Source organism: Hemitrygon akajei, chromosome 28 (assembly GCF_048418815.1).
Source record: "Hemitrygon akajei chromosome 28, sHemAka1.3, whole genome shotgun sequence".
Classification (NCBI taxonomy): domain Eukaryota; kingdom Metazoa; phylum Chordata; class Chondrichthyes; order Myliobatiformes; family Dasyatidae; genus Hemitrygon; species Hemitrygon akajei.
Window position 1 is genome coordinate 7,637,992 of NC_133151.1, and position 144,179 is coordinate 7,782,170.

The following is a 144,179-nucleotide window of genomic DNA, read 5'->3' on the forward strand; positions in this document are numbered from 1 at the left end:
TGTCTTGCATTCACATAGTGATGAAAACAGATTTAATTGCTGCTTTTGAAGGGGAATTGGATATGTATTAGCGGGTAAAATATTCTAAGGCTTCAATCAGAGTTGGGGAATGGATGTATCTGCATTGCTGTTGTGGCAGACAGTTTAACTTCCCAAGCAGTAAGGGCTGATCAAAACCTCCACCCACCACCCTCCACACTCCCAACTACCTATACTTTATCATTGTCAGAGCGTTCAGATATAGCCCAAGTGCGGGGAGGGAGGAGGGAGGAGGGAGGAGAGAGGGAGAGAGGGAGAGAGGGAGAGAGGGAGAGGAGAGGGAGAGAGAGAGAGAGAGAGAGAGAGAGAGAGGAGAGAGAGAGAGAGAGAAGAGAGAGAGAGAGAGAGAGAGGAGAGAGAGAGAGAGAGAGAGGAGAGAGAGAGAGAGAGAGAGAGAGAGAGAGAGAGGAGAGAGAGAGAGAGAGAGAGAGAGAGAGAGAGAGAGAGAGAGAGAGAGAGAGAGAGAGAGAGAGAGAGAGAGAGAGAGAGAGAGACACACACTGAAGTAGGTCGACAGCTCGCTGGCTTGAATGAGAACTGTTGTAGGACCTAAAGGAAAAGGAAAACAGTGAACACTAGGCCAACAGGGCCATTTACTAAACCTCTCAAACTGAAAGTTAAATGCCACCATTAATACTAAATGAGTATCGCTGCTTTCCAGCATCATTCAAAGCAATTGTCCTCTTTCCCGGGCAAGCAGGGAGCGTAATGTTGATGTGATGTGCTTTGGGAAAAGTCTCGACAAGAAGGGAGTTAAATACTGCTGTCATGAAACAGTAATTAGCTCACACATGCATGCTCATGAGTGTAGTTGCCAAACCTGTTTCACAGCTCTCCACCAGCAGAGTCTCTGATTGTGACAATCTTTTCCTGTCAGTACAGACAGTCCTGTGCCTGTGTCACTTTACGGACATTCAATCAATCTAGGTATAGAAGTTATGATGATGATGATGTCAAACTCAGGCCTGAGAGGCCAGTGTCGGGCATTTTCATGCCTTACAAGACGCGGAAAAAAAGACAGTGTGGCGCGCCACCCCTCACACAGACATTTTGCAGTATTTTTCTTTATTTTACGAGGTCGAGTTGCGAGCTCAACACTCAACCTGGCACGGATGGAAGGTGAACTCGGAAATGGTCTGACTGGATTTGAACCCAGGAACCTCCGTTCCGGAGTCCGGATTTGATGTCACTGTGCCGCCAGCCGACCTTGACCTTATATAAGTTAAGTATTTATTGTGTTTTTATTGTTCTTTTATCTTATTGTAGGTTTTTTTGCACTGATTCAAATCCAGAGTGACAATTATTTCATTCTCCTAGAAACATAGAAACATAGAAAATAGGTGCAGGAGTAGGCCATTCGGCCCTTCGAGCCTGCACCGCCATTCAGTATGGTCATGGCTGATCATCCAACTCAGAACCCTGTACCTGCTTTCTCTCCATACCCTTTAGCCACGAGGGCCATATCTAACTCCCTCTTAAATATAGCCAATGAACCGGCCTCAACTGTTTCCTGTGGCAGAGAATTCCACAGATTCACCACTCTCTGTGTGAAGAAGTTTTCCCTCATCTCGGTCCTAAAAGGCTTTCCCTTTATCCTTAAACTGTGACCCCTCGTTCTGGACTCCCCCAACATCGGAAACAATCTTCCTGCATCTAGCCTGTCCAATCCCTTTAGAATTTTATACGTTTCAATAAGATCCCCCCTCAATCTTCTAAATTCCAGCGAGTATAAGCCTAGTCGATCCAGTCTTTCTTCATATGAAAGTCCTGCCATCCCAGGAATCAATCTGGTGAACCTTCTTTGTACTCCCTCTATGGCAAGAATGTCTTTCCTCAGATTAGGGGACCAAAACTGCACACAATACGCCAGCTGTGGTCTCACCAAGGCCTTGTACAACTGCAGTAGAACCTCCCTGCTCCTGTACTCGAAACCTCTTGCTATGAATGCTAACATACCATTTGCCTTTTTCACCGCCTGCTGTACCTGCATGCCCACTTTCAATGACTGGTGTACAATGACACCCAGGTCTTGTTGCACCTCCCCTTTTCCTAATTGGCCACCGTTCAGATAATAATCTGTTTTCTTGTTCTTGCAATCTAAGTGGATAGCCTCACATTTATCCACATTAAATTGCATCTGCCATGAATTTGCCCGCTCACCTAACCTATCCAAGTCACCCTGCATCCTCTTAGCATTCTCCTCACAGCTAACACCGCCGCCCAGCTTCGTGTCATCCGCAAACTTGGAGATGCTGCATTTAATTCCCTCATCTAAATCATTAATATATATTGTAAACAACTGGGGTCCCAGCACTGAGCCTTGCGGTACCCCCACTAGTCATCACCTGCCAATCTGAAAAGGTCCCGTTTATTCCCACTCTTTGCTTCCTGTTTGCCAACAATTCTCTATCCACATCAATACCATACCCCCAATACCGTGTGTTTTTAAGTTTGCACACTAATCTCCTGTGTGGGACCTTGTCAAAAGTCTTTTGAAAATCCAAATATACCACATCCACTGGTTCTCTCCTATTCACTCTACTAGTTACATCCTCAAAAAATTCTATAAGATTCATCAGACATGATTTTCCTTTCACAAATCCATGCTGACTTTGTCCGACAATTTCACCTCGTTCCAAATGTGCTGTCATCACATCTTTGATAACCGACTCTAGCATTTTCCCCACCACCAATGTCAGGCTAACCGGTCTATAATTCCCCGGTTTCGCTCTCCCTCCTTTGTTAAAAAGTGGGGTTACATTAGCCACCCTCCAATCCTCAGGAACTAATCCAGAATCTAAGGAGTTTTGAAAAATTATCATTAATGCATCCGCTATTTCTTGTGCTACTTCCTTAAGCACTCTGGGATGCAGACCATCTGGCCCTGGGGATTTATCTGCCTTGAATCCCTTCAATTTACCTAAGACCACTTCCCTACTAACATGTATTTCCCTCAGTTCCTCCATCTCACTAGACCCTCGGTCCCCTACTATTTCCAAAAGATTATTTATGTCCTCCTTAGTGAAGACAGAACAAAAGTAGTTATTCAATTGGTCTGCCATGTCCTTGTTCCCCATGATCAATTCACCTGTTTCTGACTGTAAGGGACCTACATTTGTCTTAACCAATCTTTTTCTTTTCACATATCTATAAAAGCTTTTACAGTCAGTTTTTATGTTCCCTGCCAGCTTTCTCTCATAATCTTTTTTCCTTTCCTAATTAAGCCTTTTGTCCTCCTCTGCTGGACTCTGAATTTCTCCCAGTCCTCAGGTGTGCCGCTTTTTCTGGCTAATTTGTATGTTTCTTCTTCTTGGAATTGATACTATCCCTAATTTCCCTTGTCAGCCACGGGTGCACTACCTTCCCTGGTTTACTCTTTTGCCAAACTGGGATGAACAATTGTTGTAGTTCATCCATGCGATCTTTAAATGCTTGCCATTGTATATCCACCATCAACCCTTTAAGTATCATTTGTCAGTCTATCTTAGCTAATTCACGTCTCATACCTTCAAAGTTACCCTTCTTTAAGTTCAGAACCTTTGTTTCTGAATTAACTATATCACTCTCCATCTTAATGAAGAATTCCACCATATTATGGTCACTCTTATCCAAGGGGCCTCGCACGACAAGATTGCTAACTAACCCTTCCTCGTTGCTCAATACCAAATCTAGAATGGCCTGCTCTCTAGTTGGTTCCTCGACATGTTGGTTCAGAAAACCATCCCGTATACATTCCAAGAAATCCTCTTCCTCAGCACCCTTACCAATTTGGCTCACCCAATTTATATGTAGATTGAAGTCACCCATTATAACTACTGTTCCTTTATTGCATGCATTTCTAATTTCCTGTTTAATGCCATCCCCAACCTCACTACTACTGTTAGGTGGCCTGTACACAACTCCCACCAGCGTTTTTCTGCCCCTTAGTGTTATGCAGCTCTACCCATATCGATTCCACATCCTCCAGGCTAATGTCCTTCCTTTCTATTACGTTAATCTCCTCTCTAACCAGCAACGCTACCCCATTCCTGTACACTTGTGTATTGGAAATGCCGTTAAACAATATTTATTTATTGATCGAGATGCAGTGTGGAATAGGCCCTTCTGGCCCTTGAGCAACACCACCCAGCAAACCCCCAATTTTCTTCTAGCCCCATCACGGGGCAATTTACAATAACTAATTAACCTACCAACTGGAAACAATAGAAATGTGCAGATGCTGGAATTCCAAACAACACATACAAAATGCTGGAGGAACTCAGCAGGCCAGGCAGCATCTATGGAAAAAAAGTACAGTCGATAATTTGGGCCGAAACCCTTCGGCAGGATCCTTCCTGTCGAAGGTCTATGCTCGAAACGTCGACTATATGTTTTTCCATAGATGCTGCTTGGCCTGCTGAGTTCATCCAGCATTTTGTATGTGTAACTTACCAACCGATATGTCTTTAGACTGTGGGAGGAAACTGGGGCACTTGCAGAAGACCCAGGCATCACAGGGAGAACATACAAACTCCTTGCAGGCAGCAGCAGGAGTTGAATCCACGTCGCTTGTTCTGTAAAATCACTGTGCTAGCCATTACGCTATCGTGCCTGGTGGAATTAGTGGAATCTTGATTTCACTCTTCAGGATTCATGATTCAAGGTCTTGATAGTGGAATGCTGTAAGCCTCCTCTGATACTTAGAAAAGGACAAATTACATCTGTAAGTTAGGTCCAAGGTGCTTTGTCAGAACTGGGAATGAGAGAAAAAAATAAATTTCTTTTGTAGAGATGGCTGGGGAGAATGGGTATAACAAAGGTAATTTCTCAGACGGAGTGGACCAAAAAAAAATGTGGCAACTAGAAGCAGATAAAGGTTCTTTGTCTATGTAATAGCAAGCCATAGGAGATAGAACATCTGGCCAAAATTACAAATGAACGACTGGCTGAAATGCCTGTTTCTGATACAGACAGAAAGATAGAATGAGTTACTTAAGGTTGAAAAATTTGATATCGAGTCCAAAGTATGGTGCGTGGCCAAGTGGATAAGGCATCGGTCTAGTGATCTGAAGGTCGCTAGTTTGAGCCTCAGCTGGGGCAGTGCATTGTGTCCTTGAGCAGGGCACTTAACCACACATTGCTCTGCGATGACACCGGTGCCAAGTTAAATGGGTCCTAATGCCCTTCCCTTGGACAACATCGGTGGCGTGGAGAGGGGAGACTTACAGCATGGGCAACTGCAGGTCTTCCATACAACCTTGCCCAGGCCTCAGTCATCATCGAAAATCGATGGAGAGTCGAAGAAGAAGAAAAGAGAAGATCGAGTCTAAAAGGATGAGCTGTGCCCAGGTGGTATTTGGGAGCTGCTCTGCAAACTTGAACCGAGGCTTGTTGGGAGCAATGCAAGAATCCACACAGTCAGATAGGTCAGACTAGGATAAAGTATTAAATTCACAGGCAACCAGAAGGTTAAGGTCACTCCTGTGAACAATGAGATTCTCTTTAGAGCAACCACTAACCTGATTCGGCTTCTCTGATGTGAAGTCTAAATAGACTACACTAGATTGGAAGAAGTTCAAGTGATGATCACTGCTTTGAGTGGAATGGCTCTCTCAGTCCCTAAACTTTCAATGACTCTACAACTCATGTTCCCACCATGTAGCTATGTTTTAGTAAGGATTTATCTATTAATTATTTATCTATCTATTTATTTATTTGTCTATTATCTATTTATTGTTTTTTTGTATTTGCATAGTTTAGCTTCTTTTGAACATTTGTCAGTCTTTGTTGATATGTAATTTTTTCATTGACTCTATTGTATTTCTTGTTCTACTGTAAATTCCTACATTAAATATATTTTTATATAATAAATTCACTTTGAACTTTACATGCTGGGAAAGGAAGAGATGAAATGACAGGTTTGGCATCCTATGGTTGGGCAGGAATATACCACAAGATGGGAATTGGTTGGTGGAGGTAGGAGGGTGCACCAGAGAACTGCAAGGGAGTGGCCCCTGTATAAAGGAGAGGGGATTGTGTGGCTGGAGATGAAATCTTGTTGGGACTGGTGGAAACTGTGAAGGAAAATTGGTTGAGGGAAGGTAAGCAGCAGGGGCACTCTGTTGTTGCTCTATCCAGGAGAAGAGGGGATGATGAAAGAGGTGCAGGAAGTAGATGAGATGCAGTCCATTATGGCTGAGGGCAAGCCCCAAGGTTCAGGAAGAAGGGAGACATTTCAGAGGTACCTGCGTGGATACTCTCAATGTGGAGTAAATGTACTGGAGTCAAAGAACTGGGAAAGTGGTATGAAGACTCTGATTCTCTCTCGACCAGGAAATTTCACAACCTAAGTTGCGCTATCCCAACTGTCCAATACCTTAATCCTGGAACTATGACACCCTAGTCCTAGATTCCACCATAACGGAGAGAACCTTGTTACTTCATAACATGTGATATTTTAATAAGACCATCTGTCATCTCAGGAAACAATCAAGTGAATGTTCTTCCATTAACTTTCAGTGCAAGCATATCGTTAATTGGATCAGAATCAGGTTTAACATCACTGAAATTCGTTGTCTTTGTGGCAACAGAACAATACAGTATATCATCATCATAGCTTGTCATAGATGGCCAGCCACTCTGGTGTTGTTTGGTTGATATTGAGCAGGTCAGCGTCAGCTCAATCAGGTGAGTGTGGGCAGTTGCGCAGAACATGTTCAATGTTCTGCACTCTTTTGCCACACTCACAGGATTCGCTGGTCTTTAAACCCCACTTCACCATATTGTCTCCGTCCCTCAAACTCCTGCTCTCGCTCTGCTGGGAGTGCAGCACTTCCGTCTGTCAAGCAGTGTCCCGGGGTCTGGCAACGTTTCTGTGGGGTCTTGCACTGTCTTGTTTGGTGGGGTTCTGGCTTCAGTTCGTTGCCAGAGGTCAATCCTGTACATTTGGGGGGGGGTGTTCTGTGTGGTAGTTCCTCCACTGTAGCAAAGCTTTTCCTCGATTTTAGGCGGTTGGAAACTGGCACATGATGATGTAGTGGGTGCCGTGGATCTGAGTTTTGTTTACCTTTTTCAATTTTTGTTGTAGAGTGTCTTCGGATCTCTGGGGGAGGAATGACTGCAAGTCTGTAAATGATGTTTGTGGGTGTGGGGAGCAGTGTGCCCGTGATTATTCGGCAGCCTTCGTTAAGCAGCGGGTCTATTTTCTTCGCATGGGCTGATCTGCCCCACACAGGTGCACAGTATTCTGCAGGTGCATCTCAGAGCGCTAGGGCAGTTGACCTAATTGTGTGAGCATTAGCTCCCGTTTCGTGCCTGCTAATTTTTTCAAGAGAGAATTGCGAGAACCAACTTTCCCTCGGAGTTTTTGGACGTGGGTGGCCAATGAGAGCATCTTATCCAGTGTCACGCCAAGGTAAATTGGAGTCGGATGGTGTTCGAGCTCCTTCCCACACCAGAAGATCTTGAGTTTCTAAGCTGCTTCCCGATTCCTCAGGTGGAACACACACATTTGAGTTTTTGATGGATTTGGGTTCAGAGACCATTTTTCATAATACTGTTTCATTGCTTCGAGAACTGTTGTAAGTCATACTTCAACTTCTTGGAAGGAGTTAGCTTGTGTTGCTATGCATAGGTTGTCTGCATAGATAAACCTGTGTGTGTTAGGAAAGGTTGGTTGGTCGTTTGTGTAAACATTAAATAGCAGAGGTGCCAGGACCGATCCCTGTGGCAGTCCGTTCTTTTGTGACGCCACCTACTCTTAATTCATCATTTCTACATAAAATCTACTAAAGCTTTGACTGTGGTTTTGTTCTTTAACATTTTAGATAATTTCAGTAGAAAGCCTCTGTGATTCACAGTGTCATATGCTGCTGTTAAGTCAACGAATACTGCCCCCTGTAATTTGTCGCATTTCAAAGCCATCCTCAATATACTGGACCGCAGCAAGAGCGGCCTGGCCTGAACCTGGCTTGGTCTGGAGTTAGAGGAATACAGTATATAATAATAGAGAAAGAACAGTGAATTACATTTATGTATATATATTAAATAGTTAAGAAAGTAGTGTAAAAATAGAAATTAAATGTGTTCACTGGGTTCAGTGTCCATTCAGAAATTGGACATCAGAGGGAAAGAAGCTGTTCCTGAATCATTGAGTGTGTGCATTAAGGCTCCTGTACCTCCTCCCTGATGGCAGAGGGGAAGAAGCTGTTCCTGAATCGCTGAGTGTGTGTCTTCAGGCTCCTGTACCTCCTCCATGATGGCAGAGGGGAAGAAGCTGTTCCTGAATCGCTGAGTGTGTGTCTTCAGGCTCCTGTACCTCCTCCCTGATGGTAGCAATGAGAAACAAGGCATGTCCTGGGTGATGGGGGTCCCAAATGATGGACGCCGCCTTTCTGAGGCACTGGTTCTTGAAGATGTCCTGGATAATACAGAGGCTAGTGCCCATGATGGAGCTGACTGAGTTTACAACCGTAAATTGTTCATGGTAGCCAAGGTATGGAATCACCTATTCCAGGTATGATTGTAGTAAAACTTTCCTATTTTTATAGCAAAAAAACCTGCTGGTCAGGCAGCATATGGAATGGACAATCGATATTCCAGGTGAAACTCTTCATGTGGACCATTTCGTGTATAAGGAAATCATCTCTCCATTACAGCAATGTGCTTCAATTTTCTTCAATTTAAAAAATAATTTTGCCTCTCACTTACTTGCATTATTCTCAGATACGCCAAATTTTAATCAGTTATAGAACTTTGCAGACTCTTTAATAAAAAAACTTGGATTTCATTATGTTTGATAGTGCTAGTTGTGATTTGTGTGTGCTCTTGTGTCAAACCAAGGGGGGTTACTCAAAAAAAATCAGGCTCCTGATCCAGTGTGGGTAACTTAACACACCTCAACTCTGAACTGATTTCACAATCTAAGGACTCACTTCCAAGAATTCTACAACTCATGTTTTCAGTATTATTTATTTACTGATTTTTTTGTTTTTGACCAGTTTATCTTCTTTTGCCTTTTGGTTGTTTGTCAGTCTTTGTATGTAGTACAGCACAGGAGCAGTCCCTTAGGCCCGCAATGTTGTGCCCAACCAGCTAAAGAGTAAATCAAAAGGCCTCAAAAACAAATCCCTCCTATCTACACGATGTCCATTTCCCTCCATCTTCCTCACATTCATGTGCCTATCTAAGCGTCTCTTAAAAGCCTCGAATGTTTTTGCCTCCACCTCCGTACCAGGCAGCGTATTCCAGGCATCCACCACTCTCTGAGTAAAAAACTTACCTCTCACCTTCAATGCAAGCCCTCTGGTATTAGGCATTCCAACCCTGGGGAACAGATGCTCCCTGTCCACTCTATCGATGCCTCTCATAATCATGTAAACCTCTACCAGATCTCCCCTCAGCCTCCGACACTCCAGAGAAAACAACCCAGGTTTATCCAGCCTCACATTATAGCACATGGCCTCTGAGCTGAGCATGATTTTAGTGTCAGTGCACTGTTCTTCATTGCAGGGACATACCTGTAAAGCTAAATCATTGCCTTTTGAACTTGAAATCCAGAGAGTGGGCACTTCGCTGTTGGGCTAGGAGACTGAATCTCTATATACTTTAAGTATCTTATATACCTCATAACCCAGTAAGGTCAAAACATTACATTGCAACTGCTTATGTAAATGGTTGGAATGGAAATGTTGAATGTATATAGATTCCTGTAATGGTAATCACTCAATGGTCACTTTATTAGTATAATTGTGGGTTATGATGATCTGATTCTCTTGTGCTGATTTGCTGGCGATACAAACACCACTGTCAGAATCTCAGACAAGAGAGTGTACAGGAACAAGATGTACCAGCCTGTTGAGTGGTGTCACAGCAACAACCTTCGCTCAGTGTCAGTAAGACCAAAGAGCTGATTGTGGACTTCAGGAAGGGTAGGACGGGGGAATATAAACCAATCCTCATAGAGGGATCAGTAGTAGAGAGAGTGAGTACTTTCAAGTTCCTGTATATCAAGATCTCTGAGGATCTAACTTGGTCCCAGCATATTGATGCAGCTATAAAGAAGGCAAGACAGTGGCTATGTTTCATTAGGAGTTTGAGGAGATTTGGTTTGTCACCTAAAACACTCGCAAATTTCTGCAGATGTACCTTGGAGAGCATTCTAACCGGCTGCATCACCGTCTGGTATGGGGGGGGGGGGGGGAGGTGGTGAGCTACAGCACAGGATCGAAAGAAGCTACAGAGAATTGTAAATACAAAGTACACTGCAGATGCTGTGGTCAAATCAACACGTACAAACAAGCTGGAGGAACTCAGCAGGTCAGGCAGCATCAGTTGAAACGAGCAGTCAATGTTTCAGGCTGAGACCTTTTGTCAGGACTGCAGAGGGAGGCGGCAGGGGCCCTATAAAGAAGGTGGGGGCAGGGTGGAAGGTGCCAGGTGAAAGAACCAATCAGGAAAGATCAAGGGGTCGGGGAGGGGAAGCAGGAGATGTGACAAAGGAATGTAAGGGAAAGCACTATGGGTAGTAGAAGAAGGCAGAATCATGAGAGAGGTGATAGGCATCTAGAAGAGGAGGCAGAGTGTAGGTGTGATGGGGGAAGGGAGAGGGAGGGGATTACCAGAAGTTGGAGAATTCGATGTTCATACGAAGGGGCTGGAGACTACCCAGACAGTTTATGAGGTGTTGCTCCTCCAACCGGAGTTTGGCCTCATCATGGCAGTAGAGGAGGCCATGTATGGACATATCCGAATGGGAATGTGAAGCAGAGTTGAAGTGGGTGGCAACCGGGAGAAACTCTCTGTTGTGGCGGACGGAGCGGAGGTGTTCGGCGAAGCGGTCCCCCAATCTGCGACGGGTTTCATTGATGTAGAAGAGGCCTCACCGGGAGCAGCGGATGCAATAGATTACCCCAACAAGTGAAGTGCTGCCTCAGCTGGAAGGACTGTTTGGGGCCCTGAAGAGAGGAGGTGTAGGGACAGGTGTAGCACTTAGCCTTGCAGGGATAAGTACCAGGTGGGAGATCTGTGAGGAGGGAGGTGTGGACCAGGCAGTCGCGGAGGGAACGATCCCTGTGAAAAGCGGAGAGGGGTAGCGAGGGAAAGATGTGCTTAGTGGTGGGGTCCTGTTGAAGGTGGCGGAAGTTGCGGAGGATAATATGCTGGATTCGGAGGCTGCTGGTGTGGTAGGTGAGGACAAGGGGAACTTTGTCCCTGTTGTGGTAACGGGAGGATGGGGTGAGGGCTGAAGTGCAGGAAATGGAGGCGATGCGGGTGAGGGCATCATTGATGACGGCAGAAGGGAAACTAGGGTTCTTGAAGAAAGAGGACATTTGAGATGTCCTGGAACAGAAAGCCTCATCCTGGGAGCAGATGCGGCGGAGACAGAGGAACTGGGAATAGGGAATAACATTTTTACATTTGGCAGGGTGGGAAGAGGTATGAGAATCGGTGGGTTTATAGAAGATGTCAGTGGACAGTTTTTGTCTCCAGAGATGGAGACCGAGAGATCGAGAAAGGGGAGAGAAGTGTCCGAGATGGACCAAGTGAATTTGAGGGCTGGGTGAAAGGTAGAGGCAAAGTCGATAAAATTGACGAGCTCAGCATGGGTGCAGGAAGCAGCACCAATGTAGTCGTCAATGTAGCGGAGGAAAAGTTGGGGAGCAGTACCAGTATAGATTTGGAGCATAGACTGTTCCACATAAACCCACGACGAGGCAGGCATAGCTGGGGCCCATGTGAGTGCCCATAGCTACACCCTTGGTCTGAAGAAAGTGGGAAGAGCCAAAAGAGAATTTATTAAGTGTAAGTACCAGTTCCGCCAACCGGAGGAGTGTGGTGGTGTTGGGGAACTGGTGAGGTCTATTGTCAAGAAAGTAGCAGAGGGCTTTGAGGCCTTCTTGATGGGGAATTGAAGTGTATAAGGATTGGACATCCATGTTGAAAATGAAGTGGTCAGGACCGGGGAACCGGAAGTTATTGAAGAGGTGGAGGGCATGGGATGTATCCCGGATGTAGGTAGGGAGTGACTTTACTATGGGTGACAAAATGGAGTCCAGGTAGGCAGATACAAGTTCAGTGGGGCAGGAGCAGGCCGAAACTATAGGTCTACCAGGACAGTCAGGCTTGTGGATCCTGGGGAGGAGGTAAAACCGAGCAGTGCGGGGTGTGGGAATTATGTTTTTTTGGCAGAGGATGGAAGGTCTCCGGAGTTGATAAGGGCAGTGATGGTACAGGAGACAATGGTTTGATATTTTTTTGGTGGGGTCCTGTTCCAGGGGTAAGTACGAGGAGGTGTCAGAGAGCTGCCGTTTGGCCTCAGTGAGGTAGAGGTCCGTCCGCCAGACTACTACGGCACCACCTTTGTCTGTGGGTTTGATGGTGAGGTTAGGATTAGTGCGGAGAGAGAGTTCAGAAGGAGCGAGGTTAGAACAGGAGAGGAGTGGTGAAGTTGAGACGGTTGATGTCTCGGCGACAGTCGGAGATGAAAAGATCGAGTGCAGGTAGAAGGCCCGGTGGGGGTGTCCAGGAGGAGGAGGAGGGTTGAAGATGGGAGAAGGGAATTGTAAACTCAGCCAGCTCTATCATGGGCCCTAGCTTCCGTATATCTAAGACATCTTCAAGGAACAAGGCTTCAGAAATGCAGCATCCATTATTAAGGACCCCCACCACCTAGGACATGCCCTCTTCTCATTGCTACCATCAGGAAGGAGGCTCAGGAGCCTGAAGGCACACACTCAATGATTCAGGAACAGCTTCTTCCCCTCTGCCATCTGATTCCAGAATGGACATTGTGTTTTTGTTTTTTCACTACTTATTTTAACTATTTAATACACATGTATATACTTCCCGATATTCAGTGTTTTTTTTACCGTATTTATCACATATTGCATTGTATTGCTGCCGCAAAGACAACTAATTTCATGACAAATGCTGGTGATGTTAAACCTGATTCTGATTTACTGAGGACAAAAATCAAAATTCTAATTCACTTCTTTCCCTCTTATGGATGCAATTCCTTCTTAATTTATTATTTCTATTTTCTTATCACAAGTGCTTGGGAAGCAGGTGAGAAGGTTCTGCATGGGGTAGTGTAATGGTTAATGGTGAGCCAAAGGTTTTGGTCTCACCTTCCCTTACTGCTATTAATTGTCTGATTTCTGCATTCCACACAAAGACGAACTGCTTCCATTACTCATTCCTGAAGCTGCCATTCATTGGATATGAGAGCAGAGAGTGAAATTGTCAGTGTAGAGTGGATATATTGGGCAGGATGTGTTGAGGATTGACTTACCAGGTTTTATGACCGTTGTACTGTGTTAGATACCTCAGACTAGAATTGTAGTCTCTCCTTCTGCTCTATGTTTATTTTTGATTTCACTGTTGGCATCAGGTGGGGTTTCAGCATCCTCACTCCTGAAATCCCAACCGATTCTTGTGACCAGCTGAAAGTATGTGTTGGTTTATATCCACAGCACCCACATTTACATTCTGTGCCCTTATAGTGAAGATATCTTTATATTTGGTAACTCCCAACTCTCCATTTCTACTGCCCACTGGCACTGTCGAGATTTTAAATAGGATTAACGCAGATGTCAGAAGTTGAAATGCAAGAAAACCAGCAGATGCTGGAAATCCAAAGCACCACACACAGAACTCAGCAGGCCAGGCAATATCTATGGAGCAGAGAAACCAGTTGATGTTTCGGGCTGAGGCCCTTCTTCAGGACTGCTGAGTCCCTCTAGCATTTTGTGTGTGTCGTCAGAAGTTCTAATTGCAGAAAGGGGTTCCATGAATCTTGGGCCCCAGGTTTTGGAGGTTACTCAAAACATGAAAAACACTCTGTTCAAACTAATTTCTTTCTCAAATAATGTAAGTCAAAGTTTGATTTCTTCCACAGACTTTAGAGAATATACAAACTAGATAAAGTGGACTGCAATGGGCAAGTCTAGAACCAGAGGACAGACTCAGAATAGAAAGGATGTCCCTTTAGAACGGAGATGAATCATCTAAGTATTGAGTACAGGCGATGGGATCTTATTTTGAAGTTGCACAAGACATTGAAGAGATCTAATTTGGAGTATTGTGTGCAGTTTTGGTCACCTACCTACAGGAACGATGTCAATAAGGTTGAAAGAGTACAGAGAAAATTTACAAGGATGTTGTCAGGTTTGGAGGACCTGAGTTATAAGGAAAGATTGCATAGGTTAGGACTTTATTCCTTGGAATGTAGAAGACTGAGGGGAGATTTGATAGAGGTATACAAAATTAGGAGGGGTATAATGCAAACAGGCTTTTTCCACAGGATGGGTGGGACTACAACCAGAAATCATGGGTTAAGGGTGGAAGGTGAAACGTTTAAGGGGAACATGAGGGGAAATTTCTTCACTCAGAGGGCCACGAAGGTGTGGAATGAGCTGCCAGCACAAGTGGTGCATGTGAGCTCGATTTCAACATTAAAGAAAAGTTTGATTAGGTACGTGTATGATAGGAGTATGGAGAGCTATGGTCCTGGTTCAGGTCGATGGGAGTAGGCCGTTTAAATTGTTTTGGCATGGACTAGATGGGCTGAAGGGCCTGTTTCTGTGCTGAGGAGAATTTTTAGCCGTAAGGGTGGTGAATCTGTGGAATTCATTGCTACACATGATAGTGTGGCCAAGTCATTGGGTTTATTTAAACAGAGGTTGATAGGTTCTAGATTATTAAGTAATTCAGAGGTAACAGGGAGAAAACAGGAGAATGTGGTTGAGAAGGATAATAAATTAGCGAAATGGAATGGCGCAGCAGACTTGATGGGCCAGATGGCCTGCCTAATTCTTCTCCTATGTCTTATGATTTTATGTTCAGCAAGACTTACTGCCTGAATTATTTTTTCCATACTTGAGTGTGAGTACCAGCTGCTTGCTTCTTTGGCAAACACTACGTCCTTTATTGTTCAACTTTGATAAAATAGAGGGAGGCAGACCAGCTTTTAAGGTAATGAATGATTTATTTGATTTTTACAAGGAACACGCTTGTCTTACATTCCCGTCGTCTACTGTTTGCCGCAAAAGTGCAGACAGAATTATGAAAAAGAGTTCTATTAACATTTTGAGTGAAACAATGAAACGATAAGAAAAATAGGTCACAATTCTCGCCATTCATAACAAAAGAAAATTACTTATTATGTTACAAGGATAATAGGTGCTTTCTGTGAACTCAGCAAGGCGTTGCTTTACTGTGAGACTTCATAACACACGCAGGGAAGATGGGCTCTCATATTGTGCCTCATAATGCAAGGAATCGAACACTCCAGACTCCTGCATCAGTACACCTACACAATCAGCTAATTTGGCTCAGACTGGTCAATCCAGCCTAAACATCCATAAGGCTGTGTTTTCACATGAGGCAGGGCTCGTTGACTATAGGGACAGAAGGTGAATGGCTTTGAGAAGACCAAGAGATGGGAAACCTGGTTTTACGATTTTGTTTATTGTTGAGTGGTGAGTAATTTTCTAATTTCATTCACACGTGGGGATAAAAGATTATTACAGCAGCAGCAGCAGCATAATCACCACAAATGAGTGTGGTGGTGGGGGGAGGGGGGGTTAGGGATGTGATGATGGCGATCATAATGTACTAATTCACAGTAGAAATACGCCCTAACCAGTTTCACAGACCACACTTACGCATTTACAAAGTTGAAGAATTTAAGCTGCCCGGAACACAAAATTTGTCTTGCTAATTTACAGAGTAAAGATACAGGCCAAACTGACTGTCATTGGATTCTGAAAATACTGTAATTATGACAGGATACACAGTTTATTCCGCCAGATTAAACCTTATATTGGGTAAAGCATCACGTGTTTGTGTAAAGACAGCTTAAAACTCTTCCTCTATCATTGTCTTGGTACATTTTCTTCAGAAATCAGATTTCAGTAAAATCTCTCATACTGCAACTCCATTGAATAAGGTAAGCCATAGAGAGCACCAGAGATTAAATGTCTTAACACCTCCATTTTGCCAATATAATGAAAATAATAAACTGCTACATAGAAAATGTATCAAAATAGTTTTTTTTCCTGCTAGTAAGCTATTGCTCTCAGCTTGTAGTAATAGAGCTTTAGTTTGACTTTTTAGCTGATACAGAAGTGTACTGAAATATTTGCAGGTCCTGCTCCTTGCACTAAAGGAAAAGCATCTCAACCGTTTAAATATTCCATCCTATTTTTGACCTGCAAACGAGATAGGGATGAAGTCTAATGGATATCCATGCCTTGGCTTATCAGTAGAAAGTTATGCAGTTAATTTCTATTTACAGTGATTCATGAGTATTTACATAATTATTCTTTGTCTTTATTGATATTTAGTTCTACTTTAGGAAGACGCAACCCTACTTTAGATCCGCTATCACTGCTGGAAGTGGAGGATACGCGGGACTTTTTGGAAACCAAAGAGATTCCACTGCCCTCGACTCCCGCTTCAGCTTCATCGAGAGTGACCTCATAGGAGCCCTTTGATTTAGCCCCAAAGCCTCCAAATGTTCCAAATTTCAATTTAGCCTTTTTGCCTTTGCCACCTGCAGTCCCTTCTCCAAATTCTAATTTCCCCTTAGGTGAGGAAGGTGAATGTTCTTGCTCATCACTCAGAGACGCCGATCTGTGACGTTCTGACCTTTTGCCTTTAAATAAAGAGAAATCTAGTGTTCCTGACTTCCCTTTTGGGGAGGTGTTAATGTCCAAACTGGAATCCTTCCCAGCGGTTGACATTTCTGATGTCTCCACCTCAATGTTCCCAAAACCCCCTTCTGATCCTTCACAGCTACTTTTCCCCTTATACTTGGAGAAATTAAATTTTGGTAATCTAATTCTACCTTTTTTTACTTTTACCCCAGATGTTTCCACCTCTCTTTCTGGCAGATTCAAACTAACTTCTGGTCCTTTAACATCTGGACCTTGCGCAGCTGAAGCATGTAGCTGAATTTCAGGACTTCTGACATCTGCTGCCGCTTCTGGCTCTTCTAAATTCGGGCCTTTTATTTTATATTGAGAATGCTTGAATTTGGGTATTTTCATTTTGTCCAGTGCAACATTTAGGTCAATCGTTGGTGCTTTGACATCTGTACTTACTTCAGGTGCCTTGGCATCGAACTCTGGATCTACTAAACCAGACATTCCAATGCCTCCTTTTATTGCAGGTCCTTTTACGTCAAGTTTCACATCACCTGAAGGGATTTTCACTTCAGGTTGTGGTACATCAGCACTTAGCCTACCTAGGCTGACATTTGTGTTCACACCTTCAACCTCTGCACCAGAAAGTTTGACGTCCGCTCCATTCAGTTTCATACTTGGCCCTTCGATGTTCATTTTTGGGCTTTTTATGTCAATGTCCGTCTTTGCTCCGGATAAATCAGGTGCAGAAACTCCAGATCCTGCAATGCTGATATCAGCTTTTGGGATGTGGATCTGAGGCATCTTTACTTTCCCATCCACACCTTTAATGTTAAAATCTCTGTCACCAGCATTGATAACAGGACCTTTCACATTCACTTGTGGTCCTTTAAAGTCTCCTTTGATACTTGGACTAGGAAGGTTGATACCAAGCTGCGGAGTCTTTAAATCAACACCCACATCGGGCGCTGAAATACCAACTTGTGGGCCTTTGAATTTGCCATCAGCATTTATTCCCACATCTGGTACTTCAACAGTTGCTCCTAAACCTGGAGTCTTCAAGTCACCTTCTATTTTTGGTGCATGTATATCAAGATTCAAACCAGATCCTTGGAGTTTATTATCAGAGATGTTCATTTCTGGCATTTTTACACCAATATTACCTTCCAGCTTTGGACTTGAAAGTTCTGCCTTTGGAAGGCTGACATTAACATCAGTATCTGTTTCTCCTAATTTACCGTCCACCCCAAAACCTGGGACTTTAATCTTAGGTATTTTTAATTTTCCTTCTGCATCACCCGATGTATCTAGGTTTATATTTGGTCCTGAAATATTTGGCTTCTTGACTTTCATTTTTAATTTGCCCTCAGGTTTTTCAATATCCACATTTGGAGCATCAACATCGAAATCTATTTCTGGCCTCTTTATGCCAATTCTTGGGCCTTCCACGTTCCCTGATGCATCACCTTTTATTTGCGCCCCCTTCAAATTGATATCCATGTCTGTTTCAGTCATTTTGGGTGACTTGATGTTTACTGCAGGGAATTTTAACTTGGTGCCCTTCACTTTAAAACCAGTCCCTTGAAGGTTTGTATCTGTATTGACATCTATTCCAGGTGCTCCGATGTCAACCTGGGGACTTTTCATACCTTCAGATGAAAACTCAACATCAGGTCCTTGCAAACCACCTTCAGCCTTTGCAGCAGGTAACTCGCCTTTAATCTTTGGTGATGCCAAATCAAACTCAACATCTGGAAATGATACCTTGACTTTACCAAATCGTGGTTTCTTTACTTTCGATGGCTTAATATTTAGTTGTCCATCAGATGCACCAAGGCTTACCTTCAGATCTGGGGATTTCATATCTACATCTGGCTTGGATAAATCAAGGTCACTCTTTGGAACATTTGCCTTCATGTCTCCTCCAGGCTTCTTTGACTTGATATTGAGTTTAGGCAATCTGAACTTGCCTTTTTTCCCCTTAGTTTTAATACTTGCATCTGGAGATTCTACATTAACCTCTACATCAGGACTCGCTACATCCAGAGATTGAGCATTTGTATCTCCTTGACCTTTAACTCCAAATCCAAATTTTGGTTTCTTTACTTTTGGCATTTTTAGATGAGCTCCTGCACTGCCTATTTCCATGCCAGGAGCATTAACATCAACACCAAAACCTGGAGATTTAATATCAGCTGAGCCTTTCAAGTCAAGATTCATGTCTGCAGAAGGAGCTGAAATGTCCAGTGAAGGTGCTGAAAACTTGTGCCCATTTCCTTTTAAATCAGGCCCCTCAATGTTAATGTCACTCCCATCAATACCTACTTTGGGAGTTTTCATTTCAAACTGTGGACCTTTGAGGTCACCCTCCAAATTAGGATCGGGGGCATCAATGTGGCCTCCCAATTTTGGACCTTTGAGTTCCAAATTAAAATCAGGCATTTCTATCTTGGGTGCTGAGATACCCAATCCAGGCAATTTAAATTTTGGGCTTTTAGAAGCTCCTTCAACATCAATATCTACGCCAGAAATGTCAACACCACCAGACTTGGGACCAGAGAGCTTACCACCTATCTCAGGAACAGTGGTATCAATACCCACATGGGGACCTTCAATTTCTCCTCCCATTTTTGGCCCTTTAAACTCCAGATTAAAATCAGGCATTCCTATCTTGGGTGGTGACATACTGAATCCAGGTATTTTAAACTTTGAACTATTGATTTTACCACTTCCCTCAATATCTATGTTTGGTGTTTTGACATCTTTTTCTATCTTAGGTCCAGACACTTTAACATCTGCCTCAGGAAGATCAGTGTCAATGTCCACATCTGGTCCTTCCACTTTAGGCCCTCCAATTCGGAATTTGGGCATTTTAAATTTCGGCATGCTGAACTTTCCACCTCCTTCAACATCAGCCCCTGGCACATCCACATCAACATCTACTTTAGGACCTTTGATTTCTCCTTCCACCTTTCCTGATGGCACATCAATATCATAGTCTCCTTTCAATTTTGGACCCCTGAAATTGAGATCAATGTCTGGTGCCTGAATCTTGGGCAAGTGAATTGAAGGCATTGAAAACTTATGCTTGCCTCCTTTCACGTCAGGTCCCTCAATATCAACTTCAGGGTCCTTAATATCAACATCTGGTCCTTTGATATCACCTTCCAGTTTGACATCAGGGACATCAACATCTCCAGACAATTTGGGGCCTTTAAAGTCCAGATTAAAATCGGGCTTTCCTATCTTAGGGCCTGAGATATTGAATCCTGGCATTTTGAATCTTGGTCCTTTAATTTTACCACCTCCTTCAACATCAACATCTACATCTGGCATTTCAACATCTCCTTCAATTTGGGGTCCAGACACTTTAATATCTGCTTCAGGAACCTTAGCGTCAATGTCCAAATCTGGGCCTTCCACTTTGGGCCCTCTCATTTGGAATTTGGGCATTTTAAATTTTGGCATGCTGAACTTTCCACCTCCTTCAACATCAGCCCCTGGCACATCCACATCAACATCTACTTTAGGTCCTTTGACTTCTCCTTCCACCTTTCCTGATGGCACATCAATATCATAGTCTCCTTTCAGATTTGGACCCTTCAAATTGAGATCAATGTCTGGCGCCTGAATCTTGGGCAAGTGAATTGATGGCATTTTAAACTTGTGCTTGCCTCCTTTTACATCAGGTCCCTCAATATCAAATTCAGGGCCCTTAATATCAACATCTGGGCCTTTGATATCACCTTCCAGTTTGACATCAGGGACATCAACATCTCCAGACAACCTGGGACCTTTGAAGTCCAGATTAAAATCGGGCTTTCCTATCTTAGGGCCCGAGATATTGAATCCTGGCATTTTGAATCTTGGTCCTTTAATTTTACCACCTCCTTCCACATCCACATCTACATCTGGCATTTCAACATCTCCTTCAATTTGGGGTCCAGACACTTTAATATCTGCTTCAGGAACCTTAGCGTCAATGTCCAAATCTGGGCCTTCCATTTTAGGCCCTCTCATTTGGAATTTGGGCATTTTAAATTTTGGCATGCTGAACTTTCCACCTCCTTCAACATCAGCCCCTGGCATATCCACATCAACATCTACTTTAGGTCCTTTGACTTCTCCTTCCACCTTTCCTGATGGCACATCAATATCATAGTCTCCTTTCAGATTTGGACCCTTCAAATTGAGATCAATGTCTGGCGCCTGAATCTTGGGCAAGTGAATTGAAGGCATTTTAAACTTGTGCTTGCCTCCTTTTACATCAGGTCCCTCAATATCAAATTCAGGGCCCTTAATATCAACATCTGGGCCTTTGATATCACCTTCCAGTTTGACATCAGGGACATCAACATCTCCAGACAACCTGGGACCTTTGAAGTCCAGATTAAAATCAGGCTTTCCTATCTTAGGGCCCGAGATATTGAATCCTGGCATTTTGAATCTTGGTCCTTTAATTTTACCACCTCCTTCAACATCCACATCTACATCTGGCATTTCAACATCTCCCACTATTTGGGGTCCAGACACTTTAACATCTGCTTCAGGAATATTAGCGTCAATGTCCACATCTGGGCCTTCAACCTTAGGCCCTCCAATTCGGAATTTGGGCATTTTAAATTTCGGCATGCTGAACTTTCCACCTCCTTCAACATCAGCCCCTGGCACATCCACATCAACATCTACTTTAGGTCCTTTGACTTCTCCTTCCACCTTTCCTGATGGCACATCAATATCATAGTCTCCTTTCAATTTTGGACCCCTGAAATTGAGATCAATGTCTGGTGCCTGAATCTTGGGCAAGTGAATTGAAGGCATTGAAAACTTGTGCTTGCCTCCTTTCACGTCAGGTCCCTCAATATCAACTTCAGGGCCCCTGATATCAACATCCGGGCCTTTAATATCACCTTCCAGTTTCACGTCAGGGACATCAACGTCTCCAGACAACTTGGGACCTTTGAAGTCCAGATTAAAATCGGGCTTTCCTATCTTGGGGCCTGAGATATTGAATCCTGGCATTCTGAATCCTGATCCTTTAATTTTACCACCTCCTTCCACATCCACATCTACATCTGGCATTTCAGCACCTCCTTCAATTTGGGGTCCAGACACTTTAACATCTACTTCAGGAACCTTAGCATCAATGTCCAAATCTGGGCCTTCCACTTTGGGCCCTCTCATTTGGAATTTGGGCATTTTAAATTTCGGCATGCTGAACTTTCCACCTCCTTCAACATCAGCCCCTGGCACATCCACATCAACATCTACTTTAGGTCCTTTGACTTCTCCTTCCACCTTTCCTGATGGCACATCAATATCATAGTCTCCTTTCAAATTTGGACCCTTCAAACTGAGATCAATGTCTGGTGCCTGAATCTTGGGCAAGTGAATTGAAGGCATTGAAAACTTGTGCTTGCCTCCTTTCACATCAGGTCCCCCAATATCAACTTCAGGGCCCTTGATATCAACATCTGGGCCTTTAATATCACCTTCCAGTTTGACATCAGGGACATCAACATCTCCAGACAACCTGGGACCTTTGAAGTCCAGATTAAAATCAGGCTTTCCTATCTTGGGGCCTGAGATATTGAATCCTGGCATTTTGAATCTTGGTCCTTTAATTTTACCACCTCCTTCAACATCAACATCTACATCTGGCATTTCAACATCTCCCTCTATTTGGGGTCCAGACACTTTAACATCTGCTTTAGGAATATTAGCGTCAATGTCCACATCTGGGCCTTCAACCTTAGGCCCTCCAATTCGGAATTTGGGCATTTTAAATTTCGGCATGCTGAACTTTCCACCTCCTTCAACATCAGCCCCTGGCACATCCACATCAACATCTACTTTAGGACCTTTGATTTCTCCTTCTACCTTTCCTGATGGCACATCAATATCATAGTCTCCTTTCAAATTTGGACCCTTCAGACTGAAATCAATGTCTGGTGCCTGAATCTTGGGCAAGTGAATTGAAGGCATTGAAAACTTGTGCTTGCCTCCTTTTACATCAGGTCCCTCAATATCAACTTCAGGGCCTTTAATATCAACATCTGGGCCTTTGATATCACCTTCCAGTTTGACATCAGGGACATCAACATCTCCAGACAACCTGGGACCTTTGAAGTCCAGATTAAAATCGGGCTTTCCTATCTTGGGGCCTGAGATATTGAATCCTGGCATTCTGAATCCTGATCCTTTAATTTTACCACCTCCTTCCACATCCATATCTACATCTGGCATTTGAACATCTCCTTCAATTTCAGGTACAGATACTTTAACATCTGCCTCCGGTAGATTAGCATCAATGCCTACATCTGGCCCTTCCACTTTAGGCCCACCAATGTGGAATTTGGGCATTTTTAATTTTGGGAAGCTGAACTTTCCACTGCCACCTTCAACATCAGCTCCTGGGACATCTACATCAACATCTACCTTAGGTGCTTTGACCTCTCCCTCTATCTTTCCAGTAGGTACATTAATATCATAGTCTCCTTTTAGTTTTGGGCTTTTGAAACTCAAATCAACATCAGGTGCATGTATCTTAGGCAAGTGAAAGGAAGGCATTGAAAACTTAATTCCACTTCCTTTTACATCAGGACCTTCAATATCTACTTTGGGTCCTTTCACATTTGGACCCTTAATATTACCTTCCAGATTCAAATCAGGGACATCAACATCTCCAACAACTTTTGGTCCTTTGAGGTCAGCATTCACATCAGGCTTTCCTATTTTGGGTGCTGAGATACTAAATCCTGGAAGTTTGAATTTTGGGCTCTTGAGTTTACCAGATTCCCCAACATCCATATTTACATCAGGCATTTTAACATCTCCTTCTATCTTAGGTCCAGATACTTTAACATCTGCATCAGGAAAATTACCATCAATATCCATATCTGGCCCTTGCACTTTGGGCCCAGACTTCCGGAATTTGGGCAATTTAAATTTTGGGAAGCTGAACTTTCCACCTCCTTCAACATCAGCCCCTGGCACATCCACATCAACATCTACTTTAGGTCCTTTGATTTCTCCCTCCACTCTGCCAGAAGGCACATCGATATCATAGTCTCCTTTCCCTTTTGGGCCCTTCAAATGAAGGTCAATGTCTGGTGCCTGAATTTTGGGCATGTGGATAGAAGGGATTGAAATCTTAGGTCCCTTTCCTTTAATCTCAGGTGCCTCTATATCAACCTTTGGGCCCTTAATGTCGAGACTTGGACCTTTAATGTCACCCTCTACACTGACATCAGGAACATTAACATCTCCTCCCAACTTAGGGCCTTTGAGGTCCAGACCAAAATCAGGCATTCCTATGTTGGGGGCTGAGATATTGAATCCTGGCATTTTGAATCTTGGTCCTTTAATTTTACCACCTCCTTCAACATCCACATCTACATCTGGCATTTCAACATCTCCTTCAATTTGGGGTCCAGACACTTTAACATCTGCTTCAGGAACCTTAGCGTCAATGTCCAAATCTGGGCCTTCCACTTTAGGCCCTCTCATTTGGAATTTGGGCATTTTAAATTTCGGCATACTGAACTTTCCACCTCCTTCAACATCAGCCCCTGGCACATCCACATCAACATCTACTTTAGGTCCTTTGACTTCTCCTTCCACCTTTCCTGATGGCACATCAATATCATAGTCTCCTTTCAATTTTGGACCCCTGAAATTGAGATCAATGTCTGGTGCCTGAATCTTGGGCAAGTGAATTGAAGGCATTGAAAACTTGTGCTTGCCTCCTTTCACGTCAGGTCCCTCAATATCAAATTCAGGGCCCTTAATATCAACATCTGGGCCTTTGATATCACCTTCCAGTTTGACATCAGGGACATCAACATCTCCAGACAATTTGGGGCCTTTAAAGTCCAGATTAAAATCGGGCTTTCCTATCTTAGGGCCTGAGATATTGAATCCTGGCATTTTGAATCTTGGTCCTTTAATTTTACCACCTCCTTCAACATCCACATCTACATCTGGCATTTCAACATCTCCTTCAATTTGGGGTCCAGACACTTTAATATCTGCTTCAGGAACCTTAGCGTCAATGTCCAAATCTGGGCCTTCAACCTTAGGCCCTCTCATTTGGAATTTGGGCATTTTAAATTTCGGCATACTGAACTTTCCACCTCCTTCAACATCAGCCCCTGGCACATCCACATCAACATCTACTTTAGGTCCTTTGACTTCTCCTTCCACCTTTCCTGATGGCACATCAATATCATAGTCTCCTTTCAATTTTGGACCCCTGAAATTGAGATCAATGTCTGGTGCCTGAATCTTGGGCAAGTGAATTGAAGGCATTGAAAACTTGTGCTTGCCTCCTTTCACGTCAGGTCCCTCAATATCAAATTCAGGGCCCTTAATATCAACATCTGGGCCTTTGATATCACCTTCCAGTTTGACATCAGGGACATCAACATCTCCAGACAATTTGGGGCCTTTAAAGTCCAGATTAAAATCGGGCTTTCCTATCTTAGGGCCTGAGATATTGAATCCTGGCATTTTGAATCTTGGTCCTTTAATTTTACCACCTCCTTCAACATCCACATCTACATCTGGCATTTCAACATCTCCTTCAATTTGGGGTCCAGACACTTTAACATCTGCTTCAGGAACCTTAGCGTCAATGTCCAAATCTGGGCCTTCAACCTTAGGCCCTCTCATTTGGAATTTGGGCATTTTAAATTTCGGCATACTGAACTTTCCACCTCCTTCAACATCAGCCCCTGGCACATCCACATCAACATCTACTTTAGGTCCTTTGATTTCTCCCTCCACCTTTCCTGATGGCACATCAATATCATAGTCTCCTTTCAGATTTGGACCCTTCAAATTGAGATCAATGTCTGGTGCCTGAATCTTGGGCAAGTGAATTGAAGGCATTTTAAACTTGTGTTTGCCTCCTTTCACATCAGGTCCCTCAATATCAACTTCAGGGCCCTTGATATCAACATCTGGGCCTTTAATATCACCTTCCAGTTTCACATCAGGGACATCAACATCTCCAGACAACCTGGGACCTTTGAAGTCCAGATTAAAATCGGGCTTACCTATCTTAGGGCCCGAGATATTGAATCCTGGCATTTTGAATCTTGGTCCTTTAATTTTACCACCTCCTTCCACATCCACATCTACATCTGGCATTTCAACATCTGCTTCTATTTGGGGTCCAGTTACTTTAACATCTGTCTCTGGTAGTTTAGCGTCTAAGTCCAAATCTGGTCCTTTCACTTTAGGCCCTCCAATTCGGAATTTAGGCATTTTAAATTTCGGCATGCTGAACTTTCCACCTCCTTCAACATCGGCCCCTGGCATATCTACATCAACATCTACTTTAGGACCTTTGATTTCTCCTTCCACCTTTCCTGATGGCATGTCAATATCATAGTCTCCTTTCAATTTTGGACCCTTCAAACTGAGATCAATGTCTGGTGCCTGAATCTTGGGCAAGTGAATCGAAGGCATTGATATCTTAGGTCCTGTTCCCTTAATATCAGGTGTTTCAACATCGACCTTTGGGCCCTTAATGTCACCTTCCAGTTTGACATCAGGAATATCAACATCTCCTCCCAATTTAGGACCTTTGAAGTCAAGATTAAATTCAGGCATTCCTACTTTGGGAGCCGAAATATTTAATTCTGGCATTTTGAATTTTGAGCCTTTCAATTTCCCACCTCCTGCAACATCCACATCAACACCTGGCATTTCAACACCTCCTTCTATTTGGGATCCAGACACTTTAATATCTGCTTCAGGAACCTTAGCGTCAATGTCCAAATCTGGGCCTTCCACTTTAGGCCCTCTCATTTGGAATTTGGGCATTTTAAATTTCGGCATACTGAACTTTCCACCTCCTTCAACATCAGCCCCTGGCACATCCACATCAACATCTACTTTAGGTCCTTTGACTTCTCCTTCCACCTTTCCTGATGGCACATCAATATCATAGTCTCCTTTCAATTTTGGACCCCTGAAATTGAGATCAATGTCTGGTGCCTGAATCTTGGGCAAGTGAATTGAAGGCATTGAAAACTTGTGCTTGCCTCCTTTCACGTCAGGTCCCTCAATATCAAATTCAGGGCCCTTAATATCAACATCTGGGCCTTTGATATCACCTTCCAGTTTGACATCAGGGACATCAACATCTCCAGACAATTTGGGGCCTTTAAAGTCCAGATTAAAATCGGGCTTTCCTATCTTAGGGCCTGAGATATTGAATCCTGGCATTTTGAATCTTGGTCCTTTAATTTTACCACCTCCTTCAACATCCACATCTACATCTGGCATTTCAACATCTCCTTCAATTTGGGGTCCAGACACTTTAATATCTGCTTCAGGAACCTTAGCGTCAATGTCCAAATCTGGGCCTTCAACCTTAGGCCCTCTCATTTGGAATTTGGGCATTTTAAATTTCGGCATACTGAACTTTCCACCTCCTTCAACATCAGCCCCTGGCACATCCACATCAACATCTACTTTAGGTCCTTTGACTTCTCCTTCCACCTTTCCTGATGGCACATCAATATCATAGTCTCCTTTCAATTTTGGACCCCTGAAATTGAGATCAATGTCTGGTGCCTGAATCTTGGGCAAGTGAATTGAAGGCATTGAAAACTTGTGCTTGCCTCCTTTCACGTCAGGTCCCTCAATATCAAATTCAGGGCCCTTAATATCAACATCTGGGCCTTTGATATCACCTTCCAGTTTGACATCAGGGACATCAACATCTCCAGACAATTTGGGGCCTTTAAAGTCCAGATTAAAATCGGGCTTTCCTATCTTAGGGCCTGAGATATTGAATCCTGGCATTTTGAATCTTGGTCCTTTAATTTTACCACCTCCTTCAACATCCACATCTACATCTGGCATTTCAACATCTCCTTCAATTTGGGGTCCAGACACTTTAATATCTGCTTCAGGAACCTTAGCGTCAATGTCCAAATCTGGGCCTTCAACCTTAGGCCCTCTCATTTGGAATTTGGGCATTTTAAATTTCGGCATACTGAACTTTCCACCTCCTTCAACATCAGCCCCTGGCACATCCACATCAACATCTACTTTAGGTCCTTTGATTTCTCCCTCCACCTTTCCTGATGGCACATCAATATCATAGTCTCCTTTCAGATTTGGACCCTTCAAATTGAGATCAATGTCTGGTGCCTGAATCTTGGGCAAGTGAATTGAAGGCATTTTAAACTTGTGTTTGCCTCCTTTCACATCAGGTCCCTCAATATCAACTTCAGGGCCCTTGATATCAACATCTGGGCCTTTAATATCACCTTCCAGTTTCACATCAGGGACATCAACATCTCCAGACAACCTGGGACCTTTGAAGTCCAGATTAAAATCGGGCTTACCTATCTTAGGGCCCGAGATATTGAATCCTGGCATTTTGAATCTTGGTCCTTTAATTTTACCACCTCCTTCCACATCCACATCTACATCTGGCATTTCAACATCTGCTTCTATTTGGGGTCCAGTTACTTTAACATATGTCTCTGGTAGTTTAGCGTCAATGTCCAAATCTGGGCCTTCAACCTTAGGCCCTCTCATTTGGAATTTAGGCATTTTAAATTTCGGCATACTGAACTTTCCACCTCCTTCAACATCAGCCCCTGGCACATCCACATCAACATCTACTTTAGGTCCTTTGATTTCTCCCTCCACCTTTCCTGATGGCACATCAATATCATAGTCTCCTTTCAGATTTGGACCCTTCAAATTGAGATCAATGTCTGGTGCCTGAATCTTGGGCAAGTGAATTGAAGGCATTTTAAACTTGTGTTTGCCTCCTTTCACATCAGGTCCCTCAATATCAACTTCAGGGCCCTTGATATCAACATCTGGGCCTTTAATATCACCTTCCAGTTTCACATCAGGGACATCAACATCTCCAGACAACCTGGGACCTTTGAAGTCCAGATTAAAATCGGGCTTACCTATCTTAGGGCCCGAGATATTGAATCCTGGCATTTTGAATCTTGGTCCTTTAATTTTACCACCTCCTTCCACATCCACATCTACATCTGGCATTTCAACATCTGCTTCTATTTGGGGTCCAGTTACTTTAACATCTGTCTCTGGTAGTTTAGCGTCTAAGTCCAAATCTGGTCCTTTCACTTTAGGCCCTCCAATTCGGAATTTAGGCATTTTAAATTTCGGCATGCTGAACTTTCCACCTCCTTCAACATCGGCCCCTGGCATATCTACATCAACATCTACTTTAGGACCTTTGATTTCTCCTTCCACCTTTCCTGATGGCATGTCAATATCATAGTCTCCTTTCAATTTTGGACCCTTCAAACTGAGATCAATGTCTGGTGCCTGAATCTTGGGCAAGTGAATCGAAGGCATTGATATCTTAGGTCCTGTTCCCTTAATATCAGGTGTTTCAACATCGACCTTTGGGCCCTTAATGTCACCTTCCAGTTTGACATCAGGAATATCAACATCTCCTCCCAATTTAGGACCTTTGAAGTCAAGATTAAATTCAGGCATTCCTACTTTGGGAGCCGAAATATTTAATTCTGGCATTTTGAATTTTGAGCCTTTCAATTTCCCACCTCCTGCAACATCCACATCAACACCTGGCATTTCAACACCTCCTTCTATTTGGGATCCAGACACTTTAATATCTGCTTCAGGAACCTTAGCGTCAATGTCCAAATCTGGGCCTTCCACTTTAGGCCCTCTCATTTGGAATTTGGGCATTTTAAATTTCGGCATACTGAACTTTCCACCTCCTTCAACATCAGCCCCTGGCACATCCATATCAACATCTACTTTAGGTCCTTTGATTTCTCCCTCCACCTTTCCTGATGGCACATCAATATCATAGTCTCCTTTCAGATTTGGACCCTTGAAATTGAGATCAATGTCTGGTGCCTGAATCTTGGGCAAGTGAATTGAAGGCATTGAAAACTTGTGTTTGCCTCCTTTCACATCAGGTCCCTCAATATCAACTTCAGGGCCCTTAATATCAACATCTGGGCCTTTGATATCACCTTCCAGTTTGACATCAGGGACATCAACATCTCCAGACAACCTGGGACCTTTGAAGTCCCGTTTAAAATCTGGCATTCCTATCTTAGGGCCTGAGATATTGAATCTTGGCATTTTGAAACCTGATCCTTTAAATTTCCCACCTCCTTCAACATCCACATCTACATCTGGCATTTGAACATCTCCTTCGATTTGTGGCCCAGACACTTTAAAATCTGCTTCAGGAATCTTGGCGTCAATGTCAACATCAGGACCTTCCACTTTAGGTCCTCTCATTTGGAATTTGGGCATTTTAAATTTCGGCATGCTGAACCTTCCACCTCCTTCAACATCCACATCTGCGTCTGGCATTTCAACATCTCCTTCTATCTGGGGCCCAGACACTTTAACATCTGCTTCAGGAAGATGTGCATCAATGTCCACATCTGGGCCTTCAACTTTAGGCCCTCCAATTCGGAATTTGGGCATTTTAAATTTCGGCATGCTGAACTTTCCACCTCCTTCAACATCAGCCCCTGGCACATCCACATCAACATCTACTTTAGGTCCTTTGACTTCTCCTTCCACCTTTCCTGATGGCATGTCAATATCATAGTCTCCTTTCAATTTTGGACCCCTGAAACTGAGATCAATGTCTGGTGCCTGAATCTTGGGCAAGTGAATCGAAGGCATTGATATCTTAGGTCCCGTTCCCTTAATATCAGGTGTTTCAACATCGACCTTTGGGCCCTTAATGTCACCTTCCAGTTTGACATCAGGAATATCAACATCTCCTCCCAATTTAGGACCTTTGAAGTCAAGATTAAATTCAGGCATTCCTACTTTGGGAGCCGAAATATTTAATTCTGGCATTTTGAATTTTGAGCCTTTCAATTTCCCACCTCCTGCAACATCCACATCAACACCTGGCATTTCAACACCTCCTTCTATTTGGGATCCAGACACTTTAATATCTGCTTCAGGAACCTTAGCGTCAATGTCCAAATCTGGGCCTTCCACTTTAGGCCCTCTCATTTGGAATTTGGGCATTTTAAATTTCGGCATACTGAACTTTCCACCTCCTTCAACATCAGCCCCTGGCACATCCATATCAACATATACTTTAGGTCCTTTGATTTCTCCCTCCACCTTTCCTGATGGCACATCAATATCATAGTCTCCTTTCAGATTTGGACCCTTCAAATTGAGATCAATGTCTGGTGCCTGAATCTTGGGCAAGTGAATTGAAGGCATTGAAAACTTGTGCTTGCCTCCTTTCACATCAGGTCCCTCAATATCAACTTCAGGGCCCTTAATATCAACATCTGGGCCTTTGATATCACCTTCCAGTTTGACATCAGGGACATCAACATCTCCAGACAACTTAGGACCTTTGAAGTCCCGTTTAAAATCTGGCATTCCTATCTTAGGGCCTGAGATATTGAATCTTGGCATTTTGAAACCTGATCCTTTAAATTTCCCACCTCCTTCAACATCCACATCTACATCTGGCATTTGAACATCTCCTTCGATTTGTGGCCCAGACACTTTAAAATCTGCTTCAGGAATCTTGGCGTCAATGTCAACATCAGGACCTTCCACTTTAGGTCCTCTCCTTTGGAATTTGGGCATTTTAAATTTCGGCATGCTGAACCTTCCACCTCCTTCAACATCCACATCTGCATCTGGCATTTCAACATCTCCTTCTATCTGGGGCCCAGACACTTTAACATCTGCTTCAGGAAGATCAGCATCAATGCCCACATCTGGGCCTTCAACCTTAGGCCCTCCAATTCGGAATTTGGGCATTTTAAATTTTGGCATGCTGAACTTTCCACCACCTTCAACATCAGCCCCTGGCACATCCACATCAACATCTACTTTAGGTCCTTTGATTTCTCCCTCCACCTTTCCTGATGGCACATCAATATCATAGTCTCCTTTCAGATTTGGACCCTTCAAATTGAGATCAATGTCTGGTGCCTGAATCTTGGGCAAGTGAATTGAAGGCATTGAAAACTTATGCTTGCCTCCTTTCACATCAGGTCCCTCAATATCAACTTCAGGGCCCTTAATATCAACATCTGGGCCTTTGATATCACCTTCCAGTTTGACATCAGGGACATCAACATCTCCAGACAACCTGGGACCTTTGAAGTCCAGATTGAAATCGGGCTTTCCTATCTTCGGGCCTGAGATATTGAATCCTGGCATTTTCAATCTTGGTCCTTTAATTTTACCACCTCCTTCAACATCCACATCTACATCTGGCATTTCAACACCTCCTTCGATCTGGGGCCCAGACACTTTAAAATCTGCTTTAGGAATCTTGGCCTCAATGTCAACATCAGGACCTTCCGCTTTAGGTCCTCTCATTTGGAATTTGGGCATTTTAAATTTTGGCATACTGAACCTTCCACCTCCTTCAACATCCACATCTGCGTCTGGCATTTCAACATCTCCTTCTATTTGGGGCCCAGATAAACTAACATCTGCTTCAGGAATATTAGCATCAATGTCGACATCTGGGCCTTCGACTTTAGGCCCTCTCATTTGGAATTTGGGCATTTTAAATTTCGGTAAGCTGAACTTTCCACCTCCTTCAACATCAGCTCCTGGCACATCCACATCAACATCTACTTTAGGTCCTTTGATTTCTCCCTCCACCTTTCCTGATGGCACATCAATATCATAGTCTCCTTTCAGATTTGGACCCTTCAAATTGAGATCAATGTCTGGTGCCTGAATCTTGGGCAAGTGAATTGAAGGCATTGAAAACTTGTGCTTGCCTCCTTTCACATCAGGTCCCCCAATATCAAATTCAGGGCCCTTAATATTAACATCTGGGCCTTTAATATCACCTTCCAGTTTGACATCAGGGACATCAACATCTCCAGACAACCTGGGACCTTTGAAGTCCATATTAAAATCGGGCTTTCCTATCTTAGGGCCCGAGATATTGAATCCTGGCATTTTGAATCTTGGTCCTTTAATTTTACCACCTCCTTCAACATCAACATCTACATCTGGCATTTCAACATCTCCTTCTATCTGGGTCTCAGATATTTTAACATCTGACTCTGGTAGATTAGCATGAATGTCAACATCTGGGCCTTCTACTTTCGGCCCTCTCATTTGGAATTTGGGCATTTTAAATTTCGGCATGCTGAACTTTCCACCTCCTTCAACATCAGCCCCCGGCACATCCACATCAACATCTACTTTAGGTCCTTTGATTTCTCCCTCCACCTTTCCTGATGGCACATCAATATCATAGTCTCCTTTTATTTTTGGACCCTTCAAATTGAGATCATGGGCTGGTGCCTGAATCTTGGGCAATTGTACGGAAGGCATTGGAAACTTGGGTTCACTTCCTTTAAGTTTGAGTGAATCTATGTCAACATTTGGGGCTCTAATGTCAAGTTTTGGGCCCTTAATGTCACCTTCCAGTTGGACATCTGGAACATTAACATCTCCTTCTATTTTGGGACCTTTTACGTGAAGCTTAATATCAGGTCTTGAAATTTTGGGTTCTCCTGCTTTTACACCTAGTCCATCTACATCAATTCTGGGGCCTTTAATATCACCTTGCAGTCTGACATCAGGGGCATCAATATCTACTCCCACTTCAGGTTGTTTGAGGTCGAGATTCACATCGGGCGTTCCTATCTTGGGTCCTGAAACGTTGAATGCCGGCATACTAAATTTCGTGCCTTTGGTTGTACAGGTTCCCTCAATACCCAAGTCTACCTTAGGCATTCCAACTACTCCTTCTACTGTTGGTTTAGTGATTTTAACATCTGCCTCAGGAAGACTGGCATGAATGTCCACATCTGGGCCTTCAGCTTTTGGCCCACTCGTTCGGAATTTAGGTATTCTGAATTTTGGTACTTTTACACTGCCCCCTTCAGTTTCAGCCTGTGGTACATCGACTTCAACGTCCATCTGAGGACCTTTGATCTTTCCCTCTAACCTTCTAGAAGCCACATCAATATCATGGTCTTCTTTCACCTTTGAGACCTTGACACCCAAATCAATGTCTGTAGTCTTTATCTTGGGCCAATTCATGGCTGACCCTGCCAACCCATGCCCACTTTCTTTTACATCAGTTGCTTCAATGTCAACTTTAGGACCTTTAATGTTCACACTTGGAACTTTGATGTCACTCTCAAAACTAACCTTTGGTGCATCAAAATCTTCTGTCACCTTTGTATGTTTGATTTCAGCGTCAGAGATAAGCTGTTTGGATCCTGAAAAACTGACTCCTGAAATTTTAAAAGTTGGTTCTTTGATCTTACTGGAAGCCAGATCTTTATCTGACAGTTCAATGTTGCCTTTGATCTTGGGTCCAATTGGTTCAATATTCCCTTCTGGGAGTTTGCTGTGGATGGACATTTCAGGTCCTTCTGGTGTTCTCCACCTTACTTCTCCCCCATCCGTAGAAAACTCCTTACCAATGGATGCTGATATATTAAGTTTTGGTTCTTTCAGTTCAACACCCTGTTTCCCATCTTGCATTTTAAAACCTGAATTTTCAACAGGTACTTGTGTCTGAATATCAAATATCGTATCTGCAGAACGACTCTGATTTCCAGATAGATTCAGACCAACCGTTGGAAGAGCAACGCCAGAGTTGATTGCACCTGTGTCAATAACAGCATTTGGACCTCTCACGTGTGATCCAGAAATGGCAACTTCTGGCATCTTGACCGAAGGCATGCTGATTTTTCCATCTGAATCTCCAACATGAATTGGTTGTATTGCAATCGATGGATTGATGGTAGGTACTTGCACACCCATTGTAACGTGTGGCGCAGAAACGTCAATACTTGACTCAGGGAGACTGATTTTAGGTGCGACATTTGAGTCCCTGACTGTCTTTGCAATTTTGACATCAAAGTTGGATGACTGCATTGCTTCACCTCCTACACTGATCTGTGGCATGTGAAATGCCGTCTGGCTCTGTTCTGTGTCTGGTCCAGCTACCTCCACTACTTTTGTTTTTACAATGTGCATCGTATGTGTTGTCCGTTGGCTATCACCCAGTTGAAATTTTGAACCTTCAGAACCAGCGAGACTAACATCCACATCCATCTCTGAAGACTCCATTGAGGATCCTGGTCCCTCAGCAGTGATTTGCTCATGCCGTGGAACTTTAATCTTAAATTCTGGACTGTGGATATCTACATCCGTCATAACTGTGGGACTTGTCACATGAACTGTGCGTGTAATGACCTTCCTGGTGATACGTACACCGGAAGATCCGTCACCTTCAGCTGATGCCTCTGCGCCATCTTCTGACTTTAGGCGAGGTTTGATTTTCTTCCTAAAAATTCTCTGGTAGTCTTCATCATCTCCACTCTAGAGGAAATTAAAAAGAAATCTGTATCATACCCTGATTCATGGTATCTTTACTAATATCCTTTGAGACCAGAAAAATTCTCCATTCAGCCTATCTCATTTAAGAAAATTCAATATGGTGATGTTTATTAAAGATAATGTCAAGTTCAGATATAGAAACTGATGAACATTGTCTAGATTTGCTCTCTACTCCCTCCCATGCTCTTCTTGCCCTCCCTTCCCCCTTCCATGCTGACCTTCATCCCATCCCATCTACCACTGCCTGGGAGACATTTGTACGTTCTCCCCGTGGCTATGTGGGTTTCCTCCTGGTGCTCCAGTTTCCTCCCACATTCCAAAGACATGCAGGTTAGGGTTAGTGAGTCGTGGGCTTGCTAGGTTAGCAAAGGAAACACTGCAAAACACGCAGGCTGCCCCAGCACATCCTCAATCTGTGTTGGTCGTTAACGCAAATAATGCATTTTACCGTATTTTTCGATGCTCATGGGACAAAACGAGCTAATCTTTGTTTTATTAGCTAATCTGTTGTAGAAATCTTTCTCTGTGTCTGTATTACAGTTCCAGTGACCCAGGTTCAATACCACCACTGTCTGTAAGGAGTGACCACGTGCGTTTCCTCCAGGTGCTCTGGTTTCCTCCCACAGCCTAAAGATGTACGTGTCAGTAGGTTAACTGGTCCCATATGAGTGTAATTGGGTGGCATGGGCCCATTGGACTGGGAAGACCTGTTATCATGCTTGTCTCTAAATGAAAATAATTAACAAATATACTTGCTTTGTGTACAATTTTAACTGATGTGACTCCCAGTCTAAGGGAGCACTCCGTGTGTTATGGCAATATCTTAGAAGTCCTTCATGATAAACTCCCCCTTTGTATCCCAGTTTCTGGCTACATTTGTTGATACTGATAGCTTCTTGAAACTTTCTGCCATAATTAGATAGATAGATAGATAGATAGATAGATAGATAGATAGATAGATACTTTATTCATCCCCATGGGGAAATTCAACTTTTTTTCCAATCCCTGCAGCTGGGCATCCATATTCCTGTGACATTTTCCAGGTGAAACGTGACCTTTCCACAGGAAATGTGACCTTTTCCAGGTGAAATGTGACCTTTCTCAAGTGAATTGTTCTACTACTATTTATTTGTGAAAAATCGCCACCGAGTATGAGACAGAAGCCATGGGTTGTAGGGAGAAAATTTGTTGATAAGGATAGAACAGAGGGGAAAAAGCAGGATAAAGATGTTGAGAGAGATAACAAATTAGCAATGATTGTCAGGTCAGATTCAATAGACTGAATGGCCTAATTCAGCTCCTATGTCTTATGCTCTACAGCACAGTGTAGGCCATTCCAGCCCACAGTGTTGTGCTGACATTTTAACCTACTCTTAAGACCAATCTAACTCTTTTCTCCTTCATAATACTCCATTGCACTATCATCCATGTGTCTATCTAATGCCCCAATGGATCTATTTCCACCAATCTCTCTGGCAGGGCGCTCCATGCACTCACAAGGCACTGTGTAAAATAGCTACCTCTGATATCCCTCCCCCAACACTTTCTTCCAAACACCTTAAAATTATGCCCCTGGTATTAGCTGCCTTAGGGAAAGGTCTCTGGCTGCCCAATTGATCTATGCCTCTTGCCATCTTGTACACCTCTAGCAAGTCACCTCTCATCCTTCGCTCCAAGGAGAGAGTCCTAGGTCAGACAACCCATCATAAAACAAGGACTGAGTTAAAAGAACTAGTAATTACTCAAGCTGTTCCTGTTGCAATCAACTATGTTAGAAATGGGTTATAAATTTTGGAGCAGAAACATTTAAGTTTGAATTTATGGATTTGAATTAGGGCATCGTGCAATCAAAACCTCCAGATGCGGGTTTTGCCATTAAATGTACTCTCTGTTCCATCATTAACAAGAGAAAATCTGCAGGTGCTAGAAATCTGAGCTACACACAAAATGCTGGAGGAACTCAGCAGGCCAGGCAGCATTTATGGAAAAGAGTATTGCCGGCATTTTGGGCCGAAACCCTTCAGCAGGACAGATCATTTCAGCCTGAAACGTCAACTGCTTACTCTTTTCCATAGATGCCTGACCTGCTGAGTTCCTGCAGCATTTGGTGTGTACCTCTGTTCCATCTATTATTTTCCTCAGATTTTTTCTCCCTTCCTGTCTTTCAACGAGAGACTATGCCCTTTACGAGTGATCATCTTTTAACTAGTTCAAGGCACATGTTATAGAGTCATAGAACAGTACAGCACAGAAACAGGCCCTTCAGCCCATCTAGTCCATGCTGAACCATTTAAACTGCCTACTCCCATCAACCTGCACCCGACCATAGCCCTCCACACCCCAACCATCCATGTACCTATTCAAACTTCTCTTAAAAATTGAAATTGAGTTCGCACGCACCTCTTGTGCTGGCAGCTCGTTCCACACTCTCGCCACCCTCTGAGTGAAGATGTTTCCCCTCATGTTCCCCTTAAACTTCTCACCTTTCACCCTTAACCCACAACCTCTGGTTGTAAGCCCCACCCAACCTCAGCAGAAAGAGCCTGCTGGCATTTATCCTGTCTATTTTCCATTAATTTTTTTGTATACCTCTATCAAATCTCCTCTCCTACATTCCAAGGACTAATGTCCTAAACTATTCAATCTTTCCTCATAACTCAGGTCCTTCAAATCCAGCAAAATTTTCTCTTGTACTCTTTTGACCATATTTATATCTTTCCTGTCGGTAGGCACACAATACTCCAAATTAGACCTCACCAACATCTTCAACATAACATCCCATCTCCTGTACTCGATACTTTGATTTATGAAGGCCGATGTGCCAAAAAGCTTTCTTTATGACCCTATCCACCTGTGACACTGCTTTCAATGAATTATGGACCTGTATTCCCAGATCCCTCTGTCCCTCAGTCCCCTACCACTCACTGTCTAAGACCTACCAAATGCAACACCTTGCACTTGTCTGCACTAAATTCCATCTGCCATTTTTCAACCCTGCAAGCTAATCTTTTGCCTTTCAGCTGTTGGCTAAGCAGTTCATCACCGTGGGACAAAAACAGAATAGTATCTATCAGATCAGGCAGCATTTGCAGATAGAGGAGTTTTAAGTTCACAAATCCTGCCTAACCTGCTACGTATATTTCCATTTCCTGCTTTTTTATTTCCGATCTCCAGTGTTGACAGCATTTGCCGTGTAAGTGTGGATGCCAGGGCAGCCAAACCCAAACGTGCTTGCCACGCTCAGTTAGTGTACGTGTTTCAATGAGGAATATGAACACTTGCCATTTTAGCCTTCCATCATCTAAACTGCTGTTAGTTTTGGAATATTTCAGATGGCTGCTCCTCGAGGCGTTTCTGTAATGCACACAAGAGATTCTGCAGGTGCTTGAAATCCAGAGCAACGCACGCAAAAATGCAGGAGGAACTCAGCAGGTCAGGAGAGGAATAAAAGAGTCGGCATTTCGGGCCGAGACCCTTCGTGAGAACCTTCCTGCATTTTGTGTATGTTACTCTGCAATGTACAGATAGTGTCATCTAGCAATTGTGAGCCTATGTGACTTTACGCGATACTCCAGTGCACATACCAATACAGCATCCGGACTTGTGGCCCCATATCGTTCTGGCTCCCAGGAGTAACTTCCCCCGGGAGAAAGCCTCTCCCCTTTCCGATGTAACTTCAGTCCCACTGTGTGTCGATCCACTGTCTGTAGTATTTTCTGTGCTTCTTCATATCCAATGTCATCAAAGTAAATAGTTGCACTTACGATTTGGTCACCTAGACAGAAGAGTGTAAGAACTTGTATTTATATGAGTACAGTCCATCACAGGTAAAACCCTCCCCACCATTGAGCACATCGACACGAAACGCTGTCGTAGGAAAGCAGCGTCCATCATCAGAGATCCTCACCACCTCTGCACTCTAGTTGAACCTTCATTGATCTTGTTTGCTGAGTTTGCCCACAGGACAATGAATCTCGGGGTTGTAGGTGGTGACATGTACGTACACTGATAATAACATTTACTTTGAATTTTGCCTGCATCGCCACCTGGTAAGTTGCAGAGAGTTGTAAAATTAGTCAGCTGCATCATAGGTTCTAGTGTTTGTAGTATCCAGGAGATCTTCAAGGAGCGGTGTCTCAAAAAGGTGGCGTCCCCCATTAAGGACCCCCACCACCCAGGGCATGCTCTCTTCTCACTGTTACCATCAGGGAGGAGGTACAGGAACCTGAAGGCACACACTCAGCGATTCAGGAACAGCTTCTTCCCTTCTGCCATCAGGGAGGAGGTACAGGAGCCTGAAGGCACACACTCAGCGATTCAGGAACAGCTTCTTCCCCTCTGCCATCAGGGAGGAGGTACAGGAACCTGAAGGCACACACTCAGCGATTCAGGAACAGCTTCTTCCCTTCTGCCATCAGGGAGGAGGTACAGGAGCCTGAAGACACACACTCAATGATTCAGGAACAGCTTCTTCCCCTCTGCCATCAGGGAGGAGGTACAGGAGCCTGAAGACACACACTCAATGATTCAGGAACAGCTTCTTCCCCTCTGCCATCCGATTCCTGAACGGACACTGAACCCATGAACACTACCTCACCACTTTTATTTCTGTTTTTGCACTACTTATTTAACTGTTTAACATATAGTCTAGTAAATACTGCAATTTGCGTTTTTTCCTCTATTATTGCAGGGTACTGCTGCCGCAAAAGTCAACAAATCCCACGACATATGGTGGTGATTTGATTCTGATTTATAGTTCCTTTTAGTTCTGTCGTTTTGAGGGTTTTGACCTCACAGAGCTTAAGGTACATTATTGACCTGATTGGGAGTTGATAGGAGTCAAGGAGAGTAGATAATGGGCAGGAAGGGCTTGTGTTTATAAGGATGCTACAAACTATTCACTAAGTAGAAGAAGGATTGAAAATTCATGTATTTACATTTGATGACACTGCCTAAAGGATGGCATACTATAAGCAGTATAAAAAAAAGATTAAAAATTGAAAACTAATCAAAAAGGTTTTTTTAAAATCTCTTCCAAGAGCGTGGGAGGGCGGATTGGTGTTGTTCTTTAAAAGGGTTCCATAGTTTTTCTTTGTTTCCTGTCCGATGTGGGGAAGATGCATCCCAGGGTTGCATGCTACATACATAGCTTTGACAATAAATGTACTTTGAATCTTTGGATGGGAGGGGTATGGAGGGCTTTGGTCCGGGTGCAGGTCGATGGGACTAGGCAGAATGCTAGTTTGGCATGGACTAGATGGGCGGAAGGGCCTGATTCTGCGCGGTAGTGTCTGATGACTCTATGACCATACCTTCTTTCATCACTCCGCTCTTCCCAGCTGGCGAATTCTCCATCACGTCCTTGATGAAGATCCCATCGTCACTACCACTTATGGTGAACCCGTGTGCAGCAGCTCCCGACCAGTTCGGGAGCAATACATCCAAATCATCATCTTTCTTAGCCATCTGCGGAAACAAGAGGGCACAAAGTATCAGTTAACTACTCGTGCGCTGCGGAGAGAAGCCCTGACCGGAAAGTTACGGTCGGCACCAGGCACAAGAGATTCTGCAGACGCTGGAAATCCAGAGTAACACACACAAGATGCTGGAGGAACTCAGCGGGTCGGGTAGCATCTATGGAGAGGAATAAACAGGTCAACGTTTTGGGCCGAGACCCTTCATCAAGACTGGAGAGGAAGGAATCAGAATAAGACTGTGGGGAGAGGGGAAGCTGGCAGGTGATTGGTGAGACCAGGTGAGGGGGAAGGTGCATTTAGGCAGAGGCAAGTTCTCAGGAAGGACCTATAGCTGTGGTAGGAGGTCTGGAGAAATGCATGGTTGAAATGTCAGTGACTAGCAGAGAGAGAGGGTCTCAATGAAATCCCATGAAGATTAATGTAATTTGACTGAACATATTGACCGTCAAACAAAACAGCCTTCCTCCAGGTAATGCTGGGCCCACAAAACAGACATCGCACACAGTACACAAACTAAAATACTACCAAAAATAAGCTGATAAAATATCATTCAAAGGGCATGTACGGTGCACCACAGGTAAACAGTGAACAGCTCGCTCTCCGAGTGACGAAAGCTCGGAGGTGCCAGGGTACTCATTAGTCTCACCGCCTGAGGAGACAGGTTCTATTGTTGTTGAGACCAAACATCAGGATAGGGAAGAAATGGGACCTCAGTGACTTTTTGTTGGTGCTGGACAGGGTGCTCGGAGTACCCCCTGGGATTTTAATGCACAAGAGTCTCCAGAGTTTACAGAGAATGGTGCAAAAAGCGACGCCCAGTGAGCAGCAGTTATGTGGGCAAAGACGCCTTGTTAAGGAGAGAGGTCAGCGGAGAATGTCCAGACTGGCTCAAGATGACTGGAAGGCGACAGTACCTCAAATAGCCACACGTTATAACGGTGTGCAGAAAAGCACCTCTGAATGCACAGCACATCGAACCTGGAAGTGAATGGGCTATAGGAATTGGAAGGCCACAGACATGCACTAAGTAGCTACTCCATTAGGTAGCTACTCCATTAGGTTGAGGAGGTACCTCATAAGGTAGGCACTGAGTGTAGATGCTGCCTGGCCCTCGATCGTACAAGAGAACATCTGGAGAATCTTACCTCTCATCATATACTGGCCAGCTCAGTCTTCTAATATACAGAAACAAACTCCAACAAATTCAGAGTGGATCAAACTACAGGCACATTTATCATTTCACTTGCAAGGGAAGTTCAATCTCCACGCAAGTGCCTGGAAAATAGCTTCAATCTCATGACTCATGCAAAATACTTCTGTATGTTTTACAGAGAACAATAATTAGGTTGCTCAATTTTATAACATTCCATAAGACCATAAGATATATGTGCAGGATAAGGCCATTTGGCCCATCAAGTCTGCTCTGCTATTTCATCAAGGCTGAACCATTTTTCCTCTCAACCCCAATCCTATACCCTTTCATGCCTGACCAATCAAGAATCTATCAACCTCTGCCTTAAATATACATAAAGACTCGGCATCCAGAGCAGCTAGTGGCAAAGAATTCCACTGATCCACCATTCACTGGCTAAAGAAATTCCTTCTCCTCATCTCCGTTCTAAAAGGAGGCCTCTCTATTCTGAGGCTGTGTCCTCTGGTCTTAGACTCTCCCACCACAGAAAACATCCTCTCCACATCCACTCTATCAAGAGATTTCAGCATTCAATAGGTTTCAATGAGGTCACCCCCACACATTGTTCCAAATTCCAGCGAATACAGGTCCAGAGTCATCAAATGCTCCCCGTACAACAAGCCATTCAATCCTGGAATTCTTATTCTGCCAGTTGTTCTTTAGAAGCTGAGTCTTGTTACTCTGTTGTCAAAGCACCCCTCCCACTATAAAATACACAACTCGTGTCATTAAAAAAAAGCACTGCTTCCTATCATAAAACACACAGACTTGGCATACCTCCCATCCAAACCAGTAAAGCACTCTGGGATTTCATAGGTTCCATTTTGTTATATTGCATTTTACAAAAGTTACACATTCATAAAGGCTTCAGGATTACAGATATATTCCCACATTCTGCTGCCTGCCTCATTGTTCAACAAGGAAAGGTGTCGGGTGATTTGAAAAATGAAAAGCAAAACAAATTAAACAATGCACTTTTAAAGAGAGCACAAAAGCAGAGAGACCTTGCTGTGTTTGTGCTTAAAACTTGCAGCAGGCCACCAGAATACTCCATGAAGCTTGTCGAGGATATTTGGTTTGTAAACAGAAACCGTGTGTTAAAGTAAAACAATAATTCAACTGCAGTTAAAATTCTAGCCAAGAGAATCAAGCGTGAGCCAGCTCCATCGTGGACACTAGTCTCACCAGCATCGAGTATATCTTCAGAAGGCAATGCCTCAAAAAAAGTGCCATCCATCATTAAAGACCCCCACCTACTATCAGCAGGGAGGAGGTACAGGAGCCTTAAGTCACACACTCAACAATTCAGGAACGGCTCGTCCCCTTTGCCATGGGATTTTGGAATGAACAATGAACCAACCCAGTCATGCTACCTATAATTTTTGTTCCCTCTTTGCACTACTTCAATTTATATTTTATATACATTCCTTGTTGTAATTTATAGTTTTCTTGTGTATTGTACAGTACTGCTGCCACAACAACAAATCTCACAACATATGCCAGTGATATTAATTCTGATGGTTATGTCACCAAAACCACTCAAAAGTTTCTACAGATATACCTCAGAGAGTATTCGAACTGGCCGCATCACCGTCTAGTATTGGGGGTGGGGTTGGGGGGGGGGGCGTTACTAACAGGATCAAAGTAAGCTGCAGGGAGTTCCATCTTGGGCACCGGCCTCCGTCGTATCCAGGACATCTTCAAGGAGCGATGCCTCAGAAAGGCAGCGTTCGTCATTAAAGACCCCCACCACCCAGGACATGCCCTGTTCTCATTGCTACCATCAGGGAGGAGGTACAGGAGCCTGAAGACACACACTGAACGATTCAGGAACAGCTTCTTCCCCTCTGCCATCTGATTTCTAAATGGACATTGAACCTCTGAGTACTACCTCACTATTTTTTAATTTCTATTTTTGTACTACTTATTTAACTTAACTATTTAATATAAATATGTAATTCACAATTTCTTTCTCTATTATTATGTATTGCATTGTACAGCTACCGCAAAGTTAAATTTCATCACATACACTGATGATATTAAACCTGATGCTGACAATTAGGGTGTATTGTTACACGGAGATAACTTGGACGCACTGGCTCGTTTGATGGATACCTTCCCATTAAAAATGTGTCATCTATAACTTGTTCTGAAGATACCCAGTGGCTGTGGACAAGAATAAGCCCATGGAGTGACCGAAGGACAAGCTTGTGGTATACAAGCTGTGATGATCGGTGATCACCTCCTCTGGCAGGGTGTTCTAAGCAAACAACTGTGTAAGAAACCACGCCATACCTTTCTCCAATGGCATTGAAATTATGCCTCTGATAGTAGCCATTTTCCTTCCAGTCTCTAACCTATGCCTCTTATCACCTTGTACACCTCTAACACGTCGTATGAGGAGCGTCTGATGGCTCTGGGCCTTTACTCACTGGGAGTGAGGGGTGACCCTCATTGAGGCCTATCAAATGTTGAAAGGCCTCGATAGAGTGGGTGTGGAGAGGATGTTTCCTACGTTGGGGGAAGTCCAAATCCAGAGGACACAGCCTCAAAACGGAGATGAGGAGGGAATTCTTTAGCCAGGGAGTCGTGAATCTGTGGAATTTGTTGCCACAGGTGGCTGTGGAGGCCAAGTTATTGCGTATATTTAAGGCAGAGGCTGGTGGATCCTTGACTGAAGGGGTACGGGGAGAAGGCAGGAGATTAGGGCTGAGAGGGAAAATGGACCAGCCATGATGAGAGGCGACCCCGTTGAAACCGGCCGGACTCCCAACCTGGGATGAAAGGGCGGAGCAGACTCGATGGGCCAAATGGCCTAATTCTGCTCCTCTATCTGACGGTCTCTCATCCTTCTTCACTCCAAAGGGGGAGAAAAGACTCTAGTTCGCTCAACCCATCCTCAAGACACGCTTTCTTGTCATAAACACGAACTCCTAAGCAGAGCGAAAACGGTTGCACAAAAGTTAGCAAAAAATGCGCACGATTATCAAGCATAGTGATTAAGTAAAGCAACCCTGAAAAGCTAAGGCCTAATTCCACCTTTGTAATTTAAATTACCCTTTGTAATTTTCCTCACATTTTAAACGGAAGCTTTTCTCAAGGGCCAGCCTTCTTCGTCAGATTCATTTATTGTTCTCCCTCCCTGGTGGGCGGTAACTTGGTTAGCATCTGTTTTTGACAAGGCTGAGGCGCTGGCTGGACGCTCAGCCCAGCACAGAGGTTCCCGTCCTGGGACCGCTCGCCTCGAAGTCCGCTGGCTGACGGTACATTCATACGCATTAGGGATTGTCTACGGTGTGGTGTGTTGAGCTCGGAGGATAGGGAAGGGGAGGAGGACTAGGGGGAGGTAATGGGCAGATGAGAGAGAGAAACGGGTATAGGGAATGGTGAAGGGGGGAAATTATCAGAAGCTTGAGAAATCGATGTTTATGCCATAAGAACGTAAGAAATAGTAGGCCATCTGGCCCGTCGAGCCTGCTCCGACAGCTGATCTGGCCCATGGACTCATCTCCACCCACCTGCCTTTTCCCCACAAACCTTAATTCCCTGACCATGCTAAAATCTATCCAACCTTGTCTTAAATATATTTACTGAGGTAGCCTCCACTGCTTCATTGGGCAGAGAATTCCACAGATTCACTACTCTCTGGGAAAAGCAGTCCCTTCTCATCTCCGTCTCGAATCTACTCCCCGAATCTTGAGGCTCCGTCCCCTAGTTCTAGTCTCACCTACCAGTGGAAACAACTTTCCTGCCTCTGTCTTATTTATCCCTTTCATAATGTTTTGTGTTTCTGTAAGATCTCCTCTCATCCTGCTGAGTTCCAGCGAGTACAGCCATTGTGTAGCCCCCTCAAGTCTAACCTCCACCGGGTTGGGGGGGGGGGGCTACCCCAGGCGGAATACAAGGTGTTGCACCTCCAACCTGTTCATGGCCTCGTAGCGGCGGTAGAGGAGACCGTGGACCGACCCGTCGGAACGGGAACGGGAAGTAGAACTGAAATGGGTGGCCATTGGGGGGTGGGGGGGGGTTGTCCTGCTTTTAATGGCTGATGTGCAGATGCTCTCTATGATGGCACCAGGACTCTCTGGGGAAGATGGGATTTTACCGACTGCTGCAAGAAAGTACCACCGCCTCCCGAGCCCTTGTGTTGATGAAGGAGATATGGCCCTTCCAGGTGAGGTCCTGAAAAATAATGGTTCCTAGGAACCTGAATGTTGAAACGTTGCCACTGGTGGAGTCAATGACGAGTATGTGCAGAGTCACTTCATTTGGGAGGATTTTACCTTACTACATGTGCTAGAATCGATTTTTAAATATGCTTTTAATAAAGCATTAGTTCAATTAACACCAGACTACAATGGTAGCTCTTACCAACACGCAATTTTCTAACTCGTGGTTTTCATGACATGCGATGTCTGCCTCCACCTACTGGCAGAAACGCAGTATAGCAGTTACATAACAGCCATTTCCTTTCTCATTGGCTAAGCATCAGCACATGACGCACATGGCTGTGACTGTGCATCTTTTAATTGGTCCTTTGCTTATCTCAGGAATTGGCCTTTTATCTTAACCCTTCTAAAGGACCCTTTCTCAGCCCTGAAGAAGGGTCTCAGCCGGAAATGTCGACTCCTTTCCCTTCCTTCTCTTTCACGGCCTTCTGTCCTCTCCTATCAGCCCTTTATTGCTGTCACCAACCAACTTCCCAGCTCTTTAATAAGAACATAAGAAATAGGAGCAGGAGTCGGCCATCGGCCCATCGAGCCTGCCCCACCATTCAATAAGATCATGGCTGATCTGTCCGTAAACTCAGCTCCATCTCCCTGCCTTTCCCCCATGACCCTTAATTCCACTACTATGTAAAAACCTATCTCACTGTTTCTTAAATATATTTAGTGAGGAAACCTCAGCTGCTTCCCCGGGCAGAGAACTCCACAGATTCACCACTCTCTGGGAAAAACAGTTTCTCCTCATCTCCATCCTAAATCTTCTCCCCTGAATCTTGAGGCAATGTCCCCTAGTTCTAGTCTCACCTACCAATGGAAACAACAACTTTCCTACTTCTATCTTATCTATCCCTTTCAAAATTTTGTATGTTTCTATAAGAAACCCCTCTCATTCTTCTGAACTCCAGCGAGTACAGTCCCAGGCGACTCAATCTCTCCTCATAGGTTAACCCCTTCATCTCTGGAATCAACCTGGTGAACCTCCTCTGCACCGCCTCCAAAGCCAGTCTATCCTTCCTCAAGTAAGGAGACCAGAACTGCACACAGTACTCCAGGTGCGGCCTCACCAGTCCCCTGTACAGTTGCAGCATAACCTCCCTGCTCTTCAATTCAATCCCTCTAGCAATGAAGACCAAAATTCTGTTTGCCTTCTTAATAACCTGTTGTACCTGCAAGCCAACTTTTTGCGGTTCATGAACAAGCACTCCCAAGTCCCTTTGCACAGCAGCATGCTGCAATCTTTACCATTTAAATAATAATCTGCTCTTCTATCATTCCTTCCCAAGTGGATGATCTCACATTTACCAACATTGTATTCCATCTGCCAGACCTCGGCCCACTCACTTAACCTATATCTTTGCTTCAGCCCTCCCTTTCTCCTGCCAAGTTCCTCCAGCATTTTGTGGTGTGTTGCTCTGGATTTCCAGCATCGGCAGATCTTCTCGTGATTGAGACTATGCAAAGATCGCCATCTTGTCTTTGTCTTTCCCTGAGGCTCTGCCCTTAGTTTTGTACGTTCTGCATCCGTCCCCCTTGTCTAAACTACAAGCTAAACGACTGTGAGGTAAACAAGTTTCCAATTATTCACGGGCTCCTAAAAGAACCTGGTTGGGCCCGGCAGAATTTCGGGAGAATTGCTGAAACTCTCCAGGCAGCGAGGGCAGAGAGGTCAAAAGGCACAAAACTGGGAACCGTTCCGGTAAAGCTGTGCAATTAAATCATGACAGCACTGGGGGCGGTTCTACCACAACAGCACATGGGGCTGTCCCCCAAGAGGCATTTAGACCATAAGGCATAGGAGCAGAATTAGGCCATTCAGCCCATCAAGTCTGCCTGACCCCAGATTCCACTCAACCCCGTACACCTGTCTCCTTTGTCCTATCCTTTGATGCCCCGACCGATCAGGAAACATTCAACTCCCACTTTAAATACACCCACGGACTTGGCCTCCACCGCAGTCTGTGGCAGAGCGTCCCGCAGATTCACCACTCTCTGGCTGAAGAAATTCCTCCTTACCTCTGCTCTAAATGGTCGCCCCTCAATTTTGAGGCTGGGCCCTCTAGTTCCGGATACCCCCACCCTCTCCACATCCACCCTACCTAGTCCTTTCAACATTTGGTAGGTTTCAATGAGATCCAGGAGCCAGGTGGGTTTTAAATCACGGTTTGGTCGTAATTATGGAGAAGACCCTTTCTGTTAAATTTCTGGTTATTTATTTAAATAACTGGATTTAAATTCCCTACCTCCATAACTGAACTTGACCATGTCTCAAGATCAGTCTTCTGTCGAAGGCTTGGGTCTCACTTTGAGGTATAGATAGATAGATAGATACTCTACTGATCCCAGAGGAGATTATTGTAATGTCACACTAGCATTACAAGTGCACAGATATGCAAATAATAGAAGAGAAGTTACCTCAAACAGTCTAACGGGGGGGGAGAGGGGTCATCACTTTCCCGGCTGTAGGTTGACTCATTATCAAGCCTAATGGCCGAGGGTAAGAATGACCTCGTATATCGCTCTTTGGAGCAGCACAGTTGTCTCAGTCTGTTACTGAAAGTGCTCCTCTGTTTAGCCAAGGTGGCGTGCAGAGGGTGAGAAACATTGTCCAGAATCGCCAGGATTTTCCGTTGGGTCCTTTGTTCTATCACAGCCCCCAGTGTGTCCAGTTTGACTCCTATAACAGAGCCAGGCTTTCTAATTAGTTTATTGAGCCTGTTGGTATCACCCGTGTCGATGCCATTGTCCCAGCTCACCACCGCATAGGAGATTGTACTGGTGACAACAGACTGGTAGAACATGTGAAGGAGAGGCCTGCACACTCCAAAGGGCCTCAGTCTCCTCAGGTTTAGAGAAAGATCTCATTAACACAGCCTGGCAGCCTGGTGGTGAGCACGATGGTCTACAGTCCAGTAGACCCGGGTTCAATTCTTGCCACTGCCTGTGAGGAATTTGCACGCTGGGTTTCCTCCGGGTGCTCCAGTTTCCTCCCACAGCCCAAAAATGTACCGGTTGGTAGGTTAATGGGTCATTGTAAGTTGTCCTGTGATTAGGCAAGGGTTAAATCGGGGGTCACCGGGCGCTGTGGCTGGCAGGGCCTAATCTACGCAGTTTCTCAATAAATAAATAAACAGGGCACAGTCTGTCAAATAGGCACTGAAAAACGTAATGAGGGAGGATATGGCAGAATGAGAGAGGACGATGGCGTTAGATTTGGAGGATTTTGTGAAGATCATATCCATAGCCTTTATATTCCTGCTACAGGCAGACCAGGGTTCAGAAGGTCAGAGGTCACCACTGCCCAGTAGAGCGTAACTACTGAATACCCAAAGTCCTAGATAGAGCGGACAGAGAGAGGATGTTTCCAATAACGGGGAGAGTCTAGGATCAGCAGGCACAGCCTCAGAACAAAAATACCTCCCTAATGCGAGGTATTAGAAACAGCCAGGGGGCGGGGAATCCTCAGAACTCGTTGCCACAGGCCGATGTAGAGGCCAGGACATAATAGAGGCTGATAGCCAGGGCGGCGAAGATTATGGGGAGAAGGCAGGGGGATTAAGAGGGAAAGTAGATTGAATGGTGGAGCAGACTCGATGGGCTGAATGGCCTAATTCTGCTCCTCTGTCTTATGGCGAAGTGGTTTTTGGACAACTCGCCCAATACGATTGGCCTCTAACTGTCCTTAAGTATTTTAAACCATATAGGTTTTAGTTCAAAATCATACTGACACGAGCACATTGCACGAGATTGTTGCTTTTGTAGTCGTGCAAAACCGTTCAAGGCACATCGGTGTTAATGAAATATGCAATGATTTCAGAGCGACTTGTTCACAAATCCACTTCTGCGCCATACGACCAAAAGGAGAGAGCACGTACCTTTGTGTGATTTCTTCGTCTCTTAAAGAAGGAAACAAAATGGCTGCCTCTCCTTCGGCTGGGAATTCAGATCTCTTACTTCACTTGTGCTCGCTGCAGGCTCACGGTGCTGGAACAGAAACAGCAAATGGTTAAACTCAGCAAAGTTCCAAAGCTGGAGAGCTTCGCAGATGCTGGAAATCCCAGCAACGCGCGTAGAGCGCTGGAGGAGCTCAGCGGGCCAGGAGGCCTCTAGTACACAGTCGACGTTTCGGGCCGAGGCCCTTCGGCAGGACTGGAGAGAAAAGCTTCTTGATTAGTCAGGGCAGCGAAGATTATGGGGAGAAGGTTGTTGGGGGGGGGGGGGGGGGGGAACGCTCGTTCTCCAGTTCTGCTAAAGGGTTTCCGGATGAAATGTCGACTGTACTTTTTTCCACAGATGCTGCCTGGCCTACTGAGTTCTTCCAGCACTTTCAGTTCAAAAGCTCTGTGTCTGTACTTGCTGGAGTTTAGAGGAAGGGGAGGAGGGGTGTCTCATTGAAGCCTATCAAATATTGACAGGTCTAGATAAAGTGAATGAGGAGAGGATGTCTCCTATGGGGTTTGGGGGGGAGGAGTCTAGAACAGAGGGCACAGCCTCAGAACGGAAGGACGTCACTTTAGAACGGAGACGAGGAGGAATTTCTTCAGCCAGAGGATGGTGAATCTGTGGAATTCATTGTCACAGGCGGCTACGCAGGCCAAGTCGTTGGGTACATTTAAAGCGGTTCTTGATCAGTGACGGGGAGGAGGCAGGAGAATGGGGTTGAGAGGGATAATAAATCAGCCTTGATGGAATGGCAGAGCAGACTCGATGGGCCGAATGGCCTAATCTGCCCCTGTGTCTTATGGTCTTCTAGTCATAAAGCTTAATCTCCACTTCAGCTATTAAGTTAGTTGCTGAGTGAGCACTAGGCCCAGGCAGAAACTCCGATGGCTACAACGACCTCAGCAGTAAGCCTTTCAACGTGAGGGCCAAATCATCTCTAAAATAATGTTAGGGTTAGTTTTACTTATCATAACATACAGTGAAATATGTTACTTGCACCAATGATCAACACAGTCCGAGAACGTGGTGGGTGGGGCGTCGTCACATATTCTGGCTCACAGGACAGGACTGTGTAAAAGCCTTGGGGGTGGGGGGGAGAGAGCTGAGGCTTTTGAACAGGACTGCACTCGTCAATGTGGAGGGGAGAGTGGGGGGGGGAGCTGAGGCTTTTGAACAGGACTGCACTCGTCAATGTGGAGGGGAGAGTGGGGGGGAGCTGAGGTTTTTGAACAGGACTGCACTCGTCAATGTGGAGGGGAGAGTGGGGGGGGGAGCTGAGGCTTTTGAACAGGACTGCACTCGTCAATGTGGAGGGGAGAGTGGGGGGGAGAGAGCTGAGGTTTTTACACAGGACTGCACTCGTGTGAGTGTGCGTGTGTGTGTGTGTGTGAGTGTGTGTGTGAGTGTGTGTGTGAGTGTGTGTGTGTGTGTGTGTGAGTGTGTGTGTGAGTGTGCGAGTGTGCGTGTGAGTGTGCGTGTGTGTGTGAGTGTGCGTGTGAGTGTGCGAGTGTGCGTGTGAGTGTGCGTGTGTGAGTGTGCGTGTGCGCGTGTGAGTGTGTGTGTGTGTGCGTGTGAGTGTGTGTGTGTGTGTGAGAGAGTGTGCGTGTGCGTGTGTGTGTGAGTGTGCGAGTGTGAGTGTGTGTGTGAGTGTGCGAGTGTGTGTGTGAGTGTGTGTGTGTGTGCGAGTGTGCGTGTGAGTGTGCGTGTGTGTGAGTGTGCGTGTGCGCGTGTGAGTGTGTGTGTGTGTGCGTGTGAGTGTGTGTGTGTGTGAGAGTGTGCGTGTGCGTGTGTGTGTGAGTGTGTGTGTGTGTGCGAGTGTGCGTGTGAGTGTGCGTGTGTGTGAGTGTGCGTGTGCGCGTGTGAGTGTGTGTGTGTGTGCGTGTGTGTGAGAGTGTGCGTGTGCGTGTGAGTGTGTGTGTGTGCGAGTGTGCGTGTGAGTGTGCGTGTGTGTGAGTGTGCGTGTGCGCGTGTGAGTGTGAGTGTGTGTGTGTGAGAGTGTGCGTGTGCGTGTGTGTGTGAGTGTGTGAGTGTGTGTGTGAGTGTGTGTGTGAGTGTGCGAGTGTGCGTGTGAGTGTGCGTGTGTGTGTGAGTGTGCGTGTGCGCGTGTGAGTGTGTGTGTGTGTGTGCGTGTGAGTGTGTGTGTGTGTGTGAGAGTGTGCGTGTGCGTGTGTGTGTATGTGTGGAAGACTTTTGGCACAGGACTGTACGTTTTCAGGGCCTACTCCCCGCTGAACCTCTTTCTGACAGATGTCCCTGTCGGAAAGGAGAGAATTCGGGGGGCAGAATTCCAAGCGAGGCTCTCCGAGCGGCAGGGTGCCCAAAATCCTTGCCAGCTGAACCAAACTCCCCCCCCCACACGGCTGGAAGGCGTCCAGCGCGCCCCCAGCAATCCCACTTTGAAGGGGAAAGAATTCCTTGTTGGTTTGAGACATAAAAGGCTGTGTTTTGACAGCTGCGGAGGAAGTATGGCTTTCAGAGAGCTGAACCGCTGATCATCCAGTGACTCTTTCATAAATCACAGCAGGTCCGGGCCAGTCTCATTGATGAAACAGCTTTAATCTGATGAAAACATCCACCAAGAGATAAGGCAATCTTTAAACAACTTGTTGGGAGTTTACAATCTCCCACCCTGATATATATAAAACAATCCCTGTGTTTATTTATTGAGACAGAGGCTCTCGATTTAACCCTAGCTTAATCACGGGACACTGACCAATTGGCAGCTCTTGTCTGCAGGAGGAACCCCTCGCAGTCACAGGAGAGAACATGCAAACTCCTCACGGGCAGCAACGGGAATTGAACCCCGGTCGCCGGCACTCTAAACCGGCGTGCTAACCACTACCCCACCGTGCCACGCCCAGGGCGAGCGGCTAAGGCCAGGGAGCGCAACTTTAAAGTATGGGGGGGGGGGGAGGATGTCAGAGGCAGTTTTGTTTTCAATCGCAGAGAGAGTGTGGAACGTCCTGCCAAGGGTGGGGATAGAGGCAGATACATTGGGGACGCTTAAGGCTTAGGAAGGTGGGGTGCTACGTCGGAGGGAAGGGTGGGATCGATCCGAGCGCAGGTTAAAAAAGAAATTGGCACAAAATCAAGAGCTGTAGCCTCACTCGGCCCTGTTCAAGTGACTCTTCGCACCCCCCCCCCCCGTCCAGACCGGTGAGGAGGGATCCTGGCGTCCAGTGGTAAAACTGCCCATTCGTTATCGGGGCGAGAAGCAGGAATCTCTTCTGTCAGAGGGTTGAGAATCTGTGGAACTCATTGCCAACTCGTCGGGTAGATTTAAAACGGAGGTTGATAGGTTCTTGATTAGTCAGGGTGTCAAAGGTTACGGGGAGAAGGCAGGAGAATGGGTTTGAGAGGGATAATAAATTAGCCATGGCGGGATGGCAGAGCAGACTCGATGGGCTGAATGGCCTAAATCTGCTCCTGCGTCTTATGGCCTTATCCACAAGGAGGCTTGCGTACATCCCTTGTCACGTTTTGCTTGTGAGCTCGCTGGGAGAAGTGACGGGAACAAAACGAGAATTCACCAGCAAAAGCTTCTCTCCTGCGCTCAAGCCAGCCCTGCAACTGGCTCACGCGTGGCCCCCGGGAATTATTCGCCATTCCCACTCTTGCTCGCTAAGCAGAAACGCGAACAGGACGTGTAACGCGCCCGGGGCGGAGAGGGAAAGCTCACTGCGGACGCTACCCCGGCCAGCAAGCTGGCTTTTTCCGAAAGCGCCTAAGGGCTATCGGATACGAGAACCTGGCGCCACCTTAAAAGTTTCTTCCCCTGAGGAAGTTCACCTGATCGACCATTTTAGTTGGTCCTCCCCCACCCCCTCCATCTCTTACCCCCATCGTTGTAAACACTTTAAACCACTTTCTGTAATGCTGTTTACATTGTAAATTCGTGCTGAGATTTATGTATTTATACGCATTTTATTCCATACCTGGTCTCTTTAACTTCTAATTTTACTTTTCATATAATTCTTTACAGTTGTGGAATGTTGTTTTTCGACGCCCTGACCAACACACCGCAGCAAATTCCTAATACATACAGAAGGTACAGTGTAGCAGGAAGGAAGCTGAATAAATCATGGTGGAGTTCTCAGTCAGTCAGGCCTTCCCCGGAGGGAAAAGCACAGTCGATGTTACCCCTCGTCTAGAGATTTCGACTCGGTCACCACCCCGCTCCTGCACGTTACCGGCAGTCAGCGTCTGAGGCTGTCTGTGAGGGCTGAGGTTTGAAAGAGGACTTCCCGTGGACCAAGCAGTGAATGGGAATCCTTCAAATCTCCGAAGAGAGAGTCGGCAAGCTCCAAAGTAAACACGTACAGGTGGTTTTGTAGGTGGGATGGCCCCACTGACTTCAGGAATGAGGCGAGGGTATTTATTTTTGTTTTGAAAGCTTGCAGCAGGTAGGAGCGGTCGCCTGATCCACCTAGTTACCTCTGTTTGTTTCATTGGTGAGTCAGGAGAGAAGGGTTCGTCGCCTAAACCACAGACTGAAACACCCAGGCAGTGGTAGGCAACAGCGCCGCCCGTCAAATCCCAACCCCCCAGCCATGGGACAATTTCCCCAACAACCGGGACGTCTTCAGACTGTGGGAGGAAACCAGAGCACCCGGAAGAAAACTTCGCGGTCACGGGGAGAGCGTGCAAACTCCTCACGGGCAGCGGCACCTGGGTCGCCGGCGCTGTAGAGCGTCGCGCTCGCCGCTCGGCCCCCGTGACGCTTTCGGATACCGGGCCTAAGGCAGAGGAACCTCCCGGCTCGCACAACCTTTCTAATCCCTCAGCCGTTAGAGACTTGGAAAAGCCCCAGAAGGGTGTGATAAGAGGCTAACATCAAATAAACGCCATTTATTAAACAGCGGTCGCTTGCTCGGTCTTGTCCGATTCCCCGACTGCCTTTGTTTGTGAAACCCACTACAAAGCGCATTCCAACAGCGTGACTGAAGCATTGAAGAGCTTTAGCTTATCTGAGCGGATCATTAAAACTGCAGCAGCTGTAAAGGGCTGTTCCCCTCTGTAATCTTGCGATGCCTCTCAGTACAACATGGGCTGGAACCGTGAGGTAATATAACACCTTATATACGATTATACAAGACCTTAGTCAGGCCCCACTTGGAGTACTGTGCTCAGTTCTGGTCACCTCACTGCAGGAAGGACGTGGAAACCATAGAAAGGGTGCAGAGGAGATTTACAAGGATGTTGCCTGGATTGGGGAGCATGCCTTATGAGAATAGGTTGAGTGAACTTGGCCTTTTCTCCTTGGAGTGACGGAGGATGAGAGGTGACCTGATAGAGGTGTACAAGATGATGAGAGGCATTGATCGTGTGGATAGTCAGAGGCTTTTTCCCAGGGTTGAAATGACTGACATGAGGGGGCACAGGTTTAAGGTGCTTGGGGTAAGTTTTTTACTCAGAGAGTGGTGAGTGCGTGGAATGGGCTGCCGGCAACAGTGGTGGAGGCGGATACGATAGAGTCTTTTAAGAGACTTTTAGGTACATGGAGCCTAGAAAAATAAAGGGTTATGCAGTAGGGAAATCCTAGACAGTTTTGAGAGTAGGTTACATGGTCAGCATAACATTGTGGGCCAAAGGGCCTGTAGTGTGCTGGAGATTTCTATATTCTATGTTAATATACAAAAGATTCAGCAAAGTGTTGTGCCAGCAGAAAAGTCACTGGCTGCAGTCCACCATCGCAGCGGGAGCTGCACGCGTCCCGCCGGACTGTTTCGGGCACGGACAAGAAGAAATCACAGCGGATACTCCCCACCCCGAGTCGTGCACAGAATGTCGGAGGAGCTCGGCGGGCCGGGCAGCAGCTATGGAGAAGAGTCAACAGTCGGCGTTTCAGGACTCGGCCTGAAGCGTCGGCGGTTTCCCCTTATCCGTAGACCCTGCCCGGCCCGCCGAGCTCCTCCGGCGTTTTGTGTGTGTGTTGCTTTGGATTTGCTGTGTCCACAGAACCACTTCTGTCTGTGGCGCCATCTTTGAAGTTTCTTCTGCCAGAGGGTTCATCTGATCAACCGTTCCAGTTAGACCCCCCACCCTCCTCTATTACCCCTCAATTACCCCCAATTACTGCACTGGGCTGCAAACACTCCCAACCATTTAAAAATGTTGTTTACATTGCAAGTTCATGCTTACGGACTTCTGCGTATTGTATCCAATATCTGTACTTCAACCTCAGACTTATTTTCAGACGATTCTTGGTCCGATGTAGCTGTTGGAGGTTTCTGCATTGCGTTTCGAGTCCGACGCACCACAGCTAATTTGTGTAAACGTGCACAGCGAGTAATCCTTCTGCAGGAAGACCGTGGCAGGTACCCCGCTCACTTTCACACGCTCCAATGCCAGAAGGCGTCCTGAGAAGCACGCAGCATTTCCCGCCGGCCAGCCATCTTAACTCCACTCCCCAGGCCCGTCCCAACGTGACAGGAGGTCCGTCGCCTCCTCTGATGGAACTGAAGGAGCAGCGTTTCGAGAGCCTCCAACCATGAACGTCGGTTTCTCAAACCTCTGGTAACTTCTCACCCCTTCCTTTTATTCCCCACCCCCCACTCTGGCTCCCCTCTTACCTCTCCTCCTCAGCTGCCCATCACCTCCCTCCCCCTTCTCCCAGATCCTCCCTCCAATCAGATTCCTTCTTCTTCAGCCCATTTACCTTTTCCACCAATCACCTCCCAGCTTCCCCACCAACCCACCTTTCCTCTTGCCCGGTCTCACTCCTCGCCTTCTAGTTTGTACTTCTTCCCCCCCACACCCCCTCCTTCTTATTCTGGCCTCTCCCCCCCCCCCTTCCTTCTCAGTCCTGGTGAAGGGTCTCGGCATGAAACGTCGACAGTTTATTCATTTCCACGGATGCTGCCCGACCTGCCGAGTTCCTCCGGCGTTTTGTGTCTGGATTCGCGGCAGGGCGCGGCCTGGTAGCGTCGGAGTTAGCACGACACCTCACGGTGCCCCTAGTGACCCGGGTTCAATTCCCGCCGCTGCCCATAGGGAGTCTGTACGCTCCCCACCCACCCCCATGTCCTCAGGGGTTTCGTCCGGGCTCTCTAGTTCTCTCCCACAGTCCAAAGACCAAACCGGTCGGTGGGTGAATCGGTCATCGCAAATTGTTCAGTGATTTTTTAAAATTCATTTGTGAGTGTCGCCAGCATTTATTGCCCATCCCTAGTTGCCCTTGAGGTGGCGATGAGCTGCCTTCTTGAACCGCTGCAGCCCCTGAGGTGTAGGGACACCCCCAGTGCTGTTAGGGAGGCAATTCCATGATTCTGACCCAGCGACAATGAAGGAACGGCGATATGTTTCCGAGTCAGGATGGGGAGTGACTCGGAGGGGGATTTCCCAGTGGGGGTGTTCCCAGGTATCTGCTGTTCTCGTGGGTCTGGGAGGGGCTGCCTGAGGAACGTTGGTGTGTTGTTACAGTGCATCTTGTAGATAGTACACACTGCGGCAACTGTCCGTCGATGGGTTAGGCTAGGGTTAAATTGGGGGATTGCTGGGCTAGGGTTAGGAAGGGCCAGGAGGGCCTGTATGCCGATAGATTCATAGAGAAGTACAGCACAGAAACCAGCCCTTCGGCCCATCTAGTCCGTGCTGAACCACTGAGCCTAACCACCCACATACCTATCCAAATATTAGTTAAGTAAATAGCCACACTCTGTATGTGCACAGCTGTTTTAATAAACAGCTTATCGGATGAATCATTTTTCCACACCCTTTCAAGGCATTTCCAAGTCTTAACAATGGATGTGAAATCTGAACTGGGGTGAAGAGAGAGACGAATAACTTTCTCTCTCTCTCTCTCTCTCTCTCTCCTCGAGGGACTTATCGTGAGTTTGCGATCGCCGGGCGAGATAAACCCGCGCTATTGTGTAAAGTGGGCGTAGGCCCGAAGGCACTGTACACACGGGGAATGGCCACCGCCCGCAAGGAAAACACGGGTTGCTCAGTGTCAGGAGCTCAGCTAGGTGGAGGAACAACACCTCTCGCTAGCCGAAGCCAAGCAGAACAGAAATGTGAAGATAGGCCAGTGCCAACACGAAGCGTAAAGACGAGGCGGCAGGTGATTGGCACCTCCCCGTGACTAACCAGCCTTTCCGACACCAATACGGAGACAAAAAAAGCTCCCCTCGATCAAATTCCGTGTACCACAGAGAGCCTTCTGGCTGGCTGCACCACCGTCTGGTATGGGGGCCGGGGGTAGGGGCTACTGCAAACTCAGTCAGCTCCATCACGGGCACCGGCCTCCGTCGTATCCAGGACATCTCACAGAGCGACGCCTCAGAAAGGCCATGCCATCATTAAGGACCCCCATCACCCAGGACTTCTCATTGTCACCATCAGGGAGGAGGTACAGGAGCCTGAAGACACACACTCAGCGATTCAGGAACAGCTTCTTCCCCTCTGCCATCAGGGAGGAGGTACAGGAGCCTGAAGACACACACTCAGCGATTCAGGAACAGCTTCTTCCCCTCTGCCATCAGGGAGGAGGTACAGGAGCCTGAAGGCACACACTCAGTGATTCAGGAACAGCTTCTTCCCCTCCGCCATCAGGGAGGAGGTACAGGAGTCTGAAGGCACACACTCAACGATTCAGGAACAGCTTCTTCCCCTCTGCCATCAGGGAGGGGGTACTGGAGCCTGAAGGCACACACTCAGTGATTCAGGAACAGATTCTTCCCCTCTGCCATCAGGGAGGAGGTACAGGAGCCTGAAGACACACACTCAACGATTCAGGAACAGCTTCTTCCCCTCTGCCATCCGATTCCTGAATGGACGTTGAACCCATGGACACTACCTCAGTCAAATTCAGAAGAATGAGAGGGGATCTTACAGAAACATACAAAATTTTGAAAGGGATAGATAAGATGGAAGTAGGAAAGTTGTTTCTACTGGTAGGTGAGACTAGAACCAGGGGACACAGCCTCAAGATTCGGGGGAGTAGATTTAGGACGGAGATGAGGAGGAACTGCTTTTCCCAGAGAGTGGGGAATCTGTGGAATTCTCTGCCCAGTGAAGCAGTGGAGGCTGCCTCAGTAAATATATTTCAGATACAGTTAGGTAGGTTTTTACATAGAAGGGGAATTAAGGGTTCTGGGGAAAAGACAGGTCAATGGAGCTGAGTTTACGGACAGATCAGCCACGATCTTATTGAATGACGGGGCAGGCAGATGGGCCGAATGGCCGACTCCTGCTCCTATTTCTTGTGTTCTTATATTCTCATTACTTTTAAAATTTCAGTTCTTGTACTCCTTATTTAACTATTTAATGTAAATATACCTCATATAACCCACAGATTTCCCCCACTCTCACTATGAGTTGCGTCGTGCTGCAGCGGCTCGGTTGGCAAGTCTCGTGACACTTGCCGGGGACGTTAAACCCGACTCTGACCATTAGGGAGTACCAGGTGAGCACTGTTACAGGCGGGTAACTTGAATTACTGGCCTGCTTGCTGCCGATGGAGCGGTGTTTCAGCCAGACGCTCGTAAAAGCAAAGAGCAGTGGGGCTAAGCACACAGCCGTGCGGGGCTCCGGAGGTCGCCGGCAAGTGAGGGGAGTGGAGGGCAGGGCCTCGAAGCTTTCTGATCAGTCTCGAGGCGATGATGCGCTGAATGCCGCACGAGCACCCCGATGTCGGCCTCTTCCCCGTCCGGACGTTCCTGGGCCGAGCCAAGGGCCGGGTCCGAGTCGCTCCGCGGGCAGGTTTCACCGGCGACCTCTCAAAGCGCTCCATCACAGCGGACGCGAGCGTTGCCGGGCGACGGTCAGCGAGGCAGGTCACTGCGTTCCCCTCCTCAGGAACCGGCACGAGCAAGGCCTGGCCTCGCACTCCTGTGGCGAGAGGTTAAAGAACACTCCGGCCAGTTGGTCGGCACGGGGGAAACGGGCGATTTCGGTTTCCCGTACCCTAACCCACGGGGGCAAACTACAGCGGCCCCTGACTAGCTTGCAGGGCAGGGGTCAGAACAACCGCCTTATTGTCTCGGAAGGAGGGAGGCCAAATCCTCACGCCTCTGTGGAAGATCAGCCGAGGCAGGTCCACACATTCAACGCCGTCCAGATCTTCTAATTATTTGGCATGGTCACAAAAAACACTCAAAAGATGTATCATTCCGACTGGCTGCATCACCATCTGGAACGGGAGGGGTGGGACTACTGCACAGGATCAAAGTTGTAAACTCAGTCAGCTCCATCACGGGCACCGGCCTCCGTCATATCCAGGACATCTTCAAGGAGCGATGCCTCAGAAAGGCAGCGTCCATCATTAAGGACCCCCATCACCCAGGACATGCCCTCTTCTCATTGCTACCATCAGGGAGGAGGTACAGAAGCCTGAAGACACACACTCAGCGATTCAGGAACAGCTTCTTCCCCTCTGCCATCAGGGAGGAGGTACAGGAGCCTGAAGACACACTCAACGATTCAAGAACAGATTCTTCCCCTCTACCATCAGATTTCTGAACGGACATTGAACCCACGAACACTACCCCACTACGTTTATTAAAAATATATGCTTTGCTCGATATATACTTGCTGTAATTCATTTTTTTTTCTACATTTATCACGGATTGCACTGCTCAGCTGCCGCAAAGCTGACGAACTTCACGACGAGATATTACACCTGATTCTCATGCCGACGAGACACTTGAATTACTCGTAAACACCAAGAGACTCTGCAGACGCTGGAAACGCACACAAAATGCCGGAGGAGCTCAGCAGGTCGGGCAGCGTCTGTGGAGATTCCTGCCTCTTCAGCCCTTTACCTTTTCCACCTATCACATCGCAGCTTCTCACTCTCTCTCTCTCGTCACCCCTCACCTATCACCTCCCAGCTTGTACTCCTCCCTCTACCCCTTTAATTCTGTCTTCTGGCCCCTTCCTCTCCAGTCCTGATGAAGGGCCCCGGCCCGAAATGTTCCCCTCCATAGATGCTGCCCGACCTGCTGAGTACCTCCAGCATTTTGTGTGCTTTGCTCGATAATTACTTACAGAACTTCTGACCAGCAACCGAGCCAACACTTTTTAAATGCAAGAGGTTTAATTTGCCGGGGTTTGATCCAAAATCAAAGTAAATGCACTTTCAAAGAACGCGACCGTTCCAGATACGTGTAAAATCTTCTCATCTAGCAACTGGGAGCCGGCAATCAGGATCGAGGCTCTCTGACCTGCCTCCTTTCCTAGAACCCGTGACTCCTCCACCTTAGGCCAGAGATCAGAGATTAGTTACTAGCAAAGTATGGTAGATCGAGCCTGGAAAAGTACAGCACAGAAACAGGCCCTTCGGCCCATCTAGTCCATGCTAACACTGCCCACTCCTGTCGGACCACAGCCCTCCCGTCCACCTACCTACCCAAACCTCTCTTAAAGGTTGAAATCCACCCCACGTGCTGTATCTCTAAATTTTAAAAAATGCGTTTTGTTTTATATTACTTTAAACTCGTTTCCATGATCAGAAGCTGGATGCACCGCCACATGGAAGTGTCACACTCGTTGGAGAATCAGTAATCACGCGCTTGAAACACCAAGGGTTTAAAGGTAGGAATTGTGAATAAAACTCTCCAATTAGAGAAGGAGAGGACAAGCAGATTTATTTCTGTACTTACTGAAGACTGGGCCACGCAGCAATCCCCCGATTTAACCCCTGGCCCAATCGCGTGACAGTTTACAGTGACCAACTACCCTACCGACCGATCGGTCTGCGGACTGTGGGAGGAGATCTGCGCGGCCACGGGGGACAAGGTACCGCCTCCCTCCCAGGCAGGGGCGGGTATTGAACCCGGGCCTCCTGCACTGTAAACCGCCGTGCTAACCGCTACGCTACCGGGCCAGGACCGGCCTTGGCGGACAGCAAAGCGCGAGCGCACACACAGTGAGATTAAAATTGCACCAGGATCCCGGGAAATCAGATCCTGCGATACACGGGAGACAGGGAAAACCGGGAACACGGGGCGTTACAGCACAGTACAGGCCCTTCGGCCCACAATGTTCTGCTAGCCTTCCCTCCTACGTAGCTCACCCTTTTCCCTATTATCCATGTGCCTATCAAAGAGTTTCTTAAATGCCCCTGATATTTGCCTCTACCACTACCCCGGTAGGGTGTTCCACACACTCACCACTCTCTGTGTAGAGAACTGACCCCCCCCCCCCCACACACACCTTAAAATGACACTACTTCCATCCTTGTTTAAACACTAAGGCTGTCCACGAGACTCAGGCCTCCATCTTGTACACTTCCACCAGGTCACCTCTCCAGAAGATACAGGAGCAAAATCAGGCCATTCGGCCCATCAGGTACACACCTTTTGCTCCGAAGACGAAAGTCCGAGCTCGCTCAGCCTATCCAGAGGGCCAAGACACACCCTCCAGTCCGGACAGTCTCCTCTCTAAAGCCACCACGTTCCTCCTACGCTGAGACGGACAGAACTGAAACAAAAGATTTTCCCTCTCTCGCTTCAGATCTTTGACCTGGAGGTAGAGCACCCTAGACCTTGTGAAAATGTGGTTTCAGAGGGAACGGCCCTGCTCTCGACATCCTCCAGGCTGTCTGGAGATGCAGAAGGCAAGCAAGGCAGCCAGAGTCTGCGGAGGATCTGTGGCAAGATCTCCAAGGTGCTTGGAACAAGCTTTTATAAAACTGCACGGCCGTGTAAAGTTTGAGGTAAAATTTATCATTCACGTCACCACGTTCCACCCTGAGATTTATTTTCCTCAGCAAAGCTATCCAACACCAACAGGACCAATGAACAACGAATTGTGCAAAAGCAGAGATAGATAAATCGCAATAAATGCTCTTCATAGTCAATTCTTCGATGTTTAGAAACCTTTCATTTTATTATTTTTGAATGCTTCATGGAGCAAGACGCACAGAATGCCAGAGGAACTCAGCAGGCCAGGCAGCATCCCTGGAGATGAATAAACAGTCGACATTTCGGGCCGAGATCCTCCTGACGACGGAAGGGGGGAAAGGTGGGGGAGAGGGGACGGGGATGGGTGAGGCCAGAAGGGTGGGAAAGGTCGAGGGTTGGAGAGGAAGGAGCCTGACAGGAGAGGAGAGTGGATCAGGGGAGAAAAAGAAGGAGGAGGGACACCGGGGGGAAGCCATAAGCGGGTGAGAAGAGGTAAAAGGTCAGAGTGGGGAATGGGGGGGGGGGGGGGGGGGTGGGATTTGATTACCGGAAGGAGAAATCGACATTCATGCCATTAGGTTGGAGGCTACCCAAATTCAGATATAAGGTGTCACACGACAGTAAACTTTTTTACACGAGCGTAAGATTTTTGCACAGTACTGTTAACTCTGCCTCTCTCCCCACAGGCGTTTCAAGCACTCTGTTTTTATCTCAGATTTCTAGCATCTGCAGGGGGTTTTTCCAACCCCCCCCCCCACCCCCACAATAAAACATTCAACAGCCCTTTTCAGTCAGAGAATAAAGCACAATGGGGGAATAGATGGGGCAAGAGAGAAGAAGATCGACACCAGTGGGGGGTGTGGGGAAGAGATAGACAACTTTGTTTTTCCCACTTGGACATCCAAGCATACAGTGATATGCATCATCTGCGTCAAAGACAAACAGTCCGAGGGCAGCCCGCAAGTGTTGCCGAGTTTCTGACGCTCACCGGCCCCAACCCGCGTGCCTTTGGACCGTGGGAGGAAACCGGAGCACCCGGAGGAGGGAGAGCGTACAAACTCGTTACAGGCAGAGGCAGGAACTGGACCCCAGTCCAAAGCCTTACACTAACACCCTAGCCACCGCGCTAAGGAGAAACGCCGGCACGGAGGAAGATTCCACACTCGAAGAGCGACAACGAGAGAGACGATGAGTTTCGAAAGCCGGAAGAGAGGTGGAAGAGCAGATACGGTCTTATCACCAGAAAGTACAAGTTAACAAAAAAATCTAGCTTTGTTACAGACTCCCGCAGATTTCTACAGAGGTACCGTGGACAGCGTTCTGACCGGCTGCGTCACCGTCTGGCGCCCAGGCTCCAGCGGGAACAAAAGCCGCAGACTTAGCCAGCTCCGTCATAGGCCCTGGCCTCCTCAGCATCGAGGACCCCTCCACAAGCTGCTGACTCGAGAGGGTGCGGTGTAACGTAAACAAAGTCACCGGAAAGCAGCAGCTGGGAGATGCAGGAGCGAAACGCTCTCTGGGGGAAGAGAGCTGCTCGACCCAGTATTACGCGGCATCTTAGGCGCTAGAGGTCAAAGGGCAATTCTACAGTTACAGTGCTTCCTGCGAATTACATACAATCTTCACATCTCCCCCTTCGCGCCCACGCCCCAGACACCCAATCCGCGTTCCGATTACCCGCCGGCCACAGCTCTTAACAGCCTACTGACCGGCACTGCACCTTAAATTTAACCTACAGTCCACCTTCAGGTGGCTGAAGTTACCATCTGTTACTACGCTTAATCCCAGAATATGCCCTGACAGGTGGTGTCCATCATTAAGGACCCCCGTCACCCAGGACGTGCCCTCTTCTCATTGCTACCATCAGGGAGGAGGTACAGTAGCCTGAAGGCACACACTCAACGATTCAGGAACAGCTTCTTCCCCTCTGCCATCAGGGAGGAGGTACAGGAGCCTGAAGGCACACACTCAACGATTCAGGAACAGCTTCTTCCCCTCTGCCATCCGATTTCTGAACGGTCAACCCAACTATTTGTTTTGCTGTATTTTTTTGAACATTTCCTGTTATAATTTATAGTAACATTTACCCCTTGCGCTGTCCTGCTGCCACACAGCGACGCATTTCACGGCCCACAGTACATCAGTGACAAAGTCCAAGCAAGCTCTTGTTTACAAAGCATCCGGCAGTTCATCAGAGAAGCGCATGGGATCTATCGTAATTGGTTTTAGGAACTCATTATTTTGATTAAGCTCGTGTGCCCTAGAAAATTGCCCACATTAGCTTCTCTTCGGGGTAACACAGAGGCCAGCTGTCAAAACAGTGATCGTAATTCTATTCTGCAACGGTCACAAGGACAACAGCAGGCTCAGTCGGATAATATCATCTTTGTTCGCTCTGAATGCTCTGGGATTAATTGGTTTCTTTCCCCCTCTCGAAACAGGAAACGAACTGCCCAAAAACGAGAGTTCGACACTTGGCACCCAGTACTCTGTCACATTTCTCAGGTTTCCTCCTACGAAAGTCACGGGTCACTGCCCAGCCTCCTGTGCCTCGTGGCGCCGTAGGAGAGTATGGCGCAGAGATAAGGCCCTTTGGCCCATCCAGTCCAGACTGCCTCCTCCCATCCACGGACCCCAGCTCTCCACGCACCTCTGCTAAACGTTGAAATCGAGCTCGCCTGCGCTGGCAGCTCGTTCCGCACCCTCACCACCCTCTGAGTGAAGGTTTCCCCTCGTGTCCCCTTTAGCCTCTCACCTTTCACCTTTAACCCATGACCTCTCGTTGTCGTCCCACCCAACCTCAGTGGAAAAAGCCTGCTTGCATTTACCCTATCTATACCCCCCGTAATTTTGTACACCTCTATCAAATCTTCTACACGTTCAATCTCCCCTTATAACTCAGGTCCCCCAGACCCGGCGACATCCCAGTACATTTTCTCTGTGCTCTTTCAACCTTGTTTACATCTTTCCTGTAGGTAGGTGACCAAAACTGCACACAATACTCCAAATTAGGTCTCACCAACGTCTTGTACAACTTCCACATAACATCCCATCCCCTGTGCTCAATACTTCGATTTAACATCCCATCCCCTGTGCTCAATACTTCGATTTATGAAGGCCAGAAGTTTTCTTAACGACCCTATCCAACTGTGACAGCACTTTCAATGAATTATGGACCTGTATTCCCCGATCCCTCTGTCCTACCTCACTCCTCAGTGCCCGACTGTTCACCCTGTAAGGCCTGTTTCTCTAGGAATGGCCGGGGTTTTTTACCCCAGTGCAGCCCAGGCTCAGGAAGTGACATTCCCGTTCTACAGCGTGTCCGTGTGCGGACAGAAGAGGCCGTTCTGACTGCGAAGGAAATCGATCGGCAGGTCCGAACCCTACAGTCAGAACATTCCTCAGTGCATTCCATGCATTCTTGGGTCTGTCTGAAGCAGGCCGCAGGCAGATGTGGGTCCGGTGGGGGGGTCTCTCCCTTCTACACTTCCCAGCTGCTCGGAAGCACAAAACCCTTCTCGACTTTCCAGTCTCCAGACTGCTGGTCGTCCACAAGACAACGGGGGCATCCAGTCTGCCCCCCCCCCCATTTAATCCCAGCCTAATCACCGGACAATTTACAATGACCACATTAGCCTGCCGGCTGGTAGGTCTTTGGACCGTGGGGGAAAACCGGAGTGGGCGGAGGGAACCCCCTCGGGTTACGGGGGGGGGGGCGGGCGTGCAAACTCCTGACGGGCAGTGGCGGGAATTGAACCTGGGTCGCCGGCACCTTGGGGGTGTGCCGACCCCATCCTGTTCGGAATGCAGACAAGCGTGAGGGGTTGCCCCTTGGCGGGGCGCACCAGGGTAGGACTCTGTGAGTGAATGGTAGGGGCATTGAGGCTCAAGAATCAGACCCATAATTCCTTGAAAGTGACATCACAGGTACAGAAAGCTTTTGGCCCATTGGCCTTCATAAATCGAAGCATTGAGTACAGGGGATGGGATGTTATGTTGAAGTTGTACAAGACGTCGGTGAGGCCTGATTTGGAGTATCGTGTGCAGTTTTGGTCACCGACCTACAGGGAACAAGGTTGAAAGAGTAGTGACCAAATTTAGAAGAATGTCCCCAGGACTTTGTCTCCTCGATACACGAACTTTCGAGGTTCGAGTTCACATCGAAACATACGTCATTTGCGTTCACAACCAACACAGCCAAGGACGTGCTTGTGGGGGGCGGGGGGGTGGCAGCGCGTACGTTCCCCCAACGTGGCAAGGCCCCCGCAGAGCTCCGCCTCGTGAAAAAACTTTGAGCTCCTGGGTGGCACTATCTCTGATCAGACCTGGTCCCCACGTATCGATGCAGCTCCGAAGAAGGCTGTGCTTCATTCCGAGTTTGAGGCGAGTTGGTTTGTCACCAAAGACACTCCACAATTTCTACAGATGTACCTTACCTCACTACTTTCTAATTTCTGTTTCCTCGCAGTACTTATTTAACTATTTAATACACAGATGTATATACACCTACTGCCATTCAGTTGTCTCTATATTATCGAGCGTCGCGTCGTACCGCTGCCACAAAGTTAACGAATTACACGACACTGAGATTAAACCCAATTCTGAATGTTCTTTAATTCCCGCAGGTTAACGAGATCTGCTGCTCTGCCTTGGCAGTGAGTTGGGAGGGGCACGCCGTTTGTGTTGATGGTTGTGTTGTTTTAAATGCACACACAATCTGATTATGGTTCGCGTTATCTGAGTTGTCAGGGGGTGCACGCATATAGTCAGGGCGAGATGAACACCGAGGATAACGAGCGCCCGGCTGGGTGAAATCTACCGATGTACGGCTTTTTGGAGCACGTGACCTGATTTTAGAGGGAGATTTAGCAGTGGATGAGGCTCACAGCCTCCTCTACTGCCGCAGCGTCCAGAGGAGCAACGGACCAGATTTCCTGCGACCGTAAGCCTCTAAACATTGGTTTCTCCAGCTTTCCGGTAATCTCCTCGCCCCCCTCATCTCCGTTTCCAATCCCCATTCTGGCCCTCTTCTCCTCCCCTGCCCATCACCTCTCTCTGGTGCCCCTCCTCTTACCCGTTCTCCTCTCCTATCAGAATCCTTCTTCTTCGGCCCTTGACCTTTTCCACCTATCACCTCCCAGCTTCTTGCTTCATCCCCCCCCCCCCCACCCACACAATGACTTTCACCTATCACCAGCCAGCTTGGCTTCCATCCCCTCACCCCCCCCCGCTTCCAGTCCGCGAGGCCCTCAGCACGAAACATCGGCTGTTTACTCTTCTCCGTGGACGCTGGCCGACCCGCCGAGTCCCTCCAGCGCCGGGCGCGGCTCAAGATTTCCAACATCCGCGCAGACTCGTGTGTTTACGATTTAACTGCAGCTGCCAACCAGCTGGTTTAAACCTCACAACTGTCGAGGCCGCTCAAAACGATGAAACGTTTCTGTCAGAGGAAGGAAGGTGCCCCAACGCTGATGTGCAAACTGGATAGGGTGTCTGGGGAGGGGCAGCTGGTGGGCCTCGCACCCCGGTGGGGTTAAGGACAGGCCCGCCCTAGCGGGCAAGGCCAGCTCCGGTGGACCGGGCAGATGGAGCCACGTTGAGATCCAACGGCCACCGGAGGGGGCTCCGCATCACCTCGCAGCGAGTGAAGGGCGCGAGACGGCACTTGGAAGACGTGGCTGTCCACCGCAAATCCAAGGGAGGCCCGAGGTGCGAAGACAACTGACCCCACTGGGCCCGACCTCCTGAGGTTGAGGGGGTGGACCCAGCTTTCCAACTCCACCGCACAGGCTCCCCTTTCTGTGGTTCACGCTGCGAATTGAACCGTTACCGTCGGACGCGACCGAATCAGGGGGATTCATCCTGGAGGCGTCACTCCACATCTAAAATGGTGGCTGATACAATTCCCAATTAGTCAGGGCGTCAAAGATGGAAGCAGGCAGGAGAATGGGGTCAAGGGGGGGTAATAAATCAGTCGTGATGGATTGGCGGAACAGACTCGATGGGCCGAATGGCCTAAAATCTAATCCTGTGTCTCGTGCAGAAAGCTTAACGCCGGGCCTAGAGCAACGAAAGGGTTTAACCGTTCAGACTTCCAGGAACTGATCTCCCGCAGGCCTCATACCTCAGGCGTGTCCTTTACCCTTCTGATTACCTCAGGCACCTTAAAAGAATTACTTCTCAGGCACGCATCGAGGCGTTCCGAGGGAAAGGCAGCTTCACGTTGCCATCATTCTCTTTGAGGCGATTGAGTTCACTGAAAACCTAGAGTCAGGCTGGATGACGGACTTACAGCCCGAGTCCCACCTTTACGGAAGTCAAAACTGGAGAGAAATTTATTCTCCGTTTCCAATCAGTGGCCACTTTATTAAGTACTGGAGCGGAGCCCAGCGTGCGTTCAGAGACGCTCTTCCGCACACCGCTGTAGTGACGGGTGGTTATTCGAGTTACTGTCGCCTTCCCGTCAGCTCGAACCAGTCTATCCGTTCTCCTCCGACCTCTCTCGTTAACGAGGCGATTTCGCCCTCAGACCTGCCGCTCGCTGGATGCTTCCGTTCTCGCTTTTCCCAAGAGATCGCCACGCCGGAAAATCCCAGGAGTTCCGCCCGGCACCAACGAGCGTTCCACGGCCGAAGTAGCGTTCAGATCGCATTTCTTCCCCATTCTGACGTCCGGTCTGAGCAACGACTGAATCTCTTGACCACGTCTGTGTGCTTCCAGACCGGCGGATGCTTTCTTGACGAACACACGCCTTCGCAAGGCAGATTCCATTTTCTCGATGAAATTTAGCTGAACTGTTTAACACATCTTGGACGAGGTCGGAAACACAGGGAACAGGTAGCTCGGCCGCGCGCCTGGTGCCATTTTGGGGGGGGGGGAGTCTGTGGCTCAGCCGAACGAAAGGGGCTGCGTTATTCCTCTCTCCTTCGCCTCGCTAAGTTCCGCTGAAAATAGCTCCGGAGGAGTGCAGTCTGCAAGTGCCCATTTTTTTTTGGGTTCATTAATACAAACACCTAATCCCTCCCTCCTTTCTCATTCCAGCATCTTCCTCCCTTTCCTTCTCGCTCCTGAAGAAGTATCTCGGCCCGAAACGTCGGCTGTAATTTTTCCACGGGTGCGGCCCGGCCTGCTGAGTTCCTCCAGCATTTTGTGTGTGTGTGTCGCCCTAGATTCCCAGCGTCTGCAGACTTGCTTGTGCTTATCATCTTGTCAACGGATAAAAAAGAAAGTTAGCTGTCGACTGCCTGTCAGTGGCAGTGGTGTGTCCAGAAACGGCATAGCAGATAACGCTCTTCATGGAAATATCTGGAAGCAGATTACACCTCAGCACGTCTCCTCTTACTGTGCCTCAGCACTAAAACCCGGGGGCCTCTGCCAGGCACTCTGAGCGGCAACTGCCAACCTGCCGATCAGTTCTCCCACGAACCCGTCCGAGGCTCTTAATTACCCCAAAGAAAGGTCACGAGCTCTAAGAGGGGGAAGCGGGCGGGTGGCGTTCCTTTAGGGCCCCCGCTCCTAAAGAGCCCCCGCTCCTAACGAGCCCCCGTTCCTAACGAGCCCCCGTTCCTAACGAGCCCCCGCTCCTAATGAGCCCCCGTTCCTAATGAGCCCCCGTTCCTAACGAGCCCCCGTTCCTAATGAGCCCCTGTTCCTAATGAGCCCCCGTTCCTAACGAGCCCCCGTTCCTAACGAGCCCCCGCTCCTAACGAGCCCCCGCTCCTAACGAGCCCCTGACTGGAATTCTGGCCAGGACGCTGACAGGAGCTGCCGAACGGGAACCGAAGGCCGTGGACAGTAAAAGGCCCAGTCCGTCGCAGGGAAAGACCTCCCCACCTCTCAGCACGTCTGCGAGGAGCCACCATCCAGGCCCTCCCAACCACCAGGTTCAGGGACAGTTATCACCCCTCAACCATCAGGTCCCACACCACCAGGTTCAGGGACAGTTATCACCCCTCGACCATCAGGTCCCACTCCACCAGGTTCAGGGACAGTTATCACCCCTCGACCATCAGGTCCCACACCACCAGGTTCAGGGACAGTTATCACCCCTCAACCATCAGGTCCCACACCACCAGGTTCAGGGACAGTTATCACCCCTCGACCATCAGGTCCCACACCACCAGGTTCAGGGACAGTTATCACCCCTCGACCATCAGGTCCCACATCACCAGGTTCAGGAACAGTTATCACCCCTCAACCATCAGGTCCCACACCACCAGGTTCAGGGACAGTTATCACCCCTCGACCATCAGGTCCCACACCACCAGGTTCAGGGACAGTTATCACCCCTCGACCATCAGGTCCCACACCACCAGGTTCAGGGACAGTTATCACCCCTCACCCATCAGGTCCCACACCACCAGGTTCAGGGACAGTTATCACCCCTCGACCATCAGATCCCGCATAGTCCTACAGCGTTTTTCAGAAGGTAAACCACCACACACACACACACACACACACACACACACACACACACACACACACACACACACACACACACAGACACACACACACTCACACACACACTCTCACACACACACAGACACTCACACTCACACACACACTCTCTCACACACACATGCGCACACACACACACTCACACACACACTCTCTCACACACACATGCGCACACACACACACTCAATCACACACACACACACACTCACGCACACACACACACACACACACTCACGCACACACACACTCTCACACACACACACACACACATACACTCACAGACACACACACACACTCTCACTCTCACACACGCACGCACACAGACACACACGCACGCACGCACGCACACACACACTCACACACACACACTCACTCTCACACACACGCACGCACGCGCACACACACAGACACACACACACCTCACACACACTCTCTCACACAGACACTCTCACACACACACGCGCACACACACTCACACACAGTCTCTCTCACACGCGCGCACACACACACACACACACTCACACACACACACTCACTCTCACACACACGCACGCACGTGCACACACACAGACACACACACACTCTCTCACACACAGACAGACACTCTCACACACACACACACACACACACACACACACACACACACACACACACACACACCACACACACACACACACACACAACACCAGTCTGGCTGTTCTCCTCTGACCTCTCTCTTTAACAAGGCTTTTTCTTTTATGCCATGGACCGCTATCATGAACTGATCGGGAGTCCCTGCCATAGAGACTGTTGCGCGTGAAAATCCCAGGAGATCAGCATTTTCTGAGATGCTCAAACCTCCCCATCTGGCACCGACAACCATTCACTTAGATCACATTCCTTCCCCCCTTCACAACAACCGAGCCTCTTGAGCGGGCTCTTATGCACTGAGTGGCTGATTGGATATTCACATCAGCGAGCAAGTGCACCTATTGAAGAGGCCACCCAGGGTATTTACACTGCATCTGGGCCGACTGGATTCTCCCTGGCCCAGAAGCCCAGAATAGAAAGACCATGTGCTTGCATAACTGAACGCTAAATATAGATTAAAGGCCGTGGCTAACGAGGGTGAAAGTATCGGAGGAATTCTCATGCGATAAACAATCTGCTGGAGGAACTCGGTGACTGTGGGCATGGGGGGGGGGGGGGTGAGGACGTTTCGAGTTGGAACCCTGAACCGCGACGGGACCCTACCGTGCACAAAACGCCGGAGGAACTCAGCGGCTCACACGGAGGGTCTCGGGCTTGAAGCGGCCACCAGAGACGTCTGCAGATCCCCCCCCCCCCCCCCCCCCGGAGCAGCCGGCGAAGGAGGCCCGAGCCCCCATTTCAAGTCCGTCACGTTTTTGCCCCGCGGAGCGCGGAGAGACAGAAACGGGCGCCGTGGGAGGGCGAGGGGAACCCGCCCGGCCCCAGCCTATCCGGATGGCGCAGTACCCGGGGTGCGGGCTGCCACGTCCCGAAGAAGTACCTCACTTCAATGGCGATAGCAGTAACTAAGCAAGGGGGCCCAATTTCGGGACAGTCGGAGCAGAATACTAGGAGCTCGCCCGCCAATGACCAGAGAACACGTTACTTTAACCTCCTGTAACCCAGCGGTGGTGTAGCGGTCAGAACAACGCTTTAGAGCGCGAGAGACCCGGGTTCAATTCCCGCAGCTGCCCATGAGGAGTGTCTACATTTCCCCCCCACCTACCGGTTAATAAGGTCTTTCTAACTGCCCTGATTAGGCTTGGACTAAATTGAGGGTTTGCTCCGTGCTGTGTTTCAATAAATAAGTAAATGGAACCACCCCCCCTCCCGCCCCCGCCGCCATTAACCGCCGTGCTCTTCTAGGTGGTCAGAACTTTGTCTAAACTCGCCTGTAAACTCAGTCCCCACCCCCGCCCCCGTCGTTAGCCTCTTGCGACCGGAGAACAGGGTATTTTTCTTCCTGACCTTTCCTGTAATATTAGCCCAGCCCACCCCCCCCCCCGCCACTTGCCGTTAACCCTGTGCTCCTCTCGTGGCCAGAGAACACAGCGCTTTCTTCTAAACTGGCTTGTAGGCGTTACCCCCAGCCACAACCCCCGCCCGTTAGCCCCTGCGCTCCTCTGCCCCTTTTAGTGCCTCCCCTTCCCACCCCGCTCTGGAAAAACGCTGACTTTGGCGAGCGAGCGCGCGCGTGCCTGGAGTAGCCGGCATTCCCTGCATCTTCCACTGGCGCAATCATAAACCGACACCCAGCGTAAATGAGCTGAGGAGAGTCCTGACCTTGGCCCGCATCCACTTACCCGTGAGTGTGTATCTGCCCTGCTAGAGAGGCAACAGACAGCCCCTCGCACTGAACTCCGCCTGAGTCGAGGAACCATTCTGAAGAAGGGTTCTACCCATTTCTTTCCACGCCTCGGGTGGCAGTTCTGCCATTTCCGTAGCATTCACCTGTCTTATTTTACGAGGCCGAGCCACCAGCTCGACGCCCGACCCAGCAGGGATGGGAAGCGTGCGAGGGGCCGGCTGGATTTGAACCCGGGACCAATGGCCTCAAAGTCCGGTGCTGATGCCACTACGCCAATAATGGGAGAAGGGTCTCGTCCCCAAAATCTCGGCCCTTTATTCCTTTCCATGGATGCTGCCTGGCCTGCTGAGCTCCTCCTCTGTCTCTCTCTCTCTCTCCAGATTCCTAGCCCCTGCACAAATATCTTCCCTCAAGAGAAACCTCACCTAGAGTCACTACGACAAAGTATCCTGATGAAGGGTCTCGGCCCAAAACGTTGACTGTCGACTCCCTTACGCTGCCCCGCCCTACGTTTTGCCCGTATAGCTTTACATTCACTAGGAGCTTTGGGGATTAGGGGATAGATTTGATGGAGGTAAACAAAATTATGAGGGGTGCAGACGGGGCAAATGCAAGCAGGCTTCTCCCCCCACTGAGGTTGGGTCAGATTAGTAGAGGTCGTGGGTTGGGGGTGAAAGGTGAAAGGTTTAAGGGGAACTCGGGGGGGGGGGCTTCCTCACTCGGTCTGTCAGTCTTTGTGTGTAGTCATTCCACTGATTTGATTGCATTTCTACTGTGAATGCCTGCAAGAAAACTTGGCGATGTATATACAGCAAGTTCACTTCCAGCTCGGTCGAGTGTGGGACCGAGGGTGGATACAGGTTTGACTGAAATACTTCCGGGGGTAAGTCGATCGGCTGGGTGGGGGGGGGGGGGGGGTGATGCGTGTCAATAGACAATAGGGAGCATTTGGCCCTTCGAGCCTGCACCCGCCATTCTGAGATCATGGCTGATCATCTACTATCAATACCCGGTTCCTGCCTTGTCCCATATCCCTTGATTCCCCTATCCATAAGATACCTATCTCGCTCCTTCTTGAAAGCATCCAGAGAATTGGCCTCCACTACCTTCCGAGGCAGTGCATTCCAGACCCCCACAACTCTCTGGGAGAAGAAGTTTTTCCTTAACTCCATCCTAAATGACCTACCCCTTATTCTCAAACCATGCCCTCTGGTTCTGGACTCTCCCAGCATCTGGAACATATTTCCTGCCTCTAACTTGTCCAATCCCTTAATAATCTTATATGTTGCAATCAGATCCCCTCTCAATCTCCTTAATTCCAGCGTGTACAAGCCCAGTCTCTCTAACCCCAGGAATTAACCTCGTGAATCTACACTGCACTTCCTCTACAGCCAGGATGTCCTTCCTTAACCCTGGAGACCAAAACTGTACACAATACTCCAGGTGTGGTCTCACCAGGGCCCACAAATGCAAGAGGATTTCCTTGCTCTTGTACTCAATTCCCTTTGTAATAAAGGCCAACATCCATTAGCCTTCTTCACTGCCTGCTGCACTTGCTGATTCACCTTCAGTGACTGATGAACAAGGACTCCGAGATCTCTTTGTATTTCTCCCTTACCTAACTCTACACCGTTCAGATAATAATCTGCCTTCCTGTTCTTACTCCAAAGTGGATAACCTCACACTTATTCACATTAAACGCCATCTGCCAAGTATCTGCCCACTCACCCAGCCTATCCAAGTCACCCTGAATTCTCCTAACATCCTCATCACATGTCACACTGCCACCCAGCTTAGTATCATCAGCAAACTTGCTGATGTTATTCTCAATGCCTTCATCTAAATCGTTGACGTAAATCATAAACAGCTGTGGTCCCAATACCGAGCCCTGTGGCACCCCACTAGTCACCACCTGCCATCCGAGAAACATCCATTCACCGCTACCCTTTGCTTTCTATCTGCCATCCAGTTTTCTATCCATGTCAATGTCTTCCCCCCGATGCCCTGAGCTTTGATTTTACCCACCAATCTCCTATGTGGGACCTTATCAAATGCCTTCTGAAAATCGAGGTACACCACATCCACTGGATCTCCCCCGTCTAATTTCCTGGTTACATCCTCGAAAAACTCCAACAGATTAGTCAAGCATGATTTGCCCTTGGTAAATCCATGCTGGCTCGGCCCGATCCTATCACTGCTATCTAGATATGCCACTATTCCATCTTTAATAATGTCGTCGATAGGACAAGGCAGACGGGCAGAAGGGCCTGCTCCTGCGCTGTACGGCTCTACCGCTCCACGACCCTCACGGCGATTCTGAGTGTGCGGGAGCAGACCCTTCTGCTGCCCCCGTCCTGGCCGTCACACAAAGGCAAGACCGGCCTTGGCCAGTCAGACCGGGACGCGGCGTGGCCAGTGAGGCCGCACTTTGGCGCACTCCGTGCCGTTCCGGGCACCGGGGAGATCCCGCCGATCGGGAAAGTCGCCAGGGCTCAAGTTACGGACAGAGGTTGGGACTTTTTGCACTGCAGCGCGGGAGAACGAGGGGCCATCTTAGGGGCACCTCAGATTATGAGGGGCCCGGGTGGGGTGATCGCCTGTCAGAGGCCCAACTCCACGCCCCTGTCGTGAGAGGTGGAAACGGGCAAGGCTGGCCAGCGGGGCTCCGGTCAAGCTGTGCAGGCCAGCCCCCCGTTACAGAGGATGATGAGCTCCCCGGACGGAGACAGGCTGAAGCTAGTGGATACAACAAGTGTTTTATTCAACAAAACCAGACGCTCTCGGAGAAAGAAGCCAGCCTGACCCAACGTTACACGGCATTCTACGTGCTAAAGATCGAAGGATAATTCTGCACTTGCAATGTACATACAGCGCTTCCTTTAAATTACATGTAGTTTCCACACACCTCCTTCTTCGCGCCCGCACTCCCAGACACCCTAAACGAACGTCAGTCAGCACTGCCCAGCGTCCACAGCTCGAGGAAGCTATCGCCCAGGGCTACATTTTAAATTTCATCCGCAACCCACAATCAGGTCTAAAGATTGCTGGCGGAAGTTAATATCGTGAGAATGCCGTAATAAAGTCCAAACACACCACGGACCACAGGGGATGGGAGGTCACTGATGGGAGTTAAGGGCCCGAGTATTTAAGATAAGGAGAAGGTGGCAGTGTAGCACAGAAACGATGGGCCTAAAGGCCCCCTGAACCACGTCGCTGTCAACTCCACCGAACTTGGCGAGCTCGTGGCAAGGGTTCCTCGCCGGGGAGCAGCACGGAAGATTGAGGAGCGTTTCCCACAGTCAGTGCTTGGAAATATTCCCAAGCAGAGCCCTATTTTCAATTAAACCGATGTTGTTTATAGGAACAATTCCCAAGCCGCTGGCCGATTGCAACATTCCTGACAGATTCTCAAACGCTCATTGGAGAGCCGAAGTTTACGATCTCCGGTTAGTTTCCGCAGCTGGCATCCTCACCACCCCCACACCCGCCCCTAAGGCACAGGAGCAGAAATAGGCCATTCAGCCCATCGAGTCTCCTCCGTTATTCCACCATGGCTGATTTATTATCCCTCTCATCCCACTCTCCTGCCTTCTCCACCCACTAATCAAGAACCTGTCAACCTCCACATTAAATCTTCCCAATGACTCGGCCTCCACAGCCGTCTGTGGCAACGAATTCCACAGATTCACCACCCTCCTCTCCTCATGAAATTCCTCCTCATCTCCATTCTCAAGGGACGTCCATCTATTCTGAGGCTGTACCCCACCCCCCCCCGGTCTTAGACTCCCCCACTATGGGAAACATCCTCTCCACATCCACTCTATCTGTGTCCTCTGGTCCTAGACTCCCCCACTATAGGAAACATCCTCTCCACATCCACTCTATCTGTGTCCTCTGGTCCTAGACTCCCCCACTATAGGAAACATCCTCTCCACATCCACTCTATCTGTGCCCTCTGGTCCTAGACTCCCCCACTATAGGAAACATCCTCTCCACATCCACTCTATCTGTGCCCTCTGGTCCTAGACTCCCCCACTATAGGAAACATCCACTCCACATCCACTCTATCTGTGTCCTCTGGACCTAGACTCCCCCACTATAGGAAACATCCTCTCCACATCCACTCTATCTGTGTCTGGTCCTAAACTCCCCCACTATGGGAAACATCCTCTCCACATCCACTCTATCTGTGTCCTCAGGTCCTAGACTCCCCCACTATGGGAAACATCCTCTCCACATCCACTCTATCTGTGTCCTCTGGTCCTAGACTCCCCCACTATGGGAAACATCCTCTCCACATCCACTCTATCTGTGTCCTCTGGTCCTAGACTCCCCCACTATAGGAAACATCCTCTCCACATCCACTCTATCTGTGTCCTCTGGTCCTAGACTCCCCCACTATAGGAAACATCCTCTCCACATCCACTCTATCTGTGTCCTCTGGTCCTAGACTCCCCCACTATGGGAAACATCCTCTCCACATCCACTCTATCTGTGTCCTCTGGTCCTAGACTCCCCTACTATAGGAAACATCCTCTCCACATCCACTCTATCTGTGTCCTCTGGTCCTAGACTCCCTCACTATGGGAAACATCCTCTCCACATCCACTTTGTGTCCTCTGGTCCTAGACTCCCCCACTATAGGAAACATCCTCTCCACATCCACTCTATCTGTGTCCTCTGGTCCTAGACTCCCCCACTATAGGAAACATCCTCTCCACATCCACTCTATCTGTGTCCTCTGGTCCTAGACTCCCCCACTATAGGAAACATCCTCTCCACATCCACTCTATCTGTGTCCTCTGGTCCTAGACTCCCCCACTATGGGAAACATCCTCTCCACATCCACTCTATCTGTGTCCTCTGGTCCTAGACTCCCCTACTATAGGAAACATCCTCTCCACATCCACTCTATCTGTGTCCTCTGGTCCTAGACTCCCTCACTATGGGAAACATCCTCTCCACATCCACTTTGTGTCCTCTGGTCCTAGACTCCCCCACTATAGGAAACATCCTCTCCACATCCACTCTATCTGTGTCCTCTGGTCCTAGACTCCCCCACCATAGGAAACATCCTCTCCACATCCACTCTATCTGTGTCCTCTGGTCCCAGACTCCCCCACTATAGGAAACATCCTCTCCACATCCACTCTATCGAGTCTTTCAATACTCGATTGGGGCCCCTCCCCCATTCTTCTAAACTCCAGCGAGTTCATTCCCAGAATCGTCCTCGTAAACCACCCCTAGACACTCCCCAGTCACGTCCCAAAATCTTTTTGTTAAAATATCTCCTGAAGCTAATGTGCTTTTTCCATTTAGCATCTTAACAGCTACCTCACACAAGCCCGAAACTGCACAAAATACCCGGAGAATCCTCTGTAACGTTGGTTAACTGCCTGGCGCACATTCACATCTAGAATATAAAACCAAGGATGTGAGGCCCAGGCTTCATAAGGCACACTGGCCAGAAAGTATTTGTAGTGTTCTGAGGAGTTTTAGGCCCTTTATCTGAGAGAAGTGTGCCGGCATTGGAGACGGTCCAGAGGAGGTTCATGAGGATGATCCCGGGAAAGGAAGGGTTAGCGTATGAGGAGCGTTTGAAGGCTCAGGGCCTGTACTCGCTGGAGTTTAGAAGAACGGGGGCAGGGAGGAGATCTCACTGAAACCTATCGAATATTTGAAAGGCCCAGATAGAGTGGATGTGGAGAGGATGTTTCCCATAGTGGGGGAGTCTAGGACCAGAGCGCACAGATAGAGTGGATGTGGAGAGGATGTTTCCTATAGTGGGGGAGTCTAGGACCAGAGGACACAGATAGAGTGGATGTGGAGAGGAAGTTTCCTATAGTGGGGGAGTGTAGGACCAGAGGACACAGATAGAGTGGATGTGGAGAGGAAGTTTCCTATAGTGGGGGAGTCTAGGACCAGAGGACACAGATAGAGTGGATGTGGAGAGGAAGTTTCCTATAGTGGGGGAGTCTAGGACCAGAGGACACAGATAGAGTGGATGTGGAGAGGATGTTTCCTATAGTGGGGGAGTCTAGGACCAGAGGACACAGATAGAGTGGATGTGGAGAGGAAGTTTCCTATAGTGGGGGAGTCTAGGACCAGAGGACACAGATAGAGTGGATGTGGAGAGGAAGTTTCCTATATTGGGGGAGTCTAGGACCAGAGGACACAGATAGAGTGGATGTGGAGAGGATGTTTCCTGTAGTGAGGGAGTCTAGGACCAGAGGACACAGATAGAGTGGATGTGGTGAGGATGTTTCCTATAGTGGCGGAGTCTAGGACCAGAGGGCACAGCCTCAGAATAGGTTTGGAGTTTATTCCTCGCAGTGTAGGAGATTGAGGGGAGATTTGGTTGAGGTACACGAAGTTACGAGGGGGAGAAACAGAAGGTTTTCGCCTCCGCCACTGGGGCTGGGTGGGTTGAGAACTGGAGGCCACTCCCCCGGCGAGAGGCGCTGGAGGGGTACGGGGGCGCTGGCGGGAAGTGGCGGGAGCGGTTCCCGCTTTAACTTTCGAAGAGGAGCCTGGGCAAGTGCACGGACGGGCAGCGCAGGGTCGGTGGGACTGCAGCCTGGCCTGGACTAGATGGGCCGAAGGGCCCATTCGTGTCCTCTGCTTTCCCGCGCCACCCTTCGCGGGCCCGTTCAAACTACTACGTCCGCGTGTGCTCGCAGGGCAATCGAGACAGGCTCAGGCTGTCTCTTAGTGCAGAATAAACGGCTCCTCTTGTTGAGTAAACAAATCCTCGAGGTCTCTGTTTAAAGTGCGTCAATGTCACAAGTGTCCCTGTAATTACTGACAACACTCCGCCCCGTCGTTCCCCTCTGTTAAAAACCGGCACCTCAGTCATACGGAGACATCTCTGCTCTTCGTCTTTCAGTCTTTGACCACCCCCCACCCCGCAGAATCCTTTAACGCCGCTGACAATCATCCAGTACACTTCTACCAGATACCTCCTGGACCTGATCAAGTGACCACTGAGTGTATGTTCCTGGTCTTCTGCTGCTGTAGTCCAAGGTTCGACGTGTTGTGCGTTCGGAGACGACCCCGGTTCAATTCCCGCCTCTGCCTGTGAGGAGTTTGTACGTTCTCCACCCAGTGATCGCTTGGGGTTCCCATGGTTGCTCCGGTTTCCTCCGAAGGTTGGCAGGTTAATTGTCCTGCGATTAGGCTAGGGGTAAACTGGGGGAATCACTGGGCCGATTCCGTAGTAAATACAATCAGTTGATCCAACGTGAGAGAGAAAAGGGACGTCAGGGAACTGCCTGTGTGGTCACAGGGAGAACAGGCTGCTGACCCACAAACAGCACCAGGGGTCAGGGGTGGGGAGGGCAGTACCTCATACTTCAGTCTCCCACCTGCTTCAAGAGGAGGGTGTAGTGACTGGCCTGGTGTGGGAACACCAATGTCTTTGAACGTTAAATCCTACAAAAGGTAGTGGTTTCGGCCCAGTCCGTCACGGGTAAAGCCCTCCCCACCACTGAGCACATCTACATGAAACGCTGTCGTAGGAAAGCAGCGTCCATCATCAGAGACCCCCACCACCCAGGCCGTGCTCTCTTCTCCAGAGACCCCCACCACCCAGGCCGTGCTCTCTTCTCCAGAGATCCCCACCACCCAGGCCGTGCTCTCTTCTCCAGAGACCCCCACCACCCAGGCCGTGCTCCCTTCTCCAGAGACCCCCACCACCCAGGCCGTCCTCCCTTCTCCAGAGACCCCCACCACCCAGGCCGTGCTCTCTTCTCCAGAGACCCCCACCACCCAGGCCGTGCTCCCTTCTCCAGAGACCCCCACCACCCAGGCCGTGCTCCCTTCTCCAGAGACCCCCACCACCCAGGCCGTGCTCTCTTCTCCAGAGACCCCCACCACCCAGACCGTGCTCTCTTCTCCAGAGACCCCCACCACCCAGGCCGTGCTCTCTTCTCACTGCTGCCATCAGGAAGGAGGTACAGGAGCCTCAGGACTCGCACCACCAGGTTCAGGAACAGTTACCACCCCTCAACCGTCAGAGAGCTGGATTCAAGTAATGTGATCATCACCATGGGAACCAAGACGTTCTCAGAAAGATACAGAGGCAACAGGAACCACTGAAGAGCTCGCTAAATAATTAGACAATAGCCAATAGGTGAAGGAGTAGGCCATTTGGCCCTTTGAGCCAGCACCGCCATTCACTGTGATCATGGCTGATCGTCCACTATCAGTAACCCCGTTCCTGCCTTCTCCCCATATCCCTTGACCCCGCTATCTATAAGAGCTCTATCTAACTCTTTCTTGAAAGCATCCAGGGAATTGGCCTCCACTGCCTTCTGGGGCAGAGCATTCCACAGATCCGCAACTCTCTGGGTGAAAAAGTTTTTCCTCAACTCCGTTCTAAATGGCCTACCCCTTATTCTTAAACTGTGGCCTCTGGTTCTGGACTCCCCCCCAACATCGGGAACATGTTTCCTGCCTCTAGCGTGTCCAATCCCTTAATAATCTTATATGTTTCAATCAGATCCCCTCTCATCTTCTAAATTCCAGTGTATACAAGCCCAGTCGCTCCAATCTTTCAACATATGACAGTCCCGCAATCCCGGGAATCAACCTCGTGAACCTATGCTGCACTCCCTCAATAGCAAGAATGTCCTTCCTCAAATTTGGAGACCAAAACTGAACACAGTACTCCAGCTGTGGTCTTACCAGGGCCCTGTACAACTGCAGAAGGACCTCTTTGCTCCTATACTCAACTCCCCTTGTTATGAAGGCCAACATGCCATTAGCTTTCTTCACTGCCTGCTGTACCTGCATGCTTGCTTTCAATGACTGATGTACAAGAACACCTAGATCTCATTGTACTTCCCCTTTTCCTAACTTGACACCATTCAGATAGTAATCTGCCTCCCTGTTCTTGCCACTAAAATTGATAACCTCACATTAAACTGCATCTGCCATGCATCTGCCCACTCACCCAACCTGTCCAAGTCACCCTACATTCTCCTAACATCCGCCTGACATTTCACACTGCCTCCCAGCTTTGTGTCATCTGCAAAGTTGCTAATGTTACTTTTAATCCCTTCATCTAAATCATTAATGTATATTGTAAATAGTTGCGGTCCCAGCACCGAACCTTGCGGTACCCCACTAGTCACTGCCTGCCATTCTGAAAAGGACCCGTTAATCCCTACTCTTTGTTCCCTGTCTGCCAGCCAATTTTCTGTCCATGTCAGTACCCTACCCCCAATACGCTGTGCTCTAATTTTGCCCAATAATCTCCTATGTGAGACCTTATCAAAGGCTTTCTGGAAGTCCAGGTACACTACATCCACTGGCTCTTCCTTGTCCATTTTCACATGGTTACATCCTCAAAAAATTCCAGAAGATTAGTCAAGCATGATTTCTCCTTCGTAAAACCATGCTCACTCGGACCGATCCGGTTACTGCTATTGACACGTTCTCGTTATTTATTGCCATTTATTTATATTTGCATTTGCACAGTTTGTTGTCTTCTGCACTCTGGCCGATCTTTCACTGATCCTGTTTACAGTTACTATTCTATAGATCTGCTGAGGATGCCCACAGGGAAATGAATCTCAGGGTTGTATGTATGTACTCTGATAATAAAATTCACTTTGATTGTCTCTCAATGCAAACCACCTTGGTTGGTTGGGACAACACCCTGGGCCAAACGGCTGTACCGATCGAGGTTCTGTATCCCTCCAGCAGCTCATTCTACCCAGCCACCACCCTCAGTGCTCAGCGTTTGCTGGTTCTGGGCCTGTACTCGCTGGCGCTTAGAAGAACGGGGGGGGGGGGGGGGAAGGAACCCTCAATGCAACCTATCGAGTATTGAAGGGCCGAGACAGAGTGGACGTGGAGAGGATGTTTCCTATAGTGGGGGAGTCTAGGACCAGAGGACACGGATAGAGTGGATGTGGAGAGGATGTTTCCTATAGTGGGGGAGTCTAGGACCAGAGGACACGGATAGAGTGGATGTGGAGAGGATGTTTCCTGTGGTGGGGGAGTCTAGGACCAGAGGACACAGATAGAGTGGATGTGGAGAGGATGTTCCCTATAGTGGGGGAGTCTAGGACCAGACACAGATAGAGTGGATGTGGAGAGGATGTTTCCTATAGTGGGGGAGTCTAGGACCAGAGGACACAGATAGAGTGGATGTGGAGAGGAAGTTTCCTATAGTGGGGGAGTCTAGGACCAGAGGACACAGATAGAGTGGATGTGGAGAGGATGTTTCCTATAGTGGGGGAGTCTAGGACCAGAGGACACAGATAGAGTGGATGTGGAGAGGATGTTTCCTATAGTGGGGGAGTCTAGGACCAGAGGACACAGATAGAGTGAATGTGGAGAGGATGTTTCCTATAGTGGGGGAGTCTAGGACCAGAGGACACAGATAGAGTGGATGTGGAGAGGATGTTCCCTATAGTGGGGGAGTCTAGGACCAGACACAGATAGAGTGGATGTGGAGAGGATGTTTCCTATAGTGGGGGAGTCTAGGACCAGAGGACACAGATAGAGTGGATGTGGAGAGGATGTTTCCTATAGTGGGGGAGTCTAGGACCAGACACAGATAGAGTGGATGTGGAGAGGATGTTTCCTATAGTGGGGGAGACTAGGACCAGAGGACACAGATAGAGTGGATGTGGAGAGGATGTTTCCTATAGTGGGGGGAGTCTAGGACCAGAGGACACAGATAGAGTGGATGTGGAGAGGATGTTTCCTGTGGTGGGGGAGTCTAGGACCCGAGGGCACAGCCTCAGAATAGAGGGACATCCATTTAGAATGGAGATGAGGGGGAATTTCTTTAGCCAGGGGGTGGTGAATGTGCGGGAATCCGTTGCCACGGGTGGCTGTGGAGGCCAAGACATTTAAAGCGGAGGCTGACTGTTCCTGATCCCTCGGGGAGTCAAAGGTGACGGGAGAGAACAGGGTTGAGTGGGATCATAAATCAGCCACGATGGAATGGCAGGAGGGGACTCGACGGGCCGAAGGGCCTAAGCCTGCTCCGACAAGCCGGTGCGCTCCATGTCCGCCTGTTTCTAATTAGCTCACATTTGCCAGCCCTCACAGGGGCTTTCTCTTCCATCTCATGGTTAATTTCTGGGCCTCGGGGAGGGGCGCTGGAATGCCGGTGCAGACCAAGCCAGAATTTTTTAGCTCAGTAACTTTTCTCAGAATTTCCTGGAACCGATCGCTCTTGTGGGCTGGAAATACCAAAAGCTCGGAAATGTGAACGCAGCAAAACCACGGCTGCTCCTGCGAGATAGTTCTTGTGTGAACTTAATCACCAAAGAAAGAAATTCATCAACTCTGATTAGAACCCCGGGGTGCGATTCGCCATGCCAACGTTCCTGAAGTGTCACGTCAACAGACAGTCCCTTCTTATTACGTATTTGTCCCAGTACAACTTTCTATCGCCACACTTCCACATCACCGGCGTACAAATGCTGTTGTTACACTGCAGGCTACAAAAGGGTTAAGGGCGATCAACCTTGGACACGCCCCATAGGAAAGAAACCATTAATATTGTTAACTCCGAAAGTCTGGCAAAAAGCAGACCTGGTTTCATCTATCTTCCCTCTCTCTGTCCCTTACTCCCCTCTAGCCTGCTTCCCTCTCTCCCCTTCCGCTTCCCCCTCTCTCTCTCTGCTTCTCTCTCTCCCTCTCTCTCTCCTTCCCTCTCTCTCTCCATCTCTCCCCCTCTCTCTCTCTGCTTCTCTCTCTTCCTCTCCCTCTCTCCATCTCACTCCCCCTCTCTCCCTTTCCCTCTCTCCATCTCTCTCCCCCTCCCTCTCTCTCTGCTTCTCTCTCTCCCTCCTTCCCTCTCTCTCTCTCCATCTCTCCCCCTCTCTCTCTCTTCCTCTCCCTCTCCATCTCTCTCCCCCTTTCCATCTCTCTCCCCCTCCCTCTCTCACTGCTTTTCTCTCTCCCTTTCCCTCTCTCTCCATCTCTCTCCCCCCCTCTCCCTTTCCCTCTCTCTCCCCTGTCCTTCTCCCTCTCTCTCTCCCCTTTCCTTCTCTCCCCTCTCTCTCTCCCTTTCCCTCTCTCCCCCTCTCTCTCCCACTCCCCATCTCCCCTGTCTCTCTCTCTCTGCTTCTGTCTCTCCCTCCCTCCCTCTCTCTCCCCCTCTCTCTCCCTCCCTCCCTCTCTCCCTCTCTCTCTCTGCTTCTCCCTCTCTCTCTCTCCCCCTCTCTCTGCTTCTTTCTCAACTGTTTCTCTATCTTCCCCTGCTTCTCTCTCCCCCAATTCTCTCTGGCCCACTTCTCTTTCTCTCCCCCTCCCTCCACCTCTCCCCCCCCAGCTTCTCTCTCTGCCCACATTGTTTCTACAGATTTCTTTGTTGACTCCACTCACTCTTGTTCTCCAACACTGAGCGATTTTCACTTATTTCCTCAAGAATGGTGGAAAGTCAACCCCAGGAACGCTGTAAAGATCAGAACCCAATTGTACCCGGGCTGGCCTGTGGGGGTCTGCGTCCTTGCCCAGGCGTCGTGAGGGACAGCCATAAAGGATTCCTGCTCTCAGCAGTTTGGAAAGGCAAAACTGCTTCTGCACAGCACATAATCCAGTCGGACATTTTCCCTTAACTGCGTACGGTTGTTATCGGAAGAGATTCTGCAGACGCTGGAAATCCAGAGCGACACGCGCTCAGAATGCTGCAGGAGCTCAGCAGGTCGGGCAGCATCTACGGAGACAAAGACTTCGGCTGAGGCCCTTCATCGGGACTGGAAAGGGTGGCTGGGGGGGTGTGGGGAGGTGAACAAGCTGGCAGGTGATAGGTGAGACCAGGTAGGTGGGACGAAGTGAGAAGCCGGGAGCTGATTGGTGGTAAGGCACCGAGGGAAGAGGAATCCGATTGGAGGAGGGGCCACCCGAGGGGGGTGATGGGCAGGTGAGGGGAGTCCTTTAACGCTGGAGCGTGGGATCGGCTTCCGAGCCAGCGCTGGGGTTGACCTCCACCTCAGATCGGGCCGAGACCCGAACCGCCATGTCCCGTGCACGAATCAGGCAGCCTCTGAATCCCACTCCACAGGCCTGCTAAAGGCAGGCGGTTCACAAGGCGACACTGCCAATCAACACCAAAATCCGATCGTTGGCCAGCTCCTTGTGGGCACCCCTGCTCTTCCTCAAATTCCCCTGCAGAAGAGGGCTCTTTGAGGGATTATACACTCAGTGGCCACTTTACTCCATACCTGATAAAACGGCCACCGTGTGTACGTTCACACGTTTCGTAGCCCGTGCGGGGAAGTCCCAGGAGATCAGCAGGCCCGACCGTCGCCCCAGCTCGTGTTCCTACGCCCGTGGGGCGACGGTATGGAAATGTGCGGGGAAGTCCCGGGAGATCAGCAGGCCCGACCGTCGCCCCAGCTCGTGTTCCTACGCCCGTGGGGCGACGGTATGGAAATGTGCGGGGAAGTCCCGGGAGATCAGCAGGCCCGACTGTCGCCCCAGCTCGTGTTCCTACGCCCGTGGGGCGACGGTCGGCACCGTGCGGGGAAGTCCCGGGAGATCAGCAGGCCCGACCGTCGCCCCAGCTCGTGTTCCTACGCCCGTGGGGCGATGGTCGGCACCGTGCGGGGAAGTCCCGGGAGATCACCGACCGTCACCCCAGCTCGTGTTCCTACGCCCGTGGGGCGACGGTCGGCACCGTGCGGGGAAGTCCCGGGAGATCAGCAGGCCCGCACGGCACCGACCGTCGCCCCAGCTCGTGTTCCTACGCCCGTGGGGCGACGGTCGGAGCCTCCTGACCGTGTCAGCGTGCTCTCGCGCACTGGGCCGCTGCCACGTGATTGGCTGATCAGAGGTAGCAGCCGAACGCATCACAAAGTGGCCGCTGGGTGTGTAACTCCCTTGAGATTCATCCTCTTGCAGGCATTTCCCGGAAAATGAGGAACTGCAGTCGGATTTACCAGGAAACAAAACTACATGAAGACAACCAAGGTGCAAGAGAAGACGAGGGGCAAGGTTTTTTTTAACACAGAGGGTGATGGGTGTGCAGAAGGTGCAACCAGGGGTGGTAATAGAGGCAGAAACATCAGGGGGCATTTGGACAGGATGGATGATCAACAATTTCCCCCCTCCCCCCAGGGTGGTAATGTCTAATTCCAGGGGTTCATTCTTTAAGGTGATTGGGGGAAAGTATGGGGGAGGGGGAGGGGATATCAGAAGTCAGCTGACACTTGGAATACACTGGTAGTGCAGACAGGACTCAGGAAACTCTTAGATAGGCCCAACGACGATAGAAAAATGGAGGGCTATACAAGACCAGAAGATCACAAGATAAAGGAGCAGAATTAGGCCATTCGGCCCATCGAGTCGGCTCCGGCATTTCATCACAGCTGATCCATTTTCCCTCTCGGGCCCTATCTCCTGCCTTCTCCCCGTATCCCTTCATGCCCTGGCCAATCAAGAATCTATCAAACTCTGCCTTAAATACAATGACTCGGCCTCCACAGCCGCCTGTGGCAATGAATTCCACAGACTCACCTCTCTCCCTACAGAGACTCCCCCTCATCTCCATTCTAAATGGATGCCCCTCTATTCTGTGGCTGTGCCCTCTGGCCTTGGGCTCCCCCACATCCAGAGGGAAGGGTTACATTGACCTCAGAGTAGGTTAAAAGGGCTTCAATGTAACACATTCTAACAAAAATACCAAGACGACGAGTTGTAGAGGCCTTGAAAGTGAGTCTGCAGGTTGTGGAATAATTTAACTGCTCCTGAACCTGGTGGTGTGGGACCTGATGGTCGAGGGGTGATAACTGTCCCTGAACCTGGTGGTGTGGGACCTGATGGTCGAGGGGTGATAACTGTCCCTGAACCTGGTGGTGGGGGACCTGATGGTCGAGGGGTGATAACTGTCCCTGAACCTGGTGGTGTGGGACCTGATGGTCGAGGGGTGATAACTGTCCCTGAACCTGGTGGTGTGGGACCTGATGGTCGAGGGGTGATAACTGTCCCTGAACCTGGTGGTGTGGGACCTGATGGTCGAGGGGTGATAACTGTCCCTGAACCTGGTGGTGTGGGACCTGATGGTCAAGGGGTGATAACTGTCCCTGAACCTGGTGGTGTGGGACCTGATGGTCGAGGGGTGATAACTGTCCCTGAACCTGGTGTGTGGGACCTGATGGTTGAGGGGTGATAACTGTCCCTGAACCTGGTGGTGTGGGACCTGACGGTTGTGTACTTCCTATCCGATGGTGGTAGCGACAAGGATGGTCTGTGGGGGTCCTTGATGATGGGAGCCGCTGTCTTGTAGAGGTGCTAAATGGTTTTGGGGGGGGGGTTCTGCTTGCGACGGGCTGGGCTACATCCCACCCGCCCTCTTCGTCCTGCAGCGCTCGGTACCACGCTGAGGTGCACATTAATCTCTGGGTGGGGGGCGAATTGCGCTCCTCACAGCCCAGCCCATGACAGGCAAGGCTCTCCCGGGAACATCTGTCGCTGGCAGCACGGGACGGGGCTGGCGAGGGCAGAAACAGCCGCCCGAGCCCAGGACGGGCAGCCTCGCCCCTCGCCGGGTCGTTGCGCGCACGGCCGCGCCCTGACCACCACCAGCCCCGCTCCCTCCGGGGCTTCCTCCTCCCCAGCCTCGCCGGTAGACTCACCCTCCAGAGGGTGTGGGAAGGGGTGGGGCTGCTAATCTGACATCAACTAGAGATCGGGCGGATCGCGCATTCAAAAAAAGGAGCTTTCCAAACTGCCTGGCCGTTTCCAGCCGTGCAACGTTTCACTGTAAGGCTGGAATTTGTTTTCATTTAAAAAAAGGACTCTTCTCACTCTCGCAGTGGGGAAAAAAAACCAAATCTGGACTCGGGTGGGGTCACCAGCAGCCTATTGCATAATCTCTGCTGGTTCACACTGAAACCCCGGCGACACGCCCTTCCACTCTTACTCTGCCCCTCGCTCATCTCTCTCCCCTCGCCCATCTCTCTCCCCTCGCCCATCTCTCTCCCCTCGGCCATCTCTCTCCCCTCGCTCATCTCTCTCCCCTCGCCCATCTCTCTCCCCTCGCCCATCTCTCTCCCCTCGCCCATCTTCCCTCGCCCATCTCTCTCCCCTCGCTCATCTCTCTCCCCTCGCCCATCTCTCTCCCCTCGCTCATCTCTCTCCCCTCGCTCATCTCTCTCCCCTCGCCCATCTCTCTCCCCTCGCCCATCTCCCCTCGCCCATCTCTCTCCCCTCGCTCATCTCTCTCCCCTCGCCCATCTCTCTCCCCTCGCCCATCTCTCTTCCCTCGCTCATCTCTCTCCCCTCGCCCATCTCTCTCCCCTCGCCCATCTCTCTTCCCTCGCCGGACACGTAACGCCTGGGATGTGTTCCCGACACTTTCTTTTTTTTAAAAAAAAACTGGCCGGACCGAAACAAGGCGCAGATGCCTTGAAAAATAAATTTCCGTGCGTTAACCCTGCACAAGTCAACTCAAGACTTACTTTTTGGAAAGGCAGAACTTTTCGCAAAAGACCCTCGCAACGCGATCGCAATGTAAAACACGATCTCCACAACAACTCCCCCCCCTTAGTATCTGACGGCTCCATGAACGATTCTGCAGGTTTGATATTCGAAATACCAACCCCCGCCCCACCCACTCGGAATACTTCTCACTCCCGTCCCTCGCCCATGCCGAGTTAGAGTCGGTGCGTGACTTTTCTCTCCCTCTCGTTCCTTCACGGATAACCTCCCTTCCCCCCCCCTCTCTCTCCCTTCTCCACTCCTTTACCCCCCCACCCACCCCGAGTCTTGCTTTAAGTTGCCTAGTCTCTGAACCGCAACCACGAATTCCAAGGTTTACACCCTGGCTCGCCGCCCACAGGGTGGACGAGGAAAAGGAGAGGCTATTCCCCCCCCTTCCACACCCCACACCCAATTTCAAGCACGATTCAGAAAACCTCCAAGAAAGTCAACACCTCCAACGCCTGCCAACATCCTCTTTCAAACACTTTTTACAGCGAATCCCGACGTCCGAGTTTCCCCCACTTCAGAAAATAAAAATTTTGCAACTTCAAATAACTTTCTGACGCATTTCGCATTTTTATTTCTTCGGGGCTGAGATACCCCCCCCCCCCCACCTTGACAGTCCCCGTGTTTGGGTCGCTGTTTGCCCACGCGTAGGGCAAACGCAACTAAGATCGGAGGACCCACCCCCACGGGCATAAAACTTTCCTTTAGCAAATCCAGCAGCCAACAGCGGGAAACATTTCCCCCCTCAACGCGCAAACGGGGGGGGGGGGAACCTCGGCAGTCAATCCTTGACTCCACTTAACGAAGTTTTCTCCAAGCTAAAACTTTACACAAAAGTATGCATTAATTTTTTTTCTTTTAAAAAAAGTAATTGTCAGAGGTTTACCTGGAAGGCAGCAATTTGCAGGCTAAACCCGGCGCCGTCGCATCGTGCCGGGGCACCCCAATGCGATCGAGCCAGTTACTGAATACAGAACACAAGCGTACCTCCAACCTCCCGATCTCGATAATAAGGCTCGTCTGTTACGGGGCTGGGTCTCTTGTACACAGCCGGGTGTGTCCCGCAGGGGTGGAGACTCGAGTGAGTCGTGTTACGAGGCGAAAAAAAAGTAGAAAATTATATTAGCATGTGTCAGAGCGGCCATGCGCCGCGGCAAGTTTAACTCGCCCGGCGCCGGAGCCGTACCTGGCTCCGAGATACGGCCCAGTCCCATCACAGGCGGAGGCCCTCTCCCCGCGGCTGAGCACATCTACAGGAAAGCATCATCCGTTATCAATTACCCCCATCATCCAGGCCGTATACCCTCTCCCCACTGCTGAGCACATCTACAGGAAAGCATCATCCGTTATCAATTACCCCCATCATCCAGGCCGTATACCCTCTCCCCACTGCTGAGCACATCTACAGGAAAGCATCATCCGTTATCAATTACCCCCATCATCCAGGCCGTATACCCTCTCCCCACGGCTGAGCACATCTACAGGAAAGCATCATCCGTTATCAATTACCCCCATCATCCAGGCCGTATACCCTCTCCCCGTTGCTGAGCACATCTACAGGAAAGCATCATCCGTTATCAATTACCCCCATCATCCAGGCCGTATACCCTCTCCCCACTGCTGAGCACATCTACAGGAAAGCATCATCCGTTATCAATTACCCCCATCATCCAGGCCGTATACCCTCTCCCCACGGCTGAGCACATCTACAGGAAAGCATCATCCGTTATCAATTACCCCCATCATCCAGGCCGTATACTCTCTCCCCACGGCTGAGCACATCTACAGGAAAGCATCATCCGGTGTCAATTACCCCCATCATCCAGGCCGTATACCCTCTCCCCACGGCTGAGCACATCTACAGGAAAGCATCATCCGGTGTCAATTACCCCCATCATCCAGGCCGTATACCCTCTCCCCACGGCTGAGCACATCTACAGGAAAGCATCATCCGGTGTCAATTACCCCCATCATCCAGGCCGTATACCCTCTCCCCACGGCTGAGCACATCTACAGGAAAGCATCATCCGTTATCAATTACCCCCATCATCCAGGCCGTATACCCTCTCCCCACTGCTGAGCACATCTACAGGAAAGCATCATCCGTTATCAATTACCCCCATCATCCAGGCCGTATACCCTCTCCCCACTGCTGAGCACATCTACAGGAAAGCATCATCCGTTATCAATTACCCCCATCATCCAGGCCGTATACCCTCTCCCCGTTGCTGAGCACATCTACAGGAAAGCATCATCCGTTATCAATTACCCCCATCATCCAGGCCGTATACCCTCTCCCCACGGCTGAGCACATCTACAGGAAAGCATCATCCGTTATCAATTACCCCCATCATCCAGGCCGTATACCCTCTCCCCACGGCTGAGCACATCTACAGGAAAGCATCATCCGTTATCAATTACCCCCATCATCCAGGCCGTATACCCTCTCCCCACGGCTGAGCACATCTACAGGAAAGCATCATCCGTTATCAATTACCCCCATCATCCAGGCCGTATACCCTCTCCCCACTGCTGAGCACATCTACAGGAAAGCATCATCCGTTATCAATTACCCCCATCATCCAGGCCGTATACCCTCTCCTCGCTGCTGTCACTCGGGGAATGAGGGACAGGGGCCCTGGGTCCCACCCCAGCGGCTCCAGGAGCAGTTATTCTGACTGTACGAACGCACAACCCAACGAAACAAGGTTCCTCCGGACCACGGCGCACCCACAGGACACACATCACGAAAGCAAAGTATTACTGTAGATGAGTTAATAAAATATTTAAAATATGCGTGGCATGCAGCGCGAGGAAAGAGTGAACTTCTCGCCAGGGAGCCTCAGCAGGAATCGGCCAGTGTCCTTGGTGCTGTATCAGACCTCCTGGTGAAATATCAGCACCACCGTGTCACCTCTGAACCCCGACACCGCCGTGCCACCTCTGAACCCCGACAACACCGTGCCACCTCTGAACCCCGACACCACCGTGTCACCTCTGAACCCCGACACCACCGTGTCACCTCTGAACCCCGACAACACCGTGCCACCTCTGAACCCCGACACCACCGTGTCACCTCTGAACCCCGACACCACCGTGTCACCTCTGAACCCTGACACCACCGTGTCACCTCTGAACCCCGACACCACCGTGTCACCTCTGAACCCCGACACCGCCGTGCCACCTCTGAACCCCGACATCGCCGTGCCACCTCTGAACCCCGACACCGCCGTGCCACCTCTGAACCCCGACATCGCCGTGCCACCTCTGAACCCTGACACCGCCGTGCCACCTCTGAACCCCGACATCGCCGTGTCACCTCTGAACCCCGACACCGCCGGGCCACCTCTGAACCCCCGACACCGCCGTGCCACCTCTGAACCCTGGGCACGAACGTGTCACCTCTGAACCCCGACACCACCGTGTCACCTCTGAACCCTGACACCACCATGCCACCTCTGAACCCCGACACCACCGTGTCACCTCTGAACCCCGACACCACCATGCCACCTCTGAACCCCCGACACCACCGTGTCATCTCTGAACCCCGACACCACCATGCCACCTCTGAACCCCGACACCACCGTGTCATCTCTGAACCCTGACACCACCATGCCACCTCTGAACCCCGACACCACCGTGTCACCTCTGAACCCCGACACCACCATGCCACCTCTGAACCCCCGACACCACCGTGTCATCTCTGAACCCCGACACCACCGTGCCACCTCTGAACCCTGACACCACCGGGCCACCTCTGAACCACCGACACCACCGTGCCACCTCTGAACCCCCACACCACCGTGTCACCTCTGAACCCCGATACCACCGTGCCAACTCTGAACCCCGACACCACCGGGCCACCTCTGAACCCCGGCACCACCGTGTCACCTCTGAACCCCGACACCACCGTGCCAACTCTGAACCCCGACACCACCGTGTCACCTCTGAACCCCGACACCACCGTGCCACCTCTGAACCCTGACACCACCGGGCCACCTCTGAACCCCGACACCACCGTGTCACCTCTGAACCCCGGGCACCACCGTGCCACCTCTGAACCCCGACACCACCGTGCCACCTCTGAACCCCCGACACCACCGTGTCACCTCTGAACCCCGACACCACCGTGCCACCTCTGAACCCCGACACCGCCGTGTCACCTCTGAACCCCGACACCACCGTGTCACCTCTGAACCCCGACACCACCGGGCCACCTCTGAACCCCGACACCGCCGTGCCACCTCTGAACCCCGACATCGTCGTGTCACCTCTGAACCCCGACACCACCGTGTCACCTCTGAACCCCGACACCGCCGTGCCACCTCTGAACCCCGACATCGCCGTGCCACCTCTGAACCCTGACACCGCCGAGCCACCTCTGAACCCCGACATCGTCGTGTCACCTCTGAACCCCGACACCGCCGGGCCACCTCTGAACCCCCGACACCGCCGTGCCACCTCTGAACCCTGGGCACGAACGTGTCACCTCTGAACCCCGACACCACCGTGTCACCTCTGAACCCTGACACCACCGTGTCACCTCTGAACCCCGACACCACCATGCCACCTCTGAACCCCCGACACCACCGTGCCACCTCTGAACCCCCACACCACCGTGTCACCTCTGAACCCCGATACCACCGTGCCACCTCTGAACCCCGACACCACCGTGCCACCTCTGAACCCCGGCACCACCGTGCCACCTCTGAACCCTGACACCACCGGGCCACCTCTGAACCCCGACACCACCGGGCCACCTCTGAACCCCCGACACCACCGTGTCACCTCTGAACCCCGGGCACCACCGTGCCACCTCTGAACCCCGACACCACCGTGCCACCTCTGAACCCCGACACCGCCGTGTCACCTCTGAACCCCGACACCACCGTGCCACCTCTGAACCCCGACACCACCGTGCCACCTCTGAACCTCGGCCACCAGCCCTGCGGACCCGACCACCGGGTGAAAAGCTCTGCCCAGCTCAGAGAGCGAGAGTTTTACTCGGCCTTGAAAGTCTCGACTCTAATGGTTCTGCCACGTCTGCAAGTCCCCGGGCCGGGACGTGAACTCAGAGCCTGCAGCTTGGATGGGAGGAAGGGAGCCGCCTGTCGAACGCTCCCAATACTGCTGCAGGTGCATCGTCGTGGCTAAGATCGAAGTCACCCGGGGATGCTGATATAGTCTTTATTCAGCACAGCAAGCAAGCATCCCTGGCCCAATATTACATGACATTTTTAAAGATCAAAGCTAATGGCAGGACAATTCTATAGTGACAATGCACCTACAATGCTTCCTTTGAATTACATATAATTTTCAAACACCCAGATCTTCACACCAACACTCCAGACACCCAAAACGAATGTTAATCACACTGACTCTTGATTGCTTTCACGCATACGCGGACATCTCAGGTCATTGGGGTATTCATTACATTCACGCATACGCGAACATCTCTGGTCAATGGGGTATTCATTACATTCACGCATACGCGGACATCTCTGGTCAATGGGGTATTCATTGCATTCACACATACACGGACATCTCAGGTCAATGGGGTATTCATTACATTCACGCATACGCGGACATCTCTGGTCAATGGGGTATTCATTACATTCACGCATACGCGGACATCTCTGGTCAATGGGGTATTCATTGCATTCACACATACACGGACATCTCAGGTCAATGGGGTATTCGTTGCATTCACGCATACGCGGACATCTCAGGTCAAAGGGGTATTCGTTGCATTCACACATACGCGGACATCTCAGGTCAATGGGGTATTCTTTGCATTCACGCATACGCGGACATCTCAGGTCATTGGGGTATTCATTACATTCACACATACGCGGACATCTCAGGTCAATGGGGTATTCATTGCTTTCACACATACGCGGACATCTCTGGTCAATGGGGTATTCATTGCATTTACACATATGCGGACATCTCTGGTCAATGGGGTATTCATTGCATTCACACATACGTGGACATCTCTGGTCAATGGGGTATTCATTGCATTCACTCATATCCAGACATCTCAGGTCAATGGGGTATTAATTGCATTCACACATACGCGGACATCTCAGGTGAATGGGGTATTAATTGCATTCACACATACGCGGACATCTCAGGTGAATAGGGTATTAATTGCTTTCACACATACGCGGACATCTCAGGTGAATAGGGTATTAATTGCTTTCACACATACGTGGACATCTCAGGTCAATGGGGTATTCATTGCATTCACACATACGCGGACATCTCAGGTCAATGGGGTATTCATTGCATTCACACATACGCGGACATCTCAGGTCAATGGGGTATTCATTGCATTCACGCATACGTGGACATCTCTGGTCAATGGGGTATTCATTGTATTCACACATAAGTAGACATCTCAGGTCAATGGGGTATTCATTGTATTCACACATACGCGGACATCTCTGGTCAATGGGGTATTCATTGCATTCACACATACGCGGACATCTCAGGTCAATGGGGTATTCATTGTATTCACACATAAGTAGACATCTCAGGTCAATGGGGTATTCATTGTATTCACACATACGCGGACATCTCTGGTCAATGGGGTATTCATTGCATTCACACATAAGTAGACATCTCAGGTCAATGGGGTATTCATTGTATTCACACATACGCGGACATCTCTGGTCAATGGGGTATTCATTGCATTCACACATACGCGGACATCTCAGGTCAATGGGGTATTCATTGTATTCACACATAAGTAGACATCTCAGGTCAATGGGGTATTCATTGTATTCACACATACGCGGACATCTCAGGTCAATGGGATATTCATTACATTCACACATACGCGGACATCTCAGGTCAATGGGGTATTCATTGTATTCACACATACGCGGACATCTCAGGTCAATGGGGTATTCATTACATTCACACATACGCGGACATCTCAGGTCAATGGGGTATTCATTGTATTCACACATACGCGGACATCTCAGGTCAATGGGGCATTCATTACATTCACGCATACGCGGACATCTCAGGTGAATAGGGTATTAATTGCAATCACACATACACGGACATCTAAGGTCAATGGGGTATTCATTGTATTCACGCATACGCGGACATCTCTGGTCAATGGGGTATTCATTGCATTCACTCATACGCGGACACCTCAGGTCAATGGGGTATTCATTACATTCACGCATATGCGGACATCTCTGGTCAATGGGGTATTCATTGCATTCACACATACGCGGACATCTCTGGTCAATGGGGTATTCATTGTATTCACACATAAGTAGACATCTCAGGTCAATGGGGTATTCATTGTATTCACACATACGCGGACATCTCTGGTCAATGGGGTATTCATTGCATTCACTCATACGCGGACACCTCAGGTCAATGGGGTATTCATTACATTCACGCATATGCGGACATCTCTGGTCAATGGGGTATTCATTGCATTCACGCATACGTGGACATCTCTGGTCAATGGGGTATTCATTGTATTCACACATAAGTAGACATCTCAGGTCAATGGGGTATTCATTGTATTCACACATACGCGGACATCTCTGGTCAATGGGGTATTCATTGCATTCACACATACGCGGACATCTCAGGTCAATGGGGTATTCATTGTATTCACACATAAGTAGACATCTCAGGTCAATGGGGTATTCATTGTATTCACACATACGCGGACATCTCTGGTCAATGGGGTATTCATTGCATTCACACATAAGTAGACATCTCAGGTCAATGGGGTATTCATTGTATTCACACATACGCGGACATCTCTGGTCAATGGGGTATTCATTGCATTCACACATACGCGGACATCTCAGGTCAATGGGGTATTCATTGTATTCACACATAAGTAGACATCTCAGGTCAATGGGGTATTCATTGTATTCACACATATGCGGACATCTCAGGTCAATGGGATATTCATTACATTCACACATACGCGGACATCTCAGGTCAATGGGGTATTCATTGTATTCACACATACGCGGACATCTCAGGTCAATGGGGTATTCATTACATTCACACATACGCGGACATCTCAGGTCAATGGGGTATTCATTGTATTCACACATACGCGGACATCTCAGGTCAATGGGGCATTCATTACATTCACGCATACGCGGACATCTCAGGTGAATAGGGTATTAATTGCAATCACACATACACGGACATCTAAGGTCAATGGGGTATTCATTGTATTCACGCATACGCGGACATCTCTGGTCAATGGGGTATTCATTGCATTCACTCATACGCGGACACCTCAGGTCAATGGGGTATTCATTACATTCACGCATATGCGGACATCTCTGGTCAATGGGGTATTCATTGCATTCACACATACGCGGACATCTCAGGTCAATGGGGTATTCATTGCATTCACACATACGCGGACATCTCTGGTCAATGGGGTATTCATTGCATTCACACATACGCGGACATCTCTGGTCAATGGGGCATTCATTACATTCACGCATACGCGGACATCTCAGGTGAATAGGGTATTCATTGCATTCACGCATACGCGGACATCTCAGGTCAATGGGGTATTCGTTGCATTCACGCATACGCGGACATCTCAGGTCAAAGGGGTATTCGTTGCATTCACACATACGCGGACATCTCAGGTCAATGGGGTATTCTTTGCATTCACGCATACGCGGACATCTCAGGTCATTGGGGTATTCATTACATTCACACATACGCGGACATCTCAGGTCAATGGGGTATTCATTGCATTCACACATACGCGGACATCTCAGGTCAATGGGGTATTCATTGCATTCACACATACGCGGACATCTCAGGTCAATGGGGTATTCATTGCATTCACACATACGCGGACATCTCTGGTCAATGGGGTATTCATTGCATTTACACATACGCGGACACCTCAGGTCAATGGGGTATTCATTGCATTCACACATACGAGGACATCTCAGGTGAATAGGGTATTAATTGCATTCACACATAAGTAGACATCTCTGGTCAATGGGGTATTCATTGCATTCACTCATACGCGGACACCTCAGGTCAATGGGGTATTCATTACATTCACGCATATGCGGACATCTCTGGTCAATGGGGTATTCATTGCATTCACACATACGTGGACATCTCTGGTCAATGGGGTATTCATTGTATTCACACATAAGTAGACATCTCAGGTCAATGGGGTATTCATTGTATTCACACATACGCGGACATCTCTGGTCAATGGGGTATTCATTGCATTCACTCATACGCGGACACCTCAGGTCAATGGGGTATTCATTACATTCACGCATATGCGGACATCTCTGGTCAATGGGGTATTCATTGCATTCACGCATACGTGGACATCTCTGGTCAATGGGGTATTCATTGTATTCACACATAAGTAGACATCTCAGGTCAATGGGGTATTCATTGTATTCACACATACGCGGACATCTCTGGTCAATGGGGTATTCATTGCATTCACACATACGCGGACATCTCAGGTCAATGGGGTATTCATTGTATTCACACATAAGTAGACATCTCAGGTCAATGGGGTATTCATTGTATTCACACATACGCGGACATCTCTGGTCAATGGGGTATTCATTGCATTCACACATAAGTAGACATCTCAGGTCAATGGGGTATTCATTGTATTCACACATACGCGGACATCTCTGGTCAATGGGGTATTCATTGCATTCACACATACGCGGACATCTCAGGTCAATGGGGTATTCATTGTATTCACACATAAGTAGACATCTCAGGTCAATGGGGTATTCATTGTATTCACACATACGCGGACATCTCAGGTCAATGGGATATTCATTACATTCACACATACGCGGACATCTCAGGTCAATGGGGTATTCATTGTATTCACACATACGCGGACATCTCAGGTCAATGGGGTATTCATTACATTCACACATACGCGGACATCTCAGGTCAATGGGGTATTCATTGTATTCACACATACGCGGACATCTCAGGTCAATGGGGCATTCATTACATTCACGCATACGCGGACATCTCAGGTGAATAGGGTATTAATTGCAATCACACATACACGGACATCTAAGGTCAATGGGGTATTCATTGTATTCACGCATACGCGGACATCTCTGGTCAATGGGGTATTCATTGCATTCACTCATACGCGGACACCTCAGGTCAATGGGGTATTCATTACATTCACGCATATGCGGACATCTCTGGTCAATGGGGTATTCATTGCATTCACACATACGCGGACATCTCAGGTCAATGGGGTATTCATTGCATTCACACATACGCGGACATCTCTGGTCAATGGGGTATTCATTGCATTCACACATACGCGGACATCTCTGGTCAATGGGGCATTCATTACATTCACGCATACGCGGACATCTCAGGTGAATAGGGTATTCATTGCATTCACGCATACGCGGACATCTCAGGTCAATGGGGTATTCGTTGCATTCACGCATACGCGGACATCTCAGGTCAAAGGGGTATTCGTTGCATTCACACATACGCGGACATCTCAGGTCAATGGGGTATTCTTTGCATTCACGCATACGCGGACATCTCAGGTCATTGGGGTATTCATTACATTCACACATACGCGGACATCTCAGGTCAATGGGGTATTCATTGCATTCACACATACGCGGACATCTCAGGTCAATGGGGTATTCATTGCATTCACACATACGCGGACATCTCAGGTCAATGGGGTATTCATTGCATTCACACATACGCGGACATCTCTGGTCAATGGGGTATTCATTGCATTTACACATACGCGGACACCTCAGGTCAATGGGGTATTCATTGCATTCACACATACGCGGACATCTCAGGTCAATGGGGTATTCATTACATTCACGCATACGTGGACATCTCAGGTGAATAGGGTATTAATTGCATTCACACATAAGTAGACATCTCAGGTCAATGGGGTATTCATTGTATTCACACATACGCGGACATCTCAGGTCAATGGGGCATTCATTACATTCACGCATATGCGGACATCTCAGGTGAATAGGGTATTAATTGCAATCACACATACGCGGACATCTCTGGTCAATGGGGTATTAATTGCAATCACACATACACGGACATCTCAGGTGAATAGGGTATTCATTACATTCACGCATACGCGGACATCTCAGGTCAATGGGGTATTCATTGTATTCACACATACGCGGACATCTCAGGTCAATGGGGTATTCATTGTATTCACGCATACGCGGACATCTCTGGTCAATGGGGTATTCATTGCATTCACGCATACGCGGACATCTCAGGTCAATGGTGTATTCATTGCATTCACTCATACGCGGACATCTCAGGTCAATGGGGTATTCATTGCATTCACACATACGCGGACATCTCTGGTCAATGGGGTATTCATTGCATTAACACATACGCGGACATCTCTGGTCAATGGTGTATTCATTGCATTCACACATACACGGACATCTCTGGTCAATGGGGTATTCATTGCATTCACTCATACGCGGACATCTCAGGTCAATAGGGTATTCATTACATTCACGCATACGCGGACATCTCTGGTCAATGGGGTATTCATTGCATTCACACATACGCGGACATCTCTGGTCAATGGTGTATTCATTGCATTCACACATACGCGGACATCTCTGGTCAATGGGGTATTCATTGCATTCACGCATACGCGGACATCTCTGGTCAATGGGGTATTCATTGCATTCACGCATACGCGGACATCTCAGGTCAATGGGGTATTCATTGCATTCACTCATACGCGGACATCTCTGGTCAATGGGGTATTCATTGCATTCACGCATACGCGGACATCTCAGGTCAATGGGGTATTTATTGCATTCATGCATACGCGGACATCTCTGGTCAATAGGGTATTCATTGTATTCAGACATACGCGGACATCTCTGGTCAATGGGGTATTCATTGCATTCACGCATACGCGGACATCTCAGGTCAATGGGGTATTCATTGCATTCACGCATACGCGGACATCTCAGGTCAATGGGGTATTCATTGCATTCACGCATACGCGGACATCTCAGGTCAATGGGGTATTCATTGCATTCACGCATACGCGGACATCTCAGGTCAATGGGGTGCTTCTTGGTTTGGAATCAGCCGCAACCTGGAACTTCAGAAAGCCCGCTGTTTGGAACCGCATTTTAAACTCAATCTACAATGCACATTCTGTCTGAAGACTGGTTGCTGTTGAAATTAGCATCTGCTATATTCCATAATGCCAGAATCTGCAAAGTTGAAGTCAATTTATTACTGAAGTATATATGTCTCCTTGAGATCCCAGTGCCATCTGTAACGACCATAAGACATAGGAGCAGAATTAGGCCATACAGCCCATCGAGTCTGCTCCGCCATTCCAATATGGCTGTACTCAGATCCCACCCAACCCCATACACCCGTCTTCTCGCCATATCCTTTGATGCCCTGATTGATCAGGAAACAATCAACTTCCGTCTTAAATACACCCGCGGACTTGGCCTCCGCCGCAGATTCTCTACTCTCTGGCTAAAAAAATTCCTCCCTACCTCTGCTCTAAAGGGTCGCCCCCTCAATTTTGAGCCTGTGCCCTCTAGTTCTGGATACTCCCGCCACAGGAAACATCCTCTCCACATCCACCCTATCTAGTCCTTTCAACATTCAGTAGGTTTCAATGAGATCCCGCCACATTCTTCTAAAAAAGGAGTTTGTACGCTCTCCTCCCCCCCCCCCCCCCCGTTTCCTCCGGGTGCTCCGGTTTCCTCCCACAGTCCAAGGGCGTCCCGGTTGGTGGGCTAATTGGTCACTATAAATTGCCCGGTGATTAGGCGAGGGTTAAATCGAGGGGCTGCTGGGCAGAAGGGCATCTCAATAAATAAATAAAGTTTTTAAAAAAGTTTCAAGCTTGTTCTCTGTCAATCTCCAGCGCACAAGCAGACAGGGGGACGAAGTCGCTGTTAGTCCAATCCTGCATAAAAAACACAATCATCATAAAAACACCATAAAAAGCAGAAAAAATATGAATGTAAGCAATCTGATGAGAACAAGTACCTGGTCTGTAAACAGATGATTGCAGCTACATAATCCGACTCTGGGTGGTGTGTATGTAGTGGTCTTGGCCCGAAACGTCGACAGTGCTTCTCCCTACAGATGCTGCCTGGCCTGCTGTGTTCCACCGGCATTTTGTGTGTGTGTTGTTGTTTGAATTTCCAGCGTCTGCAGATCTCCTCGTGTTTGTATGTAGTGATCACGGGACAGGCATGCGGTGGGCTGATCAGTCTGACGCCTCGGGGGTGGGAGGGGGAAGCGAATGGCTTCGAGGCTGGTGGGCCTGGCGTGGAGGCTGTGTTGCCTCCTCCCCTGACGGACTGTCCCCAAGCAGGGTGGCTGGGAGCCCTACTGGCCTTTGTCAGGCACCTTTCTGCGTAAACGGCTCGTCTTTGATGGTGGGGAGGCTGGGGCTGTTGATGCGTTGGGCAGTTTCAATGGCCTTGCGGGTATTTACAGGAAAGTAAAGAAATATGATAGAACTTAGAAGCGTCAGAGTCATAGAAAAGTGCAGAAAACAGGCCCTTTGGCCCATCTAGTCCATGCCAGACCGTCTAAACTGCCTACAACCTGCTCCGGGACCGTACCCCTCCATACCCCTACCATCCATGTCCCTATCCAAACTTCTCTCAAACACTGGCCCTCACGGCCCCCTGAGAGGAGAGGTTTTCCCCTCGCGTTCCGCTTGAAGCTGGCCACCTTTCACCCTTGACCCACGACCTTAGGTTGTAGTCCCGCCCAGTCACGTTGCCCGTTTTTTTTTTAAAAAGCAAAACATGCATGCAAATTTTTGGTTGAGATCAGGCCCAGTTGGGAACGAGGTGGAACTCCCACGTTCCCGTGAAGAAATGAGAGTCACAAAATCCTGGATTTCTCCCAGTGTAACCATCCCAGCTCCTCTGCTTCCAAGGAGACTGACGGGCGGGCGGCGAAGCGACTATGGTAAAAATTCCAGACATTAGAAGCGAGACTGCGGAAGGGACTAGGCCCGGGGATGAAGGAGCACAGCCTCAGGGCACAAGCTGGCATTCCGGTTCGGCAGATAATTAAAAATACACCCTGCTCCTAACTGCCTTGTGTGGTGCACAATTTTCAGGTCATCCATTATTACTTTCTGAGTGCAACAATATATAAACATCTAAAAGTATTTAATTGGCCATAAAATACTCTGGAAAGATCTCTGACTACGCCCTACTCCCTACGGGCTCACCGAGGGGCAGGGCCACAATCGTGGTGAGGGAACGTCGGAGGTGGGTGGGGCACCTCGGTGAGAAGAGAGGCCCGCTCTGCTGTCCGTGGACCCCTGAAGGATGGAGGAAAGGCGGAAGACCGAAGGTGCCGTGCCTCGGAGGGGGAAATGAGGACCCTGAGCCACACCCGGGGCAGATGGAGATGGAGGACCTTCATCACTGCCCAAAACGGTGCCACGGGCACTTTGGTTAGTTTAGGAAAGCATCCTTGTAATATTTCGTTCTTCTCTGTCATCCCTGGAACTCAGGGCTAACTTCGAACAGGATTTCCCCTTCTTAGAGAAGTGGTGAGCCCGGGGCCGGGGGTCCTCGTTTGCCCCCATCGGCGAGCCGTGGCGGTCGATGCCGAGGGTCGGTCGGAAGTCTGGGACTCCAGGCCCAACAGGCAGAGCGCAGGCTCTGCAGCGGAGGCCCCGATGGCTGCGAACCCGTGAGGCGCGGTGGAAGTCGAAGGACTGTTTGTGTGTGTGCGTGGCTGGGCGGGCGGGGGGGAGACACGGGGACTTAAGTTAGCTGTTGTCGCTAGGTGCTGTCGCCGTTGCCTGGGTCGCTCTGCCGAGCATTGTGGGTAACGTGCGTGGCGATGCTTGCTGGCCGCCCCCAAGCACATCTGCAGCTTCCCCGGAATGACGCGTTTTCACCAGTACGTTTTGACGTACACATGACAAGTAAATAGACGTGAAATCTGAAGAATGTACAAAGAGATACACTCTGAGCTCCCCTTGGGAAGATATCTGCCAGCTCTAGCTTGGCTCCCTACTCAAAGTTCAAACTTCAAAGTAAATTTTATCATCAAAGTACATATACGTCAACACATACAACTCTGAGACTCGTTCTCCCGCGGGCAAACTCAGCCGATCTATAGAATAGAAACTGTAAACAGGATCAGTGAAAGATCAACCAGAGTGCAGAAGACAACAAACTGTGCAAATGCAAATGTAAATAGAACATGGAAGAGTACAGTACAGCAGAGGCCATTCGGCCCACAATGTCTGTGCTGTGCCAGCTAAACAGGTCGAAAATGCCCAAACACTAACCCCTCCTACCTACACCATGTCCATATCCCCAATGCCAGCAAGATGAGGGGCCCTAAACTGTTCACAATACTCAAGGTGAGGCCTCACCAGTGCCTTGTAAAGCCCCAGCATCACGTCCCTACTCTTGTATTCCAGCCCTCACCACTGACTCAGCCTGCAAGTTAATCTTCAGGACGCTCTGCACAAGGACTCCCAAGTCCCTCTGTATCTCAGATTCCTGGATTTTCTCCCCGTTTAGAAAATAGTCCATATATTTATTTCTACTACCACTGTGCATGACCGTACATTTTCCAACATTGTATTTCTTTTGCCATTTTCTTGCCCATTCTCCTAATCTGTCTGAGTCTTTCTGCATCCAACCTGTTTCCTCAACACTACCCGCCCCTCCACCAATCTATTCCATCTATTCCATCATCTAAATCATTTACATACAGCATAAGAAGAAGCGGTCCCAACACCGACCCCTGCGGAACACCACTAGTCACTGGCAGCCAACCAGAAAAGGATCCTTTCATTCCCACTCGCTGCCTCCTACCAATCAGCCAATGCTCTAACCATGTTAGTAACTTCCCTGTAATACCATGGGCTCTTGATAAGCAGTTCCGTGTGCAGCACCTTGTCAAAGGCCTTCTGAAAGTCCAAATATACAACATCCACTGCATCCCCTTTATCTGTCCTACTTGTAATCCCCTCAAAGAATTCCAACAGGTTCATCAGGCAGGATTTCTCCAGACTTTGTCCTATCTTGTCCTGTGTCTCCAAGTACTCCATCACTTCATCCTTAACAATTGACTCTAACATCTTCCCAACCACTGAGGTCAGGCTAACTGGTCTATAATTTCCTTTCTGCTGCCCTCCTCCTTTCTTAAAGATTGGAGTGACATTTGCAATTTTCCTGTCCCCTGGCACCATTCCAGAGTCCAATGGTTTTTGAAAGATCATTTCTAACGCCACCACAATCTCTAATACTAGCTCTTTCTGAACCCCAGGGTGCAGTTCCTCCGGTCCGGGTGACTTCTGCACCTTTAGGCCTTTCAGCTTTTTGAGCTCCTTCTCGCCTGTAATAGTAACTGCACTCACTACCTTCTCTTCCCTCACACACTACAACGTCAGGCACACTGCTAGTGTCTTCCACAGCGCGGACTGACACGAAACATTCATCTGCTATCCCCTCCTCCCCGGTTATTATTTCTCCTGCCTCGTTTTCTACTGGTCCTATATCCACCCTCATCTCTCTTTTATTTTTAACAGACTTGAAAAATCTTTTACTATCCACTTTGATATTATTTGCTAGCTTGCTTTTATATTTCATCTTTTCCCTTCCAATGATGCTTTTAGTTGCTCTCTGTAGGTTTTTAAAAACATCCCAATCCTCTGTCTTCCCACTAATTTGTGCTTTGTTGTATGCCCTCTCTTTTGTTTTTACGTTAGCTTTGACTTCCCCTGTCAGCCACGGTTGTACGATTTTGCCATGTGAGTATTTCTTCATTTTTGGAGTACACATGTCCTGCATCTTCCTCACTTTCCCCAGGAACGCACACCATCGCTGCTCTGCTGACATTCCTGCCAGCAGCTCCTTCTAATTTACTTTGGGCAACTCCTCTCTCGTACCACTGTAATTTCCCTTACTCCACTGAAATACTGCTACATCAGACTTTACTTTCTCCCTATCAAGTTTCAAGTCGAATTCAAATCATATTGTGATTACGGGTTCTTAAGGGTTCTTTTCTCTTAAGCTCCCTAATCGCCTCCGGTCCATTACATAATACCAAAACCAGTACAGCCGATCCCCAGCAGGCTCAACGAGAAGCTGCTCTAAAAACCTACCTCCTGGGCGTTCAACAAACTCACTCTCTTGAGATTTATTACCAACCTGATTTTCCCATTCGACTTGCATGTTAAAATCTACCGTAACGTTGCCCTTTTGACTCGCCTTTTCTATGTCCTGCTGTAACCTGTGGTTCACCTCCCAGCCACTGTTGGGAGGCCTGTATATAACTGCCATCAACTTTCTATTACCCTTGCAGTTTCTTAACTCAACCCCATGAGGATTCAACGTCTTCCGATCCTATGTCCCATCTTCCTACTGATTTGATGCCAGTCTTTACCAGTAGAGCCACACCACCCCCTCTGCCTACGTTCCTCTCCCTCCGATATAATGTGTGACCGTGGACATTCAGCTCCCAACTACAACCACCCTTCAGTCACGATTCAGTGACGGTCACAACATCATACCTGGCAATCTGTAATATTGCAACAAGCCTCAGCGGGCAGGATTAAGGAAAACCCCAAGGCATTCTACAAGTATGTGAAGAGCAAGAGGATAAGACGTGAGAGAATAGGACCCTATCAAGTGTGACAGTGGGAAAGTGTGTATGGAACCGGAGGAGATAGCAGAGGTACTTAATGAATACTTTACTTCAGTATTCACTATGGAAAAGGATCTTGGCGATTGTAGGGATGACTTGCAGTGGACTGAAAAGCTTGAACATGTAGATATTAAGGAAGAGGATGTGCTGGAGCTTTTGGAAAGCATCAAGTTGGATAAGTCACCGGGACCAGATGAAATGTACCCCAGGCTACTGTGGGAGGCGAGGGAGGAGATTGTTGAGCCTCTGGTGATGATCTTTGCATCATCAATGAGGAAGGGAGAGGTTCTGGAGGATTGGAGGGTTACAGATGTTGTTCCCTTATTCAAGAAAGGGAGTAGGGATAGTCCAGGAAATTATAGACCAGGGAGTCTTACTTCAGTGGTTGGTAAGTTGATGGAGAAGATCCTGAGAGGCAGGATTTATGAATATTTGGAGAGGTATAATGTGATTAGGAATAGTCAGCATGGCTTCGTCAAGGGCAGGTCTTGCCTTACGAGCTTGATTGGATTTTTTGAGGATGTGACTAAACACATTGATGAAGGAAGAGCTGTAGATGTAGTGTATATGGATTTCAGCAAGGCATTTGATAAGGTACCCCATGTAAGGCTTATTGAGAAAGTAAGGAGGCATGGGATCCAAGGGGACATTGCTTTGTGGATCCAGAACTGGCTTGCCCACAGAAGGCAAAGAGTGGTTGTAGACGGGTCATATTCTGCATGGAGGTCGGTGACCAGTGGGGTGCCTTAGGGATCTGTTCTGGGACCCTTACTGTTTGTGATTTTTATAAATGACCTGGATGAGGAACTGGAGGGATGGGTTAGTAAGTTTGCTGATGACACAAAAGTTGGAGGTGTTGTGGATAGTGTGGAGGGCTGTCAGAGGTTACAGCGGGACATTGATAGGATGCAAAACTGGGCTGAGAAGTGGCAGATGGAGTTCAAAACAGATAAATGTGAGGTGGTTCATTTTGGTAGGTCAAATATAATGGCAGAATATAGTATTAATGGTAAGACTCTTGGCAGTGTGGAGGATCAGAGGGATCTTGGGGTCTGAGTCCATAGGACACTCAAAGCAGCTGTGCAGGTTGACTCTGGTTAAGAAGGCGTACGGTGTGTTGGCCTTCATCAAACATGGAATTGAATTTAGGAGCCGAGAGGTAATGTTGCAGCTCTATCGGACCCTGGTCAGACCCCACTTGGAGTACTGTGCTCAGTTCTGGTTGCCTCACTACAGGAAGGATGTGGAATCCATTGATAGGGTGCAGAGGGGATTTACAAGGATGTTGCCTGGATTGGGGAGCATGCCTTATGAGAATAGGTTGAGTGAACTCGGCCTTTTCTCCTTGGAGCGACGGAGGATGAGAGTTGACCTGATAGAGGTGTACAAGATGATGAGAGGCATTGATCGTGTGGATAGTCAGAGGCTTTTCCCCAGGGCTGAAATGGTTGCCACAAGAGGACACAGGTTTAAGGAGCTGGGGAGTAGGTACAGAGGAGATGTCAGGGGTAAGTTTTTTACCAAGAGAGTGGTGAGTGTGTGGAATGGGCTGCCGGCGACGGTGGTGGAGGCGGATACGATAGGGTCTTTTGGACAGGTACATGGAGCTTTGAAAAATAGAGGGCGATGGGTAAGCCTAGTAATTCCCTTTTCTTAATGAGTTTCCACAATACGACAAAACAAAAAAACAGTAAAAGAGGTTTATACAGTGCAAAACAAACATATTAAATGTACAGTTCATAACAATTAACAAAAAGCTCCCATAGTAGAATCGTATAAAGTCATTTACCACCCCACCCTCCCACTACCCAACTCCAAGCCAGCCTGACGACATACAAAAAGTTAATTGGAACTTTTATCACCACAGAGCTGTATTTATAAAACGAAGGTATATTGCCTACTACCTGAGCTATAGTACGTTTACACATTTTAAAAAACTGTAGATCTTAACCGTAAGAAGCTGGAAGTGAGGGATTGAAATGCAAAAGAGAAAAGGGAGGGATGCACCCTTAATCTAAATGGGAATTATGAAAATATTCAAAAGGTCCCCTCACCCTTTTGAACTTTATGTTCGAATTAAGAAGTGAATGATGAATCTTTTCAAGGTCTAAGCAGGACATAATGTCTCTGAGCCATTGAGCGGGAGTGGGTGGGGCAGCATCTCTCCAACTAAGGAGGACGGCACGTCTGGCCAAAAGAGAGACGAAAGACAATATACGACGTTTAGTCAGAGTCAGATGCGTGTCGACTTCTCCCAAAGTACCGAAAAGAGCAATCAGAGCCCGCACTTCTTGGCTCTGCACTTCCTTGCCATTTGCCGAAATCAATTGTTAATCCAGCTATCAGACACTCTCTGAGAATATGGGCTCAGTTGAGAAAACATAATGGTCTTCACGGTTTCACTCTCTCTAGTCTTATTTTACATCTTTTTCAGCCTTTTATGCTGGATTTAACATTTCTAGACTGGCACAGAAAGGGCATTGGGTGCTTTGTAGATCTTTTCACAGATGAACGCTTTGCAACTTTTGAACAATTGTCTGTAAAGTCTGGCCGACCCAACACTCGTTTCTTTAGATATCTCCAAATTAGACATTTTATCAACCCTTTAATACCAAACTTTCCTGAGGCACCCAGTAAAAACGTTGCAGATTTGTTTCTTCGTATGAACCCATTGGGTAAAGGTTTGATTTCTACTATTCGAGATATGTTGGCAATGTTGAGGCTTTGACCAAATTAAAACTGCCTGGGAACATGATTTAAATTTCCCTCTGTCCGACGAGGTTTGGGATTCAATTCTCAAGTCAGTTAATTCAACTTCTCTGTGTGCCCGCCACTGCCTGTTACAGTTCAAGGTGGTACACAGGGCTCATATGTCTAAAACTAAATTATCGCGGTTCTATCCTGATACTAGTCCCTGTTGCGATAAGTGTGAAGGGGGCGAGGCTCCCCATATTCATATGTACTGGGCTTGTCCTAGCTTGGAGAAATTCTGGAGAGATTTTTTTTTAACTTTATCTCAAATACTTAATTGCTGCTTGGAAGCCTAGTAATTTCTAAGGGAGGGACGTGTTCGGCACAGCTTTGTGGGCGGGAGGGCCTGTATTGTGCTGTAGGGTTTCTATGTTTCTAAGATCATCCACCTTATTTCTTATACTACGCGCATTTAGATACGACACCGTATTTGCTATCCTCTCTGATTCTGCATCCCTGATCATTTGATTCTCAGCCTGATGGCTGCAGCGGAGTCCCATCACCTGCACGCTCTCTTCAGTTTCCTATCATCCGCCCTATCCTGAGTCCCTTCACTCCGGTTCCCCTCCCCCTGCCAAACTGGTTTAAACCCTCCCCAACACCTCTAACAAACCTGCCCGCAAGAATATCGGTCCCCCTTTGGGTTCAGGTGGAACCCGTCACTTCCGACCAGGTCGTAGCTCCCCCAGGAAAGATCCCCGTGAGCCAAGAACGACGTGATAGCCTCTCAACCAGGCAGCTTCCTGAAGAACCTCCTCTGCATCTGCAAGCAACTAGTGACCAGAACATGAGGTGAAGAGTTCTTAAAGTGAGATCGTGGGTTGTGGGGACATCTCACTGGATCAGCAAGTGAGTCTCGGGGTTCCACGGTCGGATGTTGTCCCAAAGGCTCGGCCTAAGAGTCCGGCTCGGATTCGGAAGCCAGGGATCTCGGGGTCTCGAAACCCCGATGGAGGGTCGGCGCCACGACAGGATAACACGTTGTCGGGTTATCTGCGACCGTGTGCCCGGAGACCCGGGGTCTTTGCCATCTTCAGGGACAGAGCTCGAAGAGAAGTGACGTAACAGACTCTTAACATCGCAAGCCAGAGAGTTGTTTGTTATGTCTCCCCGCTCGCTGTGAAAACAGAGGTGGAGCCTGTGGGATGTGGAATACCGGGTGAAACGCGATGTCTTTGGGGTAACGCAAGTCCGTGTCTTTACCGTGGCTTTGCTCAATCTTGAGTGCCCGGTGGGGGGGGGGGGGGGGGTGCTGAAACTTTTTTTTCCGGGGGGGGAGGGGGGATTGTTGCTTGCTGTCACTTACTCGCGGAGGGGAGGGGAGCTGGGGGGGGCTTCGGGGTTCTAACATTTAACTGTCGTTCATTCTTTGGGGCACTCCTCTGTTTTCGTGGATGTTTGCGAAGAAAAAGCATTTCAGGATGTATATTGTATACATTTCTCTGACATTAAATTGGACCTTTGAACTTTTTGTTCAGGAGCCTGATGGTTGAGCGGTAGTAACTGTTCCTGAAGCTGGTGGTGAGAGTCCTGAGGCTCCTGTACCTCCTTCCTGATGGCAGCAGTGAGAAGAGAGCACGGCCCGGGTGGTGAGGGTCTCTGGAGAAGGGAGCACGGCCTGGGTGGTGGGGGTCTCTGGAGAAGAGAGCACGGCCTGGGTGGTGGGGGTTTCTGGAGAAGGGAGCATGGCCTGGGTGGTGGGGGTCTCTGGAGAAGGGAGCACGGCCTGGGTGGTGGGGGTCTCTGGAGAAGGGAGCACGGCCTGGGTGGTGGGGGTCTCTGGAGAAGAGAGCACGGCCTGGGTGGTGGGGGTTTCTGGAGAAGGGAGCATGGCCTGGGTGGTGGGGGTCTCTGGAGAAGGGAGCACGGCCTGGGTGGTGGGGGTTTCTGGAGAAGGGAGCACAGCCTGGGTGGTGGAGGTCTCTGGAGAAGAGAGCACGGCCTGGGTGGTGGGGGTCTCTGGAGAAGAGAGCACGGCCTGGGTGGTGGGTGCCTCTGGAGAAGCGAGCACGGCCTGGGTGGTGGGGGTCTCTGGAGAAGGGAGCACGGCCCGGGTGGTGGGGGTCTCTGGAGAAGGGAGCACGGCCTGGGTGGTGGGGGTCTCTGGAGAAGGGAGCACGGCCCGGGTGGTGGGGGTCTCTGGAGAAGAGAGCACGGCCTGGGTGGTGGGGGTCTCTGGAGGAGGGAGCACGGCCTGGGTGGTGGGGGTCTCTGGAGAAGAGAGCACGGCCTGGGCGGTGGGGGGTCTCTGGACAAGGGAGCACGGCCCGGGTGGTGGGGGTCTCTGGAGAAGGGAGCACGGCCTGGGCGGTGGGGGTCTCTGGAGAAGAGAGCACGGCCTGGGCGGTGGGGGTCTCTGGAGAAGAGAGCACGGCCTGGGTGGTGGGGGTCTCTGGAGAAGAGAGCACGGCCTGGGCGGTGGGGGTCTCTGACGATGGACGCTGCTTTCCTGCGACGGTAGATGTGCTCAGTGGCTGGGAGAGGTTCTCCAGTGAAGGGCTGGTCCAATGTAAGGTAAAGTTGTGTACACCAGGCAGGGGGTGTGCTTCCTGGGGGCTATGCCATGTAGGAGCTGATTTTGCTCGTAAGGAAATGCAGACGGGTCTGGAAGAGGGTAGAGGGAGAGGAGATCCGTTGATAATCCCGAGGCGGAACTGCAATCCAGCTTGCCCGCAAGGACGGAGAACCAGATAAAACCCTAGGGTGTTACAGGAAGGACAGGCAGGAGGCAGTGAGTGGGAATAAAGGGGCCTTTTCTGGTTGGCTGCCGGTGACTAGTGGTGTTCCTCAGGGGTCAGTATTGGGACCGCTGCTTTTCAAATCGTTTGTCAGTGATTTAGATAACGGAATTGATGGCTTTGTGGCAGTTTGCTGATGATATGAAGATAGGTGGAGGGGTAGGTAGTGCTGAGGAGGTAATGCGATTGCAGCAGGACTTAGACAAATTGGAAGAATGGGCAAAAAAGTGGCAGATGGAACAGTGTTGGGAAATGTATGGTAAGAGCAAACTCGAGGAAATCTGCAGATGCTGGAAATTCAAGCAACAACACACACAAAATGCTGGTGGAACACAGCAGGCCAGGCAGCATCTATGAGGAGAAGCACTGTCGATGTTTCGGGCCGAGACCCTTCGTCAGGACTAACTGAAAGGAGAGATAGTAAGAGATTTGAAAGTAGTGGGGGGAGGGGGAAATGCGAAATGATAGGAGAAGACCGGAGGGGGAGGGATGAAGCTAAGAGCTGGAAAGGAGTTTGACGAAAGGGATACAGAGCTGGAGAAGGGAAAGAATCATGGGACGGGAGGCCTCGGGAGAAAGAAAGGGGGAGGAGAGCACCAGAGGGAGATGGAGAACAGGCAAACAACTGAATATGTCAGGGATGGGGTAAGAAGGGGAGAAGGGGCATTAACGGAAGTTAGAGAAGTCAATGTTCATGCCATCAGGTTAGAGGCTACCCAGCCGGTATATAAGGTGTTGTTCCTCCAGCCTGAGTGTGGCTTCATCTTGACAGAAGAGGAGGCCATGGATAGACATATCAGAATGGGAATGGGACGTGGAATTAAAATGTGTGGCCACTGGGAGATCCTGCTTTCTCTGGCAGACAGAGCATAGGTGTTCAGCGAAACGGTCTCCCAGTCTGCGTCGGGTCTCACCAATATATAAAAGGCCACACCGGGAGCACCGGACGCAGTATACCACACCAGCGGACTCACAGGTGAAGTGTCGCCTCACCTGGAAGGACTGTCTGGGGCCCTGAATGGTGGTGAGGGAGGAAGTGTAAGGGACAGGTGCTACACCTGCCCACACCTGTTCGGTGCTCCCGGTGTGGCCTTCTATATATTGGTGAGACCCGACGCAGACTGGGAGACCGTCAGGGCTGCAGAGCTTTGGACCCTTTGCTTCCCAGAATTCCAGCCATTGGATTTCAGACGTTTTCGCGGCCCTAGAGGCCACACGGAGGAGGGTAGGCCAGACGCCTGTTGCCCCTCGTGTATTGAAGGCGCTCACATCTCGCAGAAGGAGGTAACACTGAGCCTTCAGTCAGGCTGCACTTGGAGCATTGCCGACAGCCTTGGGGCCCCGTACCTCAGACAGGATGTGTTGTCACTGGAGAGAGTCCAGAGGAGGATTCCGGGAATGAAGGGGTTAACACGTGAGGCGCATTCGGCGGCTTTGGGCCTGGAATTCAGAAGAAAGTGGGGAGGGAGGATCTCACTGAAACCTACCGAATGTTGAAAGGACTCGAGAGGGTGGATGTGGAGAGGACGTTTCCTCCGGTGGGGATATCCAGAACGAGAGGGCACGGCCTCAAAATTGAGGGGCGACCCTTTAGAACAGAGGTAAGGAGGAATTATTTTTTTTAGCCAGAGAGTGGTGAATCTGCGAGACGCTCTGCCACAGACTGCGGTGGAGGGCAAGTCCGTGGGTGTATTTAAGGCGGGAGTTGATGGTTTCCTGATCGGTCGGGACATCAAAGGGTGGGGCGAGAGGGCAGGTGTATGGGGTTGAGTGGGATCCGGGATCAGCCATGTTGGAATGGCGGGGCAGACTCGATGGGCTGAGTGGCCTCATTCTGCTCCTATGCCTTGTGGTCTGATAGGGGCATGATTGAGGCTTTCATGTTGGTGGTGCCTGATTTATCAGTGTAATGAACCTCAGACCTGACCTGACCTCCATTCCTTGGACGATAGTCTTGTTTGGGCAGTTGGAATATTGACTCAGTGGCCATTTTACTGGCTAGCAAAGCAATCCCTGAGTGTATGTTCGTGCTGTAGCCCGTCCACTTCAAGGTTCGACGTGTTGTGCGTTCAGAGATGCTTTTCCGCACACCAGCGTTGTAACGGGTGGTTGTTTGAGTTACTGTCACCTTCCCGTCAGCTCAAACCAGTCTGGCCGTTCTCCTCTGACCTCTCCCATTGACAAGGTGATTTTGGTCCGGGTGTGGATCCTGTACATCGGTGAGAGTCGACGTAGATGGAGCACCTTTTTGCCGAGCAGAATGGCCACCCATTTTAATTCCACTTCCCATTCCCGTTCCGATATGTCCATCCACGGCCTCCCCTACTGTCGTGATGAAGCCACACTCGGGCTGGAGGAACAACTCCTTGTATTCCACTCGAGTAGCCTCCAACTTCCGGTAATGTCCTCCCCACTCACCATTTCCCGTCCCCTTTTCCCTCCTCCCTCTCCTCATCTCCTTGCCCGCCCATCGCCTCCCTCTGGTGCTCCTCCATCCCGCCCCTCCTTTTCTCTCTTCCGAGGCCTTCTGTCTCTTCCACCGATCAACTACCCAGCTCTTTACTTCATCCCTCCCCGTCCCGGTTTCACCTATCGCCCGGCATTTCTCTCCCGTTCCCACCACCTCTTAAACCTACTCCTCAGCTTTTTCTCTCCGGTCCTGCCGAAGGGTCTCGGCCCGAAACACCGACTGTCCTCTTTTCCACCGATGCCTCCTGGCTGTGCTGAGTCCCCCCCCTCCCCCCGGCATTTTGTTGCGGGATGCAAGCGTCCAGTAGGGATCTACCTGCCCTGGGACCGGCACTTCGGTGACACACAGCATCGCCTGTCCTTCAGCGGAGGCTCGCGTCACCCGCAACTCGGTCCGTGCACGGCGGGGAGCGTCGCGGCCGGGGAATGGAAACGGCAACGCTCAGGAACGGGACAGTCGACAAAAAGTGGTGGGGGTCACAGAAAAGACCCCCCCCACCACCGCTGGGCACAGCTACAAGGATCGCGGGTCAGCTGTATAAGTGTCATACTCACGTGCATTTGGAAATCGTGCAGTATCACCCCCCCCCACCCCCCATACCAGATACGTTCTCCACGTTACATCTGTAGACACTTGGACGATATTTTCTTCGACTGCAACCTGTGGTAATTTTGTTTTATGCATTACACTGTGGTGCTGCCTCAAACCAGCAAATTACCAGCAAGTATTGTCAAGCCGATTTTGATCCTGCTGCTGGTTGGAACGGTTGTTTACAAATATCATCAGCAGCTCAAAGCTCTACTTTCCAATGTGCCCCCTTCTTTTCCCCCTCTATCTGGCCTATCAATCAGATAGCCATCGGCAAACATTCTCACTGAAAGCTAACTTCTGATAAACTGTGTTTGGTCTGAAATAGATGTTGCCTTACCTGCTGAGTGTGTCTGCCGTTTTCTGGTTTATATCATGGCCAGGGGAAGGGTCCTACCTCTGGTGAAGCGGCTTGTCATAGAAATCTCCAGCACACTACAGGCCCTTCGGCCCACAATGTTGTACTGACCATGTAACCTACTCTCGAAACTGCCTAGAATTTCCCTACCGCATCGCCCTCTATTTTTCTAAGCTCCATGTACCTATCTAAGAGTCTCTCAAAAGACCCTATCGTATCCACCTCTACCACTTCCGCTGGCAGCCCATTCCACGCACTCACCACTCTCTGTGTGGAAAATTTACCCCTGACATCCTCCCCCTAAGCACCTTAAAACTGTGCCCCCTCACGTTAGCCATTTCAGCCCTGGGAAAAAGCCTCTGACTATCCACACGATCAATGCCTCTCATCATCTTATACACCTCTAGCAGGTCACCTCTCATCCTCCGTCGCTCCAAGGAGAAAAGGCCGAGTTCACTCAACCTATTCTCATAAGGCATGCTCCCCAATCCAGGCAACATCCTTGTAAATCCACTCTGCACCCTTTCTATGGCTTCCACATCCTTCCTGTAGTGAGGTGACCAGAACTGAGCACAGTACTCCAAGTGGGGTCTGACCAGGGTCTTACATAGCTGTAACATTACCTTTCGGCTCTTGAACTTAATCCCACGGTTGATGAAGGCCAACACAGCACATGCCTTCTTAACAAAACTGTCAACCTGTACAGCTGCTTTGAGTGTCCTATGGACTCGGACCCCAAGATCCCTCTGATCCTCCACACTGCCAGGAGTCTTACCATTAACATTAAAATTTAACCTACCAAAATGACCCACTTCACACTTATCTGGGTTGAACTCCATCTGCCACTTCTCAGCCCAGTTTTGCATCCTATCAATGTCCCGCTGTAACCTCTGACAGCCCTCCACACTATCCACAACACCCACAACCTTTGTGTCATCAGCAGATTAGCTAACCCACCCTTCCACTTCCTCATCCAGGTCATTTATTAAAAAAAACAAAGAGAAGGGGTCCCAGAACAGATCCCTGAGGCACACCACTGGTCACCGACCCCCATGCAGAATATGTCTACAACCACTCTTTGCCTTCGGTGGGCAAGCCAGTTCTGGATCCACAAAGCAATGTCCCCTTGGATCCCACGCCTCCTTACTTTCTCAATAAGCCTTACATGGGGTACCTTATCAAATGCCTTGCTGAAATCCATATACACTACATCTACTGCTCTTCCTTCATCAATGTGTTTAGTCACATCCTCAAAGAATTCACTCAGGCTCGTAAGGCAAGACCTGCCCTTGACAAAGCCATGCTGACTATCCCTAATCAGATTATGTTTCTCCAAATGCTCATAAATCCTGCCTCTCAGGATCTTCTCCAACAACTTGCCCACCTCTGACTCACTGGTCTGTAATTTCCTGGGTTATCTTTACTCCCTTTCTTGAACAAGGGAACAACGTTTGCAAATCCAGTCCTCTGGTACTTCTCCCGTCCCTGTTTATGATGCAAAGATCATTGTCAGAGGCTCCTTCCCTGAGTCATCCAAGTCTTTGTAGTGGCCACAACGTCACAGTTCCACGTATCGCTTCCCACAGTAGCCTGGGGTATATCTCATCCAGTCCCAGTGACTTATCCAACTTGAAGCTTTCCAAAAGCTCCAGCACATTCTCTTTCTTAATGCCTACATGCTCAAGCTTTTCAGTCCACTGAAGGTCATCCCCACAATTGCCATGATCCTTTTCCCTGGTGAATACTGAAGCAACGTATTCATGAAGTACCTTCGCTACCTCCTTCGACTCCATGCTCACGTTTCCAATATCGCACCTGATTGGTCCTGTTCATTCACGTCTTGCTCTTCACATACTTGTAGAATGCCTTGGGGTTTTCCTTGATCCTGCCCGCCAAGGCCTTCTCATGGCCCCTTCTGGCTCTCCTATTTCCATTCGTGAGCTACTTCCTGACAGACTTGTAATCTGCTAGAGCTCGAACAGTTTCTAGATCCTTTCGTAAGCTTTCCTTTTCTTCTTAACTAGATTTCCTACATCCCCACTGTCCTTTCCCTGCCTCAATAGAGCGTACCTATGCAGAACTCCATGCAAATGCTCCCTAAACATTTCCCACATTTCTGCCATTCATTTCCCTGAGAACATCTGCTCCCAAGTTCCTGCCTAATAGCATCATATTTCCCCCTACCCCCGATTAAATGTTTTCCCAAATTGTCTGCTCCTCTCCCTCTCCGGCATTGTGGTGAAGGAGATAGAGTTGTGATCACTCCCTCCAAAATTCTCCTCCACTGAGAGATCTGAGACCGGACCAGGTTCATTTCCCAATACCAGATCAGGTGCAGCCTCTCCTCCAGCTGGCTTATCTACATATTGCGACAGGAAGCCTTCCTGAACACTCCTAACAAACTCCACCCCTTGGGGTAAGGAGATACCAACCAATATTAGGAGAGTTAAAATCTCCCATCAGAACAACCCTTTTATTATCGCGCCTTTCCAAGACCTGCCTCCCTATCCGTTACAATTGGGGGGGGGTCTATAAAAAACTCCCAGTAGAGTTATTGCCCCCTTCCACACGCGTTGACTCAGTAGCCAATCCCTCCTTTTCTGCAGCCGTGCTACGATCCCTGATCAGTGATCCCACTGCTTTCGCCTCCCTCCCTTGTCCTTTTCGACCCATCTAAAGCCCGGCACACTCACCAGCCTTTCCTGCCCTGAGTCATCCAAGTCTTTGTAGCGGCCACAGCGTCACAGTTCCACGTATTGATTTACACTCTGAGTTCCTCTGCATTGTTTATTATACTCCTTGCATTAAAATAAACACATCTTAAATCATCAGGGTAAGTGCATCTCTGCTCCGTCATCTGCGTATCCTTTCTGACAAACTGTCTCTGCTTGTGCCCGTCACTTCGGTTCCCAAAGCCCCTGCAAACCCTCCCCCAACAGCACTAGCAAGCCTCCCAGAGCGAAGTAACGATGGCGCCTAACGGCGACTCCTTTGCTCGCATCTTGCTCTGCTTCCATCTTTGATGTCTCCTTTCGGGGTTCTTTTGAAGACCCGGACCTGGAGTCACGCACTGACGTCGGCTCTTTGCCGGAATGGGACCCGTTCTCAGGGGCCTCGCGACCGGCCGCTTTCTGACACGCCCAGCACGCGGCCTGGAAGACTAACGAGCCCTCGGGGTGCCGGATGTTTCTGGAGACGGGCTGGTTCCAGGCCGGCGCCCCCGACTGAGGCGCCGCGGGAGAACACGGAACATCGGGTTAGCCGCCGCGGGTCGCGCGTCCAGACGCCCGCGCCTTTCCGGGGCCGATTCTCTGGTCGTTGCTACTGACATGGTAAATCGGCGAGTTGTTTATTAAGTCTCCCCTCTCGCTGCGAAATGGAGACGCCTCGCGGACGCTTGTGAAGAGGAAGAGTTTCGGGACGTGCCTCGCATACGTTTCCCCGACATTAGACGTGCGTTCCCCCCCACCACAAGCCGCCCCTCCCCCCAGAGGGGTTCGGGGTTGAGGTGAGCGAAGTTGTCCACGTCGGTTCGGGAGCCTGCTGGTTGGATGGGCGATAGCTGTTCCTGACCCCGGCGGCGTGGGGCCTAAAGTTCCCGTGACTCCTTCCCGATGGTGGAAACAAGAAGAGGTGGACGGTGGGGGTCGCCGGAACTTCCTCGAGACCCAGGGGCTGATCTACATCCGCCTCTGTCTGTGGACGTCTCCGATCCTGGGCGGTTCCGTCCCTCACAGCAGCGGGCCGAGATGCAAACCGTGCATCCGCAGCTGCCTCTCAAAGTTCCGGGCGACGTGGCCCCCGTTCGGGGGAGCCTGTCGCAGTGACGACGGCGAGGAAGGGAATCCCGGATTCAAAGCCTCAAAGTATATTTGCAGCGCGCAACCCTGGGGATCGCACGTGAGCGCGAAACGAAGAGCGCCGTGGAACTCGCTCGGAGGAAAAATACCAACCCCCCTCGGTGGCGCGGAGCAGGAAAAACAAACCGGGCAAACGGCAAAAAAAAACGTGCGAAAGTAAAACTCGAAGTTGAACTCCGTCCAGGCCGGTCCACCTCAGTTTAATCTAGCGCTGTGTCACTCGTTATCCGCAGGCCGCCCCAGTCAGAACGGCCAGAAATATCAACCGAAAAGTAAAACGGAGCGACCAGACACGCAACACAACATGGACTGCAGAGTCCAGTCTCCAAACCTTGGCCGAGACTCGGGATCCCAGCACCGTCAGCATTGGGAGGGAGAGAGAGAGAGAGAGAGAGAGAGCGTCACACGCAGGAACCTTCCTCCGGGGGCGAGCTGTACAAGTCTGGAGAAGAGAAAGAGTTAACGCTTCAGGCCGGCAATCGGAACTGGGCAGGGGATGAGAGTGCAGAGACCAAAATAAAAGTAGGCAGCGTGATTCAGGAGGGGAACCGGGCCTATCGTCTGGATGCACTGGAACTCTGTGCTGGGGTCAGCCGCGCTCCTAGAAGCAGCCGCCTGCAATCGCAAAGGGACGGAGGCTGATTCGGTCCTTTCTGAGCTCAGGGGGGAGGGGGGAATGTTCACCACAAATAGCGATTTCCTGACAGGATTTTCGGGAGAGGGAGCCTGCGGCCTGCGTCGATAAGCGGTATCTCCTCCTCACACACGCTGCCTCAGCTTTCCTGTGGCTGAAGGCAAGACTCGGGCGTGAGAGTGAGAGAGAGAGAGAGAGGCGCGCAGAATCCCGGCGGGCTGGCCGAACTGAATGGCCCGCTCCGTCCGGACGGAAATGGCCGACGTAAGGAGAGCTGGGACCCCAGGTTCCGCGTTGTAGAGTATGACGGGGTACAGCACAGGACCAAGCCCTTCGGCCCCAGAGCAATGCCAAATTAAACTAGCTCTCATATGACCTTACGACAACAGGAGCCGAGCTAGGCCATTCAACCCGTCAACTCTGCTCCGCCATTCTACCCCAGGTGATTTACCGTCCCTCTCAACCCCACTGTCCTGCCTTCACTTTTTGACGCCTTGACTAATCAAGAACCGGTCCACCTTCACTTTAGATATACCCAGTGACTCGGCCACAGCCCGTCCGAGCTCCGCAGGTTCACCACCCTCTGGCTAAAGAAATTCCTCCTCATCTCTGTCCTAAAGTGATGTCCCTCTACCCTGAGGCTCCGGTCCCAGACTCCTACATTATAAGAAACATTCTCTGCACATCCACCCTATTTAGGACTTTCAATATTCCATCAATTTCAACGAAATCCCCCTCATTCTTCTAAATGCCAGCAGGTCCAGGCCCCGAGCCCTCAAGCAGTCCTCAAATGTTGACCCTTTCATTCTCATGAGCCTCCCCTGGCCCCTCTCCAACGCCAGCACATTCTTTCTCGGATTAGGGGCCCAAAACTGCCCACAGAACTCCAAGTTCAGCCCGACCCGTGCCTTATGAAGCCTCGGCCTTAGGCCCTTGCCTGCGGGCCTGCTCCGTAAGCGAGGCCACGGAGTCACTGAAGAGGTCGGCACCGGAACAGGCCCCCCCCCCCCCCCCCCCCACCCCCCGGGCCCATGATATTTGTGCCAGGAGCAATGCTGAGTTAGGCCAATCGTTTCTGCCCAATCGCGCTCTATCTCAGAGTCAGAACCAGGTTTACCATTGCCAGCATGCGTCGTGAAATTCGCTAGCTTCGCGGCAGCAGTATGATGAAATACATGATAAATAACGATAGAGGAAATAAACTGAATTACAGTCAGTATATGTGTGTCCTTTATATGGTTAAGGTAAAATTTGTAGCGTAAAAACTGAAATAAAAATGTCGTGAGGTAGTGATCAATATCCATTCAGGAATCGGATGGCAGAGGGAAAGAAGCTGTTCCTGAATCACTGAGTGTGTGCCTTCAGGCTCCTGTACCCCCTCCCTGACGGCAGAGGGGAAGAAGCTGTTCCTGAATCGTTGAGTGTGTGCCTTTAGGCTCCTGTACCTCCTCCCTGATGGCAGAGGGGAAGAAGCTGTTCCTGAATCACTGAGTGTGTGTCTTCAGGCTCCTGTACCTCCTCCCTGACGGCAGAGGGGAAGAAGCTGTTCCTGAATCGTTGAGTGTGTGCCTTCAGGCTCCTGTACCCCCTCCCTGATGGCAGAGGGGAAGAAGCTGTTCCTGAATCGTTGAGTGTGTGCCTTCAGGCTCCTGTACCTCCTCCCTGATGGCAGAGGGGAAGAAGCTGTTCCTGAATCGCTGAGTGTGTGCCTTCAGGCTCCTGTACCTCCTCCCTGATGGCAGAGGGGAAGAAGCTGTTCCTGAATCGCTGAGTGTGTGCCTTCAGGCTCCTGTACCTCCCCCCTGATGGCAGAGGGGAAGAAGCTGTTCCTGAATCATTGAGTGTGTGCCTTCAGGCTCCTGTACCTCCCCCCTGATGGTAGCAATGAGAAGAGGGCATGTCCTGGGTGAAGGGGGTCTTTCACAATGGACACCGCCTTCCTGAGGCACCGTTCCTTGAAAATATCTTGGATACTACAGAGGTCAGTGCCCAAGATGGGGATGACTAATTATACAAATTTCTGCAACTTATTTTGATCCCCCCTACCCCCCCATACCAGTCAGAATGCTCTGTAGAAGTTTCCGAGTGTTTTATTTTAGTTGACAAACCAAATCTCCCCAAACTCCTGATGAAATATGGCCGCCGTCTTGCCTTCTTTGTCGCTGCGTCGATAGGTCGGGCCCGGCTCAGGTAGCATCTCGGAAACGGCTGATCTGCCGGGGTTTTCCCACCCAGCGGTCTCCGGAGTCTGCAGGGAGTGGAGTGAGAAACAGGAAGCGTCCAGTGAGCGGCTGGCCTGTGGGCGAGAGGTCAGGGTGATCAAGCCGACTGGAAGGCGAGGTCAGGTTGGAGGCTACCTGGACAGATAACGAGGCGTCGCTCCTCCCAGCCTGAGAGTGAATAATCCCCCTTTATCCCTCTTTTTTCCCATTTCCTGTTCGGTCTCCCTCTTCTCCTCACCTGACCAGCTTCTCCTCGTTATCAGCTCGGCGACCTTCAGCACGAGCCTCGACTTCTGTAACGTTCAGTAATTTCTCACCCCCTCCCCTTTCTCTCGTTTACTATCCCCCCCCCCCCTTGCCTCTTTTCTTCTCCTCCCCTGCCCATCGCCTCCCTCTGGGGCCCCTCCTCCTTCCCTCTCTCTCCTCTCCAATCGGATTCCTCCTTCTTCAGCCCTTCGCCTTTCCCACCTATCACCTCCCGGCTTCTTATTTCGCCCCCCCTCCCCCACTCCCTTATCTTCCCCCTCACCTGGTCTCACTTATCTCCTGCCATCTTGCCCTCCCTCACCACCTCCCCCCGGCCTTCTTCATCCCCCCTTCCTTCCCAGTCCCCATGAAGGGTCCCGGCCTGAAATGTCGACTGCTTATTCCCCTCCACGGACGCTGCCCGTCCTGCCGAGTTCCTCCGGCATCTTGTGCGTGCTGTGGAAGGTGGAATCTGAGAGGAGAGGATAGAGGACCAGGGAATAAAGGGAAGGAGGTGGTGGAGGGGAACCAGTGAGACGGCGGAAGAGATCAAAAAGAACTTGATTTGAAGTACATTTATTATCAAAGTATGAGATCTGTCTGCTTACAGGCAGCCACACAGCAAGAAACACAAAAGAACTCAATTTAAAAAAGAAAGACCAACCCCTAATGTGCAGAGAAAGAAAAACAAAAACAAATCATGTCAAGAATAGAAGCGAGTAATGGCGTTCTGAACCCAACTGATTCCTTAGACGCGAATCCCCGGAAGCAGCCAGAGTAGGCCCGAAGCCTCGGTCTCAGCTGGGGGTAATGGGGGCCGGTGGGACGCAGAATGAAAAGGAAAGGAAAGAGGGGAGTGGTCACTGGAAATTAGAGAAAGGTTGAGAATTTAAACGCCCAAAGGGTAGGGAATAAGGGAAAGAATGTGTTTAGAGCTAACCCCCTTCAGGTCACAAAATAATTCGAGGTCGTGTGCTTTAAAGTTTCAAAGGTTAATCAACTATCAAAGCGTGTGAGCACGTACAACTCTGGAATTCGTCTTCTCCAGATAGCCACGAAGCAAAGAAAGAAGATGGAAGACATTCAGACATCAAACTGCACAAAAAGGAACGGCCATCGACGTCCCAAAATCCTCCCCTTCCTCCGCACAGAACGGAGCAGGAGCATCACGCACACCCCCCCCCCCACCGCGCAAAAACAAACAACAGGACATCAGCCCCCAAAACGCCTCCCCTCGCATAACAAAACGGAAAAGGAGCGGGCGATTAAAACACTGAGCGTAAAAACCATGTCTGAAAAAGGTCCGGTCCATAGACGCAGAACCACGATACCATCCGACAATATCACCGACATTCGTCGGAAGAGGGGGGCGCCACACGAGGCAGAGAGGCCTACCCGCCGGCCACAGAGAGCCACGCGGCGATAGGCCGCTGACAGGATCCTTCTCTGGCAGCGGTCAAAAGGCCGACAGTCAGCACAGAAACTCTCGCTCGCCTTCCGCGTTCGCCTCGATGTCTCGATCTCCCTCGGAATGGAGTCTCGAAGTCGCTCAGCAGGGCGCCGGGATCGCCCGCTCGATCTCCAAGCCGTAAACGGCCGTCGCCGAAACCCATTTAAGCTGAAGGGCAGGCGTGAGAGGAGTGCAGAGGCAAAGGGCATTTCCGTGGGCTTGTCTGGGAGACGTCGGCCACGGCGGCGTTGTGGGCCGGCGCCATCTCGGCCGGAATTATCGCCGCGGGCGAGGGGAGTCGCGTGCTGGATGGAGCGCGGTAGCCATTTGCATTCGTGATTGAAATCTGCCCCAGGGCAATCTTCTAACCCCGGACTGATAGGTGGAAAGCTGGACTACCGTGTCAGCGAAACATTCGGCATTCGGCGGGTGGGGGGCGGTGTTCAGGGAGGGCTGCGCTGTCAGACCAACGTAACTAATGGAACGCCGTGCACTTTGGGGAGTGATGTACGGTCAGAGGGGAATAACACCAGAAGACACAGGAGCAGAATTAGCCAATCTTCGGCCCATTGAGTCTGCTCCGCCATTCCATCATGGCTGATCCATTTTCCCTCTCAGCCTCCAAATCTCCTGCCTTCTCCCCACCGCCCCCACCCCCCCCCGTATCCCTTCATGCCCTGACTAACCAAGAATCTATCAGCCTCTGCCTTAAATACACCTAAACACTCGGCCTCCACAGCCGCCTCTGGCAACGAATTCCACAGATTCACCGTTCTGAATGGGCGCCCTTCAATCCTCAAGTCCTGCCCTCTCGCACTAGACTCCCCCACCACGGGAAACAGCTTTGCCACGACCACTCTGTCCATGCCTTTCAACATTCGACAACCTACAGGCTCACTTTCAGGGAATCTACAACTCATCTTCTCAAAGTTATTCGAAAGTTCAACGTAACGTTTAATATCAAAGATTGCAGGCTTTATCCAACCTTGAGATTTGTCTCCTTTCGGGCAGCCAGTGGAGCCCGTTAAGGAAAGAGGGCCATCAAATACCCCCACGTGCAGGGAAAATAAAAACGCACCGTGCAAACAATGAAAATAAACAAATAACATTCGGAACCGAAGCTCAGGGAAGTGAGTCCAGGGCCACGAGACCGGTCGTCATGACAGCCGATTCAGGGGCCCGCGGGTCGCAGGCCTCAGCCTCAGTTCAGTGCGGAGATGAGGAAACCTCGCGGACGGCGAGCTGGACCGGTCGGTCCCCTCGCCCTCGGCCCTGACATCTGGCCCGGCGCATGAGTCGGCCAAACCTCGGGCCGTTCCTGGCTCTCGGGCCTGGGGCCTACCGCCTGGATTCAAGCCCAGTCATTATTATTTTGTATGTGCACAGTTTGACCTCTGCCGGTATTTGGGTGCGCAGTTCCACACTAATTCTGTGGAGGCTCTTCGTTCTGCCACGATCGCCCGCCAGAAAATGGGTCTCCGGGTCAGACGTGGCGACGTATACGTACTTTGGTAATGTATTTACTTTGAACTTTGCCCCGTGGTAGTAGCGAGAAGAGGCCATCCACTTTGAATAAAAACATGCCCTACAAATCTCCTTCTCACCTTAATCCACATCCTTTATAGACCCTTCCCTGTCTTGTCTATTTAAATCACAAACAAGAGAAGATTCTGATGAAGGGTCTCAGGCCAAAACATCCACCGTTTACCCGTCTCCATAGATGCAGCCTGGCCTGCTGAGTTCCTCCACCATTTTGTACGTGTGTGTGTGTTACTTGTCTATTTCAGTGACTTTCTAAATGTCCCATAAGTGTATTGACTGCTTCTGAATCACTGCCTCCGCTGACTCATCGCCTCCTGTGACAGAGAGTGACCACGCTGTGTGTCGAGCAACTTCCCCCACACACCCTTCTTGAAATTCCTTCCGCTCGCTGTAAATCTGTGGCCTCCAGTTTTCAGCATCCCTACCGTGGATCAAAACCAGAATCAGAATCGGGTTTATTATTGCTCACACGAGGCCCTGGAATTTGCTTTTTCTGTGTGTGTGGCAGAAACGCAGGAAATGCATGAAGTGCACTTTAGCTTGTTATAGTGTCCTGGTGTCAAAATGGTTGTTGTCGAGCGCGGTAGCGCAGTGGGCCGTGCTTGTCGCTCTCACTCTCAGCTCCCACCGCTGGCCAGCCGTCTCGCGGAAAGGAGAGCTGAACGTGTCAGTCTCTCTCTGCCAGGACACGGCCTCTCCCACAGCAAGCCTCACGTCGCGCCTCCTCGCCGGCGACCTACACGGGAACCGAACTCCTCTCGGACTCGGGCTGAACTACAGGGGACGGGGAGGAGGTCCGGCCCCTGCACACGTCGCACGCCAGGCCCACCGGTGTGTGGACACGCCCTGGTGCCCGTGAACCAGACCCCCAGCGATGGGTAAATAGCCCCACTGCCTCGGGAGAGACGAAGGCTACGGGAGTAAAACCCAGACAGCAGATCCGGAGCGGAGCCCCTGAGGCGGCTGGACGTCACTGAACATCCTCCCGGCAGCTCCTGGTGCCAAACGCATCGCTTCATGAGCTTTCCTTCGGACTCCACTGGTGAGGCCGAGAGGGGGATCCTGACGACTGGGCATCTCAGGGTCTCCATACCTTCCGCCCAGGCTTGTGATGATGATCATCACTCATTGCCCCTTGAGCCAGACGGATGCCAACCGTCATTCACTAATGTCATCTGCAGAAATTCCCTGATGACTCAGCAATAGTCGGGTGTGTAAAGGGAGGAAGGGAAGATGACTAAAGGGCCCTGCTGGAGACTTTGTCAAACGGTGCGAGCTGAATCATCTGCAGCTCAACATCAGTCAGACAAAGGAGATGGTGATGGACTTTAGGAAGGCTCAGCCTGCACTGCTCCCTGTTTGACCCTGGCGCCAGATGGGGAGGTTTGAGTATCTCAGAAGTGGCTCACCTCCTGGGATCCTCACGCGGAATAGTCTCTAGAGTTTACGGAGAACGGTGCGAGAAACAAAAAACCGTCCGGTGAGCGGCGGTTCTGTGGGCGAAAATACAATTAATGAGAGAGGTCAGAGGAGGATAGCCAGACTGGTTCGAGCCAACAGAGAGGCGATCGTAACCCATAGAAGCACGTACACTCAGTGACCAATTTATCAGGTACTGGAGGTTAGCAGTAGTATAGAATATTACGGCACAGCGCGGGGGGGTGGTCTTAAGGTCTTTGGCACACCACCTCACACTTTATCTCCTATCCCACCAGCCCCCAAAGCCCCGCCCTTTCAATCTGTCAATCACCCGCACGCTCTCCTCCTCCGCCTCCGCGGCAGGCTGGCGTCGGATTGTGTCGCGACCCTCCATCCGCCATCCTGCGGCTCGGTTGTGTTCCAGACGCAAGAGACGCAGTTCACTGGGACCCCCCCCCCCCCCCGCCGTACAAAGTTCAAAGTGCGTTTAATATCGGAGTACGAAACATGTCACCGTATACAACTCAATAAATCCATTGTGGAATAATAGATCCACTAAAGACTGCGCCAACTCGGGCGTCCAATTGGAGTGCGTGAACGTGAGAGAAGAATGAAATAATATTAAATAAACAGGCAATAAATATCGACAACTTGAGATGCAGAGTCTTGAAACATTGGTTGTGGGAACATTTCAGTGATGGGGTGAGTGAAGTTACCCCCTTTGGTTCAGGAACCTGATGGTCGAGGGGTGATAACTGTCCCTGAACCTGGTGGTGGGGGACCTGAAGGTCGAGGGGTGATAACTGTCCCTGAACCTGGTGGTGTGGGACCTGATGGTCGAGGGGTGATAACTGTCCCTGAATCTGGTGGTGTGGGACCTGATGGTCGAGGGGTGATAACTGTCCCTGAACCTGGTGGTGTGGGACCTGACGGTCGAGGGGTGATAACTGTCCCTGAACCTGGTGGTGTGGGACCTGATGGTCGAGGGGTGATAACTGTCCCTGAACCTGGTGGTGTGGGACCTGATGGTCGAGGGGTGATAACTGTCCCTGAACCTGGTGGTGTGGGACCTGATGGTCGAGGGGTGATAACTGTCCCTGAATCTGGTGGTGTGGGACCTGATGGTCGAGGGGTGATAACTGTCCCTGAACCTGGTGGTGTGGGACCTGACGGTCGAGGGGTGATAACTGTCCCTGAACCTGGTGGTGTGGGACCTGATGGTCGAGGGGTGATAACTGTCCCTGAACCTGGTGGTGTGGGGACCTGATGGTCGAGGGGTGATAACTGTCCCTGAACCTGGTGGTGTGGGACCTGATGGTCGAGGGGTGATAACTGTCCCTGAACCTGGTGGTGTGGGACCTGATGGTCGAGGGGTGATAACTGTCCCTGAACCTGGTGGTGTGGGACCTGATGGTCGAGGGGTGATAACTGTCCCTGAACCTGGTGGTGTGGGACCTGATGGTCGAGGGGTGATAACTGTCCCTGAACCTGGTGGTGTGGGACCTGATGGTCGAGGGGTGATAACTGTCCCTGAACCTGGTGGTGTGGGACCTGATGGTCGAGGGGTGATAACTGTCCCTGAACCTGGTGGTGTGGGACCTGATGGTCGAGGGGTGATAACTGTCCCTGAACCTGGTGGTGTGGGACCTGATGGTCGAGGGGTGATAACTGTCCCTGAACCTGGTGGTGTGGGACCTGATGGTCGAGGGGTGATAACTGTCCCTGAACCTGGTGGTGTGGGACCTGATGGTCGAGGGGTGATAACTGTCCCTGAACCTGGTGGTGTGGGACCTGATGGTCGAGGGGTGATAACTGTCCCTGAACCTGGTGGTGTGGGACCTGATGGTGGAGGGGCGATAACTGTCCCTGAACCTGGTGGTGTGGGACCTGATGGTTGAGGGGTGATAACTGTCCCTGAACCTGGTGGTGTGGGACCTGATGGTTGAGGGGTGATAACTGTCCCTGAACCTGGTGGTGTGGGACCTGATGGTCGAGGGGTGATAACTGTCCCTGAACCTGGTGGTGTGGGACCTGATGGTCGAGGGGTGATAACTGTCCCTGAACCTGGTGGTGTGGGACCTGATGGTCGAGGGGTGATAACTGTCCCTGAACCTGGTGGTGTGGGACCTGATGGTTGAGGGGTGATAACTGTCCCTGAACCTGGTGGTGTGGGACCTGATGGTTGAGGGGTGATAACTGTCCCTGAACCTGGTGGTGTGGGACCTGATGGTCGAGGGGTGATAACTGTCCCTGAACCTGGTGGTGTGGGACCTGATGGTCGAGGGGTGATAACTGTCCCTGAACCTGGTGGTGTGGGACCTGATGGTCGAGGGGGTGATAACTGTCCCTGAACCTGGTGGTGTGGGACCTGATGGTTGAGGGGTATTAACTGTTGCTGAACCTGGTGGTGCGAGTTCTGAGGCTCTTGTACCTTCTATCTGACGGCAGCAGTGAGAAGAGAGCACGGCCTGGGTGGTGGGGGGTCTCTGGAGAAGCGAGCACGGCCTGGGTGGTGGGGGTCTCTGGAGAAGGGAGCACGGCCTGGGCGGTGGGGGTCTCTGGAGAAGAGAGCACGGCCTGGGTGGTGGGGGTCTCTGGAGAAGGGAGCACGGCCTGGGTGGTGGGGGTCTCTGGAGAAGAGAGCACGGCCTGGGCGGTGGGGGTCTCTGGAGAAGAGAGCATGGCCTGGGTGGTGGGGGTCTCTGGAGAAGGGAGCACGGCCTGGGCGGTGGGGGTCTCTGGAGAAGAGAGCACGGCCTGGGTGGTGGGGGTCTCTGGAGAAGGGAGCACGGCCTGGGTGGTGGGGGTCTCTGGATAAGGGCCTGGGTGGTGGGGGTCTCTGGATAAGGGAGCACGGCCTGGGTGGTGGGGGGTCTCTGGAGAAGAGAGCACGGCCTGGGTGGTGGGGGTCTCTGATGATGGACGCTGCTTTCCTACAACAGCGTTTCATGTAGATGTGCTCAAAGGTTGGGAGGGTTTTACCCGTGACGGATTTGGGCGAATCTGCTACCTTTTGTAGGATTTTCCACTCAAGGGCACTGGTGTTTCCACACCAGGCTGGGATGCAGCCAGTCGATATACTCTCCACTACACAAGTTTGTCAAAGTTTTTGATGCCCTGCCGAACCTTTGCGAGCTCTTAAGGAAGAAAGCTGCGGTGTTGTCTTTGCAATTGCCCAGGAAAGGTCCTCCGAGGTGATAACACTCAGGAGTTGACCCTTTCCGCCTCTGATTGTCCGATGAGGACTGGCTGATGGACGCCTGGGTTCCTCCTCCTGAAGCCAATCGCCAGCTCCTCGGTCTCGCGGACATTGAGTTGTTGCCGTGTCACCACACAGGCAGGTGACAAATAAACGAATCTGCATCTCCTCCTATCAGATTCTATCTTCCTCAGCCCTCCCTGACTTCCACCTATCACCTCCCAGCTTCTGACTTCCTCCCCCAGTGCCCACCACCCCCCTCACCTGGATTCACCCATCACCCGCCAGCTCTTGTTCCACCCAAAGCACACCCCACCCACGTTTTCTGCTGGCCATCGCCCTTCTTCCTCTCCAGTCCTGGTGCAGGGTCTCGACTCGAAACGTTGAATCTCCATTTCCTTCCACCGGTAATGGCTGACCTAGAACAGGAGCAGGAGTCGGCCATCCGGCCCATCGAGCCTGCTCCGCCATTCAATAAGATCATGGCTGATCTGGCCACGGACTCATCTCCACCTACCCACAACCCTTAATTCCCCTACTCTGCAAAAACCTATCCAAGCTTGTCTTAAATATATTTACTGAGGCAGCCTCCACTGCTTCACTGGGCAGAGAATTCCACAGATTCACCACTCTCTGGGAAAAGCAGTTCCTCCTCATCTCCGTCCCAAATCTACTCCCCCGAATCTTGAGGCTTTGTCCCCTAGTTCTAGTCTCACCTCCCAGTGGAAACGACTTTCCTGCTTCTGTCTTATCTATCCCTTTCATGATTTTACGTTTCTATCAGATCTCCGCCTGAATTCCAGCGAGCACAGCCCCCCCCCGTGACCCAAATCTCCAAGCCAGTAAGTTCCTCAGGCATTTTGTGTGTTGCTCCAGATTTCCAGCATTCGGAGCTTCCCCTGCCCTCTTTCAAAGGTCCAATGTCCGCTTATTATCAAGGTATGTGCGCGGCAAGCAACTGAGATTGGTCTTCTCCAGAGAGCCACGGAGAGAAGAAAAAACCAAGGATCTCGTCCAAAAGAAAGGTAACAAACATCTCCCCCCCACCCACCACGCGCGAAAAAAATAGCCAGCAAAAAGAAAGAGCAAAATCACAGAGCATGAAAAATAAAAACGAAAGGTATAAAACGACCTGACGAAGGGTCTCGGCCCGAAACGTCGACAGTGCTTCTCCTAGAGATGCTGCCTGGCCTGCTGCGTTCCACCGGCATTTTGTGTGTGTGGTTTGAATTTCCAGCATCTGCAGATATATTTCCGTATATTCCGTATAAAGGTATATTTCCGTTCGGTTAATTGTCTGCAGGCCCCGCCGATTCCAAAATCGCCCAAACAGAAGTAACTAACAAGAACTGGAATGAGAAATATAAAGCATCATGAAAACTGAATTTGCCTACTCTGAGCCTACAGGGAAGGAGTCATCTCCCTGACACAGTGGTGTCAAGAAAACAACCTCTCCCTCAATGTTGCAAGAACAAAGGAGCTGGTTGTGGATTACAGGAGGAATGGAGACGGGCTAACCCCATCAATGGATCTGGGGCTGAGAGGGTGAATAGCTTCAAGTTCCTCAGCATCCACATCACCGAGGATCTCACGTGGTCTGTACACACCGGCTGTGTGGGGAAAAAAGGTACAACAGCACCTCTTTCGCCTCAGGAAGTTTGATGTGAGCCCCCAGATCCTCAGGACTTTCTACAGGGGTACGATTGAGAGCATCCTGACTGGCTGCATCACTGCCTGGTACGGGAACTGTACCTCCCTCAATCACAGGACTCTGCAGAGAGTGGTGCGGACAGCCCAGCGCATCTGTAGATGTGAACTCCCCATGATTCAGGACATTTACAGAGACAGGTGTGTAAAAAAGGGCCTGAAGGATCATTGGGGACCCGAGTCACCCCGACCACAAACTGTTCCAGCTGCTCCCATCTGGGAAACAGTACCGCAGCATCAAAAGCCAGGACCAACAGGCTCTGGGACAGCTTCTTCCACCAGGCCGTCAGACTGATTAACTCACACTGACACAACTGTATTCCTATTGAAGGCCTTGTTGTACATACCATTTATTATAAATTACTATAAGTTGCACATTGCACATTCAGATGGGGACGTAACGTAGAGATTTTTACTCCTCATGTATATGAAGGATGTAAGAAATAAAGTCAGTTCAGTTTCAAAATGTCACATCCACGTTGAACCTTGCTCCAGGACCATCCGCCGACAGGATCGTGGGGGGTAGAGATCGTTCGAACGCAAGGAACCTTCCTTCGGGAGGAACGAGCGAGAGGGAGTGAGGGAGACACCTTCTCCGGCAAGCAGCGAGCGAGAGAGACTGGTAGAGGGCGCCGACCGCACTCGCCTCAATGGTCTCAGCCTTCGCCGGCGAGAGACGGAGTCGGTCCGCGAGCCCGCGGCTGGCTTCCTGGCTCCCGAGCCCCGGGATTTGGCGGCAGCCTCGCGGAGACAGCAAAGCCCAAAATCACATCGCGGGAAGGGAGGTAAGAGTCTCTCACGGCAGCGGAACCGTCTCTGAAATGAAACGGGCGTAAGAGAAGCAAAACCGATGCACACAGAAACTCTGGAGGAGCTCAGCAGGGGGGGTGGAAACAGATAAACAGCCGGCGTTTCGGGCCGAGGCCCCTTCATCAGGCCCGAAGCATCAACTGTCGACTCGTTTCCATCGACGCTGCCCGGCCTGCTGAGTTCCGCCAGCGCTTTTGCGAGTTTCGCTCTGGATTTCCAGCGTCTCTTCTCTCTTTTGCAGAGGCGAAAGGAATTGCTTGTTTTCGAACAGAGGCCTTTGGTGCACAATTTTGTGCTGACCTTTTAACCTACTCTAAGTCAATCTAACCCTCCCCTTCTACATCGCCCTCCGTTCTTCTATCATCCACGAGTCTATGGAGGAGAGTTTTTTTAATCTATCTGCCTCTACCATCGCCCTTGGCTGGGTGATCCACTCTCTGTGTAAAAAACTACCTCTGCCATCCTCACTCAGTCCATGAGGCAGCGATTTCTACCAGACCACATGCCAAGTGCAATTATTCAGCCAGCCTGACTCTAATTTTCAGACTGTACCTCCCTCTGGGCTCATCCTGTCAGTCTAAATAGTTCCTCTCTCTCTCTCTCTCTCTCTCTCTCTCTCTCTCTCTCTCTCTCTCTCTGTCTGTCTGCTCCCGTAATCCCTCTCATTATCTCAGACTCTGCCATTACTCAGCCCATTAATCTTCGGAGTTTGGGCAGACATCTTAGCCAGTCCCCGGAAGTCGAGTATGACCTCATTTTCATCCAAGGCTGATGAGGGCAGTGTGTGATCTGCCTGCTCCTCCACACTTGAAGGTGGAGGGAGGGGTGGGAACTGCAGGCAGTGCCCGAGGGAGGCGGGCAATGTGGCGGCAAGCTGGCGACCTCGCTCGGCCTCCTCGCCGGGAGACCACGACCCACACAAATCGGAAATAGCACCCCCACCTCGCCAACCATCGGGACTGGCATACCCTCAGGAGTGCGTGCTTTATCCCACCGCTCTTCTCCCCCCTACGCCCCACGGCGGTGCGGCTAGGCACAGCTCAAGCTCCATCTATAAACGTGCTGGCAATACCACCAGGGTTGGCAGAATCCCAGACGGGGACGAGAGGACGTGCAGGAGTGAGACAGGTCAGCTGGTTGAGTGGTGTGGCAGCAACAACCTTGCACTCAACGTCAGTAAAACCTGTGTTTCTCACTATCACCATCGGGGAGGGGGGTACAGCAGCCTGAAGACACACACTCAACGATTCAGGGACAGCTTCTCCCCCTCTGCCATCAGGGAGGAGGTACAGGAGCCTGAAGACACACACTCAACGATTCAGGGGACTGATTCTTCCCCTCTGCCATCAGGAAGGAGGTACAGGAGCCTGAAGGCACACACTCAGCGATTCAGGAACAGCTTCTTCCCCTCTGCCATCAGGGAGGAGGTACAGGAGCCTGAAGACACACACTCAGCGATTCAGGAACAGCTTCTTCCCCTCTGCCATCAGGGAGGAGGTACAGGAGCCTGAAGACACACACTCAATGATTCAGGAACAGCTTCTTCCCCTCTGCCATCAGGGAGGAGGTACAGGAGCCTGAAGGCACACACTCAGCGATTCAGGAACAGCTTCTTCCCCTCTGCCATCAGGGAGGAGGTACAGGAGCCTGAAGGCACACACTCAACGATTCAGGAACAGCTTCTTCCCCTCTGCCATCAGGGAGGAGGTACAGGAGCCTGAAGACATGATGCACCATCAATAACTCATGCTGAGACTTAGGAGCGAGATATCGGCTTTTATTGACTGGAAGAATAAACAACACTACATCCTGGGGAAAATGAGGGAGAGCAGCAGCCCACAGTCGCCTTTATACAGGGGTCTGTGGGAGGAGCCACAGGAGCAGTCAGACAGGTATATCTAGTTCACCACAAGACACACACTCAGCGATTCAGGAACAGCTTCTTCCCCTCTGCCATCAGGGAGGGGGTACAGGAGCCTGAAGACACACACTCAACGATTCAGGAACAGCTTCTTCCCCTCTGCCATCAGGGAGGAGGTACAGGAGCCTGAAGACACACACTCACCGATTCAGGAACAGCTTCTTCCCCTCTGCCATCAGGGAGGAGGTACAGGAGCCTGAAGACACACACTCACCGATTCAGGAACAGCTTCTTCCCCTCTGCCATCAGGGAGGAGGTACAGGAGCCTGAAGACACACACTCAACGATTCAGGAACAGCTTCTTCCCCTCTGCCATCAGGGAGGAGGTACAGGAGCCTGAAGACACACACTCAACGATTCAGGAACAGCTTCTTCCCCTCTGCCATCAGGGAGGAGGTACAGGAGCCTGAAGACACACACTCAATGATTCAGGAACAGCTTCTTCCCCTCTGCCATCAGGGAGGAGGTACAGGAGCCTGAAGACACACACTCAACGATTCAGGAACAGCTTCTTCCCCTCTGCCATCAGGGAGGAGGTACAGGAGTCTGAAGACACACACTCAACGATTCAGGAACAGCTTCTTCCCCTCTGCCATCAGGGAGGAGGTACAGGAGTCTGAAGACACACACTCAACGATTCAGGAACAGCTTCTTCCCCTCTGCCATCAGGGAGGAGGTACAGGAGCCTGAAGACACACACTCAACGATTCAGGAACAGCTTCTTCCCCTCTGCCATCAGGGAGGAGGTACAGGAGCCTGAAGACACACACTCAACGATTCAGGGACTGATTCTTCCCCTCTGCCATCAGGGAGGAGGTACAGGAGCCTGAAGACACACACTCAACGATTCAGGGACTGATTCTTCCTCTCTGCCATCAGGGAGGAGGTACAGGAGCCTGAAGGCACACACTCAACGATTCAGGGACTGATTCTTCCCCTCTGCCATCAGGGAGGAGGTACAGGAGCCTGAAGACACACACTCAACGATTCAGGGACTGATTCTTCCCCTCTGCCATCCAATTTCTGAACAGACATGGAACCCATGAACACTACCTCACTACATTTTTATTTCTGTTTTTGCACCACCTGTTTAACTATTTAACATACGCACTGAAATTCACGGATTTTCTATATTATCATGTATTGCATCGTACTGCAGTCACTAAGTTAACAAGTTCACAACATATGCCTGTGATATCAAATCTGATTCCGTCCCTGACACAGTGGTGTCAACGAACAGCCTCTCCCACACTGTCGCAGAAACAAAGGAGCTGGTTGTGGATTACAGGAGGAATGGAGACGGGCTAACCCCATCAATGGATCTGGGGCTGAGAGGGTGAACAGCTTCAAGTTGCTCGGCATCCACATCACCGAGGATCTCACGTGGTCTGTACACACCGGCTGTGCGGTGAAAAAGGTACAACAGCTCCTCTTTCACCTCAGACAGTTGAGGAAGTTTGGTGTGGGGCCCCCAAATCCTCAGGACTTTCTACAGGGGTACGATTGAGAGCATCCTGACTGGCTGCATCACTGTCTGGTACGGGAACTGTACCTCCCTCAATCGCAGGACTCTGCAGAGAGTGGTGCGGACAGCCCAGCGCATCTGTAGATGTGAACTTCCCACGATTCAGGACATTTACGGAGACAGGTGTGTAAAATGGGCCCGAAGGATCATTGGGGACCCGAGTCACCCCAACCACAAACTGTTCCAGCTGCTCCCATCCGGGAAACGGTACCGCAGCATAAAAGCCAGGACCAACAGGCTCCGGGACAGCTTCTTCCACCAGGCCGTCAGACTGATTAACTCACACTGACACAATTGTATTTCTGTGTTATATTAACTGTCCGGTTGTACATAATATTTATTATAAATTGCTATAATTTGCATATTCAGACGGAGATGTAAGATTTTTACTCCTCGTGTATGTCAATTCAATTAATTTCATTATACAGCAATGCTTCCCAGGCGGAACATCCCGGAGAACAATTTCTGACCTGTCCTTTACAGGAAAATCGCTCCCCACCGGTAAGTACATTTACACGGAGCGCTGCCGCAGGAGGGAATGAAGGCCCCCCCACCGTCCAGGCCGGGCAGTGTCCGTGGGGGAGAATAAAGAGTCGACGTCCCAGGCCGAGGCCTTCCACCGGGGACAAGACGGCAACAGTTCACTCTTTCCCGTCGGCGCAGCCTGACCTACCCAGCCCCTCCCCCTCCGGCACTGCCTGACCTGCCCAGCCCCTCCCACTCCGGCGCTTCGTGGGAGAGGGGGTGGGGAAGCCCGAGCCTGCCTCTGTACGCTCCAGCGCCAGCACAGGAAGTCTGCCGCGGTGGAGAAGGCCGCCCAGACCGCTACGAGCTGCAGGATGACGACGCCAAGCAAGCCCCAGGCTCCTCCCTCCCCACCCACGGCCCTCCGACCCCAAAGACAGTCCGACACAGCGAGGCAAAGGCTAAACACTGGAGGAATCCGGCAGGCCAGGCAGCAGCTACGGAAATGGATGAGCAGTTGACGATTTGTGCCAAGACCCTTCTCCAGCCTCCGGTGGGTCTAGACTGAGACGTGGGCGTGCAGACATTGGCCCTTCAACCGTACTTTGACAATAAATTAAGTTGACCTTGACTTTGACCTTGAAGGTGGTGAGTATCACCGGCACGTGTTGTGAAACTTACTAACTTAGGGGTATATTGTTACCCTTCAACCATCAGACTCCAGGACCGACATGGACAACTTCACTCACCTCAACATCGAACTGATTCCACAACCTATAAACTCACTTTCTAGATAGATAGATAGATAGATAGATAGATAGATACTTTATTCATCCCCATGGGGAAATTCAACATTTTTTCCAATGTCCCATACACTTGTTGTAGCAAAAGCTAATTACATACAATACTTAACTCAGTAATAATATGATATGCATCTAAATCACTAACTCAAAAAGCATTAATAATAGCTTTAAAAAAAAAGTTCTTAAGTCCTGGCGGTTGAATTGTAAAGCCTAATGGCATTGGGGAGTATTGACCTCTTCATCCTGTCTGAGGAGCATTGCATCGATAGTAACCTGTCGCTGAAACTGCTTCTCTGTCTCTGGATGGTGCTATGTAGAGGATGTTCAGGGTTTTCCATAATTGACCGTAGCCTACTCAGCGCCCTTCGCTCAGCTACCGATGTTAAACTCTCCAGTACTTTGCCCATGACAGAGCCCGCCTTCCTTACCAGCTTATTAAGACGTGAGGCGTCCCTCTTCTTAATGCTGCCTCCCCAACACGCCACCACAAAGAAGAGGGCGCTCTCAACAACTGACCTATAGAACATCTTCAGCATCTCACTGCAGACATTGAATGACGCCAACCTTCTAAGGAAGTACAGTCGACTCTGTGCCTTCCTGCACAAGGCATCTGTGTTGGCAGCGCAGTCTAGCTTCTCGTCTAACTGTACTCCCAGATACTTGTAGGTCTTAACCTGCTCCACACATTCTCCATTAATGATCACTGGCTCCATATGAGGCCTAGATCTCCTAAAGTCCACCACCATCTCCTTGGTCTTGGTGATATTGAGACGCAGGTAGTTTGAGTTGCACCATATCACAAAGTCCTGTATCAGTTTCCTATACTCCTCCTCCTGTCCATTCCTGACACACCCCACTATGGCCGTGTCATCAGTCTATAACTCATGTTCTCATTTATTTACTTATCTAGTTATTATTATTATTATTTGTTCTAAAGCAGGGGTTCCTAGCCTTGGGTCCAAAGACACTTTGTCTGATGATACTGTCCATGGCATAAAAAAGGTTGGGAACCACACCCCCCCCCCCCCCCCACAAGGCTGTGCCATCTGGTCCTAGACTCCCCCTCGATAGAAAACATGACAAGACCGTAAGATAGAGGAGCAGAATTAGGCCATTTGGCCCATCGAGTCTGCTCTGCCATTTCACCATGGCTGATCCATTTCCCTCTCAGCCCCCAATCTCCTGCCTTCTCCCCATATCCCATCACGCCCTGACCAGTCAAGACTCTATCAACCCCTGCCTTTAATATACCCACAGACTCGGCCTCCACAGTCGCCCATGGCAACGACTCGCACAGATTCACCACCCTCCGGCTGAAGAGATTCCTCCTCATCTCCATTCCAAATGGATGCTTCTCCATTCTGAGGCTGTGTCCTCTGGTCCTACACTCCCCACTACAGGAAACATCCTCTCCACATCCACTCTATCTGTGTCCTCTGGTCCTAGACTCCCCCACTATAGGAAACATCCTCTCCACATCCACTCTATCTGTGTCCTCTGGTCCTAGACTCCCCCACTACAGGAAACATCCTCTCCACATCCACTCTGTCTGTGTCCTCTGGTCCTAGACTCCTCCACTATAGGAAACATCCTCTCCACATCCACTCTATCTGTGTCCTCTGGTCCTAGACTCCCCCACTATAGGAAACATCCTCTCCACATCCACTCTTTCTGTGTCCTCTGGTCCTAGACTCCCCCACTATAGGAAACATCCTCTCCACATCCACTCTATCTGTGTCCTCTGGTCCTAGACTCCCCCACTATAGGAAACATCCTCTCCACATCCATTCTATCTGTGTCCTCTGGTCCTAGACTCCCCCACTATAGGAAACATCCTCTCCACATCCACTCTATCTGTGTCCTCTAGTCCTAGACTCCCCCACTATAGGAAACATCCTCTCCACATCCACTCTATCTATGTCCTCTGGTCCTAGACTCCCCTACAACAGGAAACATCCTCTCCACACCCACTCTATCTGTGTCCTCTGGTCCTAGACTCCCCCACTATAGGAAACATCCTCTCCACATCCACTCTATCTGTGTCCTCTGGTCCTAGATTCCCCCACTATAGGAAACATCCTCTCCACATCCACTCTATCTGTGTCCTCTGGTCCTAGACTCCCCCACTATAGGAAACATCCTCTCCACATCCACTCTATCCAGGACTTTCAATATTCAGTGAGTTCCAACCAGAGCCCACTCCTCCAGCAATGTCTGTGGCAATGGGGCTGTGTACTCAGATTGATTTGTTGTTTGCCCACACTGTCTGCTCTGTTAGTAATCTCGTCTCAATTGAGGAAGGTAAACTTACACTCCCAATGGTGCGTCATCAAGGTGATTATTCGTCACCATATACACCCCGGGACGGCTTCCTTGCAGGAATTCACAGTAGAACAAGGGAATACATTAGGAAAATCTGTGCACCGCCTAAGAGTGAGAAACATGGAGAGAGAGTCTAAGGCCAGCCTCAGGACAGAGGGGCGTCGAGAACGGAGATGAGGAGGAACTTCTTTGGGCAGTGGGAGGTGAATCTGTGGAATTCGTTGCCACAGGCGACTTTGGAGGCCGGTATTTTGAGGGTCGATTGAGAGGGGGAGCCAATCAGGACCAACGCAAGCGAACAGTGGGGAGGAGGGAGAGGAGGGGCCCTGTATAGGCACGAACAACCCCAGGAGGGAAGCACCCAGCAGCCGCGCACTGGTGGACCTGGTGGGTGAGGGGTGATAACTGTCCCTGAACCTGGTGGTGTGGGACCTGATGGTTGAGGGGTGATAACTGTCCCTGAACCTGGTGGTGTGGGACCTGATGGTTGAGGGGTGATAACTGTCCCTGAACCTGGTGGTGTGGGACCTGATGGTCGAGGGGTGATAACTGTCCCTGAACCTGGTGGTGTGGGACCTGATGGTTGAGGGGTGATAACTGTCCCTGAACCTGGTGGTGTGGGACCTGATGGTCGAGGGGTGATAACTGTCCCTGAACCTGGTGGTGTGGGACCTGACGGTCGAGGGGTGATAACTGTCCCTGAACCTGGTGGTGTGGGACCTGATGGTCGAGGGGTGATAACTGTCCCTGAACCTGGTGGTGTGGGACCTGATGGTTGAGGGGTGATAACTGTCCCTGAACCTGGTGGTGTGGGACCTGACGGTCGAGGGGTGATAACTGTCCCTGAACCTGGTGGTGTGGGACCTGATGGTCGAGGGGTGATAACTGTCCCTGAACCTGGTGGTGTGGGACCTGATGGTCGAGGGGTGATAACTGTCCCTGAACCTGGTGGTGTGAGACCTGATGGTCGAGGGGTGATAACTGTCCCTGAACCTGGTGGTGTGGGACCTGATGGTTGAGGGGTGATAACTGTCCCTGAACCTGGTGGTGTGGGACCTGATGGTTGAGGGGTGATAACTGTCCCTCAACCTGGTGGTGTGGGACCTGATGGTTGAGGGGTGATAACTGTTCCTGAACCTGGAGGTGTGGGACCTGATGGTCGAGGGGTGATAACTGTCCCTGAACCTGGTGGTGTGGGACCTGATGGTCGAGGGGTGATAACTGTCCCTGAACCTGGTGGTGTGGGACCTGATGGTCGAGGGGTGATAACTGTCCCTCAACCTGGTGGTGTGGGACCTGATGGTCGAGAGGTGATAACTGTCCCTCAACCTGGTGATGTGGGACCTGATGGTTGAGGGGTGATAACTGTCCCTGAACCTGGTGGTGTGGGACCTGATGGTCGAGGGGTGATAACTGTCCCTCAACCTGGTGGTGTGGGACCTGATGGTCGAGGGGTGATAACTGTCCCTCAACCTGGTGATGTGGGACCTGATGGTTGAGGGGTGATAACTGTCCCTGAACCTGGTGGTGTGGGACCTGATGGTCGAGTGGTGATAACTGTCCCTGAACTTGGTGGTGTGGGACCTGATGGTCGAGGTGATAACTTTCCCTGAACCTGGTGGTGTGGGACCTGATGGTTGAGGGGTGATAACTGTCCCTGAACCTGGTGGTGTGGGACCTGATGGTCGAGGGGTGATAACTGTCCCTGAACCTGCTGGTGTGGGACCTGACTGTTGAGGGGTGATAACTGTCCCTGAACCTGGTAGTGTGGGACCTGATGGTCGAGGGGTGATAACTGTCCCTGAACCTGGTGGTGTGGGACCTGATGGTCGAGGGGTGATAACTGTCCCTGAACCTGGTAGTGTGGGACCTGATGGTCGAGGGGTGATAACTGTCCCTGAACCTGGTGGTGTGGGACCTGATGGTTGAGGTGATAACTTTCCCTGAACCTGGTGGTGTGGGACCTGATGGTCGAGGTGATAACTGTCCCTCAACCTGGTGGTGTGGGACCTGATGGTCGAGGGGTGATAACTGTCCCTGAACCTGGTGGTGTGGGACCTGATGGTCGAGGGGTGATAACTGTCCCTGAACCTGGTGGTGTGGGACCTGATGGTCGAGGGGTGATAACTGTCCCTGAACCTGGTGGTGTGGGACCTGATGGTTGAGGGGTGATAACTGTCCCTGAACCTGGTGGTGTGGGACCTGATGGTCGAGGGGTGATAACTGTCCCTGAACCTGGTGGTGTGGGACCTGATGGTCGAGGGGTGGTAACTGTCTCTGAACCTGGTGGTGTGGGACCTGATGGTCGAGGGGTGATAACTGTCCCTGAACCTGGTGGTGTGGGACCTGATGGTCGAGGGGTGATAACTGTCCCTGAACCTGGTGGTGTGGGACCTGACGGTTGAGGGGTGATAACTGTCCCTGATCCTGGTGATGTGGGACCTGACTGTTGAGGGGTGATAACTGTCCCTGAACCTGGTGATGTGGGATCTGATGGTCGAGGGGTGATAACTGTCCCTGAACCTGGTGATGTGGGACCTGACTGTTGAGGGGTGATAACTGTCCCTGAACCTGGTGGTGTGGGACCTGATGGTTGAGGGGTGATAACTGTCCCTGAACCTGGTGATGTGGGACCTGACTGTTGAGGGGTGATAACTGTCCCTGAACCTGGTGGTGTGGGACCTGATGGTTGAGGGGTGATAACTGTCCCTGAACCTGGTGGTGTGGGACCTGATGGTTGAGGGGTGATAACTGTCCCTGAACCTGGTGATGTGGGACCTGACTGTTGAGGGGTGATAACTGTCCCTGAACCTGGTGATGTGGGATCTGATGGTCGAGGGGTGATAACTGTCCCTGAACCTGGTGGTGTGGGACCTGATGGTCGAGGGGTGATAACTGTCCCTGAACCTGGTGGTGTGGGACCTGACGGTCGAGGGGTGATAACTATCCCTGAACCTGGTGATGTGGGACCTGATGGTTGAGGGGTGATAACTGTCCCTGAACCTGGTGGTGTGGGACCTGATGGTTGAGGGGTGATAAATGTCCCTGAACCTGGTGGTGTGGGACCTGACGGTCGAGGGGTGATAACTGTCCCTGAACCTGGTGGTGTGGGACCTGACGGTCGAGGGGTGATAACTGTCCCTGAACCTGGTGGTGTGGGACCTGACGGTTGAGGGGTGATAACTGTCCCTGATCCTGGTGATGTGGGACCTGACTGTTGAGGGGTGATAACTGTCCCTGAACCTGGTGATGTGGGATCTGATGGTCGAGGGGTGATAACTGTCCCTGAACCTGGTGATGTGGGACCTGACTGTTGAGGGGTGATAACTGTCCCTGAACCTGGTGGTGTGGGACCTGATGGTTGAGGGGTGATAACTGTCCCTGAACCTGGTGGTGTGGGACCTGATGGTTGAGGGGTGATAACTGTCCCTGAACCTGGTGATGTGGGACCTGACTGTTGAGGGGTGATAACTGTCCCTGAACCTGGTGGTGTGGGACCTGATGGTTGAGGGGTGATAACTGTCCCTGAACCTGGTGATGTGGGACCTGACTGTTGAGGGGTGATAACTGTCCCTGAACCTGGTGATGTGGGATCTGATGGTCGAGGGGTGATAACTGTCCCTGAACCTGGTGGTGTGGGACCTGATGGTCGAGGGGTGATAACTGTCCCTGAACCTGGTGGTGTGGGACCTGACGG

General features: G+C 49.8%; 1 protein-coding gene across 1 annotated transcript; it reads right to left on the reverse strand.

The window, feature by feature from the left end:
- Positions 1-14,984: 14,984 nt before the first annotated feature.
- Positions 14,985-90,743, reverse strand: ahnak (AHNAK nucleoprotein). Its single transcript, XM_073031267.1, has 6 exons — positions 90,609-90,743; positions 49,801-49,909; positions 40,346-40,499; positions 38,618-38,808; positions 30,804-35,015; positions 14,985-30,242 (listed from the first exon to the last, which is right to left on the reverse strand). The coding sequence occupies exons 3-6, from the start codon at positions 40,497-40,499 to the stop codon at positions 16,338-16,340; spliced, it is 18,462 nt and encodes a 6,153-aa protein (XP_072887368.1). The 5' UTR covers positions 49,801-49,909; positions 90,609-90,743; the 3' UTR covers positions 14,985-16,337.
- Positions 90,744-144,179: the final 53,436 nt, after the last annotated feature.

What these genes read in the sequence shown, in the direction of transcription:
- ahnak (XM_073031267.1), bottom strand. Translation starts at nt 40,499, where the DNA reads ATGGCTAAGAAAGATGATGATTTGGATGTATTGCTCCCGAACTGGTCG. An exon ending in GAGCGGAGTGATGAAAGAAG is followed by an intron (nt 38,809 to 40,345) that starts GTATGGTCATAG and finishes TCTTCTGTCTAG; the next exon opens with GTGACCAAATCGTAAGTGCA. An exon ending in TTGATGTGCCATCAGGAAAG is followed by an intron (nt 30,243 to 30,803) that starts GTGGAGGGAGAA and finishes CCATCAGGAAAG; the next exon opens with GTGGAAGGAGAAGTCAAAGG.